Below are 121,288 nucleotides of genomic sequence, written 5' to 3' on the forward strand. Positions count from 1 at the left end.
ACATCTTTTGTTATCTTTTAATGCAAGACAAGACTGCCTTAAGGCTTTTGCCCTTTTGATGACTCATGAAAAGGCGTGAAGGGAACAATCTCAATCATTTTAACTCAATGTTCTTCCGCATGTCTCAGCACCCTGGATTGTAAAAAGTGCTTTGAACACCTAGGTAACATCCTAGCAGTGACATTTGAATGATAGCCTTAACAGCCCATCTCTAGGGCTGTGCTATACACCAGGGAGGGCTGGCTTTAAAAGTTGTTAGGGCAATATTAACAGAGGAGAGCCAGAGCATTTGCTTAACCATATAAACCAGGTGTGGGGAAAAGACCTCAGAAAAATATGGCCCTCAGCATTCTCCCCAGGCCATGTTTCTCATCAATCCAGCTCCTCCACCCCCTTCTTGATTGCTTTTGTCTGGCTGGAATATTCCCTTGAATTGTGGTCGTGGCTCTTACTTTCCTGGATAAAGGATGGAGAGAGAGATGCAGTAATGGCCACCAGCTTGGATGGCTTTAAAAGAAGATTAGACAAATTCATGGAGGACAGGGCTATCAATGGCTACTAGCCATGATGGCTGTGCTCTGCCACCCTAGTCAGAGGCAGCATGCTTCTGAAAACCAGTTGCCGGAAGCCTCAGGAGGGGAGAGTGTTCTTGCACTCGGGTCCTGCTTGCGGGCTTCCCCCAGGCACCTGGTTGGCCACTGTGAGAACAGGATGCTGGACTAGATGGGCCACTGGCCTGATCCAGCAGGCTCTTCTTATGTTCTTATGTTCTCTGGCTTTTGTGGGGTTAAAATGTAGCCTACTGTACAAAGATAACAGGCAGATCCATTGCTTGTCCCTCTGGCCTATGCACCACTGAAATGTAGCTCATGGAAGGTTATTCATGAGGGAATTCAGCCCTTGGAATGAAACAAGCGCCCTGCCCCTGATATTAACCAATGGAAATTAAAACTGATTGTCTCTGGCTGCACCATGCCTAGAGCCTGCAAAATGTTTAGTGATTATTTCATTGCCACCTTGGACTCCTTTGGGAGGAAGGGTGGGATATAAATTAAATAGATATCTGCGAAAACCATGCACATATAGACACACTATATTTTACAGAATTACACATGGGTTTTAGTCTACATCTTGATTTTAGGTAACATACAAGAGGGAGGAGAGTGTAACAGGGAGATAACTATGAACAAGTGCTGTTATGTGTATTGAGGTTTTGTTTTGGACAAGGTGAAACTAAAGATGCTAATGACAATAGCAAAAAGATTAGTGCTGTAAAGCAATATTGAACCAGTTGATTTGTTAGAAAATCATCTAAAATATGACATCAAGTTACAGACTACAGGATTATCCAATGTGTATCCCTATGATGAAGACAGACATCCATCAGAATGGGGAGGGGGCAATTTCTACACCCTGCTGCAGCCCGCTCCTCCCAAAACATGCTCCAGTGGGTCAGGGGCTGCACAGAGGAATAATGGAAAATTGCAACCCTCCCCATTCCAATTCCTTCCATCAACGAAGGGCCAATTGGAAACCACAATGACTTCTTAAAAACAGTAACTTTGTTTTTATTTGTCTAAGATTATGAGTGGTTGTAATGGCAAACACCGTTTAAGGGATCAATACCAAACCAGTGGATTCACCCATAACCAAGATGCAGCCACTGACACAGGGATGTCTTTAAAAGGAGACTGCAGGCAGTAAAGACAAGACAGTAGATGTATCACTTTCCATTTGTCCTTGTGTGTGTCCACATCCTCTGAATAAGAACACCAAATGGCATGTTGGGAGGGGCAGGTTATACCTTTGAGTTCCACAAAAGCACGATTCTGCTGAAAGTTACAGAGTGCCACTGGCAGGTTAGGAAGTCTGAATCACACACTTCTATTTTTAACTCTGACACTCCTACATTGTAGGATGGCATCACTCCAGGCACCTTACAAAAAAGCCATTTTCAGGTTCAACTCATACAGCAGGTTTCCATATTTGTCACCTGAAACAAGATGATTTACGCAAAGCAACACAGCAGCTGGTCAGACTGGTATGGATGATGGAAGCTGATGCAACAGCAATGAATAAGGCTTCACAGAATTGCTACCAACTCTGAAAAAAGGGCTTGGTTCCATAGCACCATTTAGGAGAATATATTCCCCCAGGCAAATCTGATTACAACCAAATGAGAGCAGGATTCTTAATCTGATGAGTCACCTGAGTCAACAACAGTAGCCCAATAACTGTTCTCCATAACTCCCTTCTCCCTACTGTAGACACGACTGACTTAACTGTTGCAAAAGTCAGGCCAAGCAGCACTTTACTCTCCATACAAATAAAATGCAGAGGCTACGGCCCACTATGGTTTTATTTCAGTTGTTCCAATAGAATCATAGAATAGTAGAGTTGGAAGGGGCCTAATCAGGCCATCAATGCTCAATGCAGGAATCCAAATTAAAGCACACCCAACAGTTTGGCTGTCCAGCTGCCTCTTAAATGCTTCCAGTGTTCGAGAGCCCACCACCTCCCTAGGTAATTGGTTCCATTGTCATACTGCTCTAGCAGTTAGGAAGTTTTTCCTGATGCATTTGTAATTAGAACACTTCTTTGTTTAACTATAACCCTTTAAACAAGGTGGCCAAGTGTTCAGAGTATTTCGTCATACAACAGAATTGTTTGGTTTTGGGTTTCATACCAAAGTGGATGCTTCCACTCTTCCCAGGAATAGTAGCTAAGGTTCTGCTAGCTACTTTAGATGTACACCGAGTGGGATTGTCTATAATCTAATTTTCCCCTTTTACCAGCAGACATCAATACTGTATCACAACTTATTGTGCAAGTCCCCACAAATTCAAGGGCAGTTTGCTATGGGAAACAGGGGCTGCCTATTAAGGAATATGATACAAACCTTGAGTATACCGAACCAACTGATTTTCTCTTAGGATAATGGCCTATGGCAGCAACAAGCAAAGCAACTATTTATATCCAAAAATCTATAAACCCTATCCAGACACATAGATGTGCTTTAATCTATTTAATTTACTGTTGACTTAATTATTTGTTTTAATTGTTTTATTGATAAGTTTAATATTTCTTTCAAACATCTTAGAAGTTTTGCAACAATCAAGCGGAATGTAAAATTTGTTAAATAAAATAAAATGTGTTTGTAACAATGTTCAGGAGCACACATACTTTGGGTGTCACAGGGAGGTAATTACATTTATACCCCACCTTTTTTCCAAGGAACTCAAGGTGGTGTACATGGTTCAGCTCCTCCTTCCAGTGTTTCATCACAATACACCTGTGAGGTAGTCTAGACTGATAGTGCCTGGCTCAAGGTCACCCAATAAGCTTCATGGCTGAGTGGGGACTCGGACCCCAAAAGCCCAGGCCCTAGTCAACTGGATCCGGAGGTACCTGGGACAAACTGTTCATGCACACTGCCTCACCGCACAGGATCAAGAAATTCCCTTATATGCTATTGCAGCCTCATGTGGGGAACTTCTCTTGCTATCACTATTTGAGAAGGGAGTATTCCCAAGAGGCCACTATGTGGCAGCTTTATTGTATGAACTCCGAAGTAGTCCTCCCTGTACCCAGCTATTGCATTAGAAACAGTAAGGCATTGCTTACCATACTACAGTATGTTGGACCTGGAAATTAGTTCTTTTTGCTAAATTCATCGAGCAGGACAGGTTTTCTGGAGTTTCTTGGTTTTTGAGAGAGGACTACATACAAAATCAGTATTTCACTTTTAGCTTGAGGACAAGTGACTTGCATGAAGAGGTGATGATCCAAATAAATAAGATTTAGGAGATATTCACCATGCAAAAACTATGCATTTAAGAAGCATTCAAGAACTGTTCTAGAAAGCCAATTATGTAAAAAAAAGCAGCTGCCAGAGGGGTGAACAGCCTCTGCCCTTTTGATTGTTTAACTTTGACACAACTGCAGGGAAAGTACTTTTTGCTGTATTAGTACTATTCATTATATAACTCCTAAAAGCATTTTACATTTAGGCCTTTTTACAAAGAATGATTTGAAAATAAATTGGCTTAAATATATATATATATATATATATATATATATATATATATATATATATATATATATATATATATATATATATATATATATATATATATATATATATATACATATATACACACACAATGTTTGGAGAAGTTAGCATTTCTTTTGAAGAAGTGAGATAGCACATGATACACTTCATTCTTGTGTATGTGTGCTCCAACCCTGTTCCATTACCTCCATTACTATTGAAAGAGCCAGCAGGCACATGGAGGAAAAAGTCAGGATTATATGGCTGTACTGTTAATTCTTCAACAGCATTCAAGCAGAATGTATAATTATCCATTCATCAGCATGTTCAAAACATGAACCTTTAAAGAGATGTATTCTTACATCTTCCTGCAGCACATATTATATATATATCTCCCACATATGAATTAGTTGCAGATAGTAATATATTAAAAAGACACATGATGTGTCACTACTGCAACTAATTCATATGTGGGAGATGCAACACCTATTCTTCAGTGCTATCCATAAAGTTGGTGTGATGCAACTCTCCCACTGCATGTTCCACTAGCCTCACAGTTTAAAATAAAGGCCAAACCTGCAGAGAACAAAATACAACAGGGAGAGGTTATAACAATCGCTACACTTACTTTGCTCATCAGGTGTGATGGAAGACAATTGCTTTAGGCAAAACGAATATCTACATGCGTATTCAAAAGGTGTCATATTATAAAAACATCTCATCTATAAACACGAATGTGAGCTATCCTTCCAAAATGCTCTTCTCCAGTGCCAACAAGCTGAGGTTACTTTGTGTAAAGAACATATGGATTTGTTGGGCTAGGGTGTGTCCAACTACTTGTTCAAGCTCCTGGATGGATGCATTGGAAAGCTGGTGGAGGTTTCGAAATCGTCCCAGAAGAAGCAAAGCTTTTGTTTTCCCAACTCCTGGAATCTGCTGAACTGTTTGGAACACAGAAGCCTCCAAGAGCTGGGGACATTTCTTATTAAGAAAAGGATTGCTGGCTCGATCTTTAGTTTGCTCATGAACCTAAAACAGAAAACAAGTATAATCAGTGCACCCTCTAGTGGCTTTTAGTGTTAATCATGTCATTCATTTACGATTATATTCTCAAATAGTGATATTTTCAAATAAGGATTAGTTTGCCGATTCAACCCAAAGGTTCTGCCGTACTCCATTAGAGCAAGCCAGACTAGCTCAAAACACTGACTGCAGCAGGTTTCCAGAGTTTCAGACACAGTACTTTTCTCCCCACACTGGAGATGCCAGGAACTGAATTTGGCATATGCTTCTATGAGGGGGAAGGCAGAGCACCATCATCTCCTGACAGTTCTCATTTCTCCCACCCCAAGTCAGACCAAGACTCCTGCACAGCTGCCTCACCCTTGCCTACCACCTCAAGGGGAGATGCAAGTTTAAGATGTCTAGATTACACCTTCCTTGACAACCTCCCTGATGTTTGGATCCGGCTTTGATGGGTCTGAACAATTGAATGGGGGAGAATGGGTCTGGTCCCTTCTGGTAGAGTTCCTGCGCAGGATGACTCCTATGCCCCTTGCTCTTACATCTCTCCCACTTACAACACACCTGGGCAAGTTATAGGAAGAGGAATTAGAGGATTCTCTTTATTTTTTGGCAGAAAATGAAGAAACTGATACTGTGGAAGAAAAAAAAAAAGCTGTCTCCCACAGAGAACTTGAGGAATGCATTAACCTTGCTCTCCCATTTAATAGAGAGTCAAGACTGGAGATTAGGCCACAGGCAACTTTTTTCTAGAATTTATCCTGCATTCTAGGAGAGGAGTTAACCCTTTCCTGCATGCTCCATTCCTCTGCTGACAGAGAAAAACAAAAATAACCAGCACCGTAAAAACATCGCAAATTCTCTGCAGCCAAGCCTCAACAAGAATGGAAACAAATATTAAAAGTTAATTCATTTAACTTCCTCTTTGCTACCCATATCCTTTGTAATATGCTTGACACTGCCTTTTAAAGAACACAAATACTGATCGATATTCATTTGACAGTATAAACAGCTCTTTAAGGTACTTACTAGCTGGATAATAAGCTGTCCTGCTTCTTCTTGGCTGGCCACTGGAAGTAATGTCATTCCAAGTTCCAGAACAACAAATTTCTGCACTGCTGGGAAATACTGGTCGCTCATCTGGGTTTTTTCAACTATAACAATTCCTTGCAGTCTGCAAGCCTTGAACAGCAAACAAAAGTCAGAGGGAACAAAACTATTGGCATTATCTCTAATGTGACTCTGAAACTTGCATGGCAATGCTCTGATCCAGAGACAGTGGCCTGAGACTTTGAATAAGAATGGGCATTTCTATCCATACTCTAAGAAGGATGGGAATGCGGTGGGGGAGTGGAGGAAGAAATTACATTGTGATTCATATGCACATTTACTTTGATCTGTGTGTGGAGTTTCTGATCAAGCACAAGTATTTGCTTCTCTTGAGGTTCTTCCTTGCTCAATAGGGGTGAAGGTAATCAAGTATTAAAGGAAGGAGGTGAAAGGTTAAGATGCAGTTCAGACTTGGGTTCTTCAAACTGGAAGAACACCATCAAACATTTCAGACAACAGCTTAAGTCAGATATAATTAACATTGTTTGGCACTTCAGGAATAAGTGTTGTCCTCCTATTGCTTTGGTTTAATTGCTTCTGCTTCAATGCAAACCCAGAGCTGGTATAGCACAGTGGGGAGGAGAGCCTGGCTGGGAGTCCAGAGTCTGTGAGTTCAAATCCCTGCTCATGTCTCCTGGATGTAAAAGGCTAGCTAAAGATCACTGGCAGTGAGTAGTTCAGGAGTTATGTGCCCTGCCATCTGTGCAGCCATGGGCAAGCGGCATAGTCCTGGAGCCCAGTTGCCCCCAGCTGGCAGTTGTGGACAAGGAAGGGGCTGGCTTGTGCAGCTGTGGCAAGCTGAGCAGGCCCTAGCCAGCTGGGGAGGACTAGCCTCAGAGGGAGGCAATGGTAAACCCCCTCTGAGTACTGCTTACCATGAAAACCCTTTTCATCAGCCATAAGTCGGGATTGACTTGAAAGCAGCCCATTTCCACTTTCAATGCAAACCACAGTGCCATTATATCAAGGTATAGTTTGTACTTCCCTTACAAATCCAGATTGCAAATCATGATTTGAAGCTGGATTGCAACCCTAGTTTGAAGCCAAGTGCAAACATTATTTGTTGGAAGCAAGAGTAACTGAGCGTGCAAGGGGAAGGGGAAGAACAGTGAACACAAAGTTCATTTTCACAGTGGCAAACCATGGTTTGGCATTACATGTGAACCAACCCTATGAGGGACTTGAATGAAAAATTGTTCCAACCATTATTATTCTGCATCTGCAAACACAACTGGATATTCTAGACCAAAAGCAGCCAACATCATGCCTTCCAGATGTTATGGACAACACCCATTGTCTCTAACTATGGCCATGAAGGTGAGGCAAGGTAGAGTCCAATAGCATATGGAGAGCACTACAGTGGCTATCTGTGATCTAGACTCTAGAAGCCAGATATTCAGTTTAACTGGTGTTATTGTTATCATTGTTATTATTACCCGCCCTACACCCAGAGGTCCCAGGGCGGGTTACAATTTAAAAACAGTACATGGCCCAATTCTGTACAGTAGTACACAAAATCCACTGTTGGGATTCCAATCCTTGCAGAAACAGAGAACTTTGCCCAGCTTTCTGATTGGGACTCAGCTCTAGGCTTATTGCAGCAGCTGTCAACCTAGCAGGATTTACCTCAAGTCTTTTTTATGGTGTAAGTCAAAAAGCTTTTTAGAACACAGAAGGGGTGGGGAGGAAGATTTGGCTGCTGACAAGCTTTTGCAAATCATTCTAAAGGATAAATGTATTAAAAATATTATGGTTACTGCTTCTATTCTAGTCCTGTACCTTTAAAAGCAGTGATACATCCGACATAAGGCGTAGCTAACCAGGTACCTCTGCTTATGAAGAAATTAAGCAGATAAGGCATTTAGTTGTATGGAGATACTATTTTCCGGCTACATTTAGTATTTATGTACAGCAGGGCATATGTCAATTTCCTGAGTAGAAATTCCTGTCCTTGAACTGTGGTAAAATTAGTCTCACATTCTTGTTGGTGCACGCTGTTCTATAAATGGAGAGAGACTGACTAACACCACATATTTTAAGTACTGTAGTACTTACATTTCTAAAGCGAACAAGCCTTCTTTTGAAGTCATTTCCTGCAACAAGGTCTGCTTCAGAAATATAAAGGACACAGGATCTGTTTGAAAGATGAAAGTCCACAACTCCCAGGCCATCTTCTAGAATTAGCTTAACTTTCCCTTGAAATGAGAAACAAGATTATAGTAATGGCAAAAATATAATAGGCTATCCAGCATGAATTCCCATGAAACACTGTCCACCAATCCAATTGTAAACATTTACTTAGAAAAAATTCAGTTGATTTTAATAAAGTTTGAAAATGTATTTCCAATTATATATAGGACATATACCCTCTTGTGACAAGTGTGGTTACAAAACAAAGTCATAAGTGACTTCAAAAACTGGCTTAAAATATTGTATTCTAACTACCTACTCAGCTCTTACATTCCAATTACATTTTTACAAATGTTCTGTTTTTCATTGACATATTTACCTTGTATCCCCTGAGCAATCCGAGAGCCTTTCCATTTCTCATGGCCAATCACGTGCCCATAAGGAACATTTACAGCTCCTGCCCGGACAGGAGTGGTTTCATTTGCCATCGCTGAATTTCCTTCACTCTAACATCTGTCATGATACACAAGGGGAAAATAAGCAACCACGTGTTAATCTTGAGACACAGAAACTTTGTGTGTCTGCACTGGACAATTTGATCAATAAACAAATCATGCATAAGAGGATTTTTCTGGCCATGTACCCCATTTCTAAGTTATCACACAGCAACATTTTGAGCATGTAAACACTCTATGGAAAAGCTTTGCGTCAAAAGCATTATGGGTAGAAGAATAAATTCCTTCTGCTGCTTATTCAAGTTCATTTATAGGCATTTATAGCTTGCACATCACCATGCAGTCCCATGCTGTTAATAGTCACTGCTTCTTTGAACTGTACCTCTTGCATCACACTGCATTTTACCTCCACTATTTTTATAGCCTTTCCCCTATAAACCCATGCATGCCTAAAGCCTCTGGTCCACAAAAGCTTCTACCTCAATAAAGTGTTCATCTGTAAGATACTACAAGACCCTTTTCCCCCCAGCAGAGAGTGTTAAGGGAGGGGATAACTGCTCAGTGGTAGAGCATCTGCTTTGTATACAAGATCAATCAGATATACCTGCCTTGATTTCATGTGTTCTGTTTTGTATTATTGCCATTTTATTATATTTGTACTATTATTGTAAGCTTTCTTGAGCACTATTTGGTAAAAAAGCTAGTTAAATATATAATTCAATCCCTGGCATTGCAGGTTTTAGAAGGCTCAGGTAGCAAATGATATCAAAGATGCAGGAGATCCACTGCCAGACAGAACTGACCTGGTAGAAGGCAGCTTCCTAGCTTTGCTTTATCAGACTTGCCTCAGTTAAGCAATAGTTTAGTCAAGACCAACCAAAACATCACAAAATAGCAAGCAAGCTTTTGAGTTCTCTAGAACACTTCATCAGTTGTTATACAAAGTAGGTGGTGTGGGTTGAGAAAGTAATTATATAAGAGAAACGAGAAAAAATACAGAAGTGAGAATTTTTAGTTGTACTGTAGTTCTGAGGTTGGCATTTAGACAGTTCCAATACGGAGGTTCCATTTTTATTTATTTAAAATATTCCTTAATTTTATCAAGAGTCCAGGACAGCAGTTGTAACTAAGATTCACACAGCACATAAACACAGTTTAGGCCTAACAAATAAGCACGAATACAATACAAGACAGGGGAAAAAAGTCTAAAACCAGAATAAAGTCTTCTAAGTCAAATTATCAGGCGATCCACCACCCAATGAAGCCAGATTATTCACAGACCTTTTTCTTCTACCATAGCTCTCAAAGCCTTGCACAACAACCTAAAATAAAACCGGAAAACGCTCAATTTTTTTTAAAAAAAACATACACGTATGAACCCGCCCGTTGTCACGTGAAACTAATACACGAGGGTCGTTCTACCACACAAAGCATCGAGGAAGGAACACCGGAGTCAACCAGGCTCTGTGGCATTAATTATTCAACCAACGCCACTTATCCCCGGAGAACTGCCAGTTCCCGCCTGGCTATTTCCATCCTGCAACACCGACCAAATTCCAGAGAGAAAGAAATGCAACCACCACAGCTTTGACCAGCGCGCGCCGAGCGGGACGGACACCAGCCGCAGCCAAACACAACTCAAAGTTCGTCCAAGGAACGAAGAAGAGGGCGGGACTTTTCACTCAACGGCTGCTGGTTGCTAGGGAGCCTGCGGCCTCAGTAAGGCAAATAGCGATTGGAGAGGGTGAGAGTCTCTAGCCAATCGTCGCGCAGCTTGTTCCAGCGTAGTTGCGAAGGGGGAAGCGTCTCTATTTTCCGTGGGGATTGCTCTTTTCCCCCTTCCCCACCACTTCGCCGCGTCTCACCCCGCATCTGTCTTCTGATTACAGTATTCTCTCTTTCTGTTTTCCCTGCTCAGGCCTTCCATTTTCATGGCGTTTTATTTCAGGAGAGGCCGAAGAGGCCAGTTTGTGAGTATTCATATCGGGAGGTGCGGTGTGTGTGGGGAATGTCCCTCACCTCCATCCCTTATGAGGGAAGGAAGGGCAGCAGACCGGCCACGCTGAGGAGAGTGGCGCTGGTTGCCATAGCGACCGGGCAACTCGTCCATGCCCCTCAAGCATCCCCAGGTTGGGCAGGTGGACGGAAACGTGTTAGGAGAATGGGACGAGGGAATATTTACTTGTCATTTCTCTTTATTAGTCACCTGCTAACCTAGTCCTCTAGACGACGCACAACGATTCTGTCGCTAACAACAACAAAAACACAAAGCAGTAATGTCGAACAGGATAAAATATAACAGCACAGTTCATTTTTTTAACACTAGGCAGAACTCGGGATGTGGCAAGTCAAAGAACAGCTTAAATTTTGCCCACTTTCAAACCAAGTATTTTTCCCCCCAGAGGAGTAGCCATGTTACAATCCAGTGCATGTCTACTCAGAAGTAAGCTCCATTGTGTTTAATGGGTCTTATTCCCAGGTAAGTGTGTATTGGATTGGCACCTTTAGTTTGACTCCCCCCCAATTGTGCACCTATAAGACTTACATGGTAGTCAGTGAAAGCAAATGATATATTTGTTAGGCTTTAAGGTGCTACAAGACCTTTGACAGGTGTTTTCTCTATCATATTTGTGTGTGTGTGCCCCAACAAGGCTGGGATGCTATGCATATTTATTTATTTATTATTATTTATTTATTTTATTACATTTTTAGACCACCCTATAGCAATAAGCTCCCAGCATAATAAAACAGGTTAAAATACAAGTGGATGTAAATACAATACACAATAAAACATAATTAAAATTTTTCAATTTTAAATTCAAATTTTAAAATTTTTAAAGTTTTTAAAACGCCTGGGCGAAGAGGTAGGTCTTTACCTGGCGCCGAAAAGATAACAAAGAAGGCGCCAGGCGTATCTCATCAGGGAGGACGTTCCATAGTTCGGGGGCCACCACTGAGAAGGCCGTAGCTCTAGTTATCGTTCTCCGTGCCTCCCTATGCGTTGGGACACGGAGAAGGGCCTTCGACGTCGAGCGCAGCGACCGGGTAGGTACATAGCGGGAGAGGCGTTCCGCCAGGTATTGCGGTCCGATGCCGTTAAGGGCTTTATAGGTAAGAACCAACACTTTGAATCTGGCCCGGAAACATATTGGTAGCCAGTGCAGCTGGGCCAGGACAGGTGTTATATGATCAAATTTTTTTGTCCCAGTAAGAACTCTGGCCGCAGCATTCTGCACCAGCTGAAGTTTCCGAACCGTCTTCAGAGGTAACCCTACGTAGAGTGCATTACAGTAGTCCAATCTAGAGGTTACCAGAGCATGGATAACTGTGGCAAGGTTCTCCCTATCCAGATAGGGTCGTAGTTGGGCTACCAGCCGAAGCTGGTAGAACGCATTCCGTGCCACCGAGGCTACTTGAGCCTCCAGTGACAGGAGCGGATCTAATAAGACCCCCAAACTATGGACCTGCTCCTTTAGGGGGAGTGTAACCCCATCTAGGGCAGGTCAGACATCAAATTCTGGTGTGTGCCTAAATAGCTCTTTGAATCCCAACTTCCCCTACACCTACAAATAATTTTTCTAGCCCAGAGTAGCCATTATTTTTCATGGAAATGCCATGGATACAGGTTATAATGTATGTCAACTCTTGATAAGTTATATAAAAATAATATTGGAAATTCTGCTTCTAGAAACAGGAATCTGTAATTCATACTTTATTGGAATTGAATTGTCTCCATAAAGAGCAAATAACAATATTTCAAAAATTGTTGATGGTCTTATCTGAGGACAGAGTGCATCTGCAGAGTAATACTTGGGATGGAGTATAGTAGTTGATTTGCTAGCAGCTACCACAGCGTCACAACATTTAATGCAGTTCCATCATTGTAGAGATATGGTGGCATTGTGGACAGGTTGCTGATGCAGGATGTAGACCTTAATGGCTAGTGACTCTTCACTGCATGATAGTAAAATTATGGCTACAATTAGAACCATTCAGACCCACTGTATACATTAATTTGCATGTTAATATTCTACCCTTATGTGTTATTGTAGTCTTTGTGCATGCTTAGTTTTGTGTTTCTGCACTGTGTTTGGTCAGTCATTGCCAACTAACTTTATTTTAAATTGTCTAGAAACATATAGCTCATGGCCTGATCCCTGCAGCTACCATAGCACCTAAAGCTGCCGTCCCCCGCACCCCTCCCCCTCGTAGTCCAAACCCTTCTCCAGAAAGGCCCAGGTAGGTTTTAATGTTTTTCATCTCTTGGTTACCAGTCATTACATGGAATATTAATTTTTTAAAAATGCATGTCTCTATCTTGCTTGTAGCTTTCACATAAACCAAATACATTCCAGTAATATATAGGGTTGCATCCTTAAAGGGGATGGTCATTATCCATTTGCACATGTTAATTATGTATTAATTTAAAATTGCGTGATGAGTATGGCTAAAATAATATTCTGAGTGGCAAAAAGATCAATGATCAAACCAGTCTAGATTGCAGCACAGATATATGAAATATGAAAACAGTTACTCTCCTTCTTCCGTACAAGAGGTAGGCGATTGATACTTTACACGGATGTGATTGTAGTGATCACAGTGTAAATGGCTGAGGATCATCCCCTAATATTAGAATAAAGACTGCAGCTGTGTTTTCTGTTATCTTAAAGGGGTTCAAACAACACCTTTCACTCATTCCTGTGTGAGGAGACTGTGCAGGTTACAGTTAGATTAAGTGATAAAAACTAAAAGGGCCACTGATTAATCAGGACGCAAATACGTATATATTCACACACATGAGAAATGCATGTGTGAGTCTGTTAAAGGCATAAAGTATGCTTATTGCTTCAGAAATATTGTTCTACATGTCAATTTAATTGATAGATTAATTTATTAAATGACTAAAAGTTGTGTGATTAATCATTTAAAATTTCTTAATCATGTTGCAGCGCTACCTAAAATTACAATTAATACCTGTTTACAAAATAATCTATCTGACATATAAAGTTAATGAAATATCTTAGTTCAGATTAATTTCGCCCAAACTGCATTGAATTATGTTACTTTTATACATTATTGATTAATCTTTCTGTTTTGTCTTCTAAAAGCATCACTCTTTCTATATTTTTCCATTATATTGCTTTCTGATAGTTATTTCTTAATCTCATCCCCCCTTTTTTTCACCTTTTCAGAACCATGCTCACAACATAGCAGCATCTCATGTAAACTGTATACAGTTAGTGCTGCAATCCTATACACATTTACCTGGAGCAGACATATATTCATTTGTGCTGTACAAGAATTGAATGGTAGAGCTTTTCTTGGACTATATTATTTCAGACAAAAGATAGGATTCATGTTTGAATATACCTCTTGAATGTTGCTCAACAGAAAAAAAACCAACTCATAAGAACATAAGAAGAGCCTGCTGGATCAGGCCAGTGGCCCATCTAGTCCAGCATCCTGTTCTCACAGTGGCCAACCAGGTGCCTGGGGGAAGCGCGCAGGCAGGACCCGAGTGCAAGAACACTCTCCCCTCCTGAGGCTTCCGGCAACTGGTTTTCAGAAGCATGCTGCCTCTGACTAGGGTGGCAGAGCACAGCCATCATGGCTAGTAGCCATTGATAGCCCTGTCCTCCATGAATTTGTCTAATCTTCTTTTAAAGCCATCCAAGCTGGTGGCCATTACTGCATCTTGTGGGAGCAAATTCCATTGTTTAACTATGCGCTGAGTAAAGAAGTACTTCCTTTTGTCTGTCCTGAATCTTCCAACATTCAGCTTCTTTGAATGTCCACGAGTTCTAGTATTATGAGAGAGGGAGAAGAACTTTTCTCTATCCACTTTCTCAATGCCATGCATAATTTTATACACTTCTATCATGTCTCCTCTGACCCGTCTTTTCTCTAAACTAAAAAGCCCCAAACACTGCAACCTTTCCTCGTAAGGGAGTCGCTCCATCCCCTTGATCATTCTGGTTGCCCTCTTCTGAACCTTTTCCAACTCTATAATATCCTTTTTGAGATGAAGCGACCAGAACTGTACACAGTATTCCAAATGCGGTCGCACCATAGATTTATACAACGGCATTATGATATCGGCTGTTTTATTTTCAATACCTTTCCTAATTATCGCTAGCATGGAATTTGCCTTTTTCACAGCTGCCGCACACTGGGTCGACATTTTCATCGTGCTGTCCACTACAACCCCGAGGTCTCTCTCCTGGTCAGTCACTGCCAGTTCAGACCCCATGAATGTATATGTGAAATTAAGATTTTTTGCTCCAATATGCATAATTTTACACTTGTTTATATTGAATTGCATTTGCCATTTTTCCGCCCATTCACTCAGTTTGGAGAGGTCTTTTTGGAGCTCCTCGCAATCCCTTTTTGTTTTAACAACCCTGAACAATTTAGTGTCATCAGCAAACTTGGCCACTTCACTGCTCACTCCTAATTCTAGGTCATTAATGAACAAGTTGAAAAGTACAGGTCCCAATACCGATCCTTGAGGGACTCCACTTTCTACAGCCCTCCATTGGGAGAACTGTCCGTTTATTCCTACTCTCTGCTTCCTGCTTCTTAACCAATTCCTTATCCACAAGAGGACCTCTCCTCTTATTCCATGACTGATAAGCTTCCTCAGAAGTCTTTGGTGAGGTACCTCGTCAAACGCTTTTTGAAAGTCTAAGTACACTATGTCCACTGGATCACCTCTATCTATATGCTTGTTGACACTCTCAAAGAATTCTAATAGGTTACTGAGACAGGACTTTCCCTTGCAGAAGCCATGCTGGCTCTGCTTCAGCAAGGCTTGTTCTTCTATGTGCTTAGTTAATCTAGCTTTAATAATACTTTCTACCAGTTTTCCAGGGACAGAAGTTAAGCTAACTGGCCTGTAATTTCCGGGATCCCCTCTGGATCCCTTTTTGAATATTGGCGTTACATTTGCCACTTTCCAGTCCTCAGGCACGGAGGAGGACCCGAGGGACAAGTTACATATTTTAGTTAGCAGATCAGCAATTTCACATTTGAGTTCTTTGAGAACTGTCGGGTGGATGCCATCCGGGCCCGGTGATTTGTCAGTTTTTATATTGTCCATTAAGCCTAGAACTTCCTCTCTCGTTACCACTATTTGTCTCAGTTCCTCAGAATCCCTTTCTGCAAATGTTAGTTCAGGTTCAGGGATCTGCCCTATATCTTCCACTGTAAAGACAGATGCAAAAAATTCATTTAGCTTCTCTGCAATCTCCTTGTCGTTCTTTAGTACACCTTTGACTCCCTTATCATCCAAGGGTCCAATCGCCTCCCTAGATGGTCTTCTGCTTTGAATGTATTTATAGAATTTTTTGTTGTTGGTTTTTATGTTCTTAGCAATGTGCTCCTCAAATTCTTTTTTAGCATCCCTTATTGTCTTCTTGCATTTCTTTTGCCAGAGTTTGTGTTCTTTTTTATTTTCTTCATTCGGACAAGACTTCCATTTTCTGAAGGAAGACTTTTTGCCTCTAAGAGCTTCCTTGACTTTGCTCATTAACCATGCTGGCATCTTCTTGGCCCTGGCGGTACCTTTTCTGATCTGCGGTATGCACTCCAGTTGAGCTTCTGATACAGTGTTTTTAAACAACTTCCAAGCATTTTTGAGTGATGTGACCCTCTGGACTTTGTTTTTCAGCTTTCTTTTTACCAATCCCCTCATTTTTGTGAAGTTTCCTCTTTTGAAGTCAAATGTGACCATGTTGGATTTTCTTGGCAATTGGCCATTTACATGTATGTTTAATTTAATAGCACTGTGGTCACTGCTCCCAATCGGTTCAACAACACTTACATCTTGCACCAGGTCCTGGTCCCCACTGAGGATTAAGTCCAGGGTTGCCGTCCCTCTGGTCGGTTCCATGACCAACTGGTCTAGGGAATAGTCATTTAGAATATCTAGAAACTTTGCTTCTTTGTCATGACTGGAACACATATGCGGCCAGTCTATGTCCGGGTAGTTGACGTCACCCATTACTACCACATTTCCTAGTTTGGATGCTTCCTCAATTTCATATCTCATCTCAAGGTCTCCCTGAGCATTTTGATCAGGGGGACGATAGATTGTTCCCAGTATTAAGTCCCTCCTGGGGCATGGTATTACCACCCACAACGATTCTGTGGAGGAGTCTGCCTCTTTTGGGGTTTCGAGCTTGCTGGATTCAATGCCTTCTTTCACGTATAGAGCGACTCCGCCACCAATACATCCTTCCCTGTCCTTCCGATATAGTTTATATCCAGGGATAACCGTATCCCACTGGTTTTCTCCATTCCACCAGGTCTCCGTTATGCTCACTATATCAATGCTCTCCTCTAAGACCAAGCACTCCAGTTCTCCCATCTTGGTTCGGAGGCTCCTAACATTAGCGTACAGGCACTTGTAAGCAATGTCTCTTTTCAAGTGACTTTGGCACTTGTGGTTTGGCCTGTGGTAATTTTGCTCTTCTGAATTTATATCCTGTGCCCCTGCTCTCACAATGCCTACTTCTAGGCCTACCCCTTTTAAAATTTCATCATTTCTTTGGTTTTTATCCCAGGGGGGAGGTTTATTCCGAACCGGACCTTCCTCAGCTCCTGTCGGGTTTCCCCCCTCAGTCAGTTTAAAAGCTGCTCTGCTACGTTTTTAATTTTAAGTGCCAGCAGTCTGGTTCCATTCTGGTTCAAGTGGAGCCCGTCCCTTTTGTACAGGCCCGGCTTGTCCAAAATGTTCCCCAGTGCCTAACAAATCCAAACCCTTCCACCCGACACCATCGTCTCATCCACGCATTGAGACTGCAAAGCTGGGCCTGTCTGGCTGGTCCTGCGCGTGGAACCGGTAGCATTTCAGAGAAAGCCACCTTGGAGGTCCTGGCTTTCAGCATCCTACCTAGCAACCTAAATTTTGCTTCCAGGACCTCACGGCTGCATTTCCCCATGTCGTTGGTGCCAACGTGCACCACGACCACTGACTCCTCCCCAGCACTGTCTACCAAACTAAACGACGGGTGATATCCGCAACCGTCGCATCAGGCAGGCAAAACACCTTGTGGTGTACAAGCCCATCACACACCCCACTGTCTATGTACCTAATGATCGAATCACCCACTACAAGGATCCCTCCACCCCCTGGAGATATATCCTCGGCACGAGAGGATAGCTGCTCATCCCCCAAGGAATGGGTCCCTTCTAAGGGATCGTTTCCCTCTTCCTCAGCTGGATGCTCTCCTTCCCCGAGACCATCGTTGTCCATGATAGCAGGAGAGCTATCATTATTGGAGTGGGACACAGCTATAACGTCCCTGAAGGCCTCCTCCACTCACCTCTCTGCCTCTCTCAGCTTTTCCAGGTCTGCCACCTTGGCCTCAAGGAAATGAAGTCGTTCCCGGAGAGCCAGGAGCTCATTGCATCGAGAGCACACCCACGACTTCTGTCCAACAGGCAGATAGTCGTACATGCTGCAGGCGGTGCAAAACATTGGAAAGCCCCCACACCCCTGCTGGCTTCTTACCTGCACAGTTTTGTTTAAGGTTTATTACGTCAGTGTGTTGGATACTGCGGTTTAGTTGAGGTTACGGAACGGACAGGCAGAGTGGGGGGCCCTGGCCTCCTCACCCTGCTGCCCAACTTGCTCTGCTGCTTAACTCGCCTTGACGCTTCGTCAGCTGGGGCTCCCTCTAGCTCGTGGAGCAGGCTCCCTCGCTAGGGTGCTCTGACTTTATTTGTGTGGCTGGTTCCTCCCAGCTACTGCTGCCAGCCAATGATGTGTTACTTGAGGCTGATGGCTCAACTATCAACTATCAACTCTTTCCTGCACACTCTCACACACACATTTTGTGGGGCAGGTATACAGCATCCTACCTGCAGTCTGAAGTAATATAAAGAAAAGGCTTTACTGCTTCATTTTGCTCATCATATGTTAAAGGGGCTTGAGTTTCCTCAAGGGAAGGAAGGAAGGTGGGGAGGAGTGTATTCGCCTCTTGCACTGTAATTTTCCCAGTGTTTCTGTAGCAAAGACCAATATTAGACTATGTGAAATTTAGGAAGCACAAGTACATGTTCAGCATCATAGAAGTCAATAAGACTTTCTTGTACGTCACTCAGAGTAGTTCAGACATAATTATCTTGGTCTAATAAAACATGATTTGTTAAACTACAGTTTCCTGATATCCAAATCAGGAAACTATAGTGTTAATCTTGGACTACAAACAGGGTTTGAAACCAGGATCTGGTCCTATTTTTATATTCTGGTTTGGAAACAGAGAATAAACCACAATTTTCCTATTCAGATTTAGCATGAAAGTGTGCTTTAATCAGTCATAGAAATGTTCATGATGGCATGCATGAGAAGGGAAGAGGAAAGACAAGGAGGAAATGTATAGACCGAGAGGTGCAATGCTCATTCTTGGTCTAATAAACCATGGTCTATTTGGGGAAGATTGTTATGTCTGAACTGGACCTCTGATTAAAACATGATCTTGTACTGTACTCTGGGGGTAAAGGCAATGCTCCATATTTTACATGGGCTATGACTGGCTGAGGGGTCAAAGAAGAACTCTCATCCAGTCTGCTACAAATAAGGCTTTCTTATGTTGCTTCACATGCGCATCTCTGCCAGTGTCTCAGATTATGGTTGCAGATAAGCGACCAAGCCTCTTTTCCCAGCATGGCTGTTTCAAAGGTTCTGATTCTCCCTTTTCCAGTCTGATCTTGAGAATAAGCCCCAAACCCAAGAGACAGTCAACCCTCCCAGAGTTGCTTCCGGGTTCCGGGGTAGGGTCTCAATAAAGAATGGAGGGGCTTCCTGCCTTGATGGTTTTGACCTGGACAGGCTTAGAGAGGCAGCCTGAAGATGGCTTCTAGTGGGGGAGCATGAGCCAAGCCCTCCCTGGAGGAGTCTCACTTCAGGAATTTGCTATTCTAGCCAGTGTTCCCACTGGGTTTCTTTTCCTTCTCTCCAAGGTCTTTGGACTTGTTATATTCTCCCTGTCTTGCCATCCTTCATTCTGCCTGAGGCATGGCAGTTTGGCTACTTCCCTCCCATTGAGTAGATGACTGAGAGTGCCCTGTCCTGCCCGTTCTTTTCTCATTGGTGAGACCTCCAGCACAGTGTTCATATATTGCCTCCTTGGGAACTGCTGCCTGTTTGGTGCCTGGTGGTGCAGACAAGGCCAAGAGCCAGCGAGCCCCAATAGCCTATCACAGACCTATAGAAGGGATTTCCTTATATTCCTGTAATAAGCAGGTAAAGTTGTTAATGCTTGGTTCCCATCATCCAGAGCCTCATACATAACAAGGATCTCCCATATTTTTTGAGTGATAGAGAAATATTTTTCATGTGTGACCCTTTTTTATTGTTTGTGTTGGGGTTTCTGTCTCATAGCAGACAGTGGGAAGCCCTGCATGCATGAAGTTTATTGTGTGCATTGGAGTTGCTAGACTGTCGCCTAATCCCATGGTTTTGAGCCCCACAGGTGCACTAGTGTAGCCTGCTGCAAAATAGATTAGTCAGTGTGTACAGGGTTCTTTCTTCCCATAGTTAAGAGGAAAGATCTGCTATGTGTGTTAACTAACAGTATAATGACATGTGATGTTATCCTCATTTAATTTCAAAATATAGCTTTACATTTTAAGGTCCTGATGATTCGAGGTATGTTCCATTAAAAAATGAAGAAGAAGAAAAGTTGGCAGTTTGTTTGCCATCTTTGTTCTGTTGCTTCCTTGCTTATGCTTAATAAAATTTGGGTTATTCCTGTCAAAAATAAAATAAAATGTTCTGAGCCAAGAAAAACACTTCAATCTTTAAATTATTTTTTTTTAATATTTTCTAGATCCGCTCTGGCAGCAGCTATTCTTGTGACAACTCTAACTGGACGGACAGTTGCCATCCCTCAGCCCCGCCATCGATCTCTTTCTGAAAGTGATGCCACCTCCTTGCAAGATCAAGACAACTATATTGAGCCATATGCCACAGTCACTGAGCTGCGAATGGGGTAGGATATACTGTGCATCTTGGCACATACTGTCAGTAGTTGATTGATTAGAATTGTTACAGAAGTTTATTTTTTTATTTATTATTTGATTTATATCCTGCCCTTCCTCCCAGTAGGAGCTCTGGGCAGCAAACAAAAGCACTAAAAACACTTTAAAACATCATAAAAACAGACTTTAAAATATATTAAAACAAAACATCTTTAAAAACATTTTTTAAAATATCTTTTTTTAAAAAAGGTTTAAAAACATATTTTTTGAAAAGGAAGTTGAGGTTGAAAAGGAACTTTTCTTCCAGTAATGGAGACCAAGATTTTTACTTTATGGCCCAGTTCTGACATAATAGAAAACATGAACAAGCCTGCATTGGGCTCATACACTCTCCTCTAAATCTCTTTTGCATTCTAAGGAAGGGATTGAAAGCATCTGTTTTCAATTTTAAATCTACCACAGGTGCTCATGATGTCTAAACAATGACTTGTTTAAGCTCTGGTTTGAGAACAAACCAGGATCTGAAACCATAGTTTAAGCAAATGACAGTTCCTTATGTTGGGACATTGTATGGAATTGTAATTAGTTCAAAATCAAAAACCTTTTGATCTCCAGCACATGAGGGGAGGGGAAAGGGAAGCACATATTCCTGAGCCTCATGTAGGCTTGTTTATGTCTTGGAAGATCATGATTTCATGCTATGTCAGAATCAAGCCTTTGTCTTCAGTGGGAATTGATAGTTCCAAATCCTCACTAGAACCTGACCTTCTTACATGTTTTTCCTTATTTTGCAGCATTTTAGCTATGTATTTCAGAAATAGTTTATCTGGTTCAAAAGCCCATTTAGATGTTGGCCTGGTTCTTGTATAATACCAAAATTATGGTTCAGCTGTCAGAGATATGCATGTCATACGTTCACGGGGTTACTGGCATTTCTGTTTATGGTTTGGAGGCAAACTATGCTTGTGTAAGCCATAGTTTTCTTGGTTTGGACTTGATAACAAATTATGGTTTACCGAAACCGGGAAAACCAGGAAAGGGGGAGTCCAAAGCACTCAAGCCCAAAGCATGGCCTTATGACTTTTATATGTTCACTGGTCTATTGATGGTACCAGTCAGTCTATATGCTACTTCCGATCTAGGCATGGACCAAACTGGGGTGTCAAATCGTGTCTTGCAGATGTGGCCACATTGAGAATTGAATGTGACATCAGATAAAGCCTTAGGAGGCAGCACATTTATTATTGGGCTTGTAAAGCAGGGTCACCCAAGGCGGACTTGTCAAAGCTGAGACACCAGTCTAAGATGCATCCTGACTCGGAGGAAGGCAATGGTAAACCACCTCTGAATACCTTTTAACATGAAAAACGTATGAATAGACTATCCAAAATGCAACACGAGATAGTACTGGAAGATGAGACCCCCAGGTCAGATGGCACTCATCGAGTTACTGGGGAAGAACAACGGACAAGTACAAGTAGTGCTGTGACTAATGACACAACTGGGTCAAAGCTGAAAGGAAGCCCAGAGGCTGAAGTGCACAGATGCGAAAGGAGGGTCCGGAGTTGTACAATGTACACAATAGGAACATGGAATGTGAGAAGCATGAACCAGGGAAAGTTAGAAATTGTCAAGAAAGAAATGGAACGTATCAATATTACAATACTTGGCGTGAGTGAATTAACATGGACGAGAATGGGACACTTTCAGTCAGGGTTCTACAAAATATTTTATGCAGGAAATGAGAAATTAAGAAGAAACGGTTGTTTTAATAGTGAGAAGTGACATAGCAAAAGCAATTAGGAGCTATAACGCAGGGTCTGAGTGAGTGATATCAATGAGACTTAATGGGAAATCTACCAAGATAACCATCATCCAAGTCTGTGCTCCAACGGCAAACACAGAAGAAGAGGAAATTGAGAGATTTTACGCAGAAGTACAGGGGAGAAATTGATTACACACCTAAACAGAATATTCTGATAATCATGAGGGACTGGAATGCAAAAGTAGGAAACAGAGAAGAACTAGAAATTGTGGGGAAAATGGGGCTTAGGAGATAGAAATGAAGGAGGAGAAAGACTTACTGAATTCTGTGAAGCCAATAATTTGTTTCTCGCAAACACATTTTTCGAGCAACTGAAAAGATGACTGTACTTGTGGACATCACTGAATGGTCAATATAGGAATCAATTTTTTTAGAGTTATCTGATTTGACGAGGGTAACTCATGCCTTAGTTACATCCCGGCTCGACTACTGCAACGCACTCTACGTGGGGCTGCCTTTGAAGACAGTTCGGAAGCTTAAACTGGTCCAACGTGCAGCTGTAAGAATGCTAACAGGAGCCGATATTCGTGCTCACACAACTCCTCTGTTGCAACATCTGCATTGGTTGCCGATCTGCTTCCGGACTCAATTCAAGGTGCTGATGTTGACATTTAAAGCCCTTTACAGCTTGGGCCCTGTCTATCTATCCGACCGGCTGTCTTTTTATAACCCTCCCCGTTTTCTTAGGTCGTCCGATAACTCCCTCCTTAAGATACCCTCTTCCACCCAAGTTCATCTGGTAGGAACCAGAGACAGGGCGTTCTCAGTTATCGCCCCGAGACTCTGGAACTCCCTGCCTATAGAGGCACGGTTAACCTCCTCACTCCCTGCATTTCGTCGCCAGGTTAAAACATATCTTTTTTGTCTTGGTTTTAACCCGGATTAAGGATTAGGAAATCTTTTACCTATGAGATGATTAGGATCATTTTATTGTATAGGGCTTACTATCTAACATTGTTTTAAATGGGTATTCTTAGCTGCTTAGTTGTTTTTACATTGTATTTTTTATCACGGAATTGTTCGCCGCTCTGAGCTTCTTCGAAGATAGAGCGGCATAAAAATGTTTTAAATAAATAAATAAATAAATCGATTATATAATTGGTAGCAGAAGATGGTGAAGTTCCATACTTTCTGCAAAAGCAAGACCAGGGGCATACTGCGGTACAGATCTTGAACTGGTAATATTGAAAATCAGAGTTAAGCTAAAGAAGAACACCAAGCAATCATAATGCCAAAATACGATTTACAGGAATACCCCGCATTAACGTATGCAATGGGTCCAGAGCGAGTACGTAAACCGAAAATGTACTTAAAGTGAAGCACTACCTTTTTTTCACTTGCGCCGCCACTGTGCCACGTCTCCTTCACGTGGAGCCTCAAAGCCCCACGCTAAAGCCTCTGCTGCTGCGCCGCCGCACCTCTCAGCTGATCACGATCACGCCTTCCAGCTGATTCGCGGTCGCGTGGTCGCGTCTCTTTCCACCACCCCCACGCAGCAGCGTCACTAGCGGGAGTGCGGGGGGATGCAGACCTCTGGCGCACGCCCTCCCAGGTGCATGGACGGGGGTGGCTGGTTTTGTGTGTGCGCGCGTGCACACGCACTCACCACACGCTCTAGGCTGGCGGTGGAAGCCTGTCCCAGCTTCACCACCAGCGAGCGGGCGCCTGCTTTCAGTCTTGCCCGCCCGCCTCCGAGGAGGAGTTGGCTGTGCCGACCAGGAGCGCTTCTCAGCTCCTTTGCCGGGCAACGGCGCAGGGTGGGGCGGCTCTGGGTGTCACCCCCTCAGGGTGTCACCTGGGTGCGGTCCGCACCCTCCGCATCCCGGTAGTGATGCCCCTGCCCCCACGCACCGAAAGAGCCACAACCAAAGGTTAAATGTCCGTTCTTGCGAAGCAAACGTACGTAAACGGGAATGGTGCTACTGTAAGTATGTCTGTACTCACGAGTGTCCTTAAAGTGAAGGTCCGTATAGCGGGGTATTCTTGTAAACAACATCTCAGAAGAATTTAAAGATCAAATAAAGAACAGATTTGAGGCTTTAAACCTAGCTGATAGAGAACCAGAAGGACTATGGATTGAAGTCAGAGACATTATCGGAGAAGAATGCAAAAAGACAATACCTCTAATTAAAAAGAAAGAAAGACCTCAATGGATGACTGACGAAACTCTTAAAATGGTTATAAGGAAAGCAAAAAGAGAAACACTGTTAGAACCCTAAATGCAATAATATAGTGACTCATACATACAAACATACATACAAAGAGAACTACTACAATAATTATTGTACAGAAATAGAAGAGGATAATAAAAAGGGTAGAACAAGAGCCCTATTCCAGAAGATTAAAGAAATCAAAGGGAAATTCAAACCAAGAGTAGGAATGTTGAAGAATCAACAGGGGAACACACTGATTGACCAAGATAAAATAAAAGGAAGTTGGAAGCAATACACTGAAGAATTCTATAAAAGAGATGCAAGGATGACAGATTCATTCACGGAGGAACCGTATGAAGAAGAACCAGACATTTTAGAATGTGAGGTGAAAGCTGTACTTAAAATACTTGAAAGAAACAAATAATCAGGAACAGATGGCATACCAATAGAGTTGCTACAAGTTACTAAGTCTGAATCTGTTCAAATGTTGAGAAAAATTTGTCAGCAAATATGGAAAATAAAAAAATGGCCCACAGACTGGAAGCATTCAATACAGCTCATCTTCCCCTCCTCCGGCGCAATCAGCTGGAGTGCGGGGAGCTCCAGCCCCCCCTCCAGCTGATTGCCCTGCTGGCGCCGTATTAGCAGAACACCAAAAGGTGGGGCACCGAGAAGTGGGGCCCTACTGTAATGCTGGGAAAAACAAGGGAGTAGAAAAAGAGGAGGACCAAACAAGAGATGGATTGATTCCATAAAGGAAGCAACAGAGCTTAGCTCACAAGATCTGAACAGGGTGGTTTACAACATATGCTGCTGGAGGTCACTGATTCATAGGGTAGCCATAAGTTGTAAACACGCGCGCGCACGCACGCACAGCATCCTAAAAGATGGTTCTATACAGTAGTTACAGTAATGTTATACAAGCATCACAGGTAAGTACACCAGCCTGCAAGATACCTTTTTATTTAAAGTTGAACACAATCCTGTTTTCATTGTTCACATTTATAAATCATGGATTAAAAATGTGGGCTTAAACATTTGATAGTAATTAGGTCTCTGGTATAATGAAGTCCTGCTTAGTCCTGATGGCAAAATAATTAAAAGTAAATAATTTGCTTTATAATTCAAGTAAAGCCTTGAATATCATTTTGAATATTATTAAGTCTTATTTATTAAATACTCTCAAAGCTAATCTCTGCTTTAGCAAGTCAGTCTCTGGAGCAAAAAATGTTTAGTTAGATAAAAGCCCTACTTTTCAGCAGATAGTTGGATAAGATTTTTCTTTTCTTTTTGGAACTTCCCATGTTGCTAAGAAGTACGATTTTGGAGACATGAGACAATATGTGGCTCATATGAATTAATGTGCTTTCTGCTTGCAGTCCACACTGGAAGAGTGATGGTGATGACAGGAGTGTTGTGCAGTCTTTGGAAGTATCAGGCAGTTGCTGTGAGGATGAAGACATGGATACATATCCTTCAGAAACAGAGAAGGAACCAGATCCAAACTGTCAGGTTATTCATAAAAAAGAAAGCATTAGTAGTGAAGCTTGCTATGCTGTTCCACACAAAATTAAACAGGTGAGCTTTGGAGTGTATGCTTCTGCCAGCTATCTGAATCCAATTGTAAGAATTATAAATTCTTGTAATCACTTGTGAAGTTTTATTATTATCACATCCTTTATTGTTACATGTGTAACTGACAGTGATGTGGTTTTTCTTCACACCTTTTGTACTTCCTGATCCCAACTTTTCGGGTGTTATTCAGTGCTAGTCCTACACAGTGTAGACTCACTGAACTTATGGACTTGACTAACTTAGGTTCATTAATTTTAGCGGGTCTACTTTGAGTAGGACTTAGTTGACTACAACCCTTCATCTCGCATGTAAATTGACATTTTCCAGTTGTGACCAACTTGCTATCAATTAAAAGATGTTATGGTTGTGACCATTAGGGGATGCTGTTTCTATACCTTTTGTAAAGATAACAAAATTTAAAGATCAAGCTTAAAATTAAAAAGAACTAGATCATCTGAACAGGGTGGTTCATGACAGATGCTATTGGAAGTCTCTGATTCATAGAGTCGCCATAAGTCGTAATCGACTTGAAGGCACATAACAACAACAAGATCATCACCAAGATGGAATACAGTGATTTTTAATAGATATATATCACAACATCAGTACTTGATGGCTGGTTGACAATACCAACTATATTATAATGATTAAGGTAATTGGAATCTTCAAACTGGCAGATGTACATCAGGTTAACCAACCTAAATGACCATTAGAAAATTGTGTAATCCATTTTCTTCAAATTTTAGCTCACTGTGTGGGTGTACTTGCTATTGGTTAATATAGCATGAACACTTCCAAGGTTTGCATATATAAATAAGAGTACTCAAGTTCACTGTCCAGAGATCCTGCAGCAGCTATCAAAATTTCCATGCTGAACTCAAGTAGAAATTAAAGCTGCCAAGCACAAAGTACTGTTTGGCTCAATTCAGGCATAGCAAACCGTGGTTCAGGTAGCTTAACTATGGTTTGTAGTGATAATTGAAATGATAGAGGGTTTTATTCAACTAAGCCCCACTCAGAGTAAACCCACTGAAATTAATGAAGCTAAATTGGTCATGTCCATTAACTTCAGTGGGTGTACTTTGAGTAGGACTAGCATTGAATACCATCTATACTGTTTTGTGATCAGCCAGTAAACCACAATTGGAATTCATGATTTGAGGTGGCTTTGCAAACTGTGGTTAGGGGTTGGGTCTGAATTAATAATACTTTCAGCAGTCACTCTGTCTAAAGAGGTATGCACAATAGTAACAATAATTAAGTTATACACTGATGAGAAGATTGAAAATGAAAGAATAGCCAGCAGTTCTGCACCATAGTTTGCCTACTGTAAGTTGTAAGGGGAAGAGGGAAAGTGCATGATCTATGCACTCATCTAATATTTGCCTTTATATCTGGAACACAAATTATGGTTTGGAATCTAAACAACTGTGAGCACTAGCCATGCTTTGGTATTTCATCTGAACCAACCCTTTGTATGAACGCTTAAATAAGAAGCCAAGAGCTGTTCCTTCACCAGATAGTTCTAAAATGATCTTGGGAGGATGAATGTAATGAAGTTTTTATGAGCAGAATCGGTGAGTAGGCTGAGCACCATACTGGGAATCCAGACCCAGAGAGTTTACAGCCAGACTGCCTGAAATATCTTACCTGCTCAGCACTCATTGGTTTACTTGGTTGTAAAAGCTATTTTTGAAACTAGCCTAGCAATACCATTTCTGCAAAATATAATGAAAGCTACAATGCCACAGTAATGAGACAGACACTATGATTCATAAAGCAATCTGTTGGGAATAGTCTCTGCCTCTGATTCTCATTGATTTTTTTCTTTGTGGTGTCAGTTTATAACAGTCCATTGCCACAATAGGTTAGAGTGCTGTACCAAATGAAATGTAAAATTAAGTGGACAAAAAAGCATTGCAGGAGAAAGAAAAAGGAATGGGGATGGGGAGCATGGAATAAAACACAGTGTTTATGTAAGGAGATGGAAAATGTCCTTAGGTGAGGCAGAGAAAAGCAGGAAGGCCAACTTTTGAAATCCTTCACTAAGTATTAGTCCTGCTGAAATTAATAAGAACCCTTTGAAATAAAGTTCAGGAGTGGAAACTAAAGGATGAATGACATGTTCAGAAAAAGATTGCGACTCAGCCCTTCTGAGTCTCTCCCACTTTATTTTATTATTTATTTATTTATTAGATTTATATCCCACCCTTACTCCCAGTAGGGCTGGTAGAGTACTGAACGATTTACTGAATCTGGAAAGCTAACATGATAGAGAAAAGGGTTCTAGTCCAACCTGCTCCTTGATAGGGTAGCTTTCTACACACAGAGATAATTGTATATGAGGGAGTGTCCCTCTGCCTGCATTCTGAAGTGATATCCTCAAGGTCAGTGTGTTTTTCTCAACTCCTAGATTGGCCCTTAAGAAGAGATGGTTTAACAAAGAGGAGAGAATATAGAAAGTAGGTACTAGCACAGTGCTAACAGTAAGAGGAGTTAGCACAATCCGATTGAAAGATATGCTCTGTTCAATCCTGTGGGTTTTATTAGAAGGGTATCATAAATTGCTACAAATTTCCATGCTTTATTTATGTAATGGATAAGTGTACCAACATGGGTTAGTGGATTAATCAAGTAAGAATGATTGATCAATTTAAAACCTTTTGATCAACTAAAAAGGGGCTCCTAGTTAATTGAGCAGTATATTGAAATATATCTGTATTACAAGTACTTGTTAAGAACTGCAGGTGTCATCTTAGTAGACACTTTCCCCCTTTTGTTTCTCACGTGGGAGGCAATAGCACTTCTAAAATGGGGCCTACTGTGAAACATTATTGCAGCAGCAACCGGCCTGTATCTCCCCAGATGTTTTTTCAAATGATAAATAGGTTCTCCTTCTGCATTAAGTTGCATGCATCATGATAGGATGGGGTTTTGCACCATAGGAACTGAAGCTGGACTAATGCTACTATAGAACTGGGAATCAATTATTTTTTATCAGCCGGTAAGGCTCTAAGTGCAGATTTGTTTTCTATTATACTAGTTACTGGTTTCCAGTTATCAGAAAACATGCTGTGAAAGAGATTATCTAAATCTGTGTGCCTTAAAAAGAGAGCAGTTTTTCTTGAAAACGATTGTTTTAGTTCATATGCCAGTTTACACCAATTAATTAAAATATAATTAATCAACTAAAATGTCTTTAATCAGATGACAGGTTTAATCTGGGTCTTGGTTTCTGTTTCACCCTAAGATGGGCAAGAAACAGAAGCTCAGTTAGGCAATGCAGTCCATGTGTAGCTTTGTCAGTGGCATTACTGATGAACGTCTCAGCTATCCAACGCACAGTACTTCCTGTGCATAGGCAAATATCTAGGCAAGGATGTGGAACCTTTTTTGAGTTGAGGGCTGCCATTACCTTGCTCGAAAGCTGTCAGAGGCTGCATTCCAGTAGCGGGCAGGGCCAGTCTCTTATACAAAATCATACTGTCTTAAAATAAACATGCAATTGCATACATATATAATCACATAGGCACACTATACAGAAGGGATGGCGGCTCCTTCTGCTAGCTCTATCTCTGCCAGCTTTGCTCCTGCCGGCCTCCAAATTGGATTGCTGTGCCAGTAATCTTAGCCAAAGTCTTTATTTTTTTATTTTATTCAATTTATATTCTCACCCTTTCTACCAGAGGAGCCCATGCAAATAATTTCAGTACAAACCTGAAGTAAAAGCTCTGCCTTAGAGCTATTCAAAACTTCAGCCTTCAGAATGTGATTGCACCCTGGAAATGTCACATGTGCAGTTGCATGCATGATTTCTGCATATTTGCAAGTAATACAAATCTACCTCTCTGCTGAGACATTTCCCGCTTTTCTTTGATCTTCTTGCAGCAGATTCTCTTGTAGAGGAAAGACAGGCAGTTGCACACTCTGCACAACACTGGAATCCTGTTACCTTTCAGCTGTTCCCTGCTGAATTGCACATGGGCAGGAGGGAACCCAAAGGACGGGATAAAATCTGGGTGCAAACTACATCCAGCCAATGGGTCAGGGGGATCCTTCTAGGCAAGGCATACTAGTCCTTTTGGATAATCCTTGTGGTACTGCCTACACTGTCCCCATGTCAATGGGGGTGGGGGTGGGGAAGGAGTTGGTAGGGCAGTCAGTTGTTTCAGTGAATTACATGTATTCATGTCCCCAAATATGCAGGCTATGTCTAAGATGAACTCTGGATTGATAGATTATATTGCAATATTTTTACTTAGGAAAATCTCCCAGTATCTTCTAGTGTCGATGGCGAGGAAGATAATTCTCTTCTCTGTGAACCTACATGTCTCATTCGTCCAAATGTTCAGGTGGAAGGTAAAGTTGCTTTTCTATCTTGAGATGAAATGCTGTGATACCTCATTTTAAATATATATTTTCCCCCCAGAGTAATTCACTTTCCAAAATCATGCCTGAGCAAATGGGGCTTGCAACAAAATGCTGCAGAGAACAAAATGCTCCCCACCTGTATGAGGAGTGTGCCTGTTCAGGGCTGCAGCCCGCCCAGAACAGTAGCCTTGTAGTACTGTTCAGGCCTCGGGGGCAGAGGGAAGGGATAAGACACCCTTTTCCCCTCATCTCTCTGCCCTGCCCACACTTTCCCCTGCTGTGCTATATAGCTCTGGTGGGCTGCTAACCCCCAGCCTAAGCAGTTTGTAGCTATATAGTGGGAAAACACACACCAGAGAGTGAAAAGGGGGAAATAATGTGCTATTCCCTTCCTTCTCCTTCTGAAAAATCCCTGCATAATATACAGGAGAGTCTTTTAACCTCATGGCACACATCTTCTGAACTCTAATCTCCCTCCTCCAGGATCTTTACTATAAGCTGTAAGATCAATTCCCTCTCTTGCTTTGTACTCCATTTTCCTTTTCGTTCCCTCTCCAATGGACTCCCTAATATTCTATATCTCGACTACTCTGAACCACAGATTTAACTGATAGACTCAAATCACCATGGCTTATTGTGACATTGAAATGCCGTTAGTGTGTTTTTCATATTTCCTGTTCCCCTTGAAAATGAGTACAGATGTCAATCCAAGGCTTGAACCTAAAACTTAGACTGGTTTTCAGAATGGTCATATCAGTTCTTACTGTGGTATCTCAGTATTCAAGGGATATATCATGATGTAGCTTGTGTTGCCTCTTTTCTAGGCCCCTTGAAAAAAGGGCTGGGGCCCAAGCTGATTTGTAATTCGAAAAGTAGAGTGGTGTTCTGAATGTACATGGCACATCAACTTATATTCCAATATCTCAATGTTCAGTGGAGTTACTGCCATCAAATACAAGGAATACCAAATGGGTGAGGCATATAAAAGGTCTCATTTCTCCCAGCCAAATAGCAATATATTGAAAATTGAGGGAAATTATAGGATCTTATGGCTCATTGGGGAGGATTTTTGAAATTTGATCTGCTGTACTTCATATGTAATAACTTCTGTCTTCTATTACAGAAATTGAATCCCGTGGAGTGAATTTTAAGGTAGGCTACATATAAAGGTACTTGCATTATGTTTTTTTTAAAGTGCAGCTAAGGGTCTCTCTGTTGTATCTATTTTCCATAGGAGGACGGCCATCAAGTGGGTTATAGCTCCACCTATCGTCCGAAGGCAAGAATGTTTTGAAGTCAAGACTAGGGGCGTCAGGCCCCTCCCACTCTCCAGTTCATTCTTGCCTTCGTACCGAGAAGTTTGAAATTATTGATAGCGTAGCTTCTAGATAAGTTTTTTGCGTGTTTGTGTGACAGGGTGGGAGGTTTGTGTGTGTAGTCTTGCTGTTTCCTTCCCTCTGTCTTCCCTTAAACGTTTTTGTTTTTTAAAACGGCTTATTCTTCCTGGGGAATTTATTTGGGGGGTTCTCCCTTGACTGTGTTTCTTCCCCAGTAAGTAGCCTAACGGCGACTTAGAGAGACTGCAGCTGCGGTTCTCTCTTCCTCAGGCGGCAGACGCAGCCTTTAACAAGAAGCTTGCGGCTGCAGCTTCTTTTCTGCTCCGCCGCTTTTTTCGTGCCGTTACGGCATCTAGCCTACCCCAGGAGCCTGCTGCTGCGTCCCCTTTTGTCCGTTGGGTTGCCGCTTGCCCAGTTACTACCGCGGCTGTTTTCTTTGAGGCGGCTCCTTCTAAGCTTCCCTCTCCGAGAGCCTGCGGCTGCGTCTCTCCTTCCTTTCCAGAGCGGCTCCTATTAGTTGGCTGCTCTGCCTCCCCCGACTCGTTCCGCGGCTTTAAAATCTCGCCGCGACGGTCTATACAGGCTGCGGCTGCAGCTTGTTTGCATTTTTCCCTGTTACTGCCCCAATGGCTACGGGGATTTCGCCGGCCGTCCTCCTCACAGAGTTACCCCTCCCCGGCTTTTAACGCAGCAATTGCATCTCTCAGCCCCGCGGCTGTAGCACGTGTTTCAGACCGTTCTCTCACATTTACTTTTCCTGTCACCTTGCTGGTGCCCCTCAGTGTCTGCCATTGCTCCTTCCTCGTAACTCCGCCATTTTTTTCCCCGCTCTTTTCACGGGCGCCATTTTGTTTGCCCTTATTTTCCCACTCTTTCTGTTTAGACTAGCAGTACTGATAAGGGGGTCTAGCTTACAAGGGCTGTGGATAGCAGATCCAAAGGCTTTAAGTCTGCTTCACAGCGCAATCTCCCCTGGTGTGTGTGCTGCGGATAGGATCCTTTACACAGGTTCCTCTACTAATCTACTACTGATGCTGCCTCTTGCAACTATTTGATCCAGTCCATTATCATCTGTGACTGTCTCATCAAGACTGCTTGAACTGTACATCCTGCCCCATCCGTGGCCGTGTATCAGGCTATTTCAACTGTACATTCTGCCCCATCCGTGGCCTTGTACCAAGGCTGTTGATACTATACAAAACCTGTTTGAACTGTACATTCTGCCCCACTCGTGGCCGTGTACCAAGGCTGTTGATACTATACAAAACCTGTTTGAACTGTACATTCTGCCCCATCCGTGCCCGTGTACCAAACCTGTTAATTCGGTACATTCTGCCCCATCCGTGGCCGTGTACCTCGCCATCTGCGCCAGTGCATTCTGCCCCATCCGTGGCCGTGTACTGAGCCTGTTTGGGTCTACATTCTGCCCCACCCGTGGCCGTGTACTGAACCCCTTTGGAATATATGATGGCGGAACAGCCAGCGACAACTCAGGCAACCAAGCCTAAACAATCTAAGGCGGCCAAGCATAAGCACGTCAAAGCGGTTGCCAAAACTAAGCATATATCAAGCCTTGGATCAACCAAGAGGGCACGCTACATTTCCGTACCAGTGTCTGAGACGGCCGGCCAGCAACCATTAACATCTCTGTTTAATTCTCCGACCGCATCCTCCGAGGAGGATTTTGCAGGCTTTCCTGACCAGCCAGCAGCCAGCCATCCTCCTCCTGTATTAGCACTGAGGGCACATTCCTCTTCTCAGCCTGCTCAACCGTCCATCTCTTTGCCTTTGCAAGCACAACCATCTTCCACACCGGGGCTGCAGCTGTCTCATGAGTTTTTATCACAACTACAAGACATGCTGTCGTTCTTTTCTCAAACACAGTCTCAGGCACAAGTCACTGCCACGTCTCAGCAGAGGGTTAGCAGACTACCTGATGATCTGGGTCACTATGTTCACAATGAGGCAGATCCATCATGTTCTCCAAACCCTTTTGACATTTCCAGAGGCAGATTTGTCGATACCGTCTCTTGTGGGGAGGACCCACCTTATGCTATGCAAGCCGAAGGTGACGACTGGAGTGACCAGTCGGAGCAAGTGGAAGATAACTCATATCGTCTATTTGATACCTCCGATTATCAGCCCCTTGCTCGCAGAGTACTAAACACCCTTGGTCTACAATCTGCACAACCTGTAGCTGCCACTTCCACAATTAAGGGGGCCAGAGTCCTGAAATCTCCCACACCAGCGGAGCACTATCTTCCGGTACCAGACCCTATTGCTAAGCTGACCTATGAAGAATGGTCTCACCCATTGCAAACTCGCCGTTTTAACGCTCTTGCAGACAAGCTTTACTCCCTGGCTCCGGAATTTACTAGCAAACTAGCTGTCCCTGGCATTGACGATCCCATCTCCAGTCTGGTTTCTAGATCCCTCTTGCCGAAGGAAGGAGAGTCCCACTTAAAGGACGCCACTGAGCGGAGGCTGGACTTTGCCTTAAGCAAAAACCATGAGGCCACTGCCTTCGCCATGAGAGCTTCTGCATCAGCTTCCATCTTTTCCAGGGTAGCGATGATGTGGTTGGATGACCTCTTAGATGATCCCAATCCAGATCCTGTAGCTCTAAGGAGATCACTGATTAAACTGCACAAGACAGCATTTGTGGCCGATGCCACCCTGGATGGAAATCAGCTGGGAGCTCGAGCTATGGCAGCTCAGGTAGTCGCTCGACGGACCCTCTGGCTTCGTCACTGGCAAGCGGACTCTACAGCCAGAGTTAATTTATCAAGGGCACCTTATTCCGGCTCCTTTCTGTTTGGCGAGGAAGCCCTAAAAGCTGTGCTTGTTGACCCTAAGGATGCTCGAAAGCCTGTCTTGGCCACGGTCAGGAACGTCGATCGCAGGCCTTTCCGACGTTTCACCCCATACCTCACGACCCAGCCCTTTCGAGGAACGTGGCCCGGGGGACGAGGCCGCGAATTTCAAAATTACGATTCCCACCCCTTCAGGGGAACCTGGAACAGACGCTTCCCGGGCAGAGGTCAGTACCAAGGGCGCAGAGGTACCTCAACGTTCTCATATAGGGGAGGGTCTCAGCACAAACAGTACTGACGCAATACCGGTTGGGGGTAGACTGCTCCTGTTTGGAGATCATTGGCTGTGTCTGACTCAGGTGGCCTGGATCAGAGAGCTTTTTTGTTATGGCTATGCAATTGAGTTTTGGGCAACACCTCCAGACAAGTTTCATCCCTCCCCTTGTCCCAGGGCACCAGCCATGCACTGCATCATGCAGACTGCCATACATCACCTCTTGGACATAGCGGCAATAGAGCCAGTCCCTACAACAGAGAGGTCGGAAAGGGTGTACTCCCTCCTGTTTGCTGTGCCCAAATGAGATCTGTCATGGAGGGCGGTATTGGACCTCAAGTTCATTAACCGTTTTGTAAAGTATCGCAGATTCAAAATGGAATCCCTCCACTCAATTACAGAAAGCCTACAAGAATGTCAGGCCCAGGATGTGACTCAGGAACCAGACCAACGGCTGTAGTTAATTCGTGTTTTATTAGGGTAATGTCCAAACAAAGACTGCGTTTTCTCATGAAGCAATACAGGGATACAGGTCCTGCGGCATTGGGAGAAAGTTGACAGAGCAAGGGACTTCTTCCCGCCTGTTCTTTAAGAAGGGGCCAAACGGGCGCGCAATCTTTCGCTCCTCCTTAACTGCCCCTCAGGTACTGCCCGCCTTCCCCCCCTTCTCTCCTGTCTTTTCAGCTGTCTGCGTGTGCGCGGTGAGGGGGGAAGCATCACCCCCTCCTCTTCTGAAGTTTCCGATTCCAGGATGGGGGATAGGGGAGGGGCTGATGGTAAACTGCCTCCCCGCTTTTCGGCTGTGAGCAGCCCTCCCTCTTTCCCCGCTTGCTCTGAGCCTGAAAGAGGGGGAGGCGTGAGAATGTCCAGGGAGGGCTCAGGCTCCCCGTCGCTAAGCGACCTTATCACTGGCAGTTCCTCTGTTTCGTCTTCGCTCCAAAGGGGGGAAGTTCCTCCCCCTTCCCTCTGCCATCCATCCGAATACTCTTCTCCCAACTCTCCGGGATCCAGCTCCCCGGGATTGGGACCCCAGCTCTGCCTTCCGACAAAGAAGGAGACTTCCTGGCTTCTGTCGACCTAAAGCAAGCGTATCTCCATGTGCCCATTTGCATAGCCCACAGAAAATTCCTTCGGTTTGCTTTCGGCCCCCAGCATTTTCAATATCGAGCGATGCTGTTCGGCCTCTCATCTGCCCCGAGAGTCTATACCAAGGCCTACGGCTGGCTAGTCAACTTCGACAAAAGCCATCTTCAACCAACCCAATGCCTACAACATCTAGGGGCGATGTTGGACACCCTGCAGGCGACAATGTCCTTGTCCCCAGACCGCATATCTGCTATCACAGACATCGCGCGGTCTCTGATGCACCAAACAACCGCAGACGTCATGCTTCTAGCCAGGGCTCTCGGAATGTTGCTCTCCACCATCCATATTGTGCCATGGGCTCGAGCCCATACTCGCTACCTTCAGTGGGCTTTGTTGCCGTTTCAGCAGGACATTGCCAGCTCAAATCATCACACAATTCCCTTGAGCCCCGCACTGCGCCTTTCATTCTGCTGGTGGACGAGGGTCCAACATCTTACCAAGGGCACTCCCTTCAGAGAACCCTGCAGGACTGTTATCACCACAGATGCCAGTCTCCTCGGCTGGGGAGCCCACTGCAACTCTCAGTTCGTTCAGGGGGTTTGGACCGCAGTAGAGCAGGCTCAGAGCATCAGTTGGTTGGAGCTAAAGGCTGTCCACTTAGCTGTGCTTCATTTTCAGTCTCTGTTCCCTTTGGACCATGTTCTCATTCGAACGGACAACACGTGTGCAAAATCACATTTGAACAGACAGGGGGGCACCAGGTCCCGTCCTCTGCAGAACCTAGCTTACCTCATCTTCGACTGGGCAGAACAACATCTACAGTCCCTGAAAGCAGAACATCTCAGAGGGATTTGGAATGTGACAGCAGACTGGCTCAGCAGACAACAGGTCTTTCCGGGAGAATGGAAACTTCATCCGACCGTTTTCCATTTTCTCCAGTGTCAGTTCGGCGTCTTCTCAGTCGATCTATTTGCCTCCAGTCGCAATTGCCAGCTACCCAGGTACTTCACACGATACCTGGACACTTCAGCGGAAGCGGTGGATGCTCTGTCCATATCTGAAAAGCCCTACACAGCTTGCGACCAGGATACCTGAAAGATCATCTTAACCTTTATATATATACCCAGTTGATCTCTGTGCTCTGCAGGTGAGGGCCTCCTGCAGATACCATCTCATTAGAAGGTCTGTTTCATGCAACATAGGAATCGGGCCTTTGAAATTTCTTCACTTCAATATTAAACAGGCACCATTTTGGTTGTCTTTTCAGCACCTGCTGAATACCTTCCTCTTTCAACAAGCCTTTTAAGTTGAGACCTTATCCTAGTTCACACCTGTGTTGGAATTGTTTTAATGATGTTTTTAAAGATTTTTTTAAAGATTGTTTAAGACTGTTTTTAAGATGTTTGTTTTTATGATGTTTTAAAATATGTTTTGTTCTTATGAAGATTTATAACTGTTAGTGTTTTATTTTTTTGCTCTCCTGGGCTCCTTCTGGGAGAAAGGGTGGGATATAAATTTAATAGCTATTCCTATTATTATTGAAGTGGAGATTTGAATGTGGGTATTTGGAGTGCTACCCTGACATTTTAACATTGCACCATCAATATGGCACCTATCTAGAGTAGCACTTTGCATGGATTAAACTAACTTTGATTTCATTAAGGAATGGATTGTCTGTTCTCTCTTGAAACAACCCTGTCAGGCAGACCAATATTATTCCCATTTTCTAGGTGGAGGCTGAAATGGAATTTCAAGAGTAGCTTGCAGTATGGCATGGGAGTCTTCTGTTCACAGGAGGAGAAATTAGAACAAACATACAATACCTCCCCATGTGCCCAAACCCTTCAGCACATTGAAAGTTACTTCTTTGGATATGAACCATAGGACCCAAGCCTCTGTTACTTGTTTTTATGGTTTCTCCTGTCTTCTATTTACTGTGGTAGAATATCCAAAAAGCAGCAGACAGGAGGGATAAGTTTAAAGAAGATGCAAATAAAGAATAACTCTTGCATAACAATGTACAAGTCAAGGTTATCTTGATTCCTTTTTCCTTCCATATGCTGTCCATTACTTGTGTTTTTGTTAAGTTGTTGTTGTTACTAGAAAACATTTCAGTAAAAATCAAGTTTTTTAAAAAGTTACATGAATTGTAACTGTAAGAAATTCATTTTTTAATGCAGGAGTCCCTGCAGAGCCCCTTTTAGAAAAGAAAGCTCTAACAGGATATGAGATCAAACTATTTTGTTTTTCTGCTAGGAAGAAAACAACTCAACTGAAAATTCATTGAATGGAAAGCCTCCACCATCTCCAGGTACTTAAGTCTCTGTTTGTTTTTTAAGATTATTATAAATTTGTTATGATGGAGACACAAGGGACAGTTTGAACCACAGCTTGCATGTTGTCCAATCCTAGACAAACTGTGATTAATTGTCGCTATAGTTCCTGGAAACAAGTCAACTTAAAACCATAGGTATAGTTAAGATCACCATTGTTTGTTTGGGTTCTGGCATAATACTAAACTGTGGGTAATCTGAAACGGAAGGTTCCAGATTCCCCTTTGTGGTTATGCCATGGCAGTGGGGAGCATCTGAGCCTGAAGCGGTTTGTGGCTCATCCTTGCAAATTACATGCAAGTTGGGCTTATATATTTACATCGCAAAAGATAACACTTCATCAGAATTCAAAGATAAAAACAACTATAAATTAATATGCTTTCTCTGAAATGTTCATGTCTTGTTTTCCAACAGGAACAATGACAATTCATCTTAGGCAGATAGATTTAGAAGATTTAGTTAATCCTTTTATGGCATGTTTTTCCAATAACTGAAAAGCTCTGCATCATATAAAACCAATTTCCACTTTGGGTTTTTCCAGTTGACAAAAAATAAATGGATTCTTAGTGCCAGCCCATGGTGCAATATTCCATGCTATTATAACATGCTGTTGCAGAAGAGGGGAGAAATAGCCTTTCTGCGGAATAGCCTGTTTACCACTTTAAAAAAATCAGAGAAGATGCAGGATTGTAGCTGAAATAAGGTTTTTATTTAATATTTATTTTAAAAATACGGATCCTCCCTGTACAAATAGTTCTACAGCTATTAATGTTTTGGATGCCTTCAGTCCATTGGGCTTTCATACATTCGGATGTACTTTTGAAACATATACCCAAACCCTTAAAGCATCTTCAGGCCTCCTTTTCTAGGTGTCTCCACCAGTGAGGTAGGGCAGATGACTACTAAGGAGAGGGCCTTTTTAGTGGTGATTTTGTGGTTGTGGAATGCTTTCAACCAGCACCTATGTTGTGGCCTTTTTGGTGCCAGGTGAAGACATTTTTATTTTTCCAGGCTTTTCAGATTAAAACATGTCTGAGTGCTTCTTAGACCTTGGTCTCTACTAGTTTTATTCTGATGTTGTTTTAACTGGTTTTGGTTTTTCATGTTGTATAGTTCATGGGCTTTTAAAAATTGTATACTATCCAAAGAGTTGGCTGTGTATTTGGATTTTTTTCCCCTGCAATCATAAGCAAAAATGAAGCTGAAATGTTTAGGATGAGGATAAACAACTGCTTGGGGAGATCCTGAATACCTACATTATAAAGGCATTTACCTTGGAATGAATGGATCATTTCCATGATGCTTACTTGTATATAAATGAGCTTAGGAATGCAACCTTTGATCAAGTGGTTTGGTTTTTGTGTGCCTGATGGATATTCCATTCCATTTCAGATATAGCAGTCTGCAGAAAGCAGGGAAAGATGGCTCTTCCTAGAGAAAAGTTTCAGAAACTGAGAGAAGAGAACTGGCATTTGAACGATGCAAATCAGACCTTGTTCAGAGAACTTGAGGATACAAAGCAACTAGTGAAGGAACTCCAGTTAAAAGTTAAGAAACTAGAAAAAAACAACAGAAGATTTAAAGAAACTGCACTGAGTTCACACAGTGAAGGTTTGTATGTCAGTGTGAGAGAATAATACTGTGATTCTCATTTTACATACGCTGGAGTACTGTTAAACCATTCCATCTGCATTTGTCATTATTTAATGTATCCAACACAAATTGAACATTCCTTTGAAGGCTGACAGGATATAGCGTACTTGATTGTCAGGTAGAATATTATTTGGGTAATTCTTATTTAAGTTGAAAATGAAAGATATATCTAGAACTATTACAAAATATCAGTATTGGAGAAAGCATTTACTTCTCAATCATGTAAAAAATGTCTAATTCATACAGACTACTTTGATGCACAGGTTGCAGAAGTTTAACCTAACAGTTCTGGACCTGTTTTTTTTTAAACCCAGGGAGCCATAATCTGATTAATGGGAAAATTAGAGAATTTGTCCCAAAGTCCCCCCCCATTTATATTCAACTGAACACATGTATTCACATGAAAGATTCCTTCATGCTCTTGTAGCACAAGGCAGAACATAGTTAGTCTGGAATGGCCCTGTTACTTTCTTCTGGAATATGCCATCAGTTTGTCTGTTCTCTGGGAAGTTGCACTGGAAAAACCTAACTGGTTTAACAGTGCAAGCTAAACTTGGCATGTACCTGCTATGGAAGGGATGGACTTCTTCCTAATGGCTGGTAGAGGTAGGTGCAGCTTCTTATTACTAAGAGGGCAGATCTATATTGGTTGTGGGAGTTCTTCATGCCAAAACAAGAGCCTCAGCTGGTTCCCTTCCCTTAGATTTACCTGAAAGCATTCTTGTGAACCATATGTGGCATTCAGATCCACACAGATCCAACGTGTTCTTCAAGTCTTTGCAGGACAGGGCCCTTAGAAGCACATCAAAGAAGGTTATTTTGGTTGCCTTTGAACCTTTACATACTAAAGATAGATGGAGATGATGCAGTAAAAATGAAAACATAGTCATCAAACGCTGTTCATAATGGACATTTTGTTACCGTGTTCCATTTGCTTCTAAGGTTTAGTATTGTATTGTAGAAATTAAATTTCAAAGGCATCCTTTAAACAATAGAAACATGGAGTCTTAAAGGTGTGTGCCATTTTTAGTTTATGTAGGAGTCTGCACAGCACACTACGCTATCGTAGATCAGACTATTTGTCCATCTCACCAAACACTTTGCAGTGGGTCTCCCAAGGTCTCCCACAGAGGCCTTTTACATCATGTGCTACCTGATATTTTTAAACTGGAGATACCAGACATTGAATCTGGGGCCTTCTGCATGCAAAGCATGTGCTTTGCAGTTTAAAGTAGTTCAAAGAGGCAAAGCACCATTGACATTTTTAGACAAATGTGCCAGAGGCATTTGGATAGGAAGACAGCTTATAGGAAGCCTCCAAGGTGGGTGAGCTGGAATGCTTGGTTTTAAAGGAGAGTATCAATATAATGGTGAATGAAATCAAGGAGACACTTGGAGAAGAAAATACTGTAATAATGGGCGAGTTCACTTATCCTTGAATAAACTGGATATATGTGTGTTCCAGTGATGAGAAAGAGGTAAAACTTTTAGACACTTTAAATGATTGTACCCTAGAACAACTGGTCATGGAATTGACCAGAGGGAGGCAACTGGTGCCCAGGGCCTGGTGCAAGATATATGAATTGTGACAGTAACCATAGTGCTGTCAATTTCAACATATGTGTTATTGGGAATTACCAAGAAAATCCAACACAGTTATATTTTACTACAAAAGAAGAAACTTGTAAAAAATGTGGCTTGGTTAAAAAAAGTTGAAAGGGAAAGTCAAGAGGGACAAATCTCCAGGATTCTTGGGGAGAGCAGGATAACTACCATCAAGGCCAAGAAGATGCCAGCGTAGTTAATGAATAGAGTCAAGGAAGCTATTAAATGCATCACTGTAAGCAAGTGTAGACAAACAGAGGTTAAAGCTGACAGTCATGGTTTCTATGCTATACCTCCACTGTTGGAGCCAATTACTGGGAATCGCAAGTGAGGAGAGGATTGTTGCACTCTGGTCTTGCGTGCAGGCTTTTCACGGGTATCTGGTTGATCACTATGAGAACAGGATGCTGGACTAGATGGTCTTTAAGTATGATCCATCAGGGCTGTTCTTATATTTTCTTTTCAATGACCTGTGATTCCATGTTGCACGCACAGACTTTTCCGTGTATTCCTCTGGATCTTGATGTAGAATAGATGTTATGCATGCTTCATCATTACAATCAGGCCTCTGCAGCTTGAGACGCACCTGTTTTGTGGCCAGCCAGGTGTTGACAACTCTGCTGTCATGCTAGTGCCACGCTAGAAACAAAAATAGGAGCTTTTCAAGCCCTTAGCAGACCACCATGCATAGCTGGTGGACTACACCTGCATTGGTATTTCCTGAGGTGTGCAGGCTTATTAGAAATAATGTTTTGTAATTATAACAGCTATTTATCATATAGTATCATGAGTTCCTGTTACACTTAGAAGAAGCTTGGACAACCATCAAGTTAATGTACAGTTAATTTACACTTTTAATTTTTTTATGTAGGGGAACTTGCAGAATTGGTTTTATTAAGACAACAGGCTCAGGAACTGGTGGATGAAAATGACAGTCTGAAAATGACTGTTCATCGTCTAAATGCAGAATTGAGTCGCTACCAGGCTAAATACAGACCAATTTCACCAAATGAGGTAATGTTTTCTCTTAAGCTTGTTAAGAAGAAAAGTTTTGTACTGCTTGGACATTATGCCTGAGAACCCTTCCCTGTTTATTACAGTTGAAAAATAAGCATATTTACTAAGGAGTATAATGTTCTGTACTCAGTGGCCCAATTGTGCTGAACCATAGTTTAGCATGATGAAAATTAGCCTAGGGTTTACACGCTTCCTGCTTCTCAGCACAGCCATGAGGTGAAGTTCAGGAGTTTTCACTTCCATTTTTGATTAACCACAGCCTGCCATGTCAGTCAGACCTGACACAGTATGGTTCGTTTTAACTATGGTTGTATTTTTTTAACAAGCTAACTTCAGACTGTGTTTTGGAGGAACCATATTCAGTTTTCTCACCCTATTTGCAGGATGAACAAAATAGATCTTAAAAAAAGACTATTGAACATACTGTACAGAATGTTGGGGATCTGAATATTAACTCGTAATATATGTTTTTATTATCTTAGAGTCTAAAAATTGGAAGTCTGCCAATGAAAAAACCAATACCCCCATGGCTGGTATGTAGCAAATCAGTATTTCTCAGTTACAGTATGTTGTGTGCTTACTGCTAGCTGCATCAAAATTGTGTAGAACAGCTTTATTTCTGGTTACCTTGATGACCTGAGACACATTTGTAGTTGTGATATGGCTGCAGATCCCAAACACCTTATTTCACTTTAATGACATGCTGAAAAGAAGGTGGTACCTAGTGTGTTACAGTGTAATCCTAACCATGTGTACTCAGAAGTAAGTCCTATTGAATTCACTGGGGTTTATTTCCAGGTAAGTGAGGTTAGGATTGTAGCCTTACGCATTTTATTCAACATTAAATCATCAGTGTTTACTAAAGGAGTTTTTGATGGACATTTCAAGATGGTGTGCTTTACTTACTACATTTTTGTCATTCCTCCTCCTCTAAGTGCTTGAAAAAGAGCCCACATCTGTTGCTCGTGACATTTCTTTGTCAAAGTGGCACTGGGGTAGCATCAGCAGGATAAAAATAGTTGGCCTGGCCACTTAATTATGTTTGTTCTGCTTGCAAGAATCCCAGCTCAGTTTATGTGTGCTAGGGTCATGTATAGCCTGCCTCTTAGGGTGTATACACTCCCAATAAAATATAATATTAAAATTCAAGGTTTAAAATAATAGTAAAAACAATTAACAACATTAAAACGCAGAAGTACTGTTCTTAAGTTTAACAATAAAATCACCCAAATGCAAATCACAATAAAAAAGACGTTAAGAGTTTTCCTGAAGGAAAATAAAGTGGGGTCTGTATGAATCTCCTTAGTAGGGCATTCCAGAGATATGGTAAACAGAACTTCTGTGGGTGCAATCTAACTGTTATTTACACTGGGCTGAGGTGAGGTGGATATAGCAGACCTCTGGCTCTACACCAGTGTAAGCCCCTCATCCCGGCTGAACCGTAGGTCTGCTGGGAAACCCCAGCTTGGTGGAAGGGAAGGTGGTGGAAGGCCTGCAAAAGGGGCATTCTGAGGGTGTGTTGGAGGAGGTGCTGAGGCAGGGGACTTAGGCAATATCCAGGTTTTGTTTGGCTCCCTCCCGCAGCCCTCCATCGTGGCAGCCAGTATGCTGGGAAAAGGTGTAGCGGAAGGAAACATGTTTTCTTTCCTTCTGCCACACCCTGCCAGCACAGCCAGCGTCTGCCCTCCATGAGGTCTCCAAGTGGCAGCTGGATGTGGCTTCCACATCCACATCCAAAGCTTCCACCAGCTTTGCTCCTACTGGTCTCCAACATGTTAGATTGCTCTGTGTGTCATTCACAAGGCTCTGTGCTCCTTGTTCCCCTGAGCAACTGTTTTAACAACTGTTTTTACAGGGCAATTGAGCACACTGCAAAGGGCTGGCCAAGACTCTGGCTGCTTGCCATTTTCATTTCTCCTCAAATCACCAGCAAATCATAGATGACCTGAGATGCCATTTTGTGACTGGCTTTGTTGACATGGCTTCAATTTTGTGATGGTTCCCACAGGCCTAAACTATCCACAGTGCTGCCTTTCACTCTAGAAAAGTGAAAATTATGTAGCCACTGTTTACAAATGGCTCAATAAAGTATATTGAGAAATGGGGAACATTCTGTGTATGCAAAAATGAGATGGATCTACTGAACTTTGAAATCAAAGTGTACATGCTTCAAGCAGTGTTCTTCAGGGATACTTATGTAAATGCTAGAGAAATTTAAACTTTGTGAGCATAACTTGCTTTGCTTTTTAGAGGCATCTTTTAAAATAGGATGCTTAAATACTTTTGTGGCAACTTCTTTCACAAGCAAACAGATGGATGTGTCAATACTTTGTGTAACTGGCAATGAATGACCATTTCACCTCAGTTTGTTTGCAGCTAGGTTTTTCCAGCAGGCACAAAATTATTCTACACCCTCTCCACTTCATCATTTTATAATCTGCTTATTGTTTAGACTTTAGTTAATTTAGTATTGAGTGGGTAAGGGGGGCTGTTTTCTTCTGTCTATCTTGATTTGTCCACGGGAATTATGCAGGCAATACCCGATTAAAAGTCATCATTCAGTTCTTTAAAATAATATTTATAGCTTTGACATGCTTCAATCAATTGAAATGGCCTTTCCCCCTCTTTAGCTGGATGTGAAATATTTATCTCCCCTTCTATTGGCATATGAAGACAGAATGAAGGAAAAAGAAGACTTGATTCTAGCACATGAGGCAAGCTGTCAGATTTATTTCTTTATAGATTGCTTGTGCTATACAGAATAGCTAGGAAAAATGCTTCTATAATACAGAGTATGTAATTTAACTGGAAAGAGTACTTAAATATACCTTTGCGTGTACATCCTCAGAATACATCATTCCTGGCATGTTCCTTCTGGTAAGTCCTCCTATCCTCCATTTCCTTTGGCTCCATGGGTCGTCCATGCAGCAGTCCTGGTGCTCATAAACAGCCGTTGAGGAGGTAAACCTATGTCTGGACTGAATTACTTCAGACTGAAGGTGGGAGCTCATGTCACATGATGGAATGCTTTCCCATGAAACAAGATTCCTACATGTACAAAACTGTCATGTCAGGAAAAAGGTTAGCATACAACCCTTCTCCCAGACAACATATTATCTATGTGGAGGCATTTTTTTTTCTGTGGTGGAGTGTTAGGTCATATGAATCTCTGCCTGCAGTTTGAAATTGTACAATTCAGACACAATTTTACTACTTCATCTGCTGTTTGAGAAACCTAGACCTTAGTCAGTAAGTTGAATCTTGGATGCATAGGAATTACTCAGTACCTTCAGCTAAGTCAGCACCCCTTTCAAGATGTTTAAGGGTCACTTGCTCTTTGCTAAAAGCCTCTTGACACATTACATTTTTAGGTTTACAACTGAGGTTTGTCAAGTGTACATTTAAAAATGTGAATGTAAAATTCAGGTGTATTACCTGTCAGAAAGTTGGAATTGATTATGGGTGCTTGTGGCATCTATACTCAGTGGAAAACCCACATTTGTTTTTCTGTAAAGTGTTCTTAAGAGTCAGAGCTGGACTATTTTGCTTGTGACATAGTTGACCTGAATTCATATCTGGGTAAGGATCACCATCATGAATGTAGATATTTTGATGAGCAGCTTGATATTTTCCATAGGAGGACTGCCATCAAGCGGGTAACATAGCTCCACCTATCGTCCGAAGGCAAGAATGTTCTGAAGTCAAGACTAGGGCCGTCAGGCCCCTCCCACTCTCCAGTTCATTCTTGCCTTCGTACCGAACAAGTTTGATATTCTTGATAGCGTAGCTTCTAGCTAAGTCTTTTGTGTTTTTGTGTGACAGGGTGGGAGTTTTGTGTTTGTAGTACTGTACATTTCCTTCCCTGTCTTGTCTTGTTTGATTATTCCTGGGGAATTTCTTTGGGGGGTTCTCACTTGCCCGTGTTTTCCCCAGCACCTAGCCTGACGGCGCCTTAGAGAGACCGCGGCGGCGGCTCCCTCTCCTTCAGGCGGCGGATGCAGCTTTTAACCAGGAGTTTGCGGCTGCAGCTCCCTGCTCTGCTCCACCGCTTTTCTCGTGCCTTTACGGCCTCTCGCATACTCCAGGAGTCTGCGGCTGCAGCTCCTTTATTTTCAGTACCCTTATTGCCGCCTTCCTGGTTACTACCTCGGAATTTTCTGAGGCGGTTCCTTCAAATCTCCCCCTCTACGAGCCTGCGGCTGCGGCTCTCCTTCCTACCTTTTGAGCGACTCTCATTTGCTGGGCTGCTCTGCCTTCCCCGACTCGTTCCCGGCTTTTAAAATTTCGCTGCAACGGTCTCAAGGGGTCCGTGGCTGCGGCTTATTTACAGTTTCCCTGTTACTGCCTCAATGGCTGTGGGGATTTCGCTGACCGTCCTGTCCCTTTGGCAGCGTTTTCTCCTGCCTGAACTTACAGCCGCGATTGCGTCTATCGGCCCAGCGGCTGTAGAACGTATTTCAGGCCGTTTCTCCCAGCTCCTCAGTGTACGCCATTTTTGATTGCTTTTTTCTCCCGTCATTTTCACGGGCGCCATTTTGTTTGTCTCCTTTTCCCGCTCTTTTTGTTTAGCCCATTCAGTACTGTTAGGAGGATCTAGCGTACTAGGACTGTGGATAGCAGAGCCAAAGGCTTCAAGTCTGCTTCCACAGCGCAATCTCCTTTGGTGTGTGTGCTGCAGATAGGACCCTGTAGTCCCACACAAGTGAATCTACTAACTCTGCTACTGCTGCTCATCTCTTATTGATGCTGCCTACTGCAACTGTACTCTCTCAGCTGTGACTGTCTCTGACTGTACATTCTGCCCCATCCGTGGCCGTGTACTAAGGCTGTGCCTACTGTATAAGAGCTGTCTGAACTGTAGTGGTCGAGTACCAAGGCTGTTAATTCTGTACATTCTGCCCCATCCGCGGCTGTGTACCAACGCTGCTGACTCTGTACATTCTGCCCCATCCGTGACCGTGTACCAAGGCTGTTAATTCTGTACATTCTGCCCCATCCGTGGCCGTGTACCAACGCTGCTGACTCTGTACATTCTGCCCCATCCGTGACCGTGTACCAAGGCTGTTAATTCTGTACATTCTGCCCCATCCGTGGCCGTGTACCAATGCTGCTAAATCCGTACATTCTGCCCCATCCGTGGCCGTGTATGTCGCCATCTGAGCCAGTGCATTCTGCCCCATCCGTGGCTGTGTAGAGCCTATCTGGGTCTGTACATTCTGCCCCACCTGTGGCCGTGTACTGAATCCCTCCGGAATATATGATGGCGGAACAGCCAGTAACAGCTCAGGCAACCAAGCCTAAACAGTCTAAGGCAACCAAGCACAAGCACATCAAAGCAGTTGCCAAAACTAAGCATATTTCCAGCCACAGCTCAACCAAGCGGGCATGCTACATTTCTGTACCAGTTTCTGAGGAGGCTGGCCAGGAACTACTAACAACTCTATTTAATTCTCCGAATGCATCCTCCGAAGAGGACTTTCCAGGGTTTCCTGACCAGCCAGCAGCCAGCTATCCTCCTCCCATACTACCTCCGAGGGCTCATTCCTCTTCTCAGCCTGCTGAACCTTCCACTTCTTTGCCATTGCAAGCACAACCAACCTCAACACCGGGACTGCAGCTGTCTCATGAGTTCATATCGCAACTACAAGACATGCTGTCGTTCTTCTCCCAAACACAGACACAGGCACAAGTCACTGCCGTGCCTCAGCAAAGGGTTAGCAGACAACCCGATGATCTGGGTTACTATGGTCACAATGAGGCAGGACCATCATGTTCCCCAAATCCTTTTGACATTGCCAGAGGCAGATTTGTCGATGACGTCTCTTGTGGGGAGGACCCACCATATGCTATACAAGCCAAAGGTGACGACTGGAGTGACCAGTCGGAACTAGCAGAGGATAACTCATACCGTCTGTTTGATACCTCCGATTATCAGCCCCTTGCTTGCAGAGTACTGAGCACCCTTGGTCTACCATCTGCACAACCTGCAGCTGCCACTCCCGCAATTAAAGGGGCCAGAGTCCTGAAATCTCCCACACCAGCGGAGCACTACCTTCCGGTGCCAGACCCTATTGCTAAGCTGACCTATGAAGAATGGTCTCACCCATTGCAAACACGCCGTTTTAATGCCCTTGCGGACAAGCTTTACTCCTTGGCTCCGGAATTTACTAGCAAACTAGCCGTCCCTGGCATTGACGATCCCATCTCCAGTCTAGATTCTAGATCCCTTTTGCCAAGGGAAGGAGAGTCCCACTTAAAGGACGCCACGGAGCGGAGGCTGGACTTTTCTTTACGCAAAAACCATGAGGCCACCGCCTTCGCCATGCGAGCTTCTGCATCTGCTTCCATCTTTTCCAGGGTAGCGATGATGTGGTTGGATGACCTCTTAGACGATCCTAATCCCGATCCTGTCTCTCTAAGGAGGTCACTGGTGAAATTACGCAAGACGGCTGCGTTTGTGGCTGATGCCACCCTGGGCGCCAATCAGTTGGGAGCAAGAGCCATGGCAGCTCAGGCAGTCGCTCGGCGGACCCTTTGGCTTCGTCACTGGCAAGCGGACTCTACAGCCAGAGTCAATTTATCAAGGGCACTTTATTCCAGCTCATTACTCTTTGGTGAGGAAGCTCTAAAAACTGTGCTTGTTGATCCCAAGGATGCACGAAAGCCTGTCTTGGCCACGGTCAGGAACGTTGATCGCAGGCCTTTCAGACGTTTTACCTCATACCGCACGACCCGGCCCTTTTGAGAAACTATGATTTTCGTCCCTCCAGGGGCACCTGGAACAGACGTTTCCCGGGCAGAGGTCAGTACCAAGGGCGCAGAGGTACCTCAACGTCCTCATATAGGAGAGGGTCTCGCCAGCACAGACAGTACTGACACAATACCGGTTGGGGGTAGACTTCTCCTATTTGGAGACCTTTGGCTACGTCTGACTCAGGTGGCCTGGATCAGAGATCTTTTTTGTTATGGCTATGCAATTGAGTTTTGGGCAACCCCACCAGACAATTTTTATCTCTCCCCTTGTCCCAGGGCACCAGACAAGCACTGCATCATGCAGACAGCCATACATCACCTTTTGGACATGGCGGCTATATAGCCAGTCCCTTCCACAGAGAGGTCGGAAGGGGTGTACTCCCTCCTATTTGCTGTGCCCAAACGAGACCTGTCATGGAGGGCGGTGTTGGACCTCAAGTTCATCAACCGTTTTGTAAAGTATCGCAGATTCAAAATGGAATCCCTCCACTCCATTACAGAAAGCCTTCATGAAGGAGACTTCCTGGCTTCTATCGACCTTAAGGAAGCGTATCTCCATGTGCCTATTTGCATAGCCCACAGAAAATTTCGGGCCCCAGCATTTTCAATATCGAGCGATGCCGTTCGGCCTCTCGTCTGCCCCGAGAGTATTTACCAAAGTGCTACTCATACTAGTGGCTTACCTTCGGCTTCAAGGGGTCCATATCTACCCCTACTTGGACGATCTGTTAATACGGGCGAGTTCCAAGACCCTGGCTCATCGCCTTCTAACGCTCACGCTCCATGTCTTGCAGGCCTTTGGCTGGCTAGTCAATTTCGACAAAAGCCATCTCCAACCAACCCAATGCCTACAACATCTGGGGGTGACGTTGGACACCCTGCAGGCGATGGTCTTTCTGTCCCCAGACCGCATAACTGCTATCACAGACATCGCACGGTCTCTGATGCACCAAGCAACCGCAGATGTCATGCTGCTGGCCAGGGCTCTCGGAATGTTGGTGTCCACCATTCATATTGTGCGATGGGCTCAAGCTCATACCCGCCCGCTCCAGTGGGCTTTGTTGCCGTTTCAGCAGGACGTTGCAAGCTCAAATCATTGCACAATTCCCCTGAGCCCCGCACTGCGCCTTTCATTTCGCTGGTGGATGAGGGTCCAACATCTCACCCAGGGCACTCGTTCAGAGAACCCCGCAGGACTGTTATCACCACAGATGCCAGTCTCCTCGGCTGGGGAGCCCACTGCAACTCCCAGCTCGTTCAGGGGGTTTGGACCACAGCAGAGCAGACTCAGAGCATCAATTGGCTAGAACTGAAGGCTGTCCACTTAGCTCTGCTCCATTTTCAGTCTCTGTTCCACTTGGACCATGTTCTCATTCGAACGGACAACACGTGTGCCAAATCTCATTTAAACAGACAAGGGGGGACCAGGTCCCGTCCTCTACAGACCCTAGCTTCCCTCATCTTCGACTGGGCAGAGCAACATCTACAATCCTTAAAAGCAGATCATCTCAGAGGAATTTGGAATGTGACAGCAGACTGGCTCAGCAGACAACAGGTCTTTCCAGGAGAATGGAAACTTCATCGGACCATTTTCCATCTTCTCCAGTGTCGGTTCGGCGTCTTCTCAGTCGATCTATTTGCCTCCAGTCGTAATTGCCACCTACCCAGGTACTTCGCTTGATACCTGGACACGACAGCAGAAGCAGTGGATGCCCTATCGCTACCGTGGCCGGAGGGCCTCTTGTACTCTTTTCCTCCAATTCCTCTGTTGGCCAGAATGTTGCGGAAGGCACGACGCAAGAGGGCCAAACTGGTTCTGAAAACTCCATATTGGCCCCGTTGACCGTGGTTCTCGGATCTCCTTGTGATGTCGGTGACGGACCCTTGGACACTCCCAGTCAGGCCAGATCTCCTATCCCAGGGTCCAGTCTGGCATCAGGACCCCAATTGGCTCAGCCTAACAGCGTGGCATTTGAATGGGGACATTTGAGGTCGGCTGGCTTGTCTGACGCGGTTATTGACATTATCTTGGCATCGAGATGACCATCCACCACCTGTATATATCAACATACTTGGGTGGCATTCTCCAGGTGGTGTCAGTCCCAGCACCTTGATCCTTCCCAGGCCACAATACAACAGGTGCTACAATATCTTCATAGGGTCCTCATGATGGGGCTTAGACCCAACACCGTACGTCGACATGCGTCCACTCTGTCGTTCATTCTCTCAGTGTCCTCCACTGGTGCCCCTTTTGCCTCGCACCCGTTCATCAAATGTTTTCTGAGGGGAGCCGCTCTATGCTCACCGGCTGTAGTTCACCATTTTCCTTCATATAGTTTGTCGAAGGTCCTGCAGGCTTTACAACGTCCTCCGTTCGAACCCCTTCGTACTGTGCCTTTACGTCTGTTGTCGTTCAAGGTCTTGTTCCTGATCGCGATCACCTCTGCGAGACGAGTTTCGGAACTGGGCGCATTGTCTTCTGCCCACCATCTCTGTGTTTTCCATAAGGACTCTGTTGTACTGAGGACTGATCCTTCCTTTCGTCCCAAGGTTGATTCAGTTTTCCATTGCAACCAGGACATTGTTTTGCCTTTATTTTGTCCGAATCCTAACCATCCCCTCGAGAAGGCTTGGCATTCGTTGGATGTCCGGAGGGCTCTCAAGACCTACCTGTCTAGGACCCAGGATATACGATGATCCGAGTCTTTATTTGTATCCTTTCATCCACGTTCTATGGGGCATAAAGTAGCTAATTCCCCCTTATCCTGCTGGTTGCGCGCATGTATTGCCTTAGCTTATGAGTCCCTTAAGCTTCCAGTTCCAGCTAGTATAACAGCTCATTCCACTAGGTCAGCGGCCACTACGGCTGCTTTTGCTACCAACGCTCCTGTCGCTGATATCTGCAGAGCTGCTGTTTGGTCTACCCCACACTCGTTTATAAGGCATTACAAAATAGATCGTTATGCCTCTGCTGATGCTTCTTTTGGCAGACGAGTGTTGCAACAGGTTCTTAATGATGATTAGTATGTGGGTGGTCCCTCCCTGTTATGGGCTGCTTTGGTACATCCCGCTTGATGGCAGTCCTCCTAGGGAAAATGGACCATTGGTCTCACCTGAAGGGTGATTTTCATAGGAGGACTGCCATCACGACCCTCCCAGTTGGAGGATACGTAGATATTTTTTGGGGTTTTTCATATATTACTGTTATGCTATTATATTTTGATTTACTAGTGAAGTCAAGACTGCTATTACCGTTATCTCACTATGTTAGAGTCATATTATTATGAATATTGCTATTGTGTTATGTTCTTGCTGGTAGGCCCGTTGGCCTTTTTCCCTGCATTTTTAGATATCTCTCCTTGGACTTGCTGCGAATAAACTGGAGAGTGGGAGGGGCCTGACGCCCCTAGTCTTGACTTCAGAACATTCTTGCCTTCGGACGATAGGTGGAGCTATGTTACCCGCTTGATGGCAGTCCTCCTATGAAAATCACCCTTCAGGTGAGACCAATGGTCCAATTTGACATGGACGAATAATAGACAATTAAAACATAGCAATATGATTGATGGGGAAACCACTAACGTGAAAGAACATAAGGTTAAAACATTTAATTTATATTTTTCTATGTTGTTCACTGCTTCTTTCAGGAAGATATGAAGGTCTTTAAAGCCCGAGTTGAAGAGGTGGTAGAGGAAAATGAGCAGCTACACCAGCAACTAAGTAAAAATAGTACTGTGACCATCAAAGAATGGCAAGTGTGTTGTCACTAGGATTATTATATTATTTGTATTGTGTATGTACGCACACTCTCACACACACATATATACATATAGATATAGATATATATACAAAGCCTCTAAAGGTCCAGGCTAGCTTGAGTTCAGTAACTAGTATAAATTAGTGTCTGAATATTTCAGACACTATACTTCTTACAGTCATGCAATAAAACAGTCTCTGAAAAAACAGTGTTGTAGTTATATCCAGGGTCCACAGTTTAAGTCATCCTGGTGAGCAAGACTGCCTCCCAAACCTAGAACTACAGGTGAGACAGTGATTACTGCCCCCACTCTAGCCCCAAAGTTCAGCAGGAACCTGAGACTTGTTTCATTCTGCACTTGTTGGCCACTCTTTGGTGTGATCAAGAAAAACTGCTTATATTTCGAAGCAAGTGCATAGGCTCAGGCTTAACTAAACACGTTTAGTTAAGAGATCTTGAGTATGTACAGTTAGCTTTAATTATGACGCATAGGGCCGGAGGGTGTAATAGACTTTCAACAAGCCTTTTATGTAGAGGCCTTATCCCAGTCTGCATCTTTGCTGGAATTGCTTTTTAAGTTGTTTTTAAAGATTTTTTTAGAAGTTCTGTTTTAACATGTTTTTAAAAATGTTTTGTTTTAATATGTTTAAAGTCTTTTGTTTTTAAGATGTTTTAAAGTGCTTTTAGTGTTTTTGTTTGCTGCCCTGGGATCCTTCTGGGAGGAGGGGTGGGATATAAATAAAATAAATGTCACCCTACGCAAGTGTCAGTTCTATGGTGCATATGTGGATGAAGGGGAAAAAATGAAATACTGTTCTATGCTGTGATTGTGTTTACAGTGTTGTGACACCAATTGTTTAAAATAACTTTTCATGTATATTTTCAAATAGTCTTTTCAAGGTTCGGTCAGAAGAACACTATTACCCTTAAGACTTGTGTATAATCAATTTAATATATATGTACACTGCAGCACAACAGAAAGTTCATACATGTAAAACAAGAAGCTCCACTAAGAGAACCCCACACTTTATTCAGCAAATACAATTGCTGTAGGTGCACTGGTTTATCACTGATGTTTTCCACTGCAAACACAAAGTGTGAATTATGTAGGATCATCTTTGGACACCCATGTAGGTCCATTGGAAGCCCTGGCCTAACAGGCCAGTTGTGTTTATTCCAGGTGGTATACTTTTTGCAAAAGTTTGAATGGTATTTCATTTTCAAATTGATCATCATTTACAGGCAGCAGTTGCAAAGCCAAGCCAAGCTCGTCTTGGAGGAAAATTCAGTGTTAATGGAACAGCTTAAAATACAACAAGCAAAAGCAAAAAACAACCTCAGCCAGCATGTTCAAGAAGGTAAAATACCTTGATTTCTACTTTCAGTGACTGCATTGATTCAAAGGTGTCTGCCTGTTGCAAATCGGCAGACATGTCAGCTATTAGCATCAAATAAAGGACTTTTTAAGCCTTTTTAGAATGAGAGGCATTGCTAATCAATAACTATTTGGTTATCATAGAGTATTTATTTTGGTCTATCACACTTACAAAATTAGAACAGTTAATTACTGAACTTTAATAACTTCCTATTGTCATCAGTCTTGATCACAGTAAAATAATACCTGCCTGTTGGTCAGAGTCTAAAGTATATTGCATAGCATTATGCATAAATTTGTATTCATTTACAGATTATAGCCATTAAAAACATCAAAATAAAAATAATTTGATAAAAAAACTGGCCCTTCCAAGTTTTGGTAGTTTGTTGCAGAGACCATGGGGTGCTTCCATGAGGTTTCCATTTGACAGATCTGTTTAATATATGCTTAACAAATCTCCATTGAAATTCAAAACCTGTGAAAAGTATCATAACTAATTAACTCAGTCCAAGAGTCACTGAACCAAGTTGAGAAGAATTCATTATGAACTAAAAATGCCAGCAAATTGTCCAAGAAGTGAGTAACTATGTACACTTTGTTCTTATTTCCCAAGGCTTCTTCCTCTGCCTCAAATATCTTGTGTTTTTGTATTTTTCTCTTTTAAAGATTCTAACTTAACAAAACAGCTAATGATTTTGGAAGCCAAGAAACAGAGCCAAGAAGAGGAGATGAGAGAGTGTCAGAAGCAGCTAGAAGAACTACGTTCCGCATACAAACAGCTAAAAGCCAGTGTAAAAGATAATGTAACTATGGAGGAGCATGTTGCTTTGGTAAATAAATTTAAAAGGTAGGAAGGAGTCTGATCATGCAAAATATCAAGGAACTCATCTTAAATGGTTCCTTGCCAGGAAATTACATTTTTATTGTTTATATTAACTTGCTTGTATTTTTCCAATTTATTTATGTCAGCTTCAAGAAATTTTCTAGTCAGTTGATACTGCTAATGCAGTATCATAATGAGGCTTTAGGTTAAAGTTAAAGAAATTGGAGGCAGGTCATGGAACTTTGTGCTCCCTCCACCCTTATGGGATGTGCCTGCACCAGTGTTACTCATGATTAAGGTTAACTGTTTTCATGCTTAACTAGGATTCTTTATCAGCTTCAAATTCTGATCAAGCAGGGAAGGGACTGGGTTGGCCTCAACCATGGAAAAGGAACATTAGGAATGGTTAGCAATGTAGATAGCTGCCTTTATACTGAGTCAGACAATTGGTCAGCCTTGCTCAGTATTGTCTACACAGATTAGCAGCTACTTTCCAGGGTTTCTTTCCCATCCCTGCTTGGAGATGCCTGGGACTGAACCTGAGACCTTTTGCATATACAGCATGTGCTCTTACCACTGAGCTATTGTGGTACAATATGACCTAGTTGCCACGAGGCCACAAACGTCAATATACTCACCTACTTATGTACCACTGAACTGTGGTTGTTCCCCTCAAGGCAGAAAGGGTGAGTTCACCATGGGGAGAGAGTATGCAAGCCCTCCAGCCTCTTAAAAGTCTTTAAGAGAGTTGTCATGTTACTTCTACACAGTATTGGAAGAAAATAATGGTGTAAGCGCAGGGCAGGAATGCCACAGAATCCAAACACAACAGACCACATGGCTAGGGAAGTATGTGGATAACATGAAAAAGAAGTATTCCATCTGGATACAGGTGGAATTAATTGAACATTGTTGGTCCTCTGCTATTAGGAGTACAGAGTAGCAGCACTCAGAACTGCATGGGTTGATGGTATTTAGAGCAAGCTGTAAACAGCTATTTTCCATAGGAGGACTGCCATCAAGCGGGTTATAGCTCCACCTATCGTCTGAAGGCAAGAATGTTTTTGAAGTCAAGACTAGGGGCGTCAGGCCCCTCCCACTCTCCAATTCATTCTTGCCTTCGTCCATGCAAGTTGGATATATAGTGTCTAGATAAGTTTTTGTGTATTTGTGTGACAGGGTGTGGAGGTTTTGTGTGTGTATTCCACATTATTTCCTTTCCTCTGTCTTTTACTTTAGAGTCTGTGGGACTGACTGTACTTTGTTTGTCTTTGTACTTAAGGGGGATCCCCTTTTTGTCTATTTTTTTTCCCTCAGTCCCTAGCTATTTACTGGGAGACCGTGGCTGTGGTTCTCCCTTCCTAAGGCGGCGGACGCAGCCTTGTTACGGGAGCTTGCGGCTGCAGCTCCCTGCCTAGCCGAACGGCGATTCTGGGAGACCGCGGCTACGGTTCTCCCTTCCTCAGTCGGCGTACGCAGACTTAATTCAGGAGCTTGCGGCTGCAGCTCCCTGCCTAGCCGAATGGCGATTCTGGGAGACCGCGGCTGCGGTTCTCCCTTCCTCAGCCGGCGGACGCAGACTTAATCCAGGAGCTTGCGGCTGCAGCTCTCTGCCTTGCACCGCTGCTCTTTTTTCAACTCGCCGCCTATTTTCGCGGCAGCTCCCTTAGTTTTTTCTCCAGAGCCTGCGGCTGCGGCTCTTTCTACTTTCAGTGTCCCTTTCTGGTTGGGCTGCCCCGCCTCCCCCGGCTCGTTCTGCGGCATTTTAAATCTCGCCGCAACTGCCTTCAGAGCCTGCGGCTGCGGCTCCTTATTCCCCTCGCTTGCTGAGTCTGTCCCGCGGCTGTAGAGATCTGGCTCGCTCTCTAAGCTGTGATCGCGCTTCTCAGCCCCGCGGCTCCAGAGCGTTTTTTGAGGCCGTTTTTTGAGCTCGCTGGTGCTCCCCTGTGACCGCCATTGCTTCTTCATCGCCCCAAGCCTTTCTGATTGGCCAATTTTCCCGCTCTTTTCGCGGGCGCCATTTTGTTCCTCCCCCTTTTTCCCCGCCCTTTCTGTTTGGTCCGTTCCATAGTAAAGGATTCTGTTCTAGGCCTTTCTTGTCAGTTTCTGCCTTTTCTGTCAGTTTCTGTGTGTATGCTGCAGAGCAGAACCTCTATAATCCTGCTATAAGTTCTTCAACACAAACTGCTGCCTGAAGCTGACTATTGAAGCTGTTTTGTGTATCCAGCCTAGTTGGAACTGTACATTCTGCCCCATCCGTGGCCGTGTGCAAAGCTTGTTTGGAACTGTGCATTCTGCCCCATCTGTGGCCATGTACCAAGTCTGTTTGAAATTGTACATTCTGCGTATACTCAGGCTGTTTGATCTGTACATTCTGCCCCATCCGTGGCCGTGTACCAACGCTGTTGATACTGTACATTCTGCCCCATCCGTGGCCGTGTACCAACGCTGTTGAAATTGTACATTCTGCCCCATCCGTGGCCATGTACTTAGCCATCTGAGCCAGTGCATTCTGCCCCATCCGTGGCCATGTACTGAGCCTGTTTGGGTCTGTACATTCTGCCCCATCCGTGGCCGTGTACTGAACCCCCTAGAAAATATATGATGGCGGAACAGCCAGCGACAACTCAGGCAACCAAGCCGAAACAATCTAAGGCAGCCAAGCATAAGCACACCAAAGTGGTTGCCAAAACAAACATCTATCCAGCCACAGCACAACCAAGCGGCCACGCTACGTCTCTGTTCCAGTTTCCGAGGGGGCGGGCCAGGAACAGTTAACAAATCTATCTCACTCTCCGACTGCATCCTCCTCCGAGGACTTTGCTGGGTTTCCTGACCAACCAGCAGCCAGCCACCCTCCTCCCGTATTACCACCTAGGGCTTTTTCATCTTCACAGCCTGCTGAGCCGTCCATAACGTTGTCTCTACAAGCGCAACCATCTACCTCACCGGGGCTGCAGCTGTCTCATGAGTTCATATCACAACTACAAGACATGCTGTCGTTCTTCACTCAAACACAGTCACCGTCACAAGTCCCCGCCATTCCTCAGCGCAGTGTGGACCACTGTGTACGCAATGAGGCAGATCCATCATGCTCTCCAAATCCTTTTGACATTGCCAGGGGCAGGTTTGTTGATGACGTTTCTTGTGGGGAGGAGTCACCATTTGCTGTGCAAGCCGAAGGAGACGAATGGAGTGATCAGTCGGAACATGAGGAGGATACATCTTATCGCCTGTTTGATGCCTTAGATTATCAGCCCCTTGCTCGCAGAGAATTGAACACCCTTGGTCTCCAATCTACACAACCTGCAGCTGCTACTCCCGCTATTAAAGGGGCCAGGGTCTTGAAATCCCCCACACCAGCAGAGCACTACCTTCCTGCGCCAGATCCTATTGCTAAGCTGGCCAAGGACGAATAGTCTCATCCATTACAAACACGCCATTTTAACGCCCTTGCGGACAGACTTTACTCTTTGGCTCCGGACTTTACAAGCAGACTGGCTGTCCCTGGCATAGACGAGCCGATCTCCAGTCTAGTCTCTAGATCCCTTTTGCCGAGGGAAGAAGATTCACATTTAAAGGACACCACTGAGTGGAGGCTGGGCCTTACGCAAGAATCATGAGGCCACCGCTTTCTCCATGCGAGCCTCTGCATCAGCTTCCATCTTTTCCAGGGCAGCGATGATGTGGTTGGATGACCTCTTAGATGATCCTAATCCCGATCCTGTCTCTCTGAGGAGGTCACTGATGAAATTGCGCAAGACAGCGGCGTTTGTGGCTGATTCCACCCTGGACGCAAATCAGCTGGGAGCACGAGCTATGGCAGCTCAGGTAGCCCCTCTGGCTTCGTCACTGGCAAGCGGACTCTACAGCCAGAGTTAATTTATCAAGGGCACTTTATTCCGGCTCATTACTCTTCGGCGAGGAAGCCCTAAAGGCAGTGCTTGTTGACCCCAAGGATGCTCGAAAGCATGTCTTGGCCACTGTCAGGAACGTTGATCGCAGGCCTTTCAGACGTTTCACCTCATACCGCACGACCCAGCCCTTTCGAGGAACGCGGCCCAGGGGACGAGGCTGCGATTTCCGAACCTATGATTTCCGTCCCTCCAGGGGAGTCTGGAACAGACGTTTCCCAGGCAGAGATCAGTACCAGGGGCGCAGAGGTACTTCAACGTCCTCATATAGGGGAGGGTCTCGCCAGCACAGACAGTACTGACACGATACCGGTTGGGGGCAGACTGCTTCTGTTTGGAGACCGTTGGCTGGGTCTGACTCAGGTGGCCTGGATCAGAGATCTTTTTTGTTATGGCTATGCACTAGAGTTTTCGGCAATTCCTCCGGACAGATTTCATCCCTCCCCTTGTCCCAGGGCACCAGCCATGCACTGCATCATGCAGACAGCCATACATCACCTCTTGGACACAGCAGCGATAGAGCCAGTCCCTACAACAGAGAGGTGCCCAAACGAGATCTGTCATGGAGGGCGGTGTTGGACCTCAAGTTCATCAACCGTTTCGTAAAGTATCGCAGGTTCAAAATGGAATCTCTCCACTCCATTACAGAAAGCCTTCAAGAAGGAGACTTCCTGGCTTCTATCGACCTAAAGGAAGCGTGTCTCCATGTGCCTATTTGCATAGCTCACAGAAAATTCCTTCGGTTTGCTTTCGGCCCCCAGCATTTTCAGTATCGAGCGATGCCGTTCGGCCTCTCATCTGCCCCGAGAGTATTTACCAAGGCCTACGGCTGGCTAGTCAATTTCGACAAAAGCCATCTCCAACCAACCCAACGCCTACAACATCTAGGGGCGATGTTGGACACCCTGCAGGCGACGGTGTTTCTGTCTCCAGACCGCATAACTGCTATCACAGACATCGCACGGTCTCTGATGCACCACGCAACCGCAGACGTCATGCTTCTAGCCAGGACTCTCGGAATGTTGGTCTCCACCATCCATATTGTGCCATGGGCTCGAGCTCACACTCGCCAACTCCAGTGGGCTTTGTTGCCGTTTCAGCAGGACATTGCCAGCTCAAATCATCGCACAATTCCCGTGAGCCCCGCACTGCGCCTTTCATTCTGCTGGTGGATGAGGGTCCAACATCTCACCCAGGGCACTCTGTGCAGAGAACCCCGCAGGACTGTTATCACCACAGATGCCAGTCTCCTCGGCTGGGGAGCCCACTGCAACTCTCAGTTTGTTCAGGGGGTTTGGACCACAGCAGAGCAGACACAGAGCATCATTTGGCTGGAACTGAAGGCTGTCCACTTAGCTCTGCTCCATTTTCAGTCTCTGTTCCACTTGGACCATGTTCTCATTCGAACGGACAACACGTGTGCCAAATCTCATTTAAACAGACAAGGGGGGACCAGGTCCCGTCCTCTACAGACCCTAGCTTCCCTCATCTTCGACTGGGCAGAGCAACATCTGCAATCCTTAAAAGGAGAACATCTCAAAGGAATTTGGAATGTGACAGCAGACTGGCTCAGCAGACAACAGATCTTTCCGGGAGAATGGAAACTTCATCCGACCATTTTCCATCTTCTCCAGTGTCGGTTCGGCGTCTTCTCAGTCGATCTATTTGCCTCCAGTCGCAATTGCCAGCTACCCAGGTACTTCGCTCGATACCTGGACACAACAGCGGAAGCGGTGGATGCCCTATCGCTACCGTGGCTGGATGGCTTATTGTACGCCTTCCCTCCAATACCACTCTTAGCCAGAACCTTGAGAAAGGCGCAAGAGGGCCAAACTGGTTCTGAAAACTCCATATTGGCCCCGTTGACCGTGGTTCTCGGATCTCCTTGCCATGTCAGTGATGGACCCTTGGACTCTCCCGGTCAGGCCAGACCTCTTATCCCAGGGCCCAATATTGTATCAGGATCCCTATTGGCTCACGCTAACAGCGTGGCTTTTGAACGGGGACATTTAAGGTCTGCTGGCCTGTCTGATGCGGTTATTGACATTATCTTGGCCTCGAGACGACCATCCACCACCCGTATATATCAACATACTTGGGTGGCATTCTCCAGGTGGTGTCAGTCCCAGCACCTTGATCCTTCCCAGGCCACAATACAACAGGTGCTGCAATTCCTTCATAGGGGCCTCCTGATGGGACTTAGACCCAACACATTACGTAGACATGCGTCCACTCTGCCGTCCATTCTCTCAGTGTCCTCTGCTGGTGCTCCTGTTGCCTCGCATCCGTTCATCAAACGTTTTCTGAGGGGAACCACGTTATGCTCACCGGCTGTATTCCACCATTTTCCCTCATGGAGTTTGTCGAAGGTCCTACAGGCTTTACAACGCCCTCTGTTCGAGCCCCCTAGGACTGTGCCTTTACGTCTGTTGTCATTCAAGGTCCTGTTCCTGATCGCGATCACCTCTGCGAGACGAGTTTTGGAACTGGGCGCATTGTCTTCTGCCCACCATCTCTGTGTTTTCCATAAGGACTCTGTTGTGCTGAAGACTGATCCTTCCTTTCGTCCCAAGGTCAATTCAGTTTTCCATTGCAACCAGGACATTGTTCTTCCTTCATTTTGTCCGAATCCTACCCATCCTCTAGAGAAGGCTTGGCATTCATTGGATGTTTGGAGGGCTCTCAAGACCTACCTGTCTAGGACCCAGGATATACGACGAACTGAGTCTTTGTTTGTATCCTTTCATCCACGTTCTATGGGGCATAAAGTAGCTAATTCCCCCTTATCCTGCTGGTTGCGTGCATGTATTACCTTAGCCTATGAGTCCCTTAAGCTTCCAGTTCCAGCTAGTATAACAGCTCATTCCACTAGGTCAGCGGCCACTACGGCTGCTTTTGCTACCAACGCTCCTGTTGCTGATATTTGCAGAGCTGCTGTTTGGTCTACCCCTCACTCGTTTATAAGGCATTACAAAATAGATCGTTATGCCTCTGCCGATGCCTCTTTTGGCAGACGAGTGTTGCAACAGGTTTTTAATGATGATTAGTATGTGGGTGGTCCCTCCCTGTTATGGGCTGCTTTGGTACATCCCGCTTGATGGCAGTCCTCCTATGGAAAATGGACCATTGGTCTCACCTGAAGGGTGATTTTCATAGGAGGACTGCCATTACGACCCTCCCAGTTGGAGGATACGTAGATATTTTTTGGGGTTTTTTCATATATTCCTGTTACGCTATTATATTAGATTTATTAGTGAAGTCAAGACTGCTATTAATGTTATATTGCTACGTTAGAGTCATATTATTATGATTATTGCTATTGTGTTATGTCTTTGCTGGTAGGCCCGTTGGCCTTTTCTCCTGCATTTTTAGATATCTCTCTTTGGAGTCGCTGTGAATGAACTGGAGAGTGGAAGGGGCCTGACGCCCCTAGTCTTGACTTCAAAAACATTCTTGCCTTCGGACGATAGGTGAAGCTATAACCCGCTTGATGGCAGTCCTCCTATGAAAATCACCCTTCAGGTGAGACCAATGGTCCATTTTATTTTCAAGTTTTGCACTTCAGTTTCTCATATAAGCGTATGCCTTAGCTTTTAGTATAACAGTGCCTCATTTCTAAGTCTGTTCTCTGTATCATAAACATGTTTTTAACCATCTATAAAATGTTTTGGATCATTGCGTTTTATTTTTGTGTATTTTAGATAAAGTTACTTTTTTCTCTGAGCTAACAGAATAACTTTAGAGACATTTTGTTGAAGTAATTGTGTCCAAAGCCATGCAATTAAACATATAAATGTTTATATCGTGTTTGGGTGTCTAGATAAATGTGTAGTCTGCCCTTTGTTCTAGAACAAGGCATTGGTGCAAATACTGCACATTTGCAGAGAGAAGAGGGAAATTCAGATTCCAGTATTGGGTCTTCCTTCTATTATCCTTGGTTGCAGTCCCTGTGCATAGCCTACTGCAGCTAGCATTTCCCCTATACTGTCACGCCTTCATGCATGCAGTTTTGCATGCAGTTCACAGTACCTTTGTAAAATGAGCACGCTACAACTACAAAGATGGTGACCCTCTTTTGCATGTTCTGTTTAAAATGGTAGTGTAAAGAAATGGTTATTTATTTATAAAAAATATTTCTATATAGCAGTGTCATTAAAAAATATCACAGCACGGTGTACAACAAATATATGTGTGTGTGTATATTATTATATTATTCATGTATATCCCACCTTTTCCCGAGACTGGGACTCAAGGTGGCTTACAAAAATGAAAACAAATGCCGTTAAAAACTTATAAATAAAACATACAGAAGTTAATTAAAATGTAATTAAATTAACTATAAAATTGAAACCAGTTAAGATAGCAATTAAAAAAGCACAAAATCATCAGTAAAAACAGAACCATATTTAATAGCCCTGCAGTCAGTTCCCAAAAACCTGTCGGAACAGGAAAGTCTTCGTTACCTGCTGACAGAAGAACAGCAGGGAGGGAGCCAGTCTAACTTCCCTAGGAAGGGAGTTCCAGAGCCTTGGGGCAGCCACCAAGAAGGCTCTTTCCTGTGTTTCCACCAGATGTCCCTGTGATGGTGGCAGGACAGAGAGAAGGGCCTCCCCTGATGATCTCAGGGCTTGGATGGGCTCATATGGGAAAATATGGCTCTTCAGATAGCCTGGATCCAAGCCGTATAGGGCTTTATAGGTCATAACCGGCATTTTTAATTGACCTCGGAAACCACCCAGTAGCCAGTGGAGCTGTTGTAAGTCATGTGCTCCCTTTAACCAGCCCCAGTTAACAATCTAGCTACAGCTCTTTGGACCAGCTGAAGTTTCAAAACATTCTTCAAAGGCAGTCCCACATAGAGTGTGCTACAATAATCCAAACAGAATGTGACTAAGGCAAGTGTCACTGTGACCAAATCAGACATCTCCAGGAATCGCTGGCTAACTATAACGAAAACTTTGTTTTCTTCAGTTGTCTGTATAAGCTTGACAGCATAGAAAAGATTTCAGCAAACATTTAAAATTAATGCAGAAGACGCCTGCTGAATCTCTATTGTAATAGCATTCCACAAGACAGGGCCGATAACACTAAGATGACCCTCACCAACCTGGGGGTATCATGGATAAAGCAGCAGAGATTCTTGGGTGTACGTGTCCAAATTACAGCACAATCCTAGGCATGCCCACTTAGAAGTAAGTCCCATTGTGTTCAGTGGGGCTTACTCCCAGGTAAGTGGGTGTAGGACTGCAGCTTAGGGCCAAACTAGATGTGAAATTAAATATATCTTTGCATTTACTGTACAGGTTTAAAAATATGTAAATAGCATCAAAGGAGCAGGAGTTGATAATTACCAGGATCTCATAAGGTGTGGAAGGGAGGGAGATCTTTTTCTTTTCTTACTGGAATCCCAAGGGCCCCCACAAAGATGCTGTTTGCATTGGGAGAACCTCCCATAGGTGCAATAGGGGAAAGAGTTAAATTCCTTCTCCATACCTACTGCGGTTCTGATAATTATCAGCCACCCCTCCCCCATCTGATGGTACTTATACTTATAAAAACCTGGGCTAAATACAAAGGTGCATTTAATGTCGTGTTTAGTTTGGCCTTTGTTTGTTTGAAGCCTGTTTGGGTTGTAGTCAAAGCTTAGTGCACAGTTCTTCATACCACATGAAGGAGGTTTGATGCTGTTTAGAATGGAGGAGAATCTTTTCACTGAATAATTTGTTATAATTGAGCTTTTCCAGTAACCATTTTGTGAATTCTAATTGTTTATTTCTAAAAAAGGAAATAGTACTTTTATTTGATGCCTGTTTTTCATTATTCTTCTCTGTAGTCAGTTGCAACAGGAACAGGAAAAGAGAGAGACAGAGTCACAGCAGTTAATGGGAAAGCTAGCAACTGTGCAGGGAGAAAAAAAGCGCATCCTTATAGAGAAAAATGACCTGGCAGCTGAAAACAAGGTTCTAGAAGCTGAGCTGGAAATGGCACAGCAGACAAAGAGGTTTGCCTATCTTCTGGCTTGTTCCTTTTGGTTATTTTTTTCCTCCCATACGTAAGAATTTGTAACCTAGTTGTGCAAAAACCAAATTATTGGGCTGCATTGGACAACTGAAATTTTGTATAGATGAGCAGTGTGTGTTTAAATAAGAGAAATCTCAGCTTGTGTTTTAAATAAATAGATTTCTAGTCCTCATAATTAAGAAGAAAGTGTGAAAATAGCATCATACTGAGCTGATTTCAAATATCATGCAGGATAGTATTTTAATATTTGCACACTGCTAAAACTTGTGAGATGCTTATCTTTCCCATATAACTGCAGGAGTAGCAATTATTTTTGCCTACTCTGAAATCAGCTCTAGGACTCTTTTGGTTTGTTTTTTCTGTACAAAGTGATTATATTCCTTTTCAGTGTGTGTTAAAAGCTTCTCTCCTGACTTACTGCTGGTCCCATAGTAAAATGTCTGGTGTAAAGTGGCAGAAGCGCAAAGTGTGAGGGATGAGAGGTAGGGGGTATAGGGAGAGGAAGCAATGCTGACCAGCCACAATCAAAATATATTTAACCATATATGTTTACATTTTTGTAATTGTAAAGTTTATAAAATTTACAAATAAGTATCTAGTACTTGTCAGTTATCCTGGTGCCTCTTAACTCATTGGCCAGATCATTGGGAAGCAGAAACAAGGGGCTGCATTCAACATAGTGCTAAGGCTAAGATTCTGTCAGCACAAGGATTTCTACTTGTGCGACAGAACAATCTTCCCCTCTCCTTCCCCTGTGTGCCCCCTAAATCTGTTCTAGGGGTTTCTCCAAGCCTCCAGAACAGATTTGGGATGGTACAGGACACATGAGGAAATCCTGTTGTGCTAGTGTTAATCTGCACTAGTGCAAAAAGTTAGTTTTCTTCTTAGTGAGCCATTGGATAGAATCCATATGTCCATGGTTTTCCTTAACATTTTTAGAAATAAAGGGACAGTTCTTTATGAAAGCTAAAATTTCAAAGAATGGGCCTAGAATATCCCTGAAGGGGCCAGACCCCCATGGGTATTGCCCAGATTGTTGCATATAGTCTCAGCTATAACTCATGGATTTATTACACACAATTGTTTATTCAGTACCTCTATGTACTAGATAGATCATCTACAGGGAATCAAGATCTGGCACGTAGAGCTACTGAAATAATAGTAGTCATATGTAATTGTAATGTAGATTTTCTGTAAGTGGTGTAACCTATTAGGTTAAATATATTAAAAAATATAATTGGAGGCATTTTAAGTGATTGCTTAAGATGGTATAATTCAACTGAAGTCATAGAGGGTGTTGAATTGCACCAGAGTTGAACTACAATATTTATGATCCTAAATTGCTTCCTAAGAGCTCTTTCTGCCTTCCAAAATAACTTATAGACGGTCACAGAAGAAAATAAGTATTCTGCAACAGCAGCTGGAAGAAGCAATGGAACAGGAGATGACAGCACGCCAGTATCTAGCAAACCTGATCAACTTGGCAGAAAATATAACTCAAGAACGTGACCGTCTTTTAAACTTGGTAATTTTTTTTAAAAAAACTGTTACCTATACATGGTTCAACAAAATTACTATTAAGGATTCAAACCCCTGTTTATATCATGAATGGGACAGTGTTTTGAACACTAAAGACCATGTCTGAAAGATACCTGTTGGTGTAATCCTATGCAGATTTAAATCTGAAAGCAAGTACCATTGAGATCAGTAGGACTTGTTTCTAAGTAAAAGTCTATATTTTGGGGTTGCATGTCTAAGAATTACAGCTGACTTGATTGTTTGAGTTTTGTGTTAACATGAATTACATACCATTCTCCTGAAAATGGCAGGTGCCAAACTCTGATTATTAGTCATGCTCCAGTTTAAGAATAACATTAATGAATGTTACTGGAGTACAGATCACAGACATTTCAGGCGTGAATTTTTAGATTTGGGGAGCAATCCTAAGAACAGCCGATGTCCAGTAGAGCTTAATGGTGTAGTGGGGCCATGTCCACAGATCTACTGAGCATGCCAGTCGGGATAGAAAGTGGATGAGGCAGTCAGATTGCTGCACCAGCCATCATATGACAGAAGTATGAAAGCATCCTGGGCTGGCTCAGTCCCTTACTTCCCAAATATCCCGTCTTAGGCTGGCCTCTGCTGGTTCTGCCAATGGCATTTCTGCTTGCCTGATTGTTCAGCGGGTGAAAGAGGGATCACTCCACAGGTGGGAGGCCTGCAAAGGCCAGGAGGACTGGATGGAGGGATACCTCAGCCCAATCCAGATCACCCCTGGCACAGTGCACAGGGGGTTTGGATTACTCTGCCAATCAGGAAGCAAATTATCTTCATGTTAAAAGGAGCTAGTCTAGATTTGAACAACCACTTGACCCCCACCCTTTTTTTCCAAAGAGGCCAGGAAAGGTGTAAAATGATTTAATGTGTTGCCTACCCTGATGACTGAAATGTCAGAATGAAATTTGATGGAAGGCTGTAGCTCTGTGGTAGAACATCTTCTTTGCATGCACCATTTCCAAGGAAGCCAGAAAGGATATAAACACACTATAATGTGATTTGTAAACTGAGGCCTGTTGAACATTGTTGATCTAGTATAAATGATGCAGGCTTTTCGAACAAAGGTTGTTTCCCTGGGCGGGGGGTGGCGGTGGCGGCATACTGATACCATTGAAAATAAAGTAGCACTTCTGGCATGGAGTAGTTTGGTACCCCTGCTTGGATCTTACAGCCTACAACAAAATGCTTTACAAACAGACCCTGACTATGAATTCACAATCTTAGACAGAGAATTATATTTTTAAAAGATTATTGGCGAGGGAGAAACAAGGAGAGGAATGCAAACTGCAGCAGTTAATGGTTTGGTCCGCTCCACCAGTTTGTGTAAAACAATCCTTTATTTTTGAAACTATCTTTTATATTTAGTCCCATTCATTAGAGGATTTGTTATAGGAGCAGAGTCAGGGAATGGGATGCTTCTGTGCTTCCTGTCCTGTTTTTCTCAGTTTGCCATTTTTATTATTCATTCGTTTCATAGGTTTTATGCAAGGTTAAAATAGTACAGCAGACCTTGGCACAAAGTGCAGTTAAAAACAGTTCACTGGCATTTAGCCTACCCTCAGCATGATAAACAAATGATTCTTTTGAAACCAGTGAACTGGGTGTAGAGCATTTTCATTAATTCATTTAACAATAATGAGAGATCCGTAGACTATTGCTTTGCATTGTTGTCCACAGAATTGCTATGATTGAAATCTATTGCTAAAGTGGTTGAGTTTGGAAAATTAGTCAACATTTTTTGAGGGGGAGTGTTTCATAACTGATGAAAGTATTTATTCTCTAATGCATTTTTCCTACATGTGGGTTTCATATGATTTCTATAATTTCTACTAGTTAGTCTGATACATTCAAAACATCTTGAATTCACAAGTCTCCTGAATGATCTTTTCAGATTGAGTGCAGTAATAGGGAAGGACCATAGCTCTGTGGTAAAGCATATGCTTTGCATGCCCATTGCAGATTCAGTTCCTGGTAAAAGGATCTCTGATAACAAGTGATGGGAAAGACACACAGATGTTTGCGGGAGGTCTGTGAGTGGCATGGTTATTCTGACTGTTGCTGCTGAATTATTTTAATGTGATGTGATGTAATTATGTTTAAATTAATTGTTTTATTATTCTGTTGTGTGCTCATTTCCCTGGGTTCCTATGGGTTAAAGGGCAGTCTGTAAATAATAAATATATAAATAAATCAGTAGGATAAATTTCAGAATAGCAAAATCTTTTGCAAATTTACCTTATTCCCCCCTTTTTTTCTAGACCAGTTCTTTGGAAAAAGAGAAGAATGGGGTTCTCAACAAAATAATAGAAGGAAATGTGCGTCTAGGAAGGTTAGAAGAGAAAGTAAAGGTAAGTAAAGTTTGTAAATATATATGGTACATTACAATACTTCAGTTTGTATATGGCATTTATTTTTAGAAGTGCTGTCACAAATACGTGTTTTTTAAAAAAAACTCTAATATTCACTTATTTCATACAGCTTTTGGCTGATACATGCAGTACATTTCTGCAGTAACAGGATGCACTGGGAAAATGTGTCTGAACTATAATGCTGTAAAGTGCTATGAGAATGGTTTTTTTTTTCATTTGTGCTTTTACTGGATATTCCTGCCCTTGTTCTATTGGTCTTTTTCCTAAAGTTCTGCAGTAAACAGGGATGTGAAATGGAGCTTCCTTGTTTTATAGCCTATAACAACTGTGGGGATCTGGAGTGTTTACCTAGAACAACTACAGAAGTAAAAGACCTCTTTAGCTTTATAACTCAGGTAGATCGATTTATGAGGGGATCTTAGGACCTGTTTTTTATTGAGCATGTCATTTATGACATTGTGGGACCAGGAAGCATTATTCCCCTCCAACAATATTTTAACCTCTCTCCGCCCCCACCCTCTTTAACACCTGAGAAAGGGGCATTGCATAAAGTGAGTTTTTGTTAGAGAGAAAAGTCTTCACTCAGATGGGTTTTCATCTTCCATATAGAGATTCTGCAGTGGGATGGAACCAGTTCTTTTCTTTGTTTTACCATTGACAGAATGGGAAGAATAATGACAGATTTTCATATGATCATTGTAAGAATTAATAAAATCTGATTTAATCCAAGGTACCTATTTTGCTTGCAAATTTATTCTCAGCATTCGTTTTCTGGGGAAAATGAAAATTTCCTTCACCCCTAAAACTATGTCATGAATGTCTCCATCTGTCATCCATGTTCATCTACTTCACAGAATTTTTGTGAAGGTGAAAGTAGAGATTCTAATCAAAAGGCATGTTACATGTGTTGTGTACAACTAAAGCCACATACAGGGAGCTGCTTGGATTGACCTTGTATGTGCAATATGTATTTATCGTTAAATTGCTATCCTGCCCTTCTTCCCAAAAGAGCCGAGGGTGGCAAACAATAAAATAGCAAAACAATGCAAAGGTTTGTTTGTTTTTAAATTTAAAACATATGAAAACATGTTAAAAACAATCAAATATCCTCTCAGTTAATCATTTCAACTTTGCTAAGAACAGTATATTTTACCCATCAAATGCCTGGGTGAATAGGAATGTTTTAAAATTCCTCCTAAATTTAATCATGGAGGGAGACAGCAACTCACTAGAGAGGGCATTCCATAAACGGGAGACCACTATCAAGAAGGCCCTGTCACAGCTCAGCAGCAACTGGGCAGCATTGATGGTTGATACTGGAGTAGGTGATGTTTTAAGTACTTGTGTCTCAAGCAGCTTAGGACTCGTACACTGATACTCACACCTTGAACTGTGTCTGGAAGGGCACTGGCAGCTGGTACAGCATTTTCAGGACTGGTGACACATGGTTCCATTGGGCTGCCCTAATCAACTTAGCAGTTGCATTCTGAACTAGCTGCAGCTTCCAAACAATCTTCAGGAGCAACCACATGTAGAGTGCAATGCAGTAGTCCAGGCAGGAGATCACTAGAGCATGAACAACTGAGGCCACACTATCCTGGTCCAGAAACAACCGTAGTAGGCAAACTAGCCTAAGGTGGGCATAAGCTGTCTTAGACACATGACCCATTTGAGACTTCAGTGACAGGTTGGAATCCGTGGATACTCCCAGACTGAACCTGTTCTTTCAGAATGAGTGCAACCCCCAGAATATGTTCTCCACCTAATTCCCAAACACAGGAACCACACCCACAACATCTGGGTCTTGTCAGGATTCACCACTGCTTCCAGACCAACAGCTTCTCCTGATTGGGATAGAGGAGAGAGATAGAGCTGCATGTTGCTAACATACGGGTAACATTGTGTTCCAGATCCCTGAATGACACTCCCAGTGGTTTCATATAGATGTTGAATAGCTTAGGGGACAGAATGGACCCCTGTGGGGACCCCACAGCCCAAAAGCCATGGAGTTGAGCAACAGCCCCCTAGCACTACTTTCTGGTAATAATCATGCAGGTAGGAGCTGTTGTGATTCATTGCCTCCAATGTCCAACTCCCTGGGTTGTCCCGGAAGGGCATCATAGTTAATGGTATCTAAAGCTGCTGAGAAGTCAAGAACCAACAGGTTCACATTCCCCCAGTTTCTCTCATCAAGTCCGAGAGGTCCTCAGAAAACCAAGGAGCCTCTGGAACTTCTCATGGTTGGAGAAGACGCTTAGGAGCAATTATGTCAATGACCCTCTCCATCTAACCATTCCACAGTGAGACTTGAACTTGACAGGAGCACCGGTCATGCTGTCTGGAAAATTCCTCAGAGCATTCAGGAATCCATCAGGTTCCACGTAGGGCTGCAGTAACCTAAGCAATCCCCCACCCTTGCAAACAGTCAGTTACAGCCAGTCCATATTTCAGGAAATGATTTGTCTTTGATATGGGGTGATAATCACCTCTCTGATCACTGGATAGTGTATGTAAATGCGTATTCCCATCTTGTTGTGTTTATCCTATGTAGAGATACGAAGGATTGTTTCATGTTGGTTGGGTACACATGATGATTTGTATCTGCATGCACATGTGCATACAGCTATCTTATAGAATCATAGAATAGTAGAGTTGGAAGGGGCCTATAAGGCCATCAAGTCCAACTCCCTGCGCAGTGCAGGAATCCAAATCAAAGCATTCCCGACAGATGACTGTCCAGCTGCCTCTTGAATGCCTCCAGTGTTGGAGAGCCCACTGCCTCTCTAGGTAATTGGTTCCATTGTCATATGGCTCTAACAGTTAGGACATTTTTCCTGATGCCCAGTCGAAATCTGGCTTCCTGCAACTTGAGGCCATTATTCAGTGTCCTGCACTCTGGAACGATCAAGAAGAGATCCCGGCCCTCCTCTGTGTGACAACCTTTCATGTACTTGAAGAGTGCTATCATATCTCCCCTCAGTCTTCTCTGTTCCAGGCTAAACATGCCCAGTTCTTTCAGTCTCTCCTGATAGGGCTTTGTTTCCAGTCCCCTGATCATTCTTGTTGCCCTCTTCTGAACCTGTTCCAGATTGTCTGCATCCGTTTTGAAGTGCAGAGACCAGAACTGGATGCAGTATTCAAGATGAGACCTAACCAGTGCTGAATTGACACAAAAGATAGAGCTGTGAATCTTCCCCCATCCCCTTATATAACAGCAAGTATAGCACTATGTGATGGCACACAAGTTACTAAACTACAAAAATAGACTAAACCAAACTGGTATAATTTGAGCCAGAGATATCAGTTTTGTGACAGCCTTTTAGCATGACCTATGACCTGCTTGGTTGAAGTTCTCTTTAGAATTTCCAGTTTGCCCAGATTAATTAGCAATTATTCTTGTATTAAATTATTGGCATACTTGCTGTTCTGTGTGCATTTGTGTATTTGCCAATAGGTCTACTTTGAAAACGTGTTTAGAGTGTGTTTCTGAATCCTTTACACGTTTCTTTAAAAAAATCATAAGTGTAGATATAAAGCTATGGGTTGTATCCAAGTACTACTCAGAGTAGATCCATTAAAATTAATGGACCTGAGTTACCATCTCCATTAATTTCACTGGGTTTACTCTGAGGACTAGCATTGAATGCAACCCTATATTTTCAGTACAAGCTTGTAAGTGGTATTGCAATAACAATTACATATTTTCATATTAGAGCTATAACATTTGATTTGCATTTTAGATGTTGTAAAAGAATGTCAGTTTAATTTTTCTGCAGCAATTCCTATAGTGATAAACATCATAGCCTTTTAGCATTAAATTACAGCACACTGGGACGGTTTTGCCCTTTCAGTTTCACAAGCTTGTTTTGCATTCTCTTTCTTCCATCTAGCCTTAAGATAAATATTTGATTAAAAGCAGGAGTCCTGGAGTTAAATTGGCAGTTGGGCTACTTTTGTTTCTCTCTCTCTCTCAAGTCTTAGAAGAAAAATGCTAGCTGAGTGTAACTTTCCACTAATCAAAATACTTAAATCCTTCATAAATATGGATGAACTGTTTGAACTTCTAAGGTTCTTCAGTTAAGTATTTAATTTAGAGAAAAATAGCAAACAGCCCAATCCACTTGTACAGTACTGTGTGCATGTACAATGGGCAAATCCTGGTAACTGAGGGCCAAATAACACTATCTGCTGCAGATGAGTAATTGAATGTCTGTTGCAATGAAAACTGTAAAGCACAATGGGAATACGCATATCTACAAAATTGTAGTAGATTAGTGCCAGGGAGTTACAGCCATTTGTGGTGCCACAGCAGATGTCCTCAGGTTGTTTGGGGCACGTTTTTCTCTATCACACTTTATGGAGTTCTTTGCAGCAGACTTGTCTGCTATATCCAGCCTGAGTCAGCCCTAAGGATACTGCTTATCCAACTGCTGCTTATCTCAAACAAAATAAATTTGCTCCTGGATAATGTCGAGTATAAAAGGCTTGACCCTTATTATAATTTTCTAAATTGTTTCATTAAAATAAAAGAGGGAATATGTTTAAAGCTTTACCTCTTGATACTGTTAGGACGGTTTCCCTAAATAATAATATACAGTGACCTGGTTCACACGTAATAGTAATCCAAATGAGCAAGCATGCTGGTGTACTGTGAGAAAATTGTAGCTACCTTGCCCCCCACTCCTTCTGCAGCTGCACTACTGAGACCTAAGCCATGGTTTACTTAGCATTACATCTCAACCTGGGCCTGTGGTTTGTCTCGCTTCACACAAACCATGAGCTGTAACCAAGGTTTGTTTGTGGCTTACTGTTTGTTTGTGGGAGACAAACTACGAAGCCCAGCGTCAGATGTACTGCTCAACTGCTGCCATGCTACTGGGTTTAGCTCCCAGTAGCATGGTAGCAGCAGGGGAGGAGCAGAGTGGCTGCAATTTTCTTACTGTGCCCCAGCACACTTGCTTGTTCATACTAAGCCATAGGTTAGCTTAATGCAGATTTGGGGAATTGGATCTGGCCAGTAGACCAGATTCAGAACACCCCCACGCCCTGTGGGCTATATTGACAAGTGGATGAGGTTGTCCACCTGACATCAGGTGACAGCTTCAAAGGAAGAATCAGGAGCACATTCTTAAGTGCTCTCCCAAATCTTCCTTTGCAGATGTAGCTTGTTTAAGCTACATCTGCAAAGGAAGAATTGGGAGCACACACACTGACTGCACTCCTGATTCTTCCTTTTCAGCTGTAATTTAGCGTTTTTTGAATTTGGTGTGTTTTTCTATCACTGCAGAACAACAGAAAAAGGGGCCAAATTCAAAAAGAGTAGCTGGAAGGGAGTCATTGGAAGCGTATTTAGAGAGCAGTCCTGATTCTTCCTTTTCATTTTGTCCCGTAGAATTACCTACCCTGTGGCTGGCATCATGACATTACATGATGGACAGATGGGCTTAGTTTGAGTCAGACCACACTGTTGGCTAAATTGGGAGCTCTGATGGGCCTAATTAGGCCCACTGGCTGAAGGTTCCCTTCCATTGGTACAGCATTATGTGCAAACTAGTGATGTCATACCATTGTGATGTAATCATAGAATAGTAGAGTTGGAAGGGGCCTATAAGACCATCGAGTCCAATTGTAATGTCTCGTACAGAAGAGGGAACTTAAATTAGGCCACCAAAAAGCAAGACTGAATATAAAAGCCCTGAGATTCTTCCAGAAAATGTTTTGTGTTCAGCAACGGAAAGGAAGATCCACATCTTCCTATGAGACATCCACGAAGAAGGTGGCACAGCTGAATAATTAAGAGGTCTTTCTCAGCTGATTTGATAGATGCAACAGGATGCAAGCAAGCTTCTGTTTTGATCACAGTTTGCAGTTTGGAAGCCAGCATCAGGAATGGTTGTTTTCATGCCCTTCTCTTGTCAGCTGTAATAATGGTTTAGCAGTGCGAATGCCAACTAAGTTCTTTATTAAACTAGATTTGCAACTGTGCTTCCAATTCTGTTTAAGCTAAGGGATCCCAGATAGTGCTAATCATGGTAAACATTTTTGCAGATGTAACACTAAGCCATGATCAGGTCCAACAAGGAAAGGAAGGGGATACAGTAATATCTCAGTTAGCAAAGTACATGCATTCCTGGATATTTCTTCTTTAACAGAAACTTAGGTACCAGAGGTCAGAGCTTGGAAAAGTTACTTTTTTGAACTACAACTCCCATCAGCCCCAGCCAGCATGGCCACTGGATTGGGCTGATGGGCGTTGTAGTTCAAAAAAGTAACTTCCAAGCTCTGCCAGAGGTAGGAATAACACGGAAAGAATAGGGAGAGGTTCCTACACCACAAAAAAGAAGAAGAGCAGTTCAACATATTTCAGCAAAAGTTTTATTCAAAACTAACAATACGCATCTCTGAAATGAAACAACCAGGTCTCTCTCCCTCTCCCCCCGCCATTCTCCCCTACACTCAAGGAGGTCCGGTTTTTCCAGGGCACCCAAAGCACTTTTTGCTGCAGAGGCGCAGAATTCCATTCCAGCCACACATGAGAGAGCTGCCTGTAGCAGGTGCAATTCAATAAACAAGGAGCCACATTCTGACTATGTCAGAGTATGTGCCCCCCCCACACACACACGTTCCCCACACCCCAAAAAAGACTTTGTTAAAAGGAGCTTCTTTCCTGGAGGATTTGTTAACGGAGGTATTACTGTATTTGTGTCAGAAAGGTGAGACTGGTTCCAGATTTACAAAACTCGAGTTTTCAGGGACACAGTCTTGCACCTGTGCCACATTTTAAATATGTTCATTGGGGCTTACTCTCAGGTTGTGACAGTAAGACAAAATTATACATTGGTTTTGCGCATGCTTTGCAAGCGGAAGGTCCCAGGTTCAGTTCCTGCATTCAGTAGCTGGTGATGGAAAAGACCTTTCTCTGCCTGAAACCCTAGAGAGCTGCTAACAGAGTAGATAATGCTGGGCTACGTGGGCATATATTCTGGCCAGACATAAGGTAGCTTCCTATGTTCCTGTAGGCTATAAAAGAGCTACAGGCTGTAGCCCTGTTGAAAAAGTATATACTAAGCTGTTAACACTCTAGCAAATTATCCAGTCCCTCTGAAACTGAGCCATGTAAGTACAATTTCTGATAGGATAAAGCTAAATTCTTGTGACTTGTGTATGCCATATTCCACTGCGTGCGTCCAGCTCCAAATTTAGTCTTCTATGGACTGCTTAGAGACCATCTCTCCCTATGCGAGTCCCCACAGCTATTTTCCTTAGGTAGTCCGACATCACGTGGGATATAGCACCATCTAGCGTCTGAAGGCAAGAATGGATCGAAGTCAAGACGGGGCATCGAGCCCCTCCCACTCCAGTTCATTCTTGCCTTCCTTCGTTCGAGGCTTTTGGATCTGCTAGCTAGCTAAGTTGGAGTGTGTGGGATTGTACTTTTCTTCTTGTTTCCTCTCTCCCTCATCCTCTCTTTTATATATCTGGGACGTTATTTTTTGGGGGGGGATTTTATTTTTAACTCATTTTTGCCTCCCCCTTTTAGTCCCTTTGTTGGGGAATCCGTCGGCTGCCGTTTCCCCTTTTGGCTCCCGTCTCTCTGAGACGAGCCTTCCCTGAGAGCCGCAGCTGCGGCTCTCTCTCTTCAGCCCGTTTTTTCCCTGTTTTTTCTCCATCGGTCTCCCTTCCACAGGCGACGACCGATTTTGTTGGGCTCACCTCTCCCTTTGGACGAGCCTTTCTGAGAGCCGCGAATGCGGCTCTCTCTTCAGGCCTTGCTTTGCCTTGCCGCCACTTTCACGCAGCGGCCGTCTTTTTAATTGTTTTTTGCCTTGCCGGGAGCCGCAGCTGCGGCTCCTCTAACAACTGCTTTCGGCGGCTGCTGCCTTTTTTATTATTTTTTGCCTCGCAGGGAGCCGTGGCTGCGGATCCTTTAACAACCGTTTTTTCGGCAGGGGCTGCTATTGGGCTGTGGCAAAAGGTGGCTGCTTCCCTTAGCAAGTAGCGGTTGGAGCTCGCTTTCGCGGCTCCTCTGCTGGCATTTCTCTGCCTTGAGGCTCTTCAGGTGGCCGTGGGAGGACCCCCCCCGGCTCTTTTTTACCAGTTCGCAGCCTTTACTGTAAAGCACGTCACTTGCTGCGCTTCGAGCTGTCTCTTGCTCCTCCTCCCCTATCTGTCTGCCTGACTCCTGCCGCGACTGTTATAGGCCTTCTGGAGCACTAGAATCCTTGCCTACCCGCTATTGTGCCTTCTTCCTGGCCGCCATTTTGATTGAAATTCCCACCCTTTTTCGTGGGCGCCATTTTGATCTGCCCATTTTTCCCGCCCTTTCTGTTCTCCTTCACTTGTTTATACAGTTATTTAGTCAGGCTATCCAAGTGCCTGTAGGACTTATTTTTACAACAAGTGCCTCTGCACAGCAACTGCATATTCGGACTGCACCTTGAAATTATCTGCGCCACAGCTGCATATTGGAACTGTACGCCACACCGCACCCCCCACCTCTGTGCGTGTGTTGGTGATGGTACTCCGCCACACCACACCCACCACCTCTGTGCGTGTGTTGGTGTTATATATACCGTGTGTTGGTGAAAGTCCCTTGCCGCACCGCACCCCCCACCTCTGTGCGTGTGTTGGTATTTATATATATATATATATATATATATATATATATATATATATATATATATAGCATTGCTGGGCGCTCAGAATGGCGGATCAACACTCAGATACACATTCAGCAGCGGCTACAAGACCCTGCAAGTCCTCGCATCATAAGTCTGCAAATCAAAAACTGCCCAGGCTGCACTCCAAGGCCGTGGCTAAAACTAAACACCTGTCTCGCCTCAGTGCCACCAAAAACACACGTTACATTTCTGTGCCACATTCTCAAGCTGCTAACCAAGAGCACTTGACAGCACTCTTTCACTCTCCAGCTGGGTCATCTGAGGCTGACTTCGAGGGTTTTCCTGACCAGCCTGGGGTCTGCCACTCACAATCCAGCCTGCCACTCCAGACCAGTGAGCCCACTGTTGCTGTTCCTCCACAAACACAACCGCCTGCTGGTCCGCTATCAGGGCAACTACCTGCCTCTGTACCAGGACTGCAGTTGTCTCCTGAATTCCTGATGCAGTTGAAAGATATCCTAAGCCTCTTCTCAGATCAGTCGAGAGTCCAGACAGCTCCATTGACTCAGCACAGCTGTTCTGATGTGGTACCGCTCCCCTCGCCCAACCCATTTGACGTTGCTAGAGGCAGGATTGAAGGTGGCATCCCTGGGTTGGAGGACCCAGATTATTCTCTTCAAGCGGAAGGGGATGAGTGGAGTGACGAGGCAGACTTCAAGGAGGACACCTCATATCGCCTATTTGATGCGGCTGACTTTCTTCTGCTATCTCGCAGAGCTTTGGGCACATTGGGCCTTCAAACTACACAGCCCGAATCTACCACTCCCCCCCATGAAAGAGGCTAAAGTTCTTAAGTCTCCAAAATCTTTGGATCATTACCTTCCTGTGCCGGACCCCATTGGCAAACTGGCCAAGGAAGAGCTGGATCATCCTCTGCAGGCACGCCGCTTTTCCATTATGGCCAAAAGGCTCTATGCACTGGACCTGGACTTTATGAATCGCTTGCTTGTTCCAGACATCAACGAGCCAGTCTCCAGTTTGGTTTCGCGCTCACTCCTTCCAAAGCAAGGGGAATCATAACTAAAGGACTCCTTTGAACGCCGCATGGACTACGCCTTGCGTAAAAACCACAAGGCTACTGCCTTTACTATTCAGGCGTCTGCTTCAGCTTCCATATTTTCAAGAGCAGCTATGATGTGGCTAGACGAACTCTTGGATGATCCCGAACCAGACCCTGTCAAGCTCCGCAAGGGCCTGGTAAAATTACACAAGACAGCGGCCTTCGTAGCCAACGCCACACTGGATGTCACCGAGCTGGGAGCACGAGCTCTAGCCTCACAGGTGGTAGCTCGGTGTACCCTTTGGCTCAGGCACTGGGATGCTGATTCTACGGCCAAGGGCAACTTGTCTAGAGCACCCTTTTCTGGGTCTTTACTCTTCAGAGACGAAGCCCTCAAGGCGGTCTTGGTAGACCCTAAAGACAGCCGAAGGCCAGTATTGGCCACTTCTAAGAGAGAGGATCATAGGGCTTTCAGACGTTTCACCCCATATTGCTCCTTTCAGCCCTTTCGAGGAGCGCGGCCTGCAGGGCGAGGCCGCGACTTTCAATCTTCTGGTTTCCGCTCCTCCAGGGGATCCTGGAACAGGCAACGTTTCCAAGCCAGAGCACAGAACAGGGGAAGTCAAGGGGCCTCAACTTCAACTTATGGCAAGGGAGCTCATCAGCGAAGACAATACTGATGCTTTCCCTGTGGGGGGCAGATTGCTAATGTTTGCAAGTCACTGGTTATGTCTGACACAGGTCGCTTGGGTCAGAGATCTATTCCTCCATGGTTACGAACTGGAATTTTGGTTGACCCTTCCAGACAGGTTCATTCCATCCACTCTACCCAGAGTTCGAGACAGGTGCCGGATCATGCGGGAAGCCATAACCCATCTTCTCGACATAGCTGCAATAGAACCTGTACCACTGGAGGAGAGAGCACAAGGGGTTTACTCCCTCCTATTTGCAGTTCCCAAGCGAGATCAGTCATGGAGGGCGGTACTAGATCTCAAATTTGTCAACCGTTTCGTGAAATACCGACTGTTCAAGATGGAGTCCCTGGTGTCAATTGTAGAGGCGCTACACGAAGGGGATTTTCTGGCTTCCATAGATCTCAAAGAAGCTTACCTTCATGTGCCCATCTGTCCAACCCACAGACGTTTCCTGCGATTTGCCTTCGGCCCCCATCACTTCCAATATCGAGCAATGCCTTTCGGTCTCTTGTCGGCCCCGCGAGTATTCACCAAAGTGCTGCTAACCCTGGTGGCTTATCTCCGTCTCCAGGGAGTCCACATTTATCCTTACTTGGACGATCTGTTGATTCGAGCGAGTTCCAGAGATTTGGCCCTCTTTCATGTTCACTCTGCTCTTACGCCTCTACGCACCCATGGTTGGCTGGTCAACTACGACAAAAGTCAACTACTACCAACTCAGAGATTGCAACATTTGGGTGCAATTCTAGACACCACGCAGGCCATGATCTTTTTGTCACCAGATCGTATTACGGCCATCACAGAGATGGCTCTACACCTCGCATGTCGTTCGAGAGTGGACTTAATGCTTCTGGCAAGGGCTCTGGGAATGTTTGTCTCGACCATTCACATCGTGCCATGGGCTCGGCACCACACTCGACCCTTACAGTGGGCCCTACTCCCTTTCCAACAGGACATTGCCATGTCCAACCACCGTACGGTCCACCTGCACCCATCTCTGCGGACTTCTTTCCATTGGTGGGCTACGGCCAAAAATCTCAGACTGGGAACCCCGTTCCGAGAACCAGACAGGACCATACTCACCACAGATGCCAGTCCGTCCGGATGGGGGGCCCATTGCAATTCCCAGTATGTTCAGGGAGTGTGGTCCAACACGGAAGCAAGTCACAATATCAACTGGCTGGAACTAAGAGCGGTCCATCTGGCTCTTTGGCATTTTCAACCCTTGTTCCTTCTGGACCACGTATTGATTCGCACGGACAATACTTGTGTGAAATCACATCTGAACAGACAAGGGGGCACCAGGTCACGGTGCCTCCAGGCGGAAGCGTCTCAACTCTTCCAATGAGCCGAAATACATCTACTTTCACTGAGAGCAGAACATCTCCGAGGTGTTTTAAACGTTGCGGCCGACTGGCTCAGCAGACAACAAGTGATCCCGGGAGAATGGAAGCTACACCCCATGGTGTTCAGCCTTCTCCAACGATGGTTCGGCAGCCTCTCGGTGGATCTTTTTGCATCCAGTCACAATTACCAGCTACCTCGCTACTTCTCCAGGTATCTGGACAACGACGCGGAATCGATGGATGCACTGTTAACTCAGTGGCCAGCAGGCCTCCTATATGCTTTCCCCCGATACCGCTATTGGGCAGGACCATCAGGAAGCTGCGACGCGAAAGGGCCCATCTGATCCTGATAGCACCGTACTGGCCTCGTCGCCCGTGGTTCTCCGACCTGCTCTCCCTTTCAGTGACGGAGTCTTGGAGGTTGCCACTCAGACCAGATCTTCTATCTCAGGGCCCGATTTGGCATCTGGATCCCGAATGGCTCAATCTGACAGCGTGGCATTTGAATGCGGACATTTGATTCATTGGGGACTGTGTAAGGAAGTTGTGGACACAATTCTCGCGTGTCGAAAGCAGTCGACCTCTCGGGTCTACCAGAGCACCTAGTCTACCTTCGCTAGTTGGTGTGACTCTCAAAACGCTCTACCATCTCAGGCCAAGGTTCAACATCTACTGCAATTTTTACATAGAGGCCTGAAGATGGGACTGAAACCTAACACCTTACGCCACCACCATTTCATCTATTCTCTCCGTCGCATCTCCTAATATTCCTATGGGTTCACACCCACTGGTCAAGCATTTTTTGAAGGGGGCCGTCCTACTGTCGCCAGCAGTTTGTCATCGCTTTCCTTCGTGGAGTTTATCGAAGGTCCTGCAAGGCCTGCAGCGCCCTCCTTTTGAGCCCCTTCGATCTGTGCCTTTACGTCTTTTGACCTTCAAAGTCCTGTTCCTCGTGGCGATCCCCCTGGCGAGAAGAATCTCAGAGTTGGGGGCGCTGTCCTCGGCCCGCCATCTCTGTATTTTCCATAAGGACTCAGTGGTACTGCGTCTAGATCCTTCCTTCCGTCCCAAGGTCATTTTGGCGTTCCACTGTAACCAAGACATTGTTTTGCCTTCGTTCTGTCCGGATCCTGTTCATCCGCTCGAGAAGGCCTGGCACTCGCTAGATGTCCGGAGGGCCCTCAAGACCTACCTGTCTCACACCCAGGACATACGGTCAACGGATCCCTTATTTGTATCCTTTCACCCACGTACTCTGGGGCAAAAGGTGTCTAGCTCTACGTTATCTTGTTGGTTGCGTGCCTGTATTGCATTGGCCTATGAGTCCCTTCAGCTGCCAGTGCCTCGTAACATAACGGCACATTCCACTAGGTCAGCTGCCACTACGGCTGCCTTCGCAACCAATGCTCCTCTAGCAGAGATTTGCAGAACGGCTGTATGGTCTACCCCAAATTCTTTCATAAGGCATTATAAGATAGACCGTTACGCTTCTGCTGATGCCTCATTCGGGAGGCGTGTTTTACAACAGGTTATCTCTGCTAAGTAGCCAAGAGGCGGTCCCTCCCTATTAGGGGCTGCTTTGGTACATCCCACGTGATGTCGGACTACCTAAGGAAAATGTACCATTGGTATCACCTGAAGGGTGATTTTCTTAGGTAGTCCGACATCACGGCACTCCCTTTTCGGAGGATTGGGTTTTTTTTGCTACCTTACCACTTATTATTCTTCAGTGTTATAATATTTAAACTTTTTTACCAAGTCAAGACCAATTTGGACCTGTTTAATATGCTTGCGATCTTTGGGTTATGTTTTGGGACACTCTTTCCTTGCTGTGAGGCCTGTTGGCCTTTTCTGTCCTTTCAGATATGTCTCACTTTGGTCTCGTCACGAATGAACTGGAGTGGGAGGGGCTCGATGCCCCAGGTCTTGACTTCGATCCATTCTTGCCTTCGGACGCTAGATGGCGCTATATCCCATGTGATGTCGGACTACCTAAGAAAATCACCCTTCAGGTGATACCAATGGTACATTTTGGCCAGATGCACAGGAAATGAGGCAATCATTTGTAAGGTACAGTTTGCCCCAAGACTTTGGAGTCCCCCCCACATGAGATGATCCCTTCTTGTCTTTTTCCAGATAGAATGCAAAACATTGTTCTTCCTCAGATCCTTTGTGCAACCACATGGGTATTCAGCCTGCACCAGCTGCAAACCTCTGGAATGCTTAAAATGCATTTGGAATTTTGGTTCTTCTCCACCTACTAGCACGAGAGAACTTGCTGCGTAGTTAGCCCAGCTGAGCACAATGTTGAGCTCTTGCTCCTGTGTTGTTTCAGTTTCTCTGTTTTATTAAATTATCTGTTGCAGAACTATCAGGCTTTTATTATTTTGTAATGTATGGTGTACTTTACGCCATCTAGAGCAGAGAAATCAGGTTAAACTTTTTATTTTTAAATTAAAGAGGGAAGTTCTATTATAGTCAATCATGGCTGCCTCACATGCTTTTCTTGTCATAGTGCCCCCAAATCATTAGTGTTCTTAATGTGGCATATACACCAGGGATAGGGAGCTGTTTTCAGCCTGAGGGCTGCATTTCCTTCTGAGGGCCACATGCCAGTGCTAGGCAGGTCCAGAGGCAAAAGTGGGCAGAGCACCTAATGTAAATTTTACCTTCGTACTATAGGCTAGTTTGTTCACATTCTCACACAGACCTCTGTATACTCCTTCGAGACAAGCAAAAGGCATAATCAGAGTTCAGGGGCGCATTCCAGCCAGGCAAAAAAATGATTGGGGTTCAATCTGGGGCCAGTGAGAGGTATGGGTAGGGAGCGTTCTGAGGGCCAGATAGAAAGGGCTGTAGGGCCACATTCAGAATCTCCTCGGGCCTGAGATTCCCCACCCTGATACCAGCTGTCCATGTATGAAGGTTGCTTCTTTATATACCCTTATCCCATGCATGAAAATTGCTATTATCTCTTGCTTCATTTGTGTCTGCTCCATAGCTAAGGCTGCTTTAAATGTAATGATTTTAAGTTAGGAATCAGAAACATTTTATGTGTATACTTAAAAATGTGGCTTCCCAACATGTATATGTAGCATGGCAAATGGCTCATAATGGATCAGATATAACAGGTCATGTATTACAGATTTGCTAATCTAGGCAGTGGTTTTGCACTGCAGGAGTTTCTTCACCCAGTGGTTGGTAGTGCAAGGTTGGTAAATTCATCTCGTACACATTTTCAGTACCTTCTGTATTCACACTTGTTCAGGGGTGGGGAATTGACCAACTAATAATATTGGGTGATATCGTACATTAGTTGTATTCAGAATTAGACCCTTTGAACTACTTAAGATCATTGATTTTAGTGGATCATTTTAGTGGATCACCTCCCCTTCTTGAGGAAGAATGAAGTCATTGACTAAACTTCGTATATCACCAATAATATGGTTAATAAAATTGTAAATGTTAGTGGTTTTAAACCTCCTACATTAAAAACACATCCAAAGGGTATAAAAATATACTTTGGATGTCTTTATAATACAGCAAGTTGGGGTTTTTTTTAAAAAAATAGAGCAATACTTTATATGAACTTCTTACATGGTTAGAACACTGTAAGAACATCTGTTTTAAATTTGTAGCTTAATAGAATTTACGTAGAAAAGATGTATATTTAGCTTCTTTTTTTTAATCCAGTAGATGAACACAGACACGGAGACAACCTACGTACAAAAACATAGATATAGTTTGGACTATACTGAAACTGAGACACATTTTTTAAAAATAAATTCAATATAATGGTATCAATCACACCTAGTAAAAAAGCCTAATGCAGGAATGGGGAACCTGTGGCCCTCCAGATGTTGTAGGACTCCAACTCCCATAATCCCTGAACATTGACCATGCTGGCTGGAGTTGATGGGAGCTGGAGTGCAACAGCATCTGGTTTAATGCTATTATCCTATACACACTTCCTGGGAGTAAGTCTAAATGAAATCAATAGTACTTGCTCTGAATAGGCATGCATAGGATTACACTAACTGTATTTTTTTTTAGGAATTTTTTAGTATTAATTTTGTCAAGATTCCAAGGGCCGTGTGTAGTGTACGTGTACATAAGGCTCTCTTTGTAGTACAGCTATTCCCACCTCCTGAAAAGCCACTTTTATAAGTCAAAGAATTTGATGGGAGACGCTGCAGCTATAAAGTAAAGCTGGCACTCTCCGCTCCCATATGCTCTGAGAAGTGTTTTCTGAGTGACCACAAGCAATTTTAGATTATAACTAAAATATATTTTGTCACATTGGCTGCTGTTAATGCGATTTAATATCTTTCAAGATGCCATAGCTGCTTTAAGTTGGAAATCATTTCAGATTTTTAAAAACTCCTTTTTACTTTAAATTATGCCCACATGCTTCAATTGCTGGTAGCATTGTGTTCTTGGATCAGCAGCTTGCCCTCCAGCTGCTGAATCATGCCCACTGATTTTACTGGCAGTTATTTTCAAGTAAACATCAACCTGTTGGTATCAAAGAGGAAACATTCAGCATTGACTTAATTATGCCAAGTTTTCATCAAAGTTTCACATAAAAAATAAAGTTATGAAATCTGACATGACTTTCAAAAGCATTTTTCTTTCCCACCTGTAATTGTGTATTGATGGTTTTCAAAAAACTGTAACATCGTGTTCTAGCAGAAACATTGCCAAATCTCCCTTTTAAAGTGAAGGGACATTATACCAGAACAGGACAGTCCATACAATAAAACAGACCTAATTTCAGACCTTCCCAGCTTCATAGACTTTTACAGGAAAAATACACAGCTTGATTCTTTCATTTTGGATCTGATAGCCCTATCTAAAAATAAATAAATTCCAGACAAGTTGAGGAATAGATTTTCTAAGATAACATTTCACCTTGTCTATTCTTCAAACTGTAGGCACACACAGTTCTATATTTTTATTTCACACTAACTAAAGGATCATCCAGTTTGACAAATGGGGAAATAGTTTGAGAGTTCCAGTCCTTTCCCAATCCCACTCTCCTACTTTACCTCCTCCACTTACTGTCCAGCACTGAGGCCTTTACCTAAGCAGAGCAAGAGGCAAGGCCATATCTCTCATTCCAAACTCTGTCCCTGTTTTCACAAACCAAACTTGGACTCCAGCCCCTGATGAGTATAAAAAAGAAAATTTTCCACTCTTCCCTACCCCAAAAACCTAGGGGCTTGGGATGGAAAAGTGCCTGGGAAAAAATACTGTTCTGCCTCCACAACCTACAGGATGTGGAGGACAGATAAGCCTGCGGGCTTATCAGTGGTGATGGGCCCACCCAGTGTCAGGGTTGTGGGTAAGTTTTTGAAAGAAAGTAAAGATATGGATTCAGAGGTATGGATGCTAAATACTTCTTTGTGATCCCAGTGTTTGGAGTGGGACAGAGACTTTTGCCTTCTATCAAGTGTATCCCATAACTTTGTTCTAGAGAACTCAATGAAAGCCATTGATCCCCAAGTTTTATTTGTTGGTTACACTAAAGAGTGACTGAATACTGAGAGAGTGGGATAGAATGTTAGGGATATTTAAATATAGATGTGTCTCTTTTTGTCTGCTGAGAATTATTTGTTTAGGGAAAACCATACCGTAGGCTTTAAATAGCCTATACATTTGAAAGTCAATAGTTAACAATATCCAAAATTCAGTTGTTGTTTTAAGAAAAGGTTAATTTCTAGAGGAGCAGTCGCACATTCCTTGACAGAGACATTGACAGAAGCCATACACAAGACACACTGTTAGACTGGATGGAACAAGACTAACACAGACAATTCCAAGGGTCACTTTCTGAATCACCAATAAATAGATTCCAAGTGGCAGAGAACCAAAATAGAAAAATCCAAGCAGCCACACTAGTATTCTGGGTACGTGGTTGCAGAGCTTAGAGAAAATATCTTGATCCAGTTGGCTGTGAGAGTTTACTGATGCTGAGCTTAGGCTGTGATCTGTGTAGTAATCCGAGAGAGTGTTCTGGCTTGAAGTCCTTGTGGAATCTCTCTGTACTTCCATGATGGTTATCACCAAACAGTTTGGTGACCCGTGAGGACTTGAGGAAGCCAAGTTCTTTGGCGTCAAGACTACTTCTTTGCAGTCTGAACTCCATGCTGTTCTGTCCTTTGTCATGAGTTTGGACATGACATTTGTATCATCGGGAAGTCCTTCCACTTCCTCTTCCTGCAGCTGTGTCTCATGGCGGCAGAAGGGACAGCTGATGCAATGGGAGCCATCTCCAACATGAAGGATTTTTGTCACGCATTTAGCACACACCCTATGAAGGCAGTCCAAAATTTTGGGTTTGCGGCTGTGAACGTTAAACTTCTGGTAACAGATTTTACATTCCAGCTCGTCATTCAGTGCTTTTTCTTCGCCCTCTGTTTGAGGATAATTCATCTTTACATGAGGCAGGCTGTAAAAGAGAACAGCAGTGAGTTTCTACTTTTAATTATGCCCTTTTGGTAGTACTTTGTATCTAGAGCACCCTCTCCCAACCTGGAGCCCATCAAGGGGGTTCAACTACAACTGCCATCATCCTATTGGCCATATTGGTGGGGCTGAGAGAAGTTGTAGTCCAAAATATCTTGAGATACCAGATTGGGGAACCTGCCCCTGGAGTATATTCTGCCACTGCAGGGAAAAAAAAAAGTTAAAACTGGTAGCAGTAGTGAAATTAAAAGTAATTATCACTTGTCATTAGGAGTATTTGCTTTTCAATTTTGTATAATTGCCCCGAACATTAACTGAGTCTGTCTTGTTTTATATCCTACTGTTCAAATTATATCCGACAGGGAATTGCTTCCCCACACCACAGACTTAAACCTTTTCTTGAATATATGAACAATACCTCACGTAGCTAAGTTAGGAGCCCAACATCGCTCAGTGAGCTTTATAGTAGTACAGGATTTGAATCCAGGCCTCTCCATTCCAAGGCCAGCACTCTGTGCGCTATACCATGCACTCTCTCCCAACAGGGCCTGGATATGATTCCAGACTCTAAGTTTTGTGTAAAATTCTAATCTCAAATATGAATGTAACAACATTCAAAAATTTTGAATATGACAATTCAGAGTTTATTTCAAAAAATTGTTTCATCTCTTGCCTCAGAACCACTGCTTGTTTGGAAGATTGAATCTTCCTCCTCTTTCCCCCTCTCATCCAAACTGTCTTGGAGCAAACCTGTGGGGAAAAGTATCTGTACCCACACGTAGATTGCAATCTAATGTCCACATGGGCTTAAGACTCATTAAATTCAGTGTTATGATACGGAGGCTACAACCCTGCCTTCCTGTACATCTGCTCCCACGGGTGATACATGCCCTGGTCTCCTCTCGCTTAGACTACTGTAATGCACTCTACATGGGGTTACCCTTGAAAACGGTCTGGAAATTACAGCTGGTACAGAATGCAGCGGCGTGCTTGATTAAGAACAGCCATCGCCGTGATCATATCACCCCGGTGTTAGTGGATCTACACTGGTTACCAGTTGTTTACCGGGCCTAATTCAAGGTGTTGGTATTGACCTTTAAAACCCTATACGGTTCCGGCCCAGTTTATCTGAAGGAGTGCCTCCAGCATCACCAGTTATGCCGCATGACAAGATCAGCCACACAAGACCTTCTCTCAGTCCCATCAGTTAAAACAGCTGGGCTGGTGCGGACCAGAGAGAGGGCATTTTCAATTGTGGCCCCCACCCTCTGGAACTCCCTTCCTTTCGATCTTCGCCACACCCCCTCCCTGACAGGTTTCCGCCAGGCCTTAAAGACCTGGCTATTCAGGCAGGCCTATGGGGTCTCTGGGGATGGGTCAGTTTCTAATGTTGTTTAATGCTGTTTAATTTTAATTATTATATTTTTGGTTATATTGTATTTTATCATGATATTGTACGTCGCCTAGAGTGGCCGTTTATTCGGTCAGATAGGCGACTCAAAAATAAATTATTATTATTATTATTATCATTATTATTATTATTATTATTATTATTATTATTATTATTATTTGTGTGTAAGCTTACACAGGGTTGAGCTGTGAACAGCAAGGAGTAATTACTCCTCTGTAATATTTAGTTACCACTGTTTATCAATATGGGAAAGAACTGAATACACACACATTAGTTGGCTGCAAAGCATTTGCCTTGGAGTTGAGTATATAACACAGAAACATATATGACCATTGCTACAATCCAACCTTCACAAGTATTTAGAGTTTTCTTTTCTTTTCTTTGGATAAATGCTCTTGTAACACTGCACTCTGTTTCTGAGTTCCCAGAGAGGAGTTTCACAGTTGCACATTTTAACAACACTATGTATTTAACAAAGGTATTACTTGACCTTTTTTTAAAAAAAACTGAATGTAGGTTTCCCATGATATTTCTTTGATTACTAGGAATGCATGGTGTGAAGCTCCAAGGATTTGATGAGTAAATAGGTGCGACTGTGTATTTCACATTTTTCTCTGTTTTGCCTGAAAAGGTGCTTTATTTCTATTCACGCTTCCTAATAAACAGAGCTGGTTGAGTCTTGGCTCATCACCCTCACGTTGCCATGCAGCAGTAATGGAATTTTAATGGAAACAGGCAAGGTTAAAAACAACAACAAGGCAATTTTATTAGGAGACAGTTCTGTGAGTTTGAACTTGAAGCCCAATTTCAGTTGCATCTTTCCCCCCCCCCTTTTCTTTTTAACAGTCAAGTTTACATAAAGGTCTTTATCGAACACATGTGATGGAGCAGCTCCCCTAGGAGGAACAGTTGCAGCATTGGGGGCTTTTTAGTTTAAAGAAAGGGCGAGTAAGCTGTGACATGATAGAAGTGTAAAAGATGGCTTTAAAAGAGGATTACAGGAATGCATGGAGGGTAAGGCGATCAGTGGCTACAAGCCATGATGGCTATGCTATGTCTCCTCAGGTGGAGGCAATATGCTTCTGAAAGCTAGTTGCTGAGAACTGCAAGAGGGGAGAGCGCTGTTGTGCTCAGGTCCTGCTTGCAGGCTTCCCCTAAGTGTCTGGCTGGTCAATGTGAGAACAGTATGCTGGGGTAGATGGGCCATTGGCCAGATCCAGCAGGCTCTTTTTATGTTCTTATAGATCGCATACACCATATACATTCTTTTACACACGTTATGTGCATAGCAGAGCAGGGTCCAACACTAAGAAATAAAAAGTACATTTACATAAGAATTTTCTGATAAATAGTCATGCAGTTCTTTCTAGCACTATGTGGTTTTACTTTGATTCTGCAAGGTGTGAACAGTTTATATAGAATATAATCCAGTTATTCTGTATGTTGCTCCTTAATAAAAAGACTGTCCTTCAGCTAGGATTATACAGCCAGATCTAGAACCAGAGAAAGTCTGGTCTTAGTGCTGTTTCAAAAATCAGCATTAGGGTCCTGGAAAATACTGTCTGGAACTGTCCCTTCCCCCTGTTCTCTAAGCGCATTCAACAGTAGAGTGCCTCTGAGCGTATCAAGAAAAGTCACACCTGAATAAGTGCTAGCTTCCCCTTTATAGAGATTAGGCACAGCTCCAGACAAATTTGACCTGCATCTAATTTTAATTTTAAATTAAAGCACTCCTTGGAGAGCATTCATAGGAGTGTAAATTACAGATATTAAGTTCCTCACCTACCAAATTCTCTCTGTCCACCTTGAAATGTTTCAATATAATTACCCTGATGGTAGGTGTGGATGCTTTTAAAGTAGGTTGCCTCCCATGGCAACAAATTAGGGGTTATTTATGTAAAATATTTGTATCTAGACTCTCTGTCTCTCATGGACTCCCTAAGGAGGCTTTTCACAATATTTAACACTTTGTAAAACAAATCAGCAAAAACAAAAACCCGAACCAAATTTTCAAGAAGCCAAACCACAAGAATGTCATCTTGTCAGAGGAAAAATAACCAGTAAATATATCAGACAGGTGTTCAGTTATCACTTACCTCAAGAGCACCCTGAAATAACAGTGTTTTTCACTGGGGGTTGAAAAACAAATAGTGAAGGGGACAAGTAGACTTCCCTCAGGAAGGCATTCAAAGCCAAACACCACCACCACCACAACAAAAAGACAGTGTTTTGTGTGATCACTTGCCAGGTCTTGTCCATGATAGGGTATAGCTAGCAGCCTATGCTGATAAAAGTATTTGTGGCCGCTATTACACTTGGACATCCAGAAGCTCTTTGAAGCTACAAACTAGATTCTGAACAGGGAGGAGAATGCAATTCTATCCAAAACAGCTAATACACCTAATCCTACATCAGCTGTTCACCCAACCCTTACCACTTCTGTCTGATGTGGATTAAATTTCCATTTGTTCACCTACATCCAATTCATCACTGATTTAGAACCTCCACAACTAACCTGGGTTTAGATGGAGATGGAAATGAAAGAGAGAGCTGTGTGTCATTAGCATACTGATGGTATCATACCTAGGTCCCCTGGGCAACCTCACCTAGTGATTTATGCAGAAATTAAATGGCCTAGGAGACCCTTGTAGTCTCCCACAAATCAAAGTCCAATGGATGGACTAAAGGATTTAAAAAAAAATGTTTTAAACTTTGTTTTGTTTTAATGTATTTTAAGGTCTGTTTTTATTAAAGTGTTTTTAGCGCTTTTGTTTGCTGCCCTGGGCTCCTGCTGGGAGGAAGGGTGGGATATAATAATAATAATAAAATAATAATGATGGAGCGGCAAACTCCTAGCACCACCTTCTGAGATCTTCAAGAAGAATTTGAACCACAGTATCCAGCAAGGCGGCCCAGAAGGATACCATGATTGATGTCATTGAACACTGTTAATCGAGAGGGCAGCATTCTGCCCTACCCTATCTTCTCATGCAGCTCATCCTTCAGGGCAGCCAAGACCATCTCAGTCATGAATCCAGGCCAGAAACCAGACTGAGAAGGCCCTAGATAAATGATATGCTGGAGCTGGGCCACCACTACCCACTCAAACACCTTGCCTAAATAAGATATGTTCAAGATTAGCCCACTTATCCCAATAAATATTCTGTCTCTCTCATTGTGATTCTTGTGTGTGCTCTAATTCACTTTGCCCCTTTACTTTTGCAAATGTGAAATATGGAAGGAATAGACAGTCTTTGCAGCCAAATGAAATGTTCAGGTTGATAAACCTGCCCATGTTAACTATAACAAGAGCGGGTTTAAACAACAATAACAACAATAACTTCATAAGACATTCCTTGGAGAGGTACGGGAACGGGGAGGAAACATCAGGAGAATTTTAGAAAGTGTTTTCATCGTTACATAGAAAAGGTATGATGTGCCCCTGAAAGAGGGGTGTGTGTGTGTTTTGATTGGGAGGCAAGGCCAATGTTGTGTTTAAACAACAATATACATGGTTCATTACATCCTCCTTGCAGTGAGGGAGAAGGAAATACACCTGTTTGAGATTTTTTAAAAAATTATGTAAGTATATAAGTTGAAACATCATATAAACGCCTCCTTTTTGTAAGATTAAATACATTTACAATAGGCAGAATATTGCCTTCTTACTCATAACTCAGTGGCAAGGAGTTCTTTATTTAAACAACTACTGGGTTCCATAGTCCATTGACGTGTTGAAATATGTATGAAGAGTTACAGAATGCCATCTCAGTTTGACTAATAAAAGAGTATCTCACTCTTTTCCCAGCCATTCATGTTTCAAAGATGTTTCCTTATGTTTCCAGTGATGAGCTTAAGCCAGTCTAGCAACCACTGGAGCCTTTAATACTACCTTGTGGTTCTTTCTAGGGACTAAATCTGGTATAAAATTAAGAAGACAAAAAGTTCATGGGTACACTGATGTTAGTAAAGTACTGTCTTGCCTGGACAATCATTTTCCAAAATGCTTGAGTTATGTAACATGTCCATCACATGGCCTGAGCTTTATACTAGCTTGAAAGTTCTTCCTGGAATCACAATGCCTGAACAAGGCCCTAGGAGCAGATCCAATCACTTTCTCAAGTTACACAGAACTCTGCATCTGGCAAAAGACAAAAAGTTGCTAGCTTCAGATAGCAAAATATGATGATGAATGGGAATGGTTTAGGCTGGAACTGCACATCACTCAGCAAACCTGAGTTGGCCCCAGCACTTTTGAACTTGATAATGGAGCCTTTCAGCTGTAGCACTGAAATTCCCTCCCCAGAAAGCTCCACTTAATACCGTCTTTGTTTTCTTTTTGATGCCAGATGAAAACATTTTTGTTTGCCAGGGCTTGTAATGCTGCATGAGTTCTATAGTGAATTTTTAAAAATACGAGTGTTTTAAGTTAATGTAGTTTCTTGGCAGATTTACCAGAATATTTTAAGAGGAGGAGAAGACATCTTTCATGGGAAGCACTGAAAATTCCTTTTCTTCCTTAGCACTCAAGAAGATAAAAAAAATCATTGATAAAATAAAAAAAACATCCTAAAGGCCAGCAGATGTAATAGTATTTCATGGATTCTAGTCCATGAAAATATATTCCATAAAAAAATCTATTTGCCTTTAAGGTGCCACTTAGCCTCTTTGTTGTCTTTGCTACTGCAGTCTAATCTGGCAACCTCTCTGGAAGTTTACAGATAGTCAGTTATAAGGTTTTTTTGTTCATTGTTTCCAGGTTTTACTGTTATGTGGAAAATGGTCAGATACAGCTTCATTTTTATTTTTGGTTTCTAGCATTCTAGGCAGCTGCTTGTGTCTAGGAGGCGAAAGGAAGCATGATTCACCCCAAGCATAGCATTATGTATCCATTAGGGATTGTAGGCCAGTTTGAACCAATGAAGTGCTTCTCAACTCTACATAGGTCTTCTCAGAGCTTGGAAGTAACTAGTTACAAGTAATGAATTACTTGTAATTCATTACTTTTTTGAGTAACGAGTGGGTAATTCCTTTACATTTTGACTGTAATAGAACTAGGAGTAATTTTACTACTTTTGTGGAGTAATTGTAACGTTTCCAGAATTACTTTGGGGCATTACTTGGGGAGGGGGAGCAGGGGAATTCTTCTGCTCCTCTAATTTGTGGATGAAAATCATGTGTCTCATACTGGGCTTCTGTTGCTCTTTCCTCATGCTCTGTGGATGGGTAGGAGGCGACGAGGGAGGAGGCGGAGAGTGAGACGGGGTGGAGTGGAGAAAACAATTATTTTAAAAAATGGATAGTGGTGGTGAAGAATGGAGTAGAGGGAAAAAGGATCCAGAGGTCAAAAACATGGATAAAGGAGGAGAAGGAGGCAGCAGGAATGGAGATAAAGAACTGTGGAGGTGAAAGATGACCTGTGTGTGTGTGTGTGTGAGAGAGAGAGAGAGAGAGAGTGAGTGACAGAGAGAGAGAGAGAGAGAATACTGTGTTTGCACTTGGCACACAAAGTGGCCTCCACCACCCTCTCTGCCTACTGTGCTGCATTTGCAGTATTTTAACCTTTTCGCATCTCAGGTGAAAATGTTTGCTTGAGTGAGTGTCCCTTAGTTGGTGGCAGGGCAGGGTCTGGGAGATGGTTAAGTGAGAGAGGTTATGCTTGCTGGCTGAGTGGGGGGGTGCGCTTGGTTTGGCGTGCAAAGATCTGAGTAGTGGCCTCAGCCTCCCTCCCCACCACCCTTACCAGCGGAGAGACCACCATTGCTATCTTATGAATACAAATAATTATTCTACTACCTGTTTATTTTTAATGTTGTTTTAGGCTACTTAGAGGTGCAGCAGCCAAGGCCAGCACCTTGTAGGCATTTTTTTTAAAAAGGTAACTGAAATGTAATTGTAGTGATTACTTTGGAGGAAAAGTAAAGCAATCAGTTACTTTCAGAGCAATTGTAATTGTAACAGTAATTACTACTTTTTGGGGCCATGTAACTGTAACTGTAATTTATTACTTTTTAAAAGTAATCTTCCAAGCTCTGGGTCTTCTAGGTATATTTCGAAAGGGGGCTGTGCAACTTTCCGATTCATCTATTTGCTTTAGAGTTCTCCAGTTAAACACACAATTTTAGGCCAGAAAAACTCATTCAATTTTATCCTCTAAAAGCATGAGAGCAGTTGCTCCTTATAAAGATAACAAAACAGATGGGGATGGAAGACCCACAGAGAGCATCAGAGAACAAATACATAATGTAATAAATATGGCTGCATTCTTCATTTTCTTCTGTTCTATTCTCAACTGCGAGAGAAAGCTGAGCCAAGACATATAAGATTTGTTTTGTTTCATCAAACTTTACACAGGGGGAGGAGGGATCAATGTTCCCATCCTCACATATAATCAGGATTTCCTACAGTGTGGTATAGTGCTTAGAGTATTTGACTAGGACCTGAGAGACCAGGGTTCAAATTTCCACTCAGCCACCAAGTGCATTGGGTGATCTTTGGCTGGTCACTATTCCTAGCCTAACAGGGTTGTTGTGATGATAAGATGGGGAGGGGAGGACCATGCATGTTACCTTGAGCTGTGGGATATAAATGTAATATTTATACAAATAAAATGAACTGGAATCACTTTGCAGCAGAGCACATAGAAAATGCAGAATGTTACTATGTTTTACAAGTGTTCTTAATGAAAGGCTGAAACTGAAATTTACTGGACTGACTACACTATATTTAGTGCATCCTTAAAGGTTTTCTCTTCTCCTATTTCTTCATTGGTGCTTTTTCTTCGTTTTGCCTTTATACTAAGTCAGACTATTGGTCCATTCAGTGCATTATTTTCCATTGTGAATGACAGCTCCTTTCCAAATGCTGAGGCAGATAAATGGCTATCTGAGCTCCTTTTAACGAGTTGGCAAGGTTTGGTATTTGTATCTTACGCATGCAGATTAAATGCACAGTTAGTTAGTTGAATGAGGTCAACATTTGCTCCTGTACATTTAACAGTTTTATAGATGACAGAACTTTGACTGGATCAGTTTTCCAAATTTCTACAGCCCTGTAACAAGACAAGCTGTACCTGCTCAAATACCCTTTTCTACACAATAATCAAAAGTACAGGAGCTCTGTTGTTGAAAGATTGGCTCATCGCATGGTTAGCCTATAATCCAGATTAGATTAAACCACAAAAATCAGATAATGGTTGTTATTCCAACCAGGAAAACTGCTAAGGGTATATTTATGTACTTTATATAAAGTGTAGCACACTGATTCAGAGTTGCAACCACATTTCCAGATGGTTGCTATCACTGATTAAGAACATAGGAATTTGCCTTATCAGGTAATGCTATTTATCCATCTAGTCTAGTGCTATCTTGTCTAACTGACAATATCTCTCTAGTGTCTCAAGCAGAAGCCTTTCCCATTGCCTGCTTTCTTGTCTTTTTAAACTGCGGACACCGAAGATTGAACCTGGGATGTTCTGCATATACAAAGTGTGTGCTCTACCACTGAGCTGTGATCCCTCCCGTAAAGTGCAGGCTGTCCAAAATCTCAGATGACAGTCATACTGAGAACATCAGATAGGCAAACTCTCAGTACTTGGTTCTGCAAGGGTAGCCACTGTGATGCCCTCTGGTTATTGTTTGACTCCCAATTCCCCTTGGCCCCACCCAACATGGCTGGTGGATGGGGATGGTGGGAGTTGTAGAGCAACATCTGGAAGGCACAAGTTGGATATCTGTGCAGTACTGCATTCCCCTTTACAGTGGAGTGTTGAATTGGAAAGCGTGCCTTTCCAAGTCTACTGGATAAATTTTCAAACCGTGAAGACCTGAGGCAAGAATGTGGTTTTGATAATCAGAATCATCATCAACCAATAAATCTGAAATTTACTGACAGAAAGAGATCTTAGTTTTTTAAAATTAAATGTCAGGTTCACTCAGAAGAAAAGGTATCCACAAAGTTAAGACCTGTACAATATAGAAACAGATAAAAGGTTTCATGTAAATTAATCAGAATGAAACTTTTTATCATGATGATGATGATGATGATGATGATCAGAATGAAACTTTTTATCTACGATGCAACATGTTTTCTCTCTGAAGTTCATGTAGTATTGCTTTTTGCATGCTTGGCAATATTTTAATTCAGAAGCAAAAAACCACTGTTTCAACAGAGAACTGATCCTGTCTATTTTTCTAAGTGTCATGCTTTTCCAAATAATGCATTTTGGGGGCAAGAAAGGGGAGACAAATGTGCTACATTCCAGTACTTCAAAGAAAAGATACATAGCTATTAAAGTATCAAAATATAGAACTAAGGTTACAAGTTGTTGCCCCCCCCATGCTAAGATTAAAAGATTGATAAACATACATACATGCCACCTGGTAACATCTCTTTCTATCCTTACATTGATAATTAAAATTAGACTGTTGTAGATAAGCAACATGTGTTTCACATTGGCTTCCTGACGAGTCAACGTATTTGGATTTGAGACTGTTCATAGAATTTTTTCTACAAAGAGAGGCATGAAAATAGCACAGTAGACCCATGCAGTGTCACCTTTTGTTGTATGCAGTGGAAAGTACATGCAGTAGAAATGCTTGAAAAGAATCAGGTCGCTTCCAACCTACCCAATTTGCTCTTTAAACAAAGCATTCCTGGTTTCAGGATAAAGCCCCAGTGGGAGAAAACCATCTTTCCGCTGGTATGGTCTGTCAATTTGTATGCAGCCCCGGCACTGCTTCTAAATGGGCTCTGCTCCAACTCTCACAGGTGTATAAAAAGACCGCAGCCGGAAAGCTTGGAGATATCAACCTCAAAGTGACGGAACAAGAGAAAGAATTTGCTGGGAAGGCTGCTCAGTACCAGCGAGAAATGAAGCACCTCCGGTGGCTGCTGCAAGAGAAGCAGGAAACCCTTGATGAAGTGTTGCAGCAGAAAAGGTAAGTCAGTCAAAGCCTTGAACAAACCTGCTTAGCTCTAACTGATTGAAGGAGGGCAGATGCAGAACATGCTGTACCTAAGAGCCCCATCTGGTGTGCTCTGGCTGTATGCACTTTCCTGTCTGCTGGATTGAAAAGCCCATCTTCCTCCTCCTCTCAACTGGCTCTGTCAACTCTCCCTTCCCTCCCCAAACCCCCAACCTGCAAATCCTTGAAGGAAGTCATTGATTGCTAGTGCTGACAGCCAGCCTTAAAATTCCTCTCGGCAGCTTACTGCCTCTTCCTGAAGGGAAGCAAAATGCACAGAAGCTATTAACTTGAATTGAGCTTTCAACAATTCTCTCCAAAGTGAATCACTGGTCATGTGCTCATTGATTTAATAATGTCTTGCAGCAAGGACTAATGAAGTCCCAGGCTGACAGTTTTCTGACAAAAAGGAGACAGAGGCATTCAGTTAACATCACTTGGCAAAAGAAACGTTTTGTGGATCATTTGTGGATCAAGAGGTTTCAAATAACAAAAAAGGGAAATAAATGATTGACTAGGTCTTGGCTAGAGGATGATTCTCAGTGTTGAGTGTCTCAGTGTCAGTAATCTATACGGAGTGGTACTTTTTTCTCATTTTATTAATAGGAAAGCTTAATAAAATGTTTCTCGTGTCATTAAAACGACACAGGAAGCGACCAATTAAGCAGTTATTTTTGCAGCTCATCACAACCATTGTGAGATAAAATAATGCAGCCTGGAACTCAAGCTGTGTGCCATCAATGTCAGTAATGTTAACTCTCTCATTAGATGATAAATAGTATGGTCAAATAACTGCTGTTTTCTTGGCAAAGTGGGTGCACTCTCTGTGAATACCACCCGTGCTGCAGGGCCTGATGTATCAGTTCATGTGTGTTATGTCTTAGGGCACCTCCAGGTGACCCATTTATTGAGCATTCGTCCTGATTTGTTTGTGCAAAGTTTGCATGGAGGTTATACAATTTGTGCTATTTATTGAACATTCATCTTGATTAGTTTCTGCACTCGTTATATGGCTTCCCATCAATTGATTATTATCCCACACTTTCTAGTGTATTTTCCTGTCACTTTCTTTACTGACAAGTCATTTTTATTTTTAAAAAAGCAGGTTTCTTGCACAAGAGCACTTTAATCCACTTTAATTGTGCAAACCTAAATTTGCCAGTATGTGATTGAATTCCTCCTACAAATCAGTGATAGTCTGGAGGGGGCCTTACCCTGTAGAAAACTGAGTTGCACCAGTGTGCTGAATCTAATATGTCCATCAATGCTCAGGAAGAAAATAAACATTCTTGTGAGATGGAACGTGGTCAACCTTAGACACTTTGGTGCCTAAGACGGTAAATCCACATGCACCTTCCAACATGCTGTCTATGTTGAAAGGGTGCAAGGGAAGTTCTTTTTAATGGGATTTAACAGGAAAACTTCCAGATAGATTATGCTATAATGTGCTCACATAGGGCTGCACTTGAAAAGTGTTCAGAAACTACAACTGATGCAAAATACAGGAGCCAGAATAATTTCAGATGTGTTCTCTCTCTCTCTCTCTCTCTCTCACACACACACACACACACGCACGCACGCTACTCCTGTTTCATTTACACTAGCTTCCAGTTCATTTCTGGGCCCAATTCAAGATGCTGGTTATTATTTAGAAAGCCCTATTATTTAGAAAGCCCTAAATAGCATGGGACCAGGATATATGAAGGACCACTTCCTCCCACATGAACCTGCCTTCCAACTGTGTTCAAAAGCCCTGCTCTGCATTCTGCTGCTACCAGAGATGTGATTGGTGGGAATGCTTGATAGGATCTTTTTGGTGATGGCATCCTGAGTGTGGAATTTCCTCCAAGGAAGATTTGATTCTCCCCTTCCTTGGTGATTTTTAAGCAAGCATTAAGACTCTCTTTTAATCCTATGAAGCTTTTGACTTACTTTAACTATTGTCTGTTTGGAGAGTTGTTTCATTGGCTTGTGTTTTTTAAAAAAAAATAACCTGGTTTTAATTGTATTGGTGTTCTAATGCTGTAAACCACTTTGGAAGCACTTTTGAAGGCTGAAAGGTAGTAAATGATTTAATAATTGGGGTTCATAAGAACCAGCTTAGCATCAAACAATGCTACAGAACTGGATGATCTAAAAGTATTCACTTGGTGGTTAAGAGCACACATACAGATATCCTGTATTTTCTTAACCCTTGTTGATCAGTGTGTTCGAACAAAGGTACATACCTTCACCTTTGCTGGATGTGTCTGAAGGTCAGTCTCTTTTGGAGAGATGTTCACTGGACCAATAAAATTATTACTGGGGATGAAATAATACAGACCCCTAGATTGTTTTTATTATCTTTATTTGATGGTCCTAATATGGATTTGAAATCTAAGAAAACAATTTCCTTCTTAATGGTTGCCCGACCAGCAATAGTGCAGCCTTTCCCAACCTTTGGATCCACAGATGCTGCTGGACTACAGTTCCCATCATTCCTGACTATTGGCCATGCTGGCTGGGGCTGATGGGAGTTGTGTCCAACAACATCTGGGAACACAAAGGTTGAGAAAGGCTGCAACAGTGGAAAATATTGGATGGCCTGGGTTTGTCAGCCTGGTACAAAAATATAGGAATATAGCAGTGTTGGGGGGGAAATCACCCATAACCTTCACTTAGTGCAAGGAAAATCCAGATCATATTGGTACCATATGGAGTGAATTTATTGAATACATGGCAGAACATGATCTTTGTGAAAATTACTGGCCATGGCCAAGACAATTTGGATGTCTCAATATCTTTTTTTATATATAATTATGCCTTGATTTTCTTATACAATGATGATTGGAGTATATTATACCTCAGGATTCCTATGTATGGGGTTATTGCTGTTTTGTTTTGAAACTTTTTCCTTCTGTCTGGAATACAATTAATAAAAAATAGTTTTGAAAAATAAAAATATTCACTTGGGGCCACTAAACGATTGGGGAGCTAAAGATGTCATGAATCAAAGCAGGTTTCCTTGCAGTCAAAGTGTGTAGAAGGAGAGGCCCTGTCAGTACATAGGAAGGTGCCACATACTGAGTTAGACCATCGGTCCCATCTACTTTAGTAGTGTCTACTCTGACTGGCAGCACCTCTCCAAGGTTTTCCCCGCCCTATCTGGAGACACCAGGGGTTGAACCTGGGACCTTCTGCATACAAGGAAGGTGCTCTGTCACTGAGCTACAGTCCTTCCCTGTAAACATTCTACTAGGAAAACATTGCACATTGCTTTTCTTTTGTATAACCTGTGTTGCTTCATACACCTTGACATCATATATACATATGGGAGGGGAGATTGGACCACCTAATCCCAGGAGCTCAGACCTCCTTTTAACCTGATATATTATATCTCTATTCCTAGCATCCCCTAACATGCCAGCCCCTTTAGAGCAGTATTAAAATTCCTCCCACTATTTCTCTTCTCTGTCAGTCCAGAGAGCACACATACACCTTGCTCATGCTTCCCTTCTCAAATGTGAAAAGATGTCAATGCACTGTATGTCAGACTTTTATGAAGCTGGCATCATTTTATAGCTAGGTTTCCCATTCCTTAGCAGTCTAGCATGACAGAGAAAAATGTGGTTGTGGGAAATCATTATAAAGAGCAGCACGACTTAGTCTGACTGTTGTTGGGTCTAGACAACAACAGAGTAGCTGAGTGTTATTTGTAGTTGGTTGCTATGTCTTGGAAAATAAGCAATACTTGCAGGTGATAAAAGAAAAATACAGCATTTACCTTCCTCTCAAAGAAATGCTTTCCTGCTGTAATATCTATCTCTAATCCTAGGCCAGTTTTATTAAACATCTGGATTGGATCAGAAAGATGTATAGCTGGGTTAATCATTCTGGCAAATGGCCATTGGCCATCATGTTTGCTATGTAGACTAATAACATTTTAGTTTAGGAAGCTAAAATGCTTTACATGTGTACTACTGGGAGAAAGGGCAGGATATAAATATAATAAATAAATAAATGTTTTTTCACTATATTTCCTGAATGTTGGACCCCTTTAGTTTAGCCAAATTCCTTTACATCTGGTTGCATTCTGCTTTCAGTTCTATCAAAAACTAGAAGTGCTTTTAAGGAATAAATATAATTTTCTGTTGTAGTACAACCAGTCCCTAAATAAGAACTGTCATACTCCTGTCATACGTCTTTCTGTCATTTGAAAGGTTCTGGATCTCTCTCCTCCTCCAATCCCCCACCCCCGGTCAGAAGAATAACAAAGCAAGGACTTACGGGTGGGTTTCTTGTCACTAATCCTCTGTAGCTTGGCAACCAGAATTGGTAGTGCTGGGCCAATAATGTACTGATGTAGATTCATTTCCACCAGCACAACTCAAGGAGAAAATTTGCAGTCTGCAAAATTGTTCCCAGTAGATAGAAACTTCACTGACACATTTAAACTAGCAGTGGGCAAGGAGAATCTCAGAGCTGTAGCAAGGCTTGTGAAATGTGTGACTGCATGTAAACTGAATGTATTAGGCTGTATGCACGGCACATTTATTTTATTAAAGCCATTAAGTGTTGTGCATAAGAAGATTTCATCAGGACAACTGATGAAGCTAACCGGCCAGTTTTAAACAGGTGTATCTGCTTTGCAGAGTCTTGTAATAGTTTCTTTTTTTATATCAATTCTTTGGAATGCAATTGCAGATGAGGTCGTGGAACACAAAAACCTAGAGAGGCTGTACTTGCAGGTCAGAGATTGATATTGACGTGTGGGTTCCCACAAAGGTGAAAGAACTGGGGAGCTTTATCAGGGATGTTTTTGCTTTATAACAACTCTCCAGAATATCACTAGTACAAACAGGCCTTTTCTATCCCTGATAGCATATGTGGGAGAATTTTTGTTTCCCTGCATGTGGAAAACTTGTACAAAGATAGGGAAAGGAACAAATTAAAAACAGATAATCAGATTGCACAATAGAGAAAAGTATGCAAGCCATGGCTTAACAGTAATGACCAAATAAGTAGATTGTGTGCATTAAGACGGGGGGGGGGGAAGCAGTGATCTGGTGGCTCCTGAAGCTGCCACCATGAGGCACAGACTCATGTTGTTTAACACTGGAGGCATGCAAGAGGCAGCCGGACAGGCACCTGTCCACTATGCTTTATTTTGGAATCCTGTATTGAGTAGGGGGTTGGACTCGATGGCCTTATAGGCCCCTTCCAACTCTACAACTCTGTGATTCTATGTGCAGCACGATTCACCACTTGAATCTGGCCATTTCCTCCATGCTGCAGCAAAATGGCAAAGAAATGGCTGTGTGGTGCTTCAGAGAAGATTGCTGCTTCTGTGCTTGCATAGCAAATTCCTGCATGTGAATAGCTTACTTATATGTATGGAATCGCCTCCATATGACTGTATTTGAAGCAACTACTAAGGTGTGGCCTGTTTGCCTGCAACAGCTTTGCAGGATGTATTTTAGACTCCAGACAGTGGATCAAATGTTTGAATGCTCCTTCCACATTCAAAACAAAAAAAACCCATATGCATGCAAATCAGCGAAAAGGTTCTACCCTAGCTTTCTCCCTAGTATTCACAATGCAGAGCATTTTTTCACAAGAGTCTTCCAGTATTTAGTACCTCCACATGGAATCAAAAGTGATACTACTCAGCATCAGACCTATGGAGCTCTTGATGGTATATTTTGTTTCTAGCATGTAGAATACACTGAGTAGGAAATGGAGCAAATACAACATTACTGCAACTTATTTAAACTTTGCCAAGAAAACAAGCCATGTCCCCAGAATAAATTGTACACTTCATTTGCATAGCTTATTTTTGTATTTATTTATTACATTTATACCCCATCTTTCTTTTCATGATAGAAACCCAAGGTGGCTTACATATGGTTCCCAGGCGGTCTCCCATCTAGGCACTGACCAGACCTGACCCTGCCTAGCTTCAGCAGGGAGCTGGCCTTATGTGCCTTCAGACCATAGTTCTCTTGACTGTGTCTTCATCTTTTTATCACAGTGTCAAAAATCACAAACTGGTGACATGCTAAAGAGTCCATACTGCAGTCTTAGAACATTACATGGCCACGAGGTTGAACTAGGACAAGGCAATGAAACATTTATGAGCTGGGAAAGGATGAAACCAGATTTCTGCTTTGTCGGAAAATTTGCTTGAATGATTTATGGTGCACAGACAGATTTGAAAACCAAAAGAGCATTGCAGATATTTTCTTTTTAACAATAAGGTAATCCATCAAAAATTAGATCCAATAAAGCCACAAGAAGTGCAGGAGCCAGTAGAAAGGAAATGGTGACAGCAAACCACGTATCTGAAACCTTTCCTAACTGAAAGAATTTACTTAGAAGCAGAGTGGCTTTTTGAGATACAAATAAAACCATTTCTAATCTAGAACGTTGGTTACCCATGTCCCATACACTGAAATGACCATTTCCAAGTTGACTAGCTATTTTAGCACCAAAACAGAATGGAACCTATTAACTTCTAAAAAAAAAAAGCATCTCTTGTCCTGTGTCTGTGCTACCTTCAGTTCTAGGAGCAACATACAGAAGTGTCTTTAGACATTCTTATGATTCAGATTTCACTGCTGAGGTTTTTTTGCTGTCTTGCAAAGACATTTTTGCTATACTCTTGAGAGCAGAGCAGCCCCTAAAAATGACCATGTGCTGATGATGCTTCTGATGGACTCCTGTCATAAGAAATATGATGTGACCTAGAAAACAGGAAACAAAATTGTTTTGACTGGTTGTTTTTGACCTGATACCTCGCCCTTCAGCCACATTCACAACTTCTGTTACATCTTTCACATAAAAACTGTCAGTACAAAGTGTGAAACACAATGAGATTTGCAGAAACATGCTACGAGGTACCAGTGTGGATATCAGCTATTTCCAGTTGGAAAATAGTCCAACATTCCTTAGTTTTCACAGGTTAAAAATAAAACTGTGAATGTCCAGCAGTAGGTTGAGAAAATCTTATGGGTAAGAGGAGCAATTCAAGACAGCAGATAACTAAATGTGTCATAACCGTGAAAAGGGGGCAAATTCCTTGCTAGGCATTATTAGGAAAGGGACCAAAAATGTAACAGCTGGTGTCCTAATGCTTTTATGCAGCGATATGGTGAGGCCCCCATTGGAACACTGTGCACAATTTTGGCCGTCCCGTCGCTAAATGAGTATCATAGAGCTGGAAAAGGCAACCAACATGGATGAGAGGCACAGACCCAGCATCAGTACTTTGCATGACTGGGCAAATGTGGGACCCAGAGTGCCCACTATAGCTGATACCAGTTGCTGGCATCCCATTTTGTTATTTACAATATTGTTAAGTATTGGGGGTAGAGGGGATCATGCTGAGCCCAGCACTGAGAAGTACCTGGTGAGGGTGAAGCCACCACCATCTTCATTTCCTTAGAATTCCTCTCAGATCCACTACATCAGGGCTCAGAGGCAGGTTGAGGAAATGGAGATGGTGGTTCCTGCTGCAGCTGCTTTGCCTGGTGCTTCTCAGCACTGGGCTGACCGGCACTTTCCATCTCCGCTGCTGCTGCCTGGTAAGCTTACTCAGGGGAATGAGGATGGCGCTATGAGCCTGTTGCTCAGGGCCCCTTCAGACTTAGCACTGGTCCTGATGAGACAGGTGACAGGGCCTTCTCTGTTGTGGAACCCTACCTTGGAATTTAGCCTCCGCCCCCCCCGACATTTGTCTGGCCTCACTTTTTTTTTTCTTTTTTGGTGCCAGGTAAACACCCTTTTTCTTGCCCAGGAGGTGCGTTAGCCTGAAGATAAGAACATAAAAAGAGCCTGCTGGATCAGGCCAGTGGGCCATCTAGTTCAGCATCCTGTTCTCATAGTGGCCAACTAGATACTCATGGGAAGTCAGCAAGCAGGACCCGAGTGCAAGACACTCTCCCCTCCTGTGGCTTCCGGCAGCTGGTTTTCAGAAGCATAGTGCTTCAGACTGTGTGGCAGAGCACACCCATCGTGGCTAGTAGCCATTAATAGCCTTATCCTTCATGAATTTGTCTAATCTTATTTTAAAGCCATCCAAGTTGGTGGCCAGCACTACCTCTTCTGGAAGTGAATTCCACTGTTCAAGTATGCACCAAGTGAAGTATTTTCTTTTGTCTGTCCTGAATCTTCCAACATTCAGCTTCATTGAATGTCCATGAGTTCTAGTGTTCAGATAAGGAGAAAAACTTTATCCACTTTTTCTATGCCATGCATAATTGCATACACTTCTGTCATGTCACCTCTTACTTGCCTTTTCTCTAAACTAAAAAGCCCCAAATGTTGCAACCTTTGATCATTCTGGTTGCCCTTTTCTGAACCTTTTCCAGCTCTACAATATCATTTTTGAGGCGACCAGAACTGTACACAGTATTTCAAATGCAGCCACCCCATAGATTTATACAACACCATTATAATATCAGGAGTTTTGTTTTCAATACCTTTCCTAATGATCCCTAGCTTTGAATTTTTCTTTTCACAGCTGCCACACCCAGGGGCAACACCTTCATTGAGCTATCCACTATGACCCTAAGCTCTCGTTCCCAGTCATTCACCACCACTTCAGACCCCATGAGTGTATATGTGAAAATAAGTTTTTTTGCTGCAATATGCATAACTTGTTTGCACTGAATTTCATTTGCCATTTTGCCACCCATTCACTCCGTTTGGAGATGTCCTTTTGGAGCTTTTCGCAATCCCTTTTTGTTTTAACAACCCTGAACAATTTTGTATCACTGGCAAACTTGGCCACCTCACTGCTCACCCCTAACTCTAGATCCCAATACTGATCTTTGGGGGGGGGTTTCTACTTTATACATCCCTTCATTGAGAGAACTATCCATTTATTCATACTCAATGGCCTCCCTGGATGGTCTGCTGTTTGAATGTACTTAAAGAATTTTTTTTTGTTGGTTCTTAGCAATGTGCTCATCAAATTCTTTTTTAGCACCCCTTTTTATCTTCTAGCAATTCTTTTACCAGAGTTTGGGTTCCTTTTTATTTTCCTCATTCAGACAAACTTTCATTTTTTTGAAAGAAGCCTTCTTCCCTCTAATAGCTTCTTTGTGCTCATTAACCATGCTGACATCCTTTTGTTCCTTTGATCCCTGTTTTGTTGTGTTCTTAATTGTTGTTTTATTCTTTATAAGCCAGTCTGTGAGTTTCAGCTGAAGAGTGACCCATAAGTATGGCAGATAATAATTATTTAATTAATTGAGCATCTGGGGCTTTCTAGTTTAGAAAAGAAGACAAGTGAAGGAGAACATTGTGAAATAAGGCATGGTGTGGAGAATGTGGATGAAAAGAAGTTTCTCTCACTTCACATTGGGCCCCTCCAGATGTCCTTTTTATTGAGCAATCATGATCTGTGTTCCTGATGGAGCAGTGGTTATACACAACCACACTTTCAATATCATTTGTGGCTGCAAAAGCGTTGGGGTGGTCATACTGCTTCTTTTGCAATAGGTGCAAGTCCTGTAGTCTGCTGAAATCCTGTAACTTTTCATACCACAGATGTTCTGGTTTTGTTTTGTTTTTTCTTCCACTTTTGTTGCGCTATAGCGGAAGAGTGCTCCTCCAGATAGCAATAGTGCCGTGACCTTGGAGAAGCATTGCAGAACAACGAATAAAGCCAAATGATGTGTGGATGGTCCAGTATACATCCACCAGTAATGCACTATTATTGCGTCAATAACACATGGCAGAATTAGAATCATCCAGTGAAACAGACTGGCAGGAGATTCAGGGCAGACAAAAGAAAGGACTTCTTCACACAGTGCATAATTCATGTAAGGGACTCACTGGCCCTAGATGTTGTGATGGTCTGAAGCTTAGATGGCTTTAATAGGGAATTAAACAAGTTCATGGAGGAGAGGGCTATTAGCCATTTTAGCTTTATGGGACCCTCTTGATTAGGAGGCAGTGCATCATTCGGGATTAAGAGCAGAGGTCTGTTGCCTTCAAGTTCTGTTTGTCGACCTTCTGGAGCTGTTAGGCTAGGCCACTGTGGAATACAGAATTCCGGACTCTGTTAACATTTGGCCTGATCAAACAAAGATCCTTTTATACTCTTATAAAGGTAATCATTTCCTAGACTTCAATATCGTATTCAGGGTTATCTTCCAAAAATCAGTTTTCAGTGCCAAGACTCAGTCCTGGAATACATGCAGTAATGTTGAAGAGAATGCCTTTGAGACTTTGCAACGTGCCTTTCACTCATCCTAGAGTAGCCGCAATCACCCCATTTGCATCTAGGAAGTAATGGCTTCCAGAATGAAACGTGATAATGTGCAGCCAGCTTTAACCTTAAAACCTTAATCTTTCATTTTGGAAACTGAGCCCTGATGGACAACATTGATTCATATTTTAGTACCAAGTCATGTGCTGTCAGACAAGAAAAAAAGTATGGGTTGGATACAGACTTTACTTTAAAAATCATTTTCTGTGCTTGTTACAAATTTGATATATGATATAAATATGTATAAGTACACAGGGAAATCAAAACACAAAAATATATTATCTTAATATTAAAACTGATACCACAACCTGTCTTCAGTGACATTCCTAATACATTTTACATGCTACATTTCTTTACTTCTTTAAATTATTTATTCATTTGGATCCAGATAGTCATACTTAGGCCAGACCACTGAAATCAGTGGCACATGTTATGATTAGCTTTGTGTCATTGATCTGAGGGGGTCTTTTCTAAGCATGACTAAGTCTGGTTCCACCTTAGTATTTTATAGGAGTCTTTTTATCAACAACCAACCAACTGTGAAATTCTTAAGACGATATAAGCAATGTATAACACTGCCTTATGCTGAGTAAGATCATTGGTCAATCTAGGCCATCTCTTGTCTACTCTGACTGGCAGCAGCTCTCCAAGGTCTCAGACAGAAGTGTTTCCCATCACTTGCCACCTGATACTTTTTATTAACTGAAGATGGTGAGGACTGAACCTGGAATATCTGCATGTAAAACATGTTTTCTGTCACTGAGCTCCCCCCCCCCCGTAAAGATAATTACAACACTGGATGAGTCTAAAGACAACATGCTGAATCTGAAAAGATCCTCCATTCCAATCCATTGAGTGTGACTCAGGCAGCCAGATCCATCCTCAACAGCCTTAGAGGAGAACTCTGAGTTCTGCTCATGCTTTAATCCATTGTGTCATCAATTTGAGGCCAGCAAATTAGGGTTACTTTTTGTGATGCTTTCAGAAGTAGACTGGTTAAACAAGTACATTTGATTGAATTACTCGCCAGACTTCTTCTGATTACTATTGCTGTTCTGAACACATGGTGTTCCTTAGACAGCATTCCAGGTACAAAAATAAACTTAATTGTTCTGCCTGTACTGGCTGATAATTCACCTTAAAAATACTCTAAAGGGGGGGGTAATAAAGCATCTGAAGCAAACCCGTTTTCTTTTTTTTCCCTAGGGAGGTGGAAAGTGAACTTGAAATAATTTGGGAATCGACCACCAAAGAAAACAGGAGGATGAAGGAACTCTTACATAAATCTCTAGAGAAGAAGAACATGCAGAGTCCTGTCAAAGCCTGTGAATCACATTTAGCTGACATTTCTCAGAAAGACCTGCTGGTTGGGTATGGTTTTAGCTACTGTGATGTGGAGCTTCTTTCACCTGCTAAAACTCAAAGGCAACAGGAACCTGCATGTTAGATGTGTCTGTCTCTTCTAGGGCAGAGTAAGTCTGAAAGAAGCGAATGAAAAGAGCAAAGCAGTTAAATCGGAATACAGTCAGCACTAAAATAGGATCTTCCAAAAGCGATTGTTATTATCTTTGGTAATACTCAGGGACTCTAAGAATAATCACAGCTCGGATTTGCATTATACTGTACAAATATGACCTATAGATCCTTCAAAATCCCAAGAATCCAAAAGTTTCTAGCTCTTACGGTTGCAGGGAAAAAAAATACCAAAAACATTTTAGCAGTTTCAGCTAGATACTAAGGATGCTTCCAGGTGGGAGTTTATTGTGGAATCGATGCTGCTCATGCATACATGTATTTACAGCTCCCACACAACAGCATCATCAAGCAGCAACAGAGGGTTGTATTGAACTAGGTCCTACTCAAGGTACACCCATTGAAATTATTGAACCTAGGCTAATCTTGCCCATTAACTTCAGTGAGTCTCCTCTGAGTAGGACTAGTATCAAATACCACCCATAAGCTTTTCTCTTTGTTTGGAGGGAAAAAAGGGGGGAAATGTTTTTTAAGATGGTGATGGTCAGGTAAATTGTCCTCTCCTCTTCCCTACCCATGCAGCTATGTCATGTTCCCTAGAGCGGAGAGAACTTAGCAGGATGTTCATACACAAAAAGTGTGATATCCCGAGCCATGTGGAAAGTCAATTGCAATTCCACATATAGCTTATGGCAGAAGAGCAATGAATCTATTGCTTTAGGAGCTGCCCCTCTGGAAACACTTAGAAAGGAGAAGGGCGTTTGGTGGAACTCCTAATTATCAGGATGGGGCAGGTGTTCCTTCATAAACGTTGCCCTGCCTATCTCTTAATTGAAATTTATTGATAGCTATTCCTTTCAGGTTGCAAGACTACGAACATTTCCTGGGAGAATACAGTGCTTCTGAGTAAATGTGCTTATTATTGCCTTGCCAGTGATGGTTAACATTTAAAAGGAAATGGGAAGGAGAAATAGTCTGTAGAAGATTTGTTAAGTACATCTTACCATCATCTCTGTTTTTGTACCCCAGTTGCTTTGCTACCTCCACTGAACTCTCTAGTCTGTTTAGACTAGCAGCAGTCACACAGAAAGACTTGCAGGTACACCTGTAATTCACAAAATGGAAGCAGCCTAATATATCGTAGATTTCTCAGTTTGTGACACACACCCCAAAAAGGAAAAATTAATATGCCCTCTGTATTCTGCAAAAAACCCACAATTGAAATAAAGAATGCAAATTAAGCGTTTGCAAATTTGCACTGTTTGTTTCCCACAAAGAATGTCAGTTTTCTGGTCATGGAATTTGAGTTTTTAAATGCACGTTGCTATCCATCCAGGGTAAAACCATATAGAAGTAAACTCATTAAAGTGTTAACTTCTATCTAAGCTGTAATGTTTAGAGTTTATAAATCTTTTCATCTATTTTTGTCAATAAGTCATCTAGTTATTCAAGCCAAAGAAAACCGTAATGCAGCCATAGCTGTGCTGTAGAACTGCACTAATTACGGAATTTATTAAGGAATTACCAGATTGGGCTTGATTTAGCTAAGCTTATATAAAGTAGGGACAAAAGGAAAAGAGAGTGACTCACCTCATTTAATACCTAATCTTTTATCAAAGAGCTTAACAAAATTTCTAGTATTGTGAGGCCATATATCAAGGCAGCTGGAAACAAAGTGGGAGATTTAATTGGTGATTTCTTTCTCTTTTTCTACATGAAATTTTATTTTGAAATAAAACACTAGATATAACAATATGAAAAGATCACTAATTAAGAGAAAAAGAGGGAAAATATTTTTAAAAATTAAACTCTTAGCATCCTTATTACAGGGATGGGGAACCTGTGCCCCCCACCCCGTTGGACTTCAGCTGTCGTCACCCCTGATCATTGGCTATGCTGGTTGGAGTAGATAGGAGTTAGCCACAAGTTGCCATCCATGCTTTAGTATATCATGAATAAGTTTGTGAGACAGTTACAGTAAGCCAGCCTTGATGAAAGAATCACTCTTGAGGGTGTGGATGTGCGTGTTATGTGCCTGAATAATAAGCAGAAAAATTATACACATCTGCATTTCAGCAAAATATGGTCGGAAGGGTTTCCATAAAGGAAATAAATGGAACCATGGTGCCATAACATCTCTTTTCTCAGGGCCAGCATCAGCCACCCTCAGGCATCAGTCTACTGCAGGCCCCCACCTCCCCCTGTGTGTATGCAGGCACTTAAATACGCCTGGTTGTGCCACCTTGTGCATCAGTGTGCATGCCTGCCATCACCCAAGATGGCAGTGGGGAATTGTTGACACCCCTGCTGCCATCTTGGGTGATGGCAGGCATGTGCTCTGATGCATGAGGTGGCACAAGCGGGTGTATTTAAGCATGTGCATGTGGGAGTGGTGTCAGCTGGGAGGGTGGAGCTCCCACTCCACAATCCACACCACCATCCGGTTGTGGCACATGACCCGATGCTGGTGGCGATCACAGAGCGGGAGCTCTATCCTCTCAGCCCCAGTCTCGGGCCCTTTGCCAGTGCCCAACCTGGCCATCTGCTGCCTGGCGCCGGGCCTGCCTCTTTTTTTTAATTGGAATTCCTTGCTCGTTGCGATTGCTGAGTGAGTTTGTACATAATCATGTTGTCTCATATTTTATCCACTGCTGTTGAGAAGATTGCTTAGAGATTTTCAGTTATGTGTTATATTGCCTATAATCAGCATTTTGATTTGAAAAGATTGGTTCCTTTTATATTAATGTAAACTATTTGTTGCATAAGAATAAAAAAGAATAAAACCGCAGAGAGGGAGGGAGAGAGAGAGAGAGAGAAGGAGAACGGGTTACATATCCTTGCAAATGTTTGGAACTGCATGAGGTTGGTGAAAGTAATTTGGAGGAGGGGAAGTGATGGATAAAGAAAGGGTTAAGTGCTTCTTTCTCCTTCTCTACTGCAGATCATGCCCTCCCAAAGCTGCTTTCTCTTTTTAGGGGGAAAAAGCCATTGGGGTTTGTATGTTATGTTTAGTTAGTGCTGTTGACTACAAATTGAAGTTTTTAGCTTTGATGACCTTCCTGATGACTAGTTCTGTGCACAGGTATAACAATTTATGTAGCAGAACATAAAATATTGACAAATCCTGGGGATATCTATTGTTATTGGTCATTTGCATAGCTGGTAAGACAACAAACCCTTCAAAGAAGAGGAAAAAGAATTTCAAGCAAGGAGACAATCTGGAGATGCCTCCGAGTGTTATTGATAGAAGACAGTAGGAATTCATTTTGCTGCACTCCAAAGGAAGCCAAGAGGGTCAGACTTGCTGTTTTGCCTCGGCAGATTATGAATTTCATATGCATCCACCCTTCTTAAGACTGAGAAGCTGCTTGACAATCTCGTTTCAAGAAATTAAGACTAAATTTTGCTTATTTAAAAGCTTTTTATGAGGATTTAATTTCATCTGGTTATTGTAAAGTGTTTGTGACCTTCAGAGTTACAAAACATTAGAGACTGGCTTTTATGTATACATTGGAATAATTAGTATAAAAAGTCCCATGCTATGGTGTCCAGAAGCAGCTGTACTCTCTGGGAGAGGCATCCTAGAACTGGAGTAAAGTTTTTTTTGCCATCTAACTTATTATTACCTAGTTATATTTTAGTTGGTTCTAATAAAAGGTATTATACTACAGCTGTTTGTGAATTCCTCCCCCCACCCCATGGACCAACACTGCACCTTGCTCTTTTTGAAGGTATATCATTTTCTGCAGATCTAAGCAGGTACTGTACATTGCTCTCTCTTTGGATAACAGAGATTCCCAAATGTGTTTTTCAGCACTTGATTTCAACAGTCAGAATAATGTATGATAAAAGAGCATTGGCTGTGATCTAGCATTGTAAAAGCTTTAATTTGTGAAAATTGGATGAGGGCAGTTTCCCAGTGGTTTTAGTTTTTTTCTATCAACTTGTTGCCCAGTCATTCTCACTAGCATCTTGGAATCTATTATAGTCTTTTAGAACTCAATCCCTATTTATCAGCAGACCATAAATGCTTGTTTAACTGTGCCTTTTAATGGCAATCTGCTAGTGCAATATGCAGCTGCCTATTTGTAAGCACAAATTCTATATGTGGGACATACGCATTGGTGCTGAGTCTTGTGTTCATGTGTTGTCTCCTTCCCATGCACAGTGTTTCAACTAGTCACTTCATCTTTACTGCACATCACAGTTTGCTGTTTCATCTGGCCTGCTTGTTTCCTCCAAACTCAAGATGGAAAACCATGGTTTGAAACTCGCTGTGTCATTGGTGTTGCATGTGAACCAGCCCAGATAGTCGCACACACATTTGTGGCCAAGTTTTGGATTTCCTTGCATTTATATCAAATAATTTAAGGCGGCAAACCATTATTTCTATGAAAGGCATGCATCCTCATATATGGAAATCTGTAAATGAGAGATTTAACAATAAATCGTTAGCCCACAAATGATTTGACCTGTCAGGGCCCTGCCTCATCCTGTTTACCCCTGAATCAGACCTTCCTTCAACATTGTGACAATCAGGGTTTGGGGTTGTACCTGGTGCTAGTCATACTCTGAGTAAACCCATTAAAATTAATGGACTTGACTAACATAGGTCCATTATTCAATGGGTCTACACTGAGTAAAGCTTAGTTGGATGCAACCCAATATTTTCAGAACAACTCCATATTGCTTGTGGATGCTGCCTTGAATCCACTCCTAAAACCTCAATAGTTTGCAGCATCTACAGAGCAACCCTATGTATGTCTACTCAGAAGTAAACCCTGTTGAGTTCAGTTGGACTTGCATTCATGTAATTGCAGCCCTAATGGCCTTAAACTCTTCTTATGCATGTACCGATGTGTCATAACCAAATAAATAATGTTGTGGGTTCTCCTTTTTTGTGTCTTCTACTGGATGGCTGCATCTTGTCCATAAGGATGAAACGGGCTTGATATACTGAGCAGGATAAATTAAGCCTGGTTAGACATGTCACTGTACATTTAAATGTGCATTTGGGAATTGAGATGCTTGAATCATAGCAATGTGCCAAAATGGTTTGAGAGAGATTTTGGTCTTTCTGCCATTTTTAACTTGCAAATGCTTTTTCTCTCATAATAACTTCTTAATTTTTTTTATATTTTGGAATTAAGGCCAACATTTGGATAAATGTTTGATTTTATAAATACTACCTTGATTGTGTACTGTCCAGGCCTTTGTTTGTCAAATATGTATTTTTTTCTCCAAGCATTAAATTTGTAACCAAATAAAATTGTCTTTTTTTAAAGGATGGGAAATTGCATGCAGTCTTTGACCCTGTCCTCAGAGAGAACACTGAATATTAAGGACATGTAATACAGCATGGAGAGCCGGCTAGTCCTTCAGTTGTACTGAAATCAATACAAATGTATGAAAACCCCAGTAGATTTGCAGTGCTGTATGCACTTAAACTCCTGATTTGTTCAAGTGCTTAACTGACTTAAAAGGGCAAAAAAACCCTCAGAGTCACTTGACACCACTTGAGAGTAAAGATGAAGCCTGATAAAGAGCAACAGCCAAGATATAAAACAAAGTTAATCATGCAAGCAGAATTAATGATGAGAGAGGATGTTTCTGCTGGGAGACCTCCTGCAGCTTATGAAAGAAAGTAGCCTTGTTCCTTTTCCCTCTACTTGACAGTCTTTTAAAAAGTCAGTTTTCTATTAAGGCTGCAACTGCAACAGATATAAACAGCTACACATACACACATAGATGCTCCACTATCTAATCCAGGCATTCTCATCCTGTGGGAGTAGAGCAGTCAAGTCTTTTATTTACTACAATTATAGACTGCCTGTCAGCTATAATAGCTCCCAAGGTGGGAGCAAATAGAAAACAAAAATTAGGTGCCTCCTTGGTGTGCACACATGCTGCAAATTGTACACGCTAATCCAAACTTTTTCGTTTAAACTCAAGGTGCAAGACAGATTCATCTTTTAGTGTAGGCCTCAGAGTGTGGTATATTGCAAGTGGGACCTGTAACAAAATGTTGCAGTGCTGTTCAGAGTGCCAGCTGGCCATGCCTTAATACTTCATTCCCCTTCCTCCCCTCCCCACACCAGACGCTCAGTGAGCATGCATGGCCCTCAATTAGGTTTTTAAGGGATCCCCCCCAGTTTTTTTCTCATTTTTTTTGGTATTTATGCAAACCTTGGGGTTCCTCAAAACCTGCTGATACAACCTCTTTACCTATAGACAGTGCTGTTTTAGCTACATAAAGAGTCACACTCCAAGACAGAGTTCACTAATAGCATATAAGATTGATTCATTATTTAATGTTTCTATAGTGGCATCCATGTATGTAACACTTTACAAAGAACAGGTTTGACAGGTCTCCTAAGGAGTTTGTACTACAGAGGAAGAGGAGGGACATGAAGGCAGGAGTCAACGGGGAAAATATGCAATTATTTCAATGGCACTTTGGTTTAGTTACAATAATGAAGGTGACTGAAAAACTCATCATCCTGATCCCATAGTAAACAGTTGTCACAGGGCAGCTTGAGGAGTTAAGCTTGGCAAGGCAGTTGCCTAGATGTTGTTTTTTACTAAGCAAAGGGGGTTGCTGGTGGTGATGCTTGTTCTCCTTGACATGTGGAGCCATTTGGAGTGTGCAGTGTTCAGTTCTTCCTCCCAGCCTTCTAGATGCTGCTGCTGCTGTGTTCTCGCTTCACAATAGGGGATGATAACTAGGTTCTTTCACTTTCCGGAGGCAAGACCAATGCAAATTGATCTCAGCAGGAAGAAACACTCAGATTAATTTTTTAGGAAAACAAGTTGGCCCTGGTTCCTTATATCTCCCCTAAATCAGGTTGTGCATATACATATTTTTAAAAGCTGGCTTCTGGCTTAGGAGTATTTTATTTATTTACAACTTATTCTGCTTTTCAGCCAATGTGCAAGTAAACACAAGCAATAAAGAGTGAAAACAATATGCTCAAGCAATACTAATTAAAAAGTAATATCATAAACATGGCCACCGATGCAATTAACAGAACCAACAGGAATCAACTCACCGAAACACAAAAGAACAAGAGATCCTGACTTGTTTGCAGAATGAAATCAATGAGGGACCTGAATGTGAACAACCCATAGAATGGTGTTGCGTACCTCTGAAGCTACAACTGACAAAGTCCTGCATTCAGCTAGACAGATATTTGAAGGAGGGTGCCATCAGCTGATCACAAGTGTTGGAGAGGCGTGGTTAATTGTTTCTGCTCTGTTAGGCTTTCTCTCCCAATATGACTAGTCACAGGAGAGGAGGGAGGGTTGTTGCCATGCGGATTAAGGTTATAAAGAGCCTCAGGCTAAAAGAAGGGAAGGGGCTTATTAATTTGTACGACATATTGCAAAATTTTAAAAAAATCATGTCAATCAAATTATCTAAAATTAACAAATGTATTCAAATTAAAATAAAAATCTTTCAAATCACTCCAGTTGCTTATTCAGACAATTCTCGCCCCTGCAGGCTGCATCTTCAGCTGTGGCAAAGTCATTCCTCCAACGGGCTCAAGATAGCCCACATACATGGGTTTCCCTCCTTACGCTCATAACAGCAGCACAGTAAGAAAGGCTGCATACACACTATACCTTTAAAGCACATGGCTTCCCCCAAAGAATCCTGGGAACCGTTGTTTACCCCTCACAGAGCTACAATTCCCAGCACTCTTAACAAACTACAGTTCCCAGGTATCATTGGGGGAAGTTACATGCTTTAAGTGTGCTTCAAATGTATGATGCACACACAAATATATCCGAGACAGCAGCTGGCCTAAGGTTACCCAGTGAGCTTTGTGGCTCATCTAGGAAACTGAGGGCCTAAAAATATGGGGTGTCCACAGGCCAAATCTGGCCCACCAATCTGCAGCTAGTGGACCACCAACTCTCACAGCTTTATCTGTTGATTTCAGTGTTACGGTGCTTTGCACTAAGATCAGAGATAAAAGATCCCTCTCGCTGTTGTTTAGAGAGGACCTGTAAAGTGCAGTCAGTGGGCTCTCAGAACTCAGTGCGGAGCAGTGCACAGCACACTGAGATTGGAGATCAAGGGCCTTGCTTGCTCTTTTAAGATTAAACTGTGTGTGGCAGGTAAAGGCATGGCTGGTCCAAAAAGGTATTTGCAGGCAGCAACAAGCTACTTGGCAGTGCCTGCAAAGCCCTGTACACGAGACTTTGCAAGCACCTGTTAAAAATATAGTTCAGCTGCAACACTGCCCATGTTGGTGCCTGGTACTCGGATTTCTTCACCCTGTTTAAATCCACATTTAAAATAGTTGATGGTCTAATCCAGTTTATTGAAGATCTGTAGACAATAAGGATTATGTTTGCTTTCCCAGCCGAGATATGATATGCAGAGACTCTTCTTCATCCATATGGATCCTCTTCATGAGATCTTTTGAGAATATGGATTTACTTCCATGATGCTCACTTGGGGCCTTCAAAACTGATCGTGTTCCAGTGGCCCAACTAGAAAATGCCAGGGAATAAGGGCCACTTCTGGCAAAATGTTTTGCACTCGATCCAATAGCCAAATAATTTAAAAAGTGTATCATGTCATTTGTGACTGGCACACCTTTAAAACATCTGCTTTTCCATTTCAAAATATGCACGCTTGAAAGGGGACAGCCATGATTTATCTCTGTGTGTGCACCCTATTGCAACTGTTATAATATGGTACAAAATACCTCTTCTTTTGATATGTCTTCAAAAGGAGACCCACCAGAACAGCTTGGGTGGTGACACAGCAGGGGAAGGAGGAATTGGCAAAAATTGCCCCCCCCCTTCTGCCCATGGGAGTATCCAGTTTGGGGAATGGGAATTTGACTCACTTTTGCACATGAAGAGAGCCAGTGTGGCGTAGTGGTTCAGGTGTTGGACTACGACCTGGGAGACCAGGGTTCGAATCCCCACACAGCCATGAAGCGTACTGGGTGACCTTGGGCCAGTCACTGCCTCTCAGCCTCAGAGGAAGGCAATGGTAAACTCCCTCTGAATGCCGCTAACCATGAAAACCCTATTCATAGGGTTGCCATAAGTTGGGATTGACTTGAAGGCAGTCCATTTCTGTTCCGCACATGAAAGGAGCCCATCCAACTAACTGTTAGGTATTAATCTGGTTTTCGGCTGCGTTTGCTTTTTGGTTTGGTTATAGTTGGGGGGATAATTTTTATATAATGATGTATAGGAATTTTGTTTTAACTTGGAAGATGCCCTGGGATCTCTTTGCTATAAGGTTGAAAGGTGGGGTGGTAATGCCCTAAATAAATCCAGTTTGGCTGCCTGACCATTGATCTCTGAGCTGATCATTTGCGAATAAGTTACGAGAACTAGTGTGCTGTAACCTGTTTAACCTGGCCTTTGACAGTTGAGGCATTTTGCTTTGTGGGACCTACCTCTTGTGTTAAATCTATACCGTTCTGTTTTGATTGGAACCGTTTTCCTGTTTTACTTGTTTTCATAATTGTAACTGTTTTACTTGTTTTTATAACAGCATGATTATATGGTTCACCTTGGGAACATATGGTGAAAGATAGATAGATAGATAGATAGATAGATAGATAGATAGATAGATAGATAGATAGATAGATAGATAGATAGATAGATAGATAGATAGATAGATAGATAGATAGATAGAGATATAAAACTAACTAGCTAAATGAATAAATAAATGATCGTGTCTGACAGTGGAGACCTCAGTCCAAATCTCTACTTAGGCTGTGTATGCACCATACATTTAAAGCAAATGACTTCCCTCAGATAATCCTGGAAACTGTATTTTACCCCTCAGAGAGCTATAGTTCCCAGCACCCTTAACAAACTACAGTGCCCAGGATTCTTTGAGTGAAGCCATGTGCTTTAAATGTATGGCATGTGATGCAGCCATGAAGCTCACTTGCATAACTGTGCGCCAGTCACTCATATTCTCAGCCTAGCCTCTCCTTCAAGGCTGTTGCAAGGATAAAGGGGGGAAATATATGTATTGCCTTGATCTCCTTAAAAATGTAAATAATAATAATTAGGGATGTGACATTTAACTGGCCAGATTATTAACTCTTTGTTTTACTTGACTAAAAAGCACTTCTGATAAATGACAGCTATTTAAAAAATGTTATTTAAAAAGCATTTATTTTAGAACCAGCAGATTCCAGGCACCGTCTCAAAGGCATCCCTCTTCACTCTCACACAGGAGGGAATGCTTCTTCTAAGCAGGCAATGCCTCTTCTAAGGAGGCATTCTCTTCTGCAACGTGTTTAAAAACAATGGTGAGCAAGTTCCAGCTACTCCTTTGTTTCTGAGAAAATCAGTGAGAGCTGTTGCCTAGCAACTGCTGGCAAGGAAAGACTTGACCATCATGGGCTAAGCAAGATCCAACTGTGTAGCCTCACTCCCTTCCCTCAGAGGATCTCAGTAAGCTCTGCTGCCTAGTAAGTGGAGGCCAAAGGGCAAAACTGAGGAAGATCAAGAATGAGGACAGGAAACGCCATCTGAATAATCCTGTCGCTCACCATTGGGGCATTTCTGTTCCTGATGCCAGACTTAAATGCGATTTTAAAAATTATTATTATGAGAGCCTGTTGAGGCTATAAGCGGGATATAAATATTCCAAATAAGTAAATATTGTTTGTCTTCCAAACGTATAGGCTGATTTAATTAATGAAAACTTATCTGATCAATTGACTAAGAGTTCTTTAACTGGGTGATTTATTACTATTATTATTTCCATAGTTACAGTTTGTAACACAGATCTTTGGAGGACTTTACTGGTGTCCTCTGTTGGGAAAACTCCGGTGGTATTCCATGCTAGCCCTATCCAGAGTAGACCCATTGAGATTAATAGACCCATTCATTTCAATGGGTCTGCTCTGAGTAGGACTTCATCGGGGTGATGGCAAAGGGGGAGGGCAAGTGCCTCCCCAAACAAGGAGCTTGCCCCCACCTAGAAATATACTTTGCCCCTTCTGTGCCCCCCCCCCAATATCTGGTGCCAGTACTGGACTTCATTGAGTACAACTCTCCATGTTTATTTGTCTGCTTCCTGATTTTTGGCTAGGTGATGTTCCACAGGAGAAGTCCCATCCCCTTACCCCATAACTGCTGGTTTTCAAAGGTGCCTTTGGTGAAGTGCTTTGTCAAAAAAAGTATAGATACATAAGGAGAGCCAGTGTGGTGTAGTGGTTAAGGTGTTGGACTACAACTTGGGAGACCAGGGTTCAAATCCCCACAAAGCCAAGAAGCTCACTGGGTGACCTTGGGCCGGTCACTGCCTCTCAGCCTCATGAAAACCCTATTCAGAGGGTCACCATAAGTCAGAATCGACTTGACGGCAGTACATTTACATTTTTATAGATACAGTACATCAAGCATTTCACCCCTATCGATATGTTTGTTGGGAGTTCCACAAGATCTCTGGAAGGTTGATGAGGCAAGGGTCCTTTGCAGAAACCATGCCAAAAAGCCTGGTTATTTTATATGTCTTAACAGTTCTAGCCATGAATCTAGCTTCCTATCACTGTTACTGCCCAAGGAAGTCAGGTCGACAGGTCTGAAAGGTCCTGGCTCCTTTTCTCAACGACTGGCTTTAACTTGGCCAAGTCA

The 121,288-nt window shown here is 42.9% G+C and overlaps 3 protein-coding genes across 5 annotated transcripts; 1 reads left to right on the plus strand and 2 right to left on the minus strand.

Annotated features, from left to right (window-relative positions):
- Positions 1-4,157: 4,157 nt before the first annotated feature.
- On the minus strand, positions 4,158-10,459 carry FAAP24 (FA core complex associated protein 24). 2 transcript variants are annotated; one of them, XM_061594052.1, is made up of 5 exons: positions 10,139-10,459; positions 8,694-8,827; positions 8,240-8,379; positions 6,104-6,256; positions 4,158-5,080 (listed from the first exon to the last, which is right to left on the minus strand). In XM_061594052.1, exons 2-5 carry the CDS (start codon positions 8,800-8,802, stop codon positions 4,793-4,795), a joined length of 690 nt encoding a protein of 229 aa, XP_061450036.1. In that variant the 5' UTR covers positions 8,803-8,827; positions 10,139-10,459; the 3' UTR covers positions 4,158-4,792. The 2 variants fall into 2 exon arrangements, with proteins under 2 accessions (XP_061450036.1, XP_061450037.1); XM_061594053.1 differs by lacking the exon at positions 10,139-10,459 and adding an exon at positions 10,051-10,083.
- Positions 10,460-10,527: 68 nt separating this feature from the next.
- CEP89 (centrosomal protein 89) lies at positions 10,528-114,863 on the plus strand. 2 transcript variants are annotated; one of them, XM_061594048.1, is made up of 19 exons: positions 10,528-10,739; positions 12,902-13,008; positions 20,604-20,765; positions 26,112-26,310; positions 30,570-30,666; positions 31,802-31,830; positions 38,445-38,499; positions 39,914-40,132; positions 42,651-42,793; positions 43,279-43,329; positions 45,427-45,510; positions 53,197-53,304; positions 54,553-54,664; positions 55,348-55,528; positions 65,252-65,419; positions 66,823-66,964; positions 69,255-69,344; positions 97,736-97,905; positions 109,394-114,863. In XM_061594048.1, exons 1-19 carry the CDS (start codon positions 10,701-10,703, stop codon positions 109,632-109,634), a joined length of 2,397 nt encoding a protein of 798 aa, XP_061450032.1. In that variant the 5' UTR covers positions 10,528-10,700; the 3' UTR covers positions 109,635-114,863. The 2 variants fall into 2 exon arrangements, with proteins under 2 accessions (XP_061450032.1, XP_061450033.1); XM_061594049.1 differs by lacking the exon at positions 12,902-13,008 and having other exon boundaries at positions 10,560-10,739.
- On the minus strand, positions 85,815-98,049 carry LOC133369130 (E3 ubiquitin-protein ligase RNF182-like). The gene is made up of 2 exons (XM_061594051.1): positions 97,594-98,049; positions 85,815-87,538 (listed from the first exon to the last, which is right to left on the minus strand). Exon 2 carries the CDS (start codon positions 87,520-87,522, stop codon positions 86,800-86,802), a length of 723 nt encoding a protein of 240 aa, XP_061450035.1. The 5' UTR covers positions 87,523-87,538; positions 97,594-98,049; the 3' UTR covers positions 85,815-86,799.
- Positions 114,864-121,288: the final 6,425 nt, after the last annotated feature.

Source organism: Rhineura floridana, chromosome 13, assembly GCF_030035675.1.
Source record: "Rhineura floridana isolate rRhiFlo1 chromosome 13, rRhiFlo1.hap2, whole genome shotgun sequence".
Classification (NCBI taxonomy): Eukaryota; Metazoa; Chordata; class Lepidosauria; order Squamata; family Rhineuridae; genus Rhineura; species Rhineura floridana.

Bases quoted from the DNA above. Each gene is read 5' to 3' on its own strand.
- LOC133369130 (XM_061594051.1), bottom strand. From the start codon at position 87,522: ATGAATTATCCTCAAACAGAGGGCGAAGAAAAAGCACTGAATGACGAG.
- FAAP24 (XM_061594052.1), bottom strand. From the start codon at position 8,802: ATGGCAAATGAAACCACTCCTGTCCGGGCAGGAGCTGTAAATGTTCCT. The intron at 8,380-8,693 runs GTAAATATGTCA...TCTCATTTCAAG, and splicing joins GATTGCTCAGGGGATACAAG to GGAAAGTTAAGCTAATTCTA. The intron at 5,081-6,103 runs GTAAGTACCTTA...TTTCTGTTTTAG, and splicing joins GACAGCTTATTATCCAGCTA to GTTCATGAGCAAACTAAAGA.
- CEP89 (XM_061594048.1), top strand. From the start codon at position 10,701: ATGGCGTTTTATTTCAGGAGAGGCCGAAGAGGCCAGTTT. The intron at 43,330-45,426 runs GTATGTAGCAAA...CCCCCTCTTTAG, and splicing joins AACCAATACCCCCATGGCTG to CTGGATGTGAAATATTTATC. The intron at 65,420-66,822 runs GTTTGCCTATCT...AATAACTTATAG, and splicing joins ATGGCACAGCAGACAAAGAG to ACGGTCACAGAAGAAAATAA.